Genomic DNA, 144,179 nt, shown 5'->3' on the forward strand with positions numbered 1-144,179 from the left:
AAGCGAAATGCATGTGTATCAGATACATGCTCAAATAGCAGAAATTCTTCAATACAGCATTTAGAAATAAATAGAGCCATGTTGTGCTCTATTCCTTACAAAAGCAACATGGATTTGTGTAACTGGTGAAGACAAGACAAGAATGTTCAAGGTTCCCCCCCCCAAAAAAAAAAATAAGGAGGCTTGTAATTTTTTCTTTCTTTCATTCTTTTATGAAAACATGAAACAGCAGATTTTCAGTATCAAATATATTGCAGAGTGGTATCATTTGGCCTTTGTGTCATTTAAGCTGAAGACTAATTTTCTGCCTGCTGGAAAGAGGCATATTCTTGGCAACTTTGTCATGTTTTCCCCTCCTGAAAACAGTTCAACCCATACAAATGTAGTCAGCTTAAAGTGGGTCACATCCTAAATGCCCAACTAAAATAAGCCTGTAGTTGTTACCATTGTACCTGCATCTGTCATGCCTTTCAGAATAAAGAGAGCATCACGAAATAATATATTTGCATGCCACAGCAATAGCAAAAAGGTGTAATTCCGAAAGGTTAAGAGAGAGGTCGTGGGATGTGTTTTAGTGCAAAATATCCATGTGTGCAGAAGGAAAGGAATAATCCACACTGCTAAATGTCTTGCCATTGGATGTTGAAGGAACATTGGATGTCGTTCCTAACCTGAAACAATTCTTAACCTGAGGTGCCACTTTAGCTTAATGCGGCCTCCCGCTGCCACCACGCAATTTCTGTTCTCATCCTGAAGCAAAGTTCTTAACCCGTGGTACTATTTCTGGGTTAGCAGAGTCTGTAACTTGAAGCGTCTGTAACCTGAAGCGTCTGTAACCCAAGGTACCACTGTAGTTTAACTTGGCAATCAAAATGCATGCGAATAATAATAATAATATTTAATAATATTTGCTTTTCTGCAAAAAAAGTTAGTTATTGTGAGCAGGGCCGTAGCTAGGGGGTGGTGAAATGGGCCCCCACCATGGGCGCAGGCGAAGGTGTGTGTGCAAAATCGACTAAAAATATGTCCATAAATATCTCTATAAATAAAAATATCAATTATTGCTTCATAAGAAAAGGTTTTCAATAGAGGGTGAATTAAATGGGTGGAGAGGGGGTTGGAGGAGAGGTGGGAAGAAGAGCTAATTTGTCTGTGGCTAGGGGACGCAATCTGGACAGTTCAGCCAGGGGTGCAAGATCACCTAGCTACTGCTCTGGTTGTGGGAAGGCAGTTACAAAGCTGGGGCACTGCCACTGAAAAGGTCTTCTCTTGTGTTCCTGTCCAAAAAGGCCCCAGATAATGGTGAGACTGAGATAAGGTCTTCTCTAGAAGATCTCAGTACTTGAGTAGGCCTGCACTGCAAAAGGTAGCCCTTCACATGAGAAATGAATGAAAATGTTGAAAAGAATGGGGGAAATCTTGGGGAAAGGTCACAGCTCAGTAGTATAGCATCTTCCATACATGTAGAATGTCCAGGTTCAATTTCTGGCATCTCAAGGTAATGCTGGCACTTAGAGAGACTCCTGCCTGGAATCTTGGAGAGCTGCTGTGGTTTAACTAATCCTCAGATAGATGAACCAATGGAATGACTCAATATAAAGCAGTTGTGTTTCTTTTATTTTCATAGAAGGTTTTCTTGAAACAGACAAAGAGGCACTGTGTTGCTCAACAAATTGCTACCTCCTAGAACATTCTGTAGAAAGGGGTGATCTTGATGACCCCTGAAAATTATAACATGAAAATGTCTAATCTGAAGCATCAGAACGTTAGCTCAATGTCTGCACACATACAAAAGGCACTGCATTGTATCTGATACATCCAGGGGAATTTCTCTGTGCGTGACCTTGGCATGCTCTGAAATTAACAAAATATATAACTAAGCGATATTTTTACTTACAAACTTAGAGGGTGGTGCTCCCTGTTTATTGCTTATAACCCCCACCCATTCTGTCCGTCAGTATGATGACTTCATCAAATAGTACAAAATGTGAAATTCCATGCTATTTGTATGGAAGACATTATAGCTATTGGATTATATCTAAGTAACAGACTCATTAAATAAATGGACATTATTTTAATCCTAGAACCAACTAAGAATACTGATTTCACCGAGTCTACTCTGAGTAGGCTTTAAGTTGGATAAAGGTAAAGGTAAAGGTACCCCTGCCCGTACGGGCCAGTCTTGACAGACTCTGGGGTTGTGCGCCCATCTCACTTAAGAGGCCGGGGGCCAGCGCTGTCCGGAGACACTTCCGGGTCACGTGGCCAGTGTGACAAAGCTGCATCTGGTGAGCCAGCGCAGCACACGGAAACGCCGTTTACCTTCCCGCCAGTAAGCGGTCCCTATTTATCTACTTGCACCTGGGGGTGCTTTCGAACTGCTAGGTTGGCAGGCGCTGGGACCGAGCAACGGGAGCGCACCCCGCTGCGGGGATTCGAACCACCAACCTTTCGATCGGCAAGCCCTAGGCGCTGAGGCTTTAGCCCACAGCGCCACCCGCGTCCCTTAAGTTGGATAGCCATGTAGAAATAAAAATTGAACGAGAGAAAAAACCCATAATAAAACTGTAATGAAAGAGAAATGAACAAATGAAACAGTAACGAATGGGAAATGAAATGGATGTGACTGCCAAAAATGAAACAAAAGGTAAAGCAAAATGAAGCATTTTAAAGTGCACACCTATAGTTCCTAGCATAAAAATGAACACGCTAACTCTCCTTAAGAAGCTTTAGGTGCTAATCTTTTCCTGACTGAAACTCTAAGCAGAGTTCCTTAGAAATAAATCCTGTTGAAATCAATGGGACTTCTCTGCAGAGTACCATTTAATCTTAATTTGTTTAGGAAACTTCTTATCCTGTATTCATCTTCTCAGCTGTTTTAATGCTCAGGAAAGTTAACCGTAAATTCCATTTCTTTTTTCCTACTCACATTTTATTTATTTGTTAAAAAATTGTACACACACAATTCCCAGGCACCCCCACCCCACCCCCGTACATAGACGTCCCCTTTATCCAGAAGCAAGTTGCCAGGCCTACCTGGCGAAGCTGCAGCATCAGCATCATGGCAGCTGTGTCTCTCACCTGGCAGGGAGGCTAGCGCAAGACATATGCACCAACAGGACTGACAAATTAGCTTTGCTAGGGTTCTTGTGCACCACTGACCTCTCCACTGCCTCATCTCTCCCCCTCTCCCTACCGGTAAGCAATAGAAACCCACCTGCCAGAAAGCTAGCAGATTGGTTTCACCTCATCTGGCAAGCGGACTCTGCATATATTTTTGGAACTTTCCAGAAATTCAGTAAATAGCCATATTACCAATGTTATCATGCCTCACCCATCATCCTCAAACCCACTGATTTCCCCCTTTGCCTGCTCTGTTCTGATGTATGTATGTAGCAGAAGTGGCTGTGCTGGCTTGCCGGCTGTTGAGTTGCTGCTGCTTACCAGGAGAAGGAGAGGTGAGGTGGTGGGGAGGTCAGCAGGGTGCCTGCCTGACGTCCCCACTGCCCTAATCTCCCCACTGCCCAGCCCCTCTTCAGTAAGCAACAATGATCTACCTGCTTCAAAGCTACTGTAGCAGCTTTACCTCCACCCAGTGTGCTGTTTCTGGTATGTAGGCTTCCACCCAAGTAGCTAACCTGGAAAAACGATGGGTTTACCAGGAGAGAACAAGAAGAAAAGGAGGGAACACAAAATTTCCACACAATAAATGTGATTGATTAGTGCATGGGTTCCTGTGATGTGTCTTTGTAAAAAAAAGAAGAAGAAAAAGCCCCACTCAGCACCTTCTGCCTTGGAAGTGCATGTAGGATTAGCCTTCCAGATATAGTCCATTGACTTTAATGGGGTGGGACTTGTCACAAACCGCAAGAACATAGGAGGTTGCAGAGCTGAGGCTTAAGGGTAGAACTTTAGTATGAGCCTTATGGATTTAATTATTTTTAATAAGCAAAATCTCATTGTAGCAAATGAAACCTTTGCTCAATTTCACCCAACGCAATTTTGTATTGTAAAACGAATTCCTCCGAGAATGCCTGGCGGAAAATAGAATTGCTTTCGACATTTGTGTGGTGCCAGGAGTAGGTGGGGGCCAGCAAGCCTCTCCCTTTCCCAGAGTCTTGAAAAACAAAATTGTTTGGAGAGTAAATTTGTATCTCGGAAAGATAGATCAGAAGTATTGTCCCCCTTCTGAAGATGCAAGGCTGGGAATAAGAGAACAGCAGCTTGCCTAAGGACAGTGGACATTGGAGTGGGCTCTCAGCTGCTAGGTAAAGATAAAGGTAAAGGTAAAGGTAAAGGGACCCCTGACCATTAGGTCCAGTCATGACCGACTCTGGGGTTGCAGTGCTCATCTCGCTTTATTGGCCGAGGGAGCCGGCGTCCAGCTTCCGGGTCATGTGGCCAGCACGACTAAGCCGCTTCTGGTGAACCAGAGCAGCGCACGGAAATGCCATTTACCTTCCCACCGGAGCGGTACCTATTTATCTACTTGCACTTTGACATGCTTTCAAACTGCTAGGTGGGCAGGAGCAGGGACCGAGCAGGGACGGGGAGCTCACCCCGTCGCAGGGATTCGAACCGCCAACCTTCTCGGCAAGTCCTAGGCTCTGTGGTTTAACCTGCGTCCCCTCTCAGCTGCTAGCCACAGTCTATTACCTTCTGCTTCACCCCAGCCTAGCAGACTGAGCTCTGTGCTTCAAAAATGCCATCTAAGCTGCAGTCCTGGCCCTGTCATATAGTACTTATGTCTGCTGAGCCTAAGAAGCAGACCACCAATTTTATTTTTATTTTTTTACTCTGAGCAACTTGACTTCACCAGAGAAGAGCTTGTATGGCCCCTAAGCCTCTTGCCCACTTGCCTGCCTGCCTGACCTTGCATTTAGACCTGCAGGTGCTACCTCTGGGACTTGGCCAGTCCTGCTACTAGGCAGATGAGGTAGCTACTTCAGATTGGGTTGGCTGCCCTCAGGCGTGGTGGAGAATGCTGCCTTGCTGCCTGTATTGAAGAAATGTTTTTGTGTGTGTGATGCTCTAGCCAAAAGTGGTTTCGTACCTGTGACAAAAGTGGTTCCCCACTGTGACATATAGTTTTATTGGGAAATATCGATGTATAAAATAGTGTGGAAACAAGCTAACATCTAGTCCTGGCAAGTGCTCACATGTCATATTGGATCATGGTCTATATACTAATCGGCATCATGATGCGGCTGCAAAAAGGTTAATGCTGTTTTTGGCTCTATTAACAGGGCCAGAGTATACAAGACACAGGGGGTGATAATACCAGCCTACTTGATGCTAATCAGGACTCTGCTGGAATTGTGTTTACGGTTTTAGTCACCATATTGTTAGAAGGAGATAAACAAGCTGAAGGAGACTCCAAAGAGAGCAAACAGAAGATCGAGAGTTTAGAATTCAAACAGTGGGTCACCAGTGAAATGAATATAAGAGGCCATCATTTACTGGTGGACCTTGAACGCTTGCCAAACTCCTGACTGAGGGATCTGCAAAAGGGGAAAAGAGGGCAGAGCAAACCTAAGTAGCAGGTTATTCCCCTTCCTCCAATTGGACACACAGTCCCACTAAAGGCCAGCTCCCAGATGAAGAGAGCACTTTGAGTCTCTTTCCTCAGTGGAGGAAGGGGAAAGTGAGGCAAATTCCCCTCCCGCCAAAGGGAGGAACAGGATTATTGTTTGATCAACCTGGTGCGGAAATGTGATAACTGTAGCATTTTGTTGAGATATCCTTTCCTTTCTCCATTTCTTGTCTTTGGGGACCAACGTGGCATCCATAGCCTGCTTGAATTAGTACTGTCATTTCTACTTTGCCAAATCAGCACCAAGCAGAGGGGTGGAAGGAAAAGGTAATCTGCTTATTAGATAGCAACAAGATGTTTATGATGATGGGGAAGGAAATAATTTCAAGCTTTCACATTGCACATCTCAAAACATATGTTGTGGTCTATTTCTTCTCTATGGGACGTTGTATGAAAGTGTCAGAAACGTGTATTGAGGCACTGAGATTTTCATTAAAAAGCTGTCAGTCCCATATGTGCTTAAAATTAGAACACAAAATAAAATCCTCACTCTTCAGCAGACCAGTAACACAATCTGATTGCTTTGGAGTTGGTCCCATTTCTTTTTCATGGGCTATAATAGACAGCTAGCTCAAGAACAGCACTTGAAGGCATGCCTGCCTTTCAGATACATGGAGGGCCCATTTGTGTATTAAAAAGGATATTTAGAAAGTGAATTTACAAGAAAGAAGCAAATATTTCTAGACACGACTCATCGGGGAGTTTTTCTGAAGTAAATTGTAAGAGCAATTCTTACAGACAGATTTTTTGAAAGAAAATATTTGCTCCATTTCATTCCCAATACAATCTTCTACACATTTACTTGGTTTTAAGTCACACTTGCTTTGATGGGACTTACTCCCAAGAAAGTATGCACAGAGTTACCACCTCATTCAATTAAAAGACAATCCTGGGGTGAAATGTTGACTAATCTACTTTCTGGTAACCTAGCAGTTGGGTCATGTGATGTCAGCCCCTACAAAGACCTTCATTGCTTCCTCAAAGGGAAATGACTAGGAGAAAAAGACCATTACAGTGGTACCTTGGTTCTTGAATGGCTTCACTCCCGAACAAATTGGCTCCCAAATGCAGCAAACCTGGAAGTGAGTGTTCCAGTTTGCAAACTCTTTTTTGGAAACCGACATCCAACATGGCTTCCAATTGAGTACAGGAAGCTTCTGCAGCTAATTGGAAGCTGTGTCTTGGTTTTTGAACAGTTCCAGGAGTCGAACAGACTCCCGGAATGGATTAAGTTCAACAACCAAGGTACCATTGTATGTGGTGTCTTCATCTAAAATAGTGTTGTTGAGTGGCAGGGACACAAAGGCTGGCAGGATGAGGATGACCTGGAGGAGGGCACCAGCAGGTCTGCGGGTTCCCAGGACTGTTGTTTTAGAAAGTGGTCTTGTTTACCACCCATTTTTATTTCTTCATTCTACTCAGGGTACAGCTTGATAAAGAACCACACATTTCTTGAATGTGACATAAGGAGAAAAGGCAGAGTGCTGCTAGGTACCTCAAAATATGGAAAATGAATTTCAGGCACAGAATAAAATCCCATTGGCCTGATCCAAGAAAAATAAATAAATGTTGGGGTAAATCTCCACCATTTCTTCCTAGAAAAGCAATCATAAACAGAACACAGAAAAGTACACAATCAAATTGAACAATTTCCACATAGATCATAATAAAGAAACAAAAGAGACACAAAAAATTAATATCAATAACAGGAACGACACCTGCCCCCAAGAAAACCCTCTAAGCCCAAGAGTACTCCCACTGAAGTCTCTCTTTGTACATAGTTGAGAGACTTAGAGCAGGGATGGGGAATCTATGGCCCTTCAGAAGTTGGTGGATTCTAATTGCCACCATTCCTGACAATTGACCATGCTGGCAGGGATTGATGGTAGCAGAGGTCTAGCAACATATGGAGTGCCACAGGTTCCCTAATACGACCTTAGAGAGGATGTCCTTCTCAGTTGGTTCTCATAATCTGGCAGAATCCAACTTTCTCTGAGTTATAATTCCTCAGAAGAGGATGGATTTCTTCTCTAGCCTTAAAAATGATGGTGAGGACCAGAATCATGGCTGTAGCTACTATGCAAGGCAGAGTGAAGTAGCTGGCTATCTCTTGGTAATGTTAGAACTTGTTTATTGTGCATTATTATATATGGCGCATGACTGACACTTGGGCTTGCCAGCCACACCAGTACGGTAGTTCTTAACTGTACTGTGTTCCTGATCAAAAACCAGGGTATGTTGCCACACACAAAAATTATTGTGACTAGTGGCACAATTTGTTAAGTACACCTCTAGACACAATAATTCAAATTGCCAAGCAAACTACTATATTTACTGTATTCTCACAATTTCCTCAGAAATGTATATATATTTCCACTTTACACAGTTTCCCACCCCTATGAAATCTCTGGTCTTTTCACTGACATTACTAGTATGTGTAGCTAAATTCTAATTGGATAATAAATGCAAATTAAAATCCCCCGGCAGTCTTTGCTGCTATTAACATATCTATGTTATTTTCATAATCTTTTTTCTTCAGCAGTATCTATTATCTTCTGTGCTTTGAAATCCAAGTGCACTAAAAATAATGTGATGCCTTTATGGTAATAGAGCAGCAGTACTCAATAGAGACATTTTGGGTCACACGCCCTGCAACTCCGATTTCCTAAGAGAGTGAAAAGAGAATACAAATATGAGCCCAGCATTCTGCATTGTGTTCTTGCTCACTGCAGCTTTCTTTTTTTAGACATCACTGCAGTTCCTGGAAGAAGCTGTGTGACTTTCCCACCTCACATCCATTTATACACATCGGAAAAGACAGAAAATGTACAGTAGTCAGCATCAGTTACTGTGGGTCTATCAGAAAGAGCATCATTATGTTGCACAATCACTAACCCATTAAACCAGGACTGGTGTGCAGGTGAAGAGAAAACTGGTGTGTGTGTGTGTGTGTGTGTGAAAGTGGGAAGAATATTGTTTTAGAATGTTCTGAACTCCTGTTAACATTTGGGAAATGGTGAAAATCTACGCTATGAAAGAAATGTGTCAGATGAGAAGAGTGAGCAGCTCAAGGTCAGACAAAGAGCTCCAAGCTCAGGAGATGTGTGCTAGGTTTGAGTGTTTTGTGGCCAACACACATTGCTCTCCAACCTGCAAGAGGACCAACTTTGTGCATAAGCTTGCATTATTGACCTCTCCATTGAACTGAATTGAGAATATTGTTCCAGCATTCATTTTGGAACAAGCACATAACTGTGAATTGGGAAGCAAGAACATATGAAGAGCTCTGCTGGATCACAGAATCATAGAATTGTACAGTTGGAAGGGACCATAAGGGTCTTCTAGTCCAACGCCCGGCAATGCAGGAATATTTTGCCCAACATGGGATTTGAACCCATAACCCTGAGATTAAGAGTCTCATGCTCTGTTGACTGAGTTGTCAAAGGATCTGTCAAAGGCAGCATTTGGATTCTAACTGTAGCCATCTAGGAAGTCCACAAGCAGGGCTTGAGAACAAACCAATTTTTGACCTCAGCACACAGATATAAAATCTATGTTACAGTGGGTCATAGTCCCTTAATCCAGGGATGGGGAGCCTGTGGCATTCCAGGGGTGTTGCACTACACTTCCCACCATCCTTGACCATTGGCCATGCTGACTGGAACTGATGGAAGTTGGAGTCCAGAAGAACCACAGGTTCCTCACTCTTGCCTCAACCAAGGCAGGTGTTATAATGGCCACTGCTGGCCGTCAAGCATTCAAGCTACAAACTTTTCCAGTCAGCTCATTTGCCTCTGTGAAATACATTGTGGAAGTTTCCTCCTTGTAAAATGTATCCCTGGCTATGTGTGTTCAAACTCATTCAGAATGACACAGAGTATTTCATTTTTAATGTCTGCCAAAGAGACTTCCTTGTTTCCAATCATGTAGTTTATATTGAAGTGCGTCCTGCAAACAGTGTCTGAAATTCAGTCTAATTTCTTTTAACCTTTTTTTTTTGTTTTGTTTTTAAGTTGAAGCTTAGGTCAAATGCAAATGTGGATATAGATTTATCCAGCATACGTAATTTGTAGTCTGTGTGGAACTGACTCATCTGTCTTCTGTATCTGTGCTCATGTGATGAGCTCTCCTGCTAAGAGTGACCTATTCATCCTTCAAATAAACAGCCCAAAGAGGAAGCAAAACAATATGTACCTTTACAAAGAAAGAACAACATATTGTTCCCAATGTGATACACTTGCCTCTTTTCTGTCAACAGTCTTAAGAGACTTCTATTGAAAAGGAAGCAAAAAAACTTTTTTTTAAAAAAACAGACACTATGGAATTTTGCCTGCACTTGATCCAAAATAACTCTAACTTCAGACAATATCTGAATGTAGATTTGTCTGTCTTATGCATAGATCAAGGGCTTTAACCAAAGACTATAATGCAAATTACATACAAAAAAAAAAAAAAAGAAGGCGTAAACTGAATCAGGTATCAGTTGAAGGCTACAAGATCCACAAGATAATACCTTTAATGATTATTTTTTAAAAAAGAAAACATAGCAACCATCAGGGAATAAAGGTTAACAACCCTCAAAATAACTGCACTTTTGCCTTAATGGACAACAATTGGTTGATCAACATAGCCCTGGATAATAGCAACCATTGTTTTATTCAGAGAAAAATAATGGTATATTCTAATAAGACAGTGAAATAATCACACCCAATATATATATGGCAGTTTGCTAAGTGGAGCTGCAGTGATAGCTTCTAAGCAGCAGGTGTCGCTGATGCTTACCAGAAGAGAGTGGGGCAAAGCAGTAGGTTGGTATGGCACAAGGGCAAATATGGAAGCTATATAAAATATTGAAAACACACACACACACTAAACAAAGAAAAGGAATTGAATATAATCTTTATCTGGGTCATAATTTTGTCCAGGGCCAGCTCTGATTTACAACATACTCTGCTGGTGCTCCATCCTGGGTTGTAACATTGTACTCCTTTAGTAGGTGTTATGCCTAATCCGATGCCCTAACTTGTTGCCAAGAGATCAGAACATGTGGCCACAAGGCCAAGTATAACAATTTGGAAGGTCCCTGAACTGGTCTCCATTCATCATGTCTACAAGGAAAATGCTGGAAGATGAGTATTATGACAAAGAGTTTGAGGAATAGGAGGTCCCTTCATAGGGTTCAGAATAGTACCAACAATTTCTACTGGTGCTCATGTGTGTGTGATGGCACTGAGGCCAAGGTGACTGAAAAATATTATAGCAAACCGCTATGTGGTCCTAAAGATTCGTGTCACAATAACTTTCCAACCCTCAATGCGACTTTTGTAAGTGAAAGATGTGGGCTTTTCAAACCATTTCCTTTGTGCTTTTAATCCAACCAGCCACTACTTCTTTTGTGAAGGTGACTTATATCTTTCTGTGATTTTTATCTGAAAGGGCACCCTGCTACTTAAGCATTAGAGTAGACTAACCTCATGAACCCTTCACTTGCCACCCTGGCTGCAAGCTTTTTCAGAGGGATTGTCACTTGCTCCACACTATTTCCCATAGACAGATACACTGCACACAGCAGAAGAAAAAGGAACTCCCACTGTGAAAATAGCTTTAATACTAAAGTCACTTGTCTGGGAGTAAGCCCCATTGAACTCAATGAAAATTGCATATATATAATTGCAGTACTATTATCCTTTTGATTCTAATTCATCAGTTAGTATGCAGGGCTGCCTTAGATTAACGTGAAGCATCCTGAGCTGGGTACACAGATGACAGAAAACTAAGAGACCGTAATAGTTTAGAGACGGATGTAGGCTGGATTCTTTCTTTACCATTCCTTACTATGTGGATCAGTTTTCTCATGTTACTCCACCAGCTCCCCACTCCTTTCATCAATAAAAATAAACTTATTTGGTCAAGAGTCTCACTTGACCAAAACAGAAGTCCTGGACATCCTAAGTTTAGGAGAAACGCTTGGCTATAAGTAAAAAGAAAAGAAAAGAAAAACAAAAAAGGGGGGGAAAGCTTGCTGAATAAGATTTCTGAAGTCCATAGGTGAAAAAATGAAGTGTTGTTTTGTGTGCTACAAAATTAGTGAAAGCTTTCTCGTGTGTTAAATAGAACTATGCAACCACACTATGATGGAAGTTCATTCACAGATTAGTTTAATGGCGACTGGATATTCTAGTTGTTAAGGGGAACCTCTCTGAAGGGAGTGCTCCACAAAGTGAAAAAGGAACACTGTTTGACTTGAAAGCTATTTCAATCCAGAGAGCAGTTTGTTGCTCAATTTGTAAATAAGACGTCAGGTTCAATAGCAGAGAGCTATTACCCCCTTCTATGGCTATGAGGCCAGATTATAGAGTAAATGACCTGTTTTGTATACATCTGCTAATTAGGACTTATTAAGCTATGTGAGCATTTCCCCATTTGTTTTGATTTTCACACAACAAACCCTTGCAAATAAATAAATAAATACCAAAATGTGTGCCTGACCTACATCAAGCTTTACTCTTCTAGTCAGTTTTGCCTCCCTTGTTCCCTGCTCCTCACCAATTAGAGAATGCTGAATGGTTTTGCATCTGAAGAAATCATAACAAAGTCCAAATTCCTGCGATGGATTATAGATATATGCATAAACAGGTTGTCTTGGGTAAGATGCTATGAATCAGAGGTGGGCAGTGTTAGAAACTGAGATATGAAAACTAGGAGCTAAATGGCACCTTAAACCTAGGTTATGGGCACAACAGCGGAATGTCCAGGCACGCTTTTTTATCACAATAATACAAAGCTGAAAATGAGTGAACTGCAGCTAAAATCTTATATTCATTTTTCACATGTTCTAGTCCTTCCCCTGTACACCCCCCTAACATTCTTAAGAGGGTTTCTTCTCCAGTCTTCAGAGAGTAGCTGGAAGTGGGGAGGCAGAAAAAGGTCCTCCTTTCCTTCCACAGTACAGTCTTAATCTGAAATCTTAGGCGCAATACTGCGCCCAGAGCTCAGAAACTGCTCACACTAATGAAATTCACTGTCACAAAATGCACCTAGAACAATGCAAGTTTCGAACACTGGGGGTGAGGAACCCTTTTTTAAGGTGAGGGCTTCATCCCTTTCTGGGTAACCTTCTAGGAGCCGCTGGAGAAGCAAATGCAGAGGTTAGCTAAGCACAGTAGGCCCATGCCTACACACATTCACACAGCCCTCTCTTTCCTTTATTCAGGCAAGCAAGAGGCATTATCAAAGTTCAAGGACACACCTCAACCAGACTAAAATACTCAAGGAAGATGCAAAGCAGGGCTGGTGATAGGCATGGCCTGGGGAGAGGGGTTGCGGCTGGGGAGTTGATGTGGTCCTGAGGGCTATGGATAGAGAACCGGGGAAGGGGGCACATTTAGCTCCCAAATCAGTGATTTCCTATCCTTGTTGTGTGTGTAAGCAGATGACAGAAACTAATTTGCTCACGAAAGGGTTGATACCCAATTCCTCCATGTGGAAAATATTTCTACCATTGCAAAGTTCTCTGGTGGAAAATTCCCATTTCCCCTTGGCAGGGATGCTTGGGGAAGTGAACTCTCATGGGCTCCACTCAGGTGTCCCTCAAAGTAAGAAATGAATCATCATTCATTTCTTCTGGGTAACCTTCAATTTTCCAGGAGCAGGGCCTCCATCTTATTCCAAGGAGTCCAAGGAGTGAAAGAGAAAAGGTTATTAATATTACTGCTTTGGATGCCTGCTAAAAACTTTTTTGTTTAAACAAGACTACTCAAACATGTAACTTTATTTGTTACAACATGCAAATTTGATGTTGCTATTTTTTTAAAAAAAAACTGTTAATTGTATCTATAGCTTGATAACTTTTTAATGTCTATTTGGTTTTAGTCTGTTGGTTTTATCAGTGTTTTCTCACAAATTGTGATATATTTTTATGAAAACTGCTTAAACATGTGTGCACATTTTTATTGAAGTGGCATACAAATCTTCAATAATAATAATAATAAAATCACACTCTCAGAGTTCCTCTCACCATGAAAGTGAGAGTGCTGATCTTTACAGCCCTCAACGACCTCAGCCCTGTATACCTGAAGGAACATCTCCACCCCCATCGTCCAGCCGGGACACTGAGATCCGGCTCCGAGGACCTTCTGGTTGTTCCCCCACTGTGAGAGGTTATAGGGAACCAGGCAGAGGACCTTCTCAGTAGTGGTGCCCTCCTCTCAGATGTCAAGGAGATAAACAACTCTCTGACTTTTATAAGACATATGAAGGCAGCCCTGTGTTGGGAAGGTTTTTATGCTTGGTGTTTAGTTGTGGTTTTCTATTATGTTGGAAGCCACCAGAGTGGTTGGGGCAACCCAGTCTAATGGGTGGGGTATAAATTATTATTATTATTATTATTATTATTATTATTATTATTAACAGACAGTCTTCCAAAGGCCCCTGCAATGGTAGCAGTGGCTTCTTCTAGGGTGGCCTCCCATTTCCCAATGGGAGCATGCTTGAAGGAGTGTGACTTCCCTTGTGATTTATTCATGTTGCTGCTGCTTCTGCCACTGGTCAATTCTACCACTGAGAAATGAGAAAGGGGCCCTGGTGTTCCCTCTGCCAGACTGAAAGCTGCCAGGAGGTGCCTTAGCTTGCCATGCTTTTCGGCAACAGCTTTTTCAAGAACCTTCTTGAAGCTGTACTGCTGCCTTATTTATCTCCTGTTTTATCTGTTGGCTTCTCACTCTTTCCTTGTGCAATCTGAAGCAACAGTTCATCGTTCTCTTCCTTCCCCCAGTGCCCTTTCTTCCATCATTTTAACGGCCTTTCTCTTCTCACAAGCCCTCACATAAAACCCTCATGCACAAGACTTTCTTATTTAATTTCCTCTCCAGACACAGAGGGGAATTATTTGAAAAATCCTGATTAGGCACGATTGGAATCAATTGAGGCAGCATAATGTACACATGACACTAATAGTGCTTAACATGCAGGCAGCACTTTCTGTCAGGAAAGCACTTTGCAAATATTAAGGTCTTGATTCCCAGAGATGCTGAACATTCATGGGTGCCTTTGCTTTTGATGGTACACATTAACACAGGCCCTAAATCTCTCTAATAATCATCATCAGAATGCTAAGCATTCATATATAGCATTTCAAGTGTTCACAGTGCTGCTCCTACATTATCTCAGTAATCAAATCCCCTAATGTTCCCTATCTAATTCAACTAATGTTAATAAAGATTCACTGGCTTTACCATAGAATTTAACATAGAAGCTCTGGAGAACAGAGAGTTCCAAAAGCTCTCAGTTCCTTTTCAACATTCAAGTCTCTACTGCCTTTAGAATGCAACCAAGAAATCAAGGGACACAATCAAGCGACAGGCAATGATATTCAGGAATAACGTCATTGTAGGTGGGTGCTTCCTCTCTCCTGTCTTTCAAAGTAGATCACTGTGTATTTCCCATAAACATGACCTTCTTCATCTTCTTAACAGTAGTAGTCTGAATTTTATTTTATTTTTTGGCCTATTTGTTTTTCTGCAATTATGTGTCTACTGGCAAAAAGCGAGCAGAAACTGTGAGACATCAGCAGAAGCGCAAAGTAGCTGCAGGTTGTACAAGGCTGGAGATAAACCATAATAAGGAAATCAAGTGCAGGCAAACCTTGGTTTCCAAACGCCTCCGTTTTGGAACGTTTCAGCTCCCAAACACCAAAAACCAGGAAGTAAGTGTTCCAGTTTTAATGTTTTTCAGAAGCCAAACGTCCGACATGACTTCCACTTGAGTGCAGGAAGCTCCTGCAGCCAATCAGAAGCTGCGCCTTGGTTGCCGAAACTTTTGGAAGCCGAACAGGCTTCCGGAACGGATTACGTTCGACAACTGAGGTTTTACTGTATCTCTTGAAGATGTACTTTTTTAAAAGAAGAAGGTTACATCTATATCCACAATAAGAGACTAGAAACATAATATTGGGTTAATACAGGGCCAAAACTATTATGAATGAGAATCTGGAACCAATAACCATTCTTTGTCGGGAACATGCTGGGCTGAGGCACCAGATAAAGAATGACTTATTGTATTAGAAACATAGGAAACTGTCTTATACCAAGTCAGATCATTATTCCATCTAGCTCAGTATTGTCTACACCAACTGGCCGTGTTACAGACAGGGATACAGACGGGGCTTGTAGTCTGTTCCACCTGGATATGCTAGGGCTTTCACCTGTGACCTGCTGTATGCAAGTCAGATGCTCTATGATTGAGCTACCACTGAGCTATAGACCTTTGCCTACCTCTGAGTGAACCTGTCCTTCTTCTGGAGCTCTTGGCGGCTCATGGCCTCACTTCCATCCAGTGCCACCTAGAGTACTTCTCTGAATTTTGTGATGTATATACATATATTATGTATATAATATATAATTTTGTGATGTATATACACATATATATACATATATTATGTGGAACTGTACCCCCAAAATGTGTGTGTTAATGAAAATAAACAAACTGTGGGAGGCCGTGGAAGACAGGAGTGCCTGGCGTGCTCTGGTTCATGGGGTCACAAAGAGTCGGACATGACTAAACCACTAAACAACAACAACAACAAATGAAAACAACAAGCAAAATTCATTGCATATGGGGAAACTGTTGGCATTTTTCGTATATTAGGCAATATTGCATATGTGAATGGAGGGGAAATGTGCACAAAAACAAACAAAATTACACAGACTTTTGAAATAAATAAACTGTTGTGGAATTGGGGTGTACCGAACTTAAGACTGATAGAATAAGAAACAGAGATAAAATAAATTGGCAGATTAGTCCAGTGGCAGATTTTAGGCTCCCAAGTTTCAGTGGTGCCCTTTGTAGCCCTAAATTTTGGCCCCTCTGCCTCTCAAGTTCCATTCTCTACAGCACTGTTGTGGCGTCCCCACAGTGTGGCTCCCAGTGTGATTGCATCGGTCACACTACCCTAAAACTGCCTCTGATTACTCCATTCCTCCGGGGTGAGCTGTAATGCAGATGGTGAAGCTGGATATGGTGGAAGCAAAAGTGGAAACAGGCCAACCCAAAAAAGCAGCAGATTCTGGAATAATGAAAGCAAGACAAGGAACAGTAGATATTACAAGCGGCTTGAGCAACCAGGGAGCACCAGACAGGAGCCTTTGACCAGCTTGCATGCAGCCTATAGAATTTATTTTCCACATCCAATTAATTTGCCTCAAGATACTATGGTACCAAATAGAACAGGTGGCTTTAAAAAAATGCCAAAGAATTTTTACTTAATTGATATGCATCTTCTGTGTTTCTTTTTGTCATGCCACAATCACAAGTGAGAAAGAGAGGGCTGTTGCACTCAGGCTTTGCTTGTAGGCTTCCAATGGGCATCTGGTCGGTGTCTCTGAGGACAAAATGCCTTTGGCCTAGTCTAGCAGACTGCTCATATGTTCTTATGATTATGCAGCACTTGGGTTTCATATCACTAGGAACAAAACATGGTCAAAGTTTACTGAACATCTGATTGCCCAGTACAGAGGGCAAATAACCACGATCCTCATGGAAACTTTTTAGTTAACAATGCCTACATTTTGCTAGATTGCAACCAAGGTGAGGAAATAAATAAAACTTGGTTCTGATCCACCAATACAACTTGCAACTTGTTTTAATGGTAACCTTGCAATGGATCCAGTTATCAAACCGATAGACCTGGCAATTATAAGGAAGAGCATGCAGTGAGTGGGAAATGGATGCTAAAATTTGCCAAACAAATACTGTGATAAAAATAAGAGAGGTGATATTGCCTCTCTGGGATAGAAGCAGAGACTTATATGCACATATCAAGCTTTGGACAAAACCATTTCCTGACAAAGATATATACGAGTGAAGCGCCTCAGACAGATTTACTATGGTTCATGCCATTTCTTGCCATAGTGTTGAAAGATGTATGAAAGTATACAAGAGGGGAATCAGCCTAGAGCTATTTATTTAACACAATATATTCTTTAGTGTTTCCAGCAGAACATCAATTGTCTCTTTCCTAAGAACAATTGATGTTTTCAGTAATGTTCTCTGATACAATCACTTGTTTAAAAAAGCAAATAAACCATTAGACATAGCACATAACAGACAACAAGCAAAAATCCCTCTAAATCCCTGACTGGCGCATTTCACAACCAGCTTGCTATAACTTTAACTGCCCCCAGCCTTGCCTTGGGCTATTAGGTAACAAACCAACCATTACTGCAGGTAATGACCATTTCTGCCAAATGATTATTACTTAATTGATGTGCATTTTCTGTGTTTCTTTATGCCGTGTCACAATCACAATACAATACTGGACTTCATCCACATATAAGTAACCTACTGAAACAAACATAACGTGTTGAGGGTTGAGACTATGCACACTACTTAAATGACAGTACTTTAATGAGCAGCGTTTTGATATATCCATTTCTCTCTTCTTCTGAGCAAATCCATCAAGTAATTTAGATGGGAAATTAATGGGAATGACTTTTCAGTAATGTATACAGTGAAGATACTGTATTAGCAAGCTGTGTTATAGATTCATTTGGGCAAGACACATTTGATTATTAGCATTCTGTTCTTCAGCAACAAGCCACATCTACTGTCTGTTGCCATGGCAATAAATTAGGAAGGATTACCTGCCTACTTATCAATTTTTATTAGAGCAATCATCCTACCTGCTTAACAGTAGCATGCTTAAATGGCATTGATAACAATATAGTGTGACATCAGGGATGCAAGTTAAGCCAATGGATGGGAGAAGGGAGCCATAAAAGAAGAAAACCAAGATCCAGACATTCAGATGGTGCTGATGTGGCTCATTAATGGCATGGGACCAAAATCCCAAAATTTCTCTAGACTGTAGCACAGACAAAAGAGATGAAAATAAATGTCAGCATTATAGGAAGAGCTCTGCTGGATCACAACACAGATTCATCTAGTTTGGAATCCTGTTTCCTACAGTGGTCAATCAAAGGCATTTGGGAAGCCCAACAAAACGTGAAGGTAGCAGCCTTTGCCGGTTGCTATGGCAATGGGGACTCAGAAGCTGCCCTATGTTGCGTGGGAAAGGTCTGTAGCCTGACCATGAGTGGAACCCTCAGGGCTTTATCAAGGCCCCTAATCACATGGAGGGTTCTACCGGTGTACAAATGAATATGAGTCAAAGCCTCTGCAGATGTCCTCACTCAACACAGGAAGGTGGCCAGGGCCAATGCACACTGAGTAGGTGAGACCAATGTATGCAAGGATGATGGAACTCGCTTCCGATGTTGTTCCTACTTCTATACTGCTTAGACCCTAAGAGGAGCCTGCTGGATCAGGCCAATGGTCCATCTAGTCCATCATCCTGTTCTCACAGTGGCCAACCAGATGCCTGTGGGAAGCCTGCAAGACGGACATGAGCAAAACACTCTGCCCACTGCCATTCCCAGCAACAGGCATGCAGAGAGAGGACACAGGCTCTGAAGGTTCCAGGTACCCATCATTACTAGTCATAACCGATAAACTTTTCTTCCATGAACTGGTTTGCTCTCCCTTTTAAAGTCTTCTAAATAGTGTCATCGTAAAACTTTGCGATAGTGAAATCTATAAATGCATTAGGTTACTGTGCGTAGAAATACTTTATTTCATACGTCCTGAATCTCCTGCCAATCAAATTCAACAGAGGACCCTAAATTCTAGTCTTTTAAGCGGGGGTGGGGTGGATTATCTCTATTCACTTTCTCCACACCATGCGCATAATTTTGTAAATCTCCAAGCAGTTTCTCTGAGTCTCAAAACTGAAAAGGTCAATCTGCAAAAAGACTTTGCTCATGCTGCGTTTAAGGCAGCTGCCCAGGCCAACAAGCCCATTTTCCTAGCCCAAACAGTGTTATCCCACCATTATATAGTGGTACCTCGGGTTACATACGCTTCAGGTTACAGACTCCGCTAACCCAGAAATAGTGCTTCAGGTTAAGAACTTTGCTTCAGGATGAGAACAGAAATCGTGCTCCGGTGGCACGGCGGCAGTGGGAGGCCCCGTTAGCTAAAGTGGTGCTTCAGGTTAAGAACAGTTTCAGGTTAAAAACGGACCTCCGGAACAAATTAAGTTCTTAACCCGAGGTACCACTGTATAGTGAATCAACTCATGGAACAGTAGCTGAGTGTAAAGTTCATGGTTTTGGGGGGGGGGGTCAGAAGTGTCCTCTGATGGAAGAGGTTTTCTCCTAGAATTCTCTCATGTTGTCTCTGACTTTCTGTACAAAGCTGAAGTTTGCACTTTGCAAAGTGGTGAGCCCTTTGCTGGTCTTTGGGCTCAGGCATATATACCCCTCTTGTCGCCCTCTAGTGTACAGAAAGTCAGAGACAGCATGAGAGAATTCTAGGAGAAAACCTCTTCCCTGATAGGACATGCCTAACTTGGATGAACAAAGCTCACAAAGCAAGGAAACAGTATTTGGGCAAAATGAATATTCAAGTCAGCATGGCTGTTGCTGTTCAGAACTCATACACATGTTACATTTGCCATGGGAATTGATGCTCTTTATGTGAATCAGAGCTATCATGGCATAACACTTCCCACCCACAATGTCCATCAGTGGCGTGGGCTAGGGTGGGCGAGGAAACACATGGTGTGATGACCCTGTCTCACACAGTAGTTTGCATTAAAGGATATAGCAGTGTTAGTAGATGAGTGGGGAGAAAACCTCACTGGGTGGGGAGCGCAATATCCACAGTAAATGCAACATCTAGACTGACTGTTACCAGAGAATCCTAATGGTGTAGAATCCTTGTTGCCACTGAAAAGCAGGATGTTTCTAAAATCCTGCAAAAGGCTAAATTCACAATGCATGTGAATTCTATACATGTCTATTCAGAAGTAAGGCCCATTCAGTTAGTGGGGCTGAGTTCCAGGTAAGTGAGCATAAGGTTGCATGCGGCCTTAGTGATTTTATTTGTATGGGTTGGGGAAAGAGTAAGGACAAGGGGACGATGGATAAATATACTTCTTTTCTATATCAAGGCCACATTTTGTAAGCACCTAAAAGAAAATGGAGTGATTAGATTGCTAGGAATCAATATGGTTTTGTTAAGAATAAATTGTGCCAGATTAGCCTTGTTTCCACCAAGCAAACCAGATGCACAGCACATGTACAGTCTGCTTCCAATTAAATTACTTTTGAACTGTCAACAACCTGTGGAATTAAAATATGATGTTGAAGGGCAGAAGTTGCAATTTGACATATAGCAGGGGGAAATGAAAGTCAACAAGGAAGCAATGTCAAATGCCATTGATCAGTCAGGTATTCTTCTTTTGTGCCTCATGGGACCAGCCCCATAGATATGCAAGGCTAGGGCCTGTTTCATATCACATACATAGGAATAAGTAAACTTCCTCAATTCCAGCCCAGAAATGTTTTGGACCCGCTAGATTATTTTGTCATCCATGTGGAAATAATCCAGGGAATTCAGATTATTTCTAGGCCTGACCAAAGGGGAACATATCATTGCAGAATTAAGAGTCTAAAACATTCCATATTCAGCGGTATACTTAGTAAAAATACAACTTCTAAAATTACTGTTCTATATGCAACAGCAGTAAATCAAGCCAACTCACTATCAAGCAAATCACTATTAAACCAATTCACCATATTAACCGCACATCTTAAAAACTTAGACTCAGGTGTATTTAATTGGATAAACTGGATTATTTTGGAATAAAATGCCAATAATATTCAACAAACCCTTACAAAATGCTGAGGGTACTTCCGTGTGACCTGTTTATTGAACAACCATCCCAATTTGTTTTGCAGGGAGATTAGTTGTCATTGGTAACTTAAGCAGCATCCACTCTGATTTGTTTGTGGAGTGGGTAGATGACATTATATAAAAGAAAATGTCACCCCACACTTTCCACTGCATATTCCCACCCCTCTATGGTGGTGGAACCTAGATTTGCTGGTATGTGGTTGAATCCCACCTGAAAATAGCTACAGTTTGGAAGTGAAATATTTTATCGTTCCCTATTAAGCCTTTTTCACTTTCCTTTGGCAACTTCAGATCTTCCCACAGATGTGGGAATCTCCAGTCAGGCTGTTTTTGGAACCTGCAACCAGTTCTTCCACAACATGGTGGAAGAAGCAGGAGAACATGGGCGTCTCATGTACCTTGTATATCCTCTGACAGTGCTGCTCGTGAGGGGCCAAGTGTCTTCCCTTTAAATGCTACCTCTCAGCAGCATTTTGCTACTTTTAAAAAGTATGTATTTGTTGAAAAATATTTCAAATGGCCTTTCATTCTTCATCCAGGATGGTATAGAAAGGGCATGAGCAACTAGGAATGGGGAGGGGGGGCTACCACAGTGGATCATCCTAATTCAGTAGTCTTGCAGATCACAATGCAGCTCCTAATTGAATTACACACCCCTCCGGATTTTGCATAGTAATGTGGACTGGTGAAGCATTTAGAGACAGGGTGGTGTTTCCCTATTTAAGGTAGAAAGCTGGCAGTCTTCAAGGTATTAAGAAGCTCACATGGTTACCTAGTGGAGAGACCATCATGCTTCTTTCATGTTCCTGAAAGTAAGTTGTGGTCTTTATTAAATCCATACCTTCTTGGGTCATCATTCTGGAGCATGGAGGCAATGAACTGTGTTTATTTAATATGTATAATATGGTAAAATTGATTTGATCCCTTGAGAGAGGCAGGAACAGGACCCTCAGGCACTCAGCAGGTGAGACCTCCTGGGCAGCAATGGCAGCAGTCCTTATGAGGCCTGTATTGGGCATCACTTATCTTTTTCAGGTATGACATCAGAAAATTCAGGGATCTGCTGTAGTAGATATAACATTTGGCCTTCCTCAGAGTACAACCTGGAAACCTCTCAGAAAAAGGTGTGAGATTAATATATCTTTTTTTCTGCTAGTGACTTTATATTTCTCTCTCACCCTTATTCTGGGAGGTTTCCAGATACAAATTCTGGGGAACCCTACTTTTCAGAGGTAGCTAGACAGGTTGAATAACGAGGCTGCGGCCTGCCTGTTAGGAGCACAGTCTTCGATAGAATAAATGTCGGCCTTGTCCTAGCGAGAGAACACAACCCACCAGTGAAGACTCAAGGAAGACATGCATGTGATGCATGCACAGTTTATGACTATGCAACATCTACCTCTCAGACTTGACTTGAAAAGAAAACTCTTTCAAGTTAGCCAGATTTAAAATAGAAATACGATCCTTTAAGAACAAAACAATAGGCTATTTTGGAATCTAACTCAAGGAGATGATTCATCAGCTGTACTCAGTTATTGTGGATTTATTTGTGAGGGTATTGAAAAGCCAGTCAGGCACTACTCAGCACAAGAACACTGATGTGCTGAGAGCTGATCACACGGGGATATTTTTGGAGGCACGCAGAATCCATCTATAATACTAAGAGTTCCCAGTATTGTCTGTGCAGCAAAATAACTAGATCTGTATGTTAACCTTAAAGGTGTCCTCTGAAAAGACTATATTTAAACTGCTGCTGACACACATCATTGTCTAATGCTGATGTGATCCAAATCTGGAAGATATTTTGACCCCTGAGCAGCTTAATTTAAGCTTCTTTATTGGCAGATATCTTGCCAAATAGGATATGCAACGTCCTGTTTGCATGCAATGATGTCTAAGACCCAAAATGCTGAAGGTAGCACCCATCTTTATTATCAATCAGGGTACAGACAGCACAGCTTACTATCCAAGCTGTTGACAAGGCTGGCCACTGGATTCTACAGACAATTGCAGGCCAAACCCAAGACTAGCTGCACCATGCTTATAACATGCACTCAATTTTTTTTCTATGCACATTCTATGCTGTCATATTTTTTTCTATGCACATTCTTCATAAAAATGGATAAAATCTATATTTTTAAAAAGTTGGGCATTTTGATAAAGAGTCCCTTTTTCCACTGATTAAAATTTGCAGTGGAGTTTGCTTTCACCCCTTACTTCTGTGTGGACATACGGTACACTTGCACTGTAAGTAAACTATGCAGTGAATCCTTAATGAGCACCCAAACTTTAACTCCTGTGCAGCAGGAGACACACCTCAGCCTGTTTACAAAGTTCTTGCATTTGCCTTTGGCAGTGGGGAGATAGATTCTTTAGCACCCACCCACACTTATTACCTAGTGACATTTGCAGAAAATAACTTCTAGGTACTTACTAATCTCAGAAGAACCTACTGATCTCAGAAGAACCCCTGTTTGGTAATTCAAATGACAGAGATTCCAAGAACTAGAATATAAAACAGAAGCATGAAAAGAGCACTAAAGGGGAGGAGCAGCTCATAGGACTCCAGGGATTCCTATTGCCAGACAACTGACTTTTCAATCACTGCTCTGACTTCACTCATTGGTTAAAACCACTGACAGGTGGGAGCAGCCAGTCTGGCTCATTTCACAGAAATTGACTGGAAGTGTACCTGCACAGTTTGCTTCATAACTTTCTTTCTCAGAGTGCTACAAACTTACTTAGAAAAAGAAAACTCAGAGTTGCAGAGGTGGTTCTGCATGGAGTCACCAATGAAGACCGTTATGGGCATCCAGGTTTGCAACATTCAGTTTAGTTTCACACTAGTTTCATACTAGTTGCAGGTCACCTCCCCGTTTCGTTTCACTTTCATTTCCATTTAAAAAAGCATGTGTCTCACTGCTTACAACTCGGGTGCTTCCCATCCTCATAAAGCAACATACTACCTGTAAGGCACCTAAGGGCTCTAGATATGCAATTACAGGAGAATTGGGAAAATATATCCAATTTATATGCAGTTAAAGACAGGGTGACATCCTCTATAAGCAGTGCGTTCAATGGTGATCCATCCTTCTGTATTCTTCAGCTTGTAACTCTTGACATTTTATATTTAAGTGACATGATTTTTTTTCACACTTTATACTATCCCTCAAAGGGATCAGACTTGCCAAGTATAAGACAGATTGGACAAGTGATCTCCATTTTATAGGCAATTAAGAAAGGGCACACAAACACAGCAGCATAACTGCTACTGCTACAGAAATATGCAAAAGTGGGATTGGAGAGGAAAGGCTGACTGACAATTTCAGAAAGAAGCCTTCCCCTTAGCCTCTGTGACCAAGGGATGGTGTGATGGTGAAAGTAAGTAGACTGGGATACCCTCTCAGATTGTTACAGAAGTTTTAAAGGTCTTGGACTAATATTTCTTTGTGTCAAATGTTGGTACATCTTGTCAGTTTCACAACTCTCTTGGTCCCTCTCTCCATTTGAGATTTGAACAGAGCATCAGGAATATATCCATTTGCAACGGAATGCCTCCTATCAGAAACAAATATGAGAGAATAAAACAAATGTGACCACATTAGTTTTTCATGTTTGTTTCACAGATTTGCTTTTCAAACTGCTCCATTGCCTGCCGATAAGCTAAGGTCAGTATGAAAATATCTATAAGCTTTATATGTGTATATACATTCACCAATGTGAAAAATAATGTGCCTCCTTTTTAAGCCCCAGAAAGGCTATTATGGTATCTTTACATCTCTGCCCCAATTTTGAAGAGCAGACGCTGCAATAAGGAGGGCACAAATGATTTATCCACATCATTTTGATGGAGCCTATTTAAAATCTCATCCCATTAACATCCACTGCCCAGCTAATTAGTATAAATAATTGTCGGCTTTCATTAGAAACAGCCAAAAGCTAAAACAAGGGAAAAGAGAGTATAGAGAGGTGACCTGTTAAAAGTGGGTTCTCGGCTGGGACACAGAAACAAATTCATGAGCAAGTTCCTCACAATTTAGGACCACTTTTTACACATGCATTTGTGGGTGTTTGGCACAACAGAGCTCCAATCACCTATTGTTGATTCAGGGTAACTGTGTGTCCTACTTTACAGGGGCAATCATCTATTTGAACAGCTGCCAGGAACAATCCTCTATTTGAAGAGCTGTGGGATCCAAGTCTCGGTTCAAGATAAAGAACCATAAGGAGAGAGAACAGGGGCCTTGAAATTGCCCACCAGCAGTTAGCACCTGGGCAGCAGATTGAGCAGGCACACAAGTTGCCTGGTCAGTCTTCCTCTCTAGAGTGAGATGTAATGTATATTTAAGTTGTAGTAATTTCTAAAATAGCATCTGTACATATAAATTGTGCTGTTGTTGTCGTTTAGTCGTGTCCGACTCTTCGTGACCCCATGGACCAAAGCACGCCAGGCACTCCTGTCTTCCACTGACATAAATTAGCACGTGTAAATTTCAGCAATTTTTGGCCCTCTTTTTTGGTTGATGCTTTTCCTCTTTTGTAAGCAATATACTTGGTCTACCCTAGATTCATTCCAGTTATTGATAATCAGAGTCTGGACTTCACAGAGAGTCTGGACTTCATAGACCTATTCAGGCACTGATGCTCCCATGTTTGTAGGCAGGGAGTGGATGAATGCCAATAAATTCCACCCCTAGCGGGATGCAAAATTAGTGCCTGAAAAGGGCTCATAAGGAGATGACACAACTCAGATCTGTTCCCTACTCCCCACATAGTGATACTTGTGCCTTTGGGCTCATACAGCTAATAACACAGATGACTGATCAGAATCAGAATCAAAGCATTTGCCCCCAACCCATAATGGTATCTCTAAAGCCTCACAACAGGAAGCACATCATTAATGAAGCACTTCCTGTTTCACCTCTAAAAATAAAATTGCCAATCAAAGGTGTGTTCCCATATTTCCAGAGGGAAAAAAAAACAAACACAAAGATGTTGAGCTTTCTTTGGGTGAACACCCACTTGCCCCGCCCCCCCGCCAGCCACGACTTCTGAGCCCGAAACAGAGCTTGAGCCTGAATCTGAGCCGCCCACGCACATAAACACTTTGCTTCAAACCTGCCCCCCCCAAACCCAGACATTTGCTTACAATTGTCAAAATCCCCCTGGATGGGCAAGAGGACATGCCTGGGATTTTCCAGACCTATGGCAACCCTAAATCAAGGCAACTCCCATGGGCACCTTCACTCCATTTCACTAAATCTCTGCTGAAGTGTGGAAGAGCACTCCTTCTGTTGTTTCGTTTGTCTGGTGGTTTCCTGACATTTCTGTCAAGTTATTTACCCCAAACCACATAAATTACAGTGCACTGAAGTAAATAAGCTCGCTTGCACCTGTGTTTGGAAGATTTTGTCTGTAACTTGACTTCCTAGACAAGTCCAATGAAAAAAGATCAATGGAAAGATAATATTCTGAGCTCGTTCTGTACATATTTTTTTGTACTTTCCTGCCCTTTTATATTTTATTTCTGTGAGGGGTTTTTTTAATTTAAAAAAAACACTGTATAAAAAGATTAATACATAAAACCTGTTAACAATAATGAGATTTACTCATACAACTCCCTACACAACTCTTTAGAAATTTAGCCCTTAAGCTTTAAAAGCATTTGGGGAATAATTATATATATTTTTTCTATTCATTGCCTGTTTATGGATTAAACACACTGGGCTGTAACCATACAAGGGAGTTTCTCCTGGTAATGCTCCTCTGCACCCCTAGAACAGAATTATACATCTAGGACCACCTATGATACATCAGGATATCTACTGTTTGTTTTGCAGTCTCAGGATAAGTCATAAGTGAGGATGTGTTACTGCTAAAATAATTCCATTGCCTGCCAATTAGGTACCAGGTTAATCATTTTAATCTGCTCCTGGACCTTGGGGTGAAGGGCATGTAACAAATTAAAATATAATTGTTGGCATCTGTCTGTCTTAAGAGACAATGGAGTGTGCCTCCAGGGATGAAGTCAACCTGCTGGTCTGCCCAGACGACAAGACCCCCACCCCCGGCTTCACTGATGTGGTCCAAAGTAAAGTAGAGCATTATGTTTGGCACCAGCTTGGCTGCAGGAGTTGCCAGAAGGGGGCATACAAAGTGCCATCCAACTGTCTTAGGGACTCCACTCCTGATTTGTGTAGGGTTTACTCCTTAGCCTTTTCTTCTCCAGAAGATGCCCCACAAAGAAGCATAGGTTTGGGCTCAGACTTTTCCTTCTACTAGGTGGGCTACCTTCCCAGGTTGGTGAGCCCTGTCTGCCCCTTACTTCCCTCTACAGCATGTGCAGAAACCTCCTTCTTGACCATTGGACCCACTGTTGGTCTCATCTGCTCAATATGCCAGAGCCTGTCTTTGCATGCAGGGGAAGTTCCAAGCCATCATTAACATTATTAAACAATACTAATATTAGACAGGCATGTTCATTATACCGTATTCAGCATCTGATAAAAACTTTTCTGTTTAGACATGCAGGGCAAGTCCTTTTACCAACTGGTGCTGAACGGTACCTATCATACACCAGCCTATTTAACTGCCTCCATGCCACCAACTATGACCTGCCAAATACAAATTAATACAAATAAATTAAAATTTTAGTTTGTGTTTCTGAATGTGATTTGGAGCTCACTCTGCCAACATCACCAGCATTGTGTGGTAACACTTTACCACATCTTTCCCCTCTCTAAGTTCTTTCCGTCGATGCTGTTGTAGGCTCCACTCTGGATTGGTTGTTGTTGTTTTTTAATCAAAATTGAAAGCTATTCATTGGCATACTCACATTTCTTGAATTAAAAATGCTAGAATTTTTACATTTCCCTGCACACAATCCAAATTTAAAATTCCTGTGTTTACATTTTGCATCTGTTTTGGCAGATTCACAGCCAAATAGGAAACAACACTGATGTTAAACAGCATTTCATGGTTCACTTCCCTCCCAAAGTCATTGTTCAACAGTGATACACTGGCTTGATTTCTCAGAGATCTTCTGACTCTTAAGAGGACAATGCCCCAAGGCATACTCATTTAGGCACATCCTGGTGGAAGGCAACAACAACAAAAAAAATCCCCATGAGCCTGAGTAAGATGAATAAGAAGAATGACTGTGGGAACTAACTCCTTTGTGTACAGTATATACAGTGTTACGCAGTGTAATACATCACAGAAGTTCGCCAATGTCACTCTAGGTTGGAGTTCTTATGTGAACTCTGTTAGACAGCAAGGCAGAATTGTTTTCAATGTAGTCCTTGGGGAGTCCTCCAGGAAAGGAAAAACAATGATTTTGATGGTTCATTTCAACGCTTTGTAACAGAGCTCTTAAGGGTTATTCTACCAGTGTTGTGCCTCACAGCTGTTTTTTGATGCCAGGACAGGTTGGGCGCATGTAAAAAAAAGTCTTTGGCAAATGTGATGTGATGCGTTTGGGGTGAGATGGTTGCATCTTCCACATGGGAAAGTAGGATCATAACCCAGCCTAGTCAGTCACCAAGGATTCATGAAATGTGCTCTAACAACCCTCCTTTATTTCTAAAAAAAGAAGAAAGTGAGGATTAAGGACCGACTATATCTTAAGGATGATCCATAGGCAGAATCTTGCCCCCTGGCAATAATGCTCTGTCCCTTGCAATCCTACCAAATTATAGTTAAAGTGTGGTGAAATCTTGGTCCATCATTTCACATTTAGAGAAAGGAAAAAGTCATTTTCAAGTTGTAAGAAATTCAGTTTTTTAATGGTATCTTTTATTTTGTATGTAACAGTTATGTAATGTATCAGTGGGTATGCAACCAAGCTTTACTCAGAGTAGACCCACTGAAATTAGTGGGCGTGGCTACGTTAGATCTATCAATGTTAAGAGCTCTACTCTGAGTTTAATTTAGTTGTATACCACCCACTGTACTATTATGTACAAGACCATATCAAGAAGTCATTATTGCTGTAATATAGGTAGCTTGTATTATGGAGTTTCACCACAAGTGAGGCCCTTTGTTTCAGTAATGGTCCATTTTAAAGACCAAGTAGATCAATCCCAAGAAAATGGTCTTACACATAACAAAAGAGAATCTTCTTCTTTGGCGATCACTCGTAGCCGAGTAAGATTGTCTTCCATATACACAGTTTTAACAGTGAGTCTGTACATGACTGTGGAGGCCAATTCTGAATCCACACATCCTTCCACAGTGGGGACACAGGTTTCCAGACAGGAGTTGATCATGGTGAGCGTTTGCCAAGCGTGCCTTCTTCTTAGTGCATTTCTCCCTTTTATCCTGAGTTCAAGCATCTTCAAAGCCCATGACACCTTTGGTAGAGGCTGTTCTCCGATTAGAGCGCTCACAGGCCAGTGTTTCCCGTTTGTCAGTGTTTATACCGGGTGGTATTCAACTAAGTTTTACTCTACCTGTTGAAATTAATGGACTAACTTAGTCATGTCCGTTTCATTCAGTTGTGTTTACTCTGAGTTAAACTTCACTGAATAGCTATAATGACTCAATAAACTAAGCGACAGCAATACTAGATGATAAATTTAAAATGCCATTCAAAAAGAGAATCAAAGAAATGAACCTGTGCAGACATGCATCATTAGAAAGATAAAATTCAAGAAATACAACTTTCACTCACTCATCCCCTACAGCAGATGGTGTCTTGATGTAAGATGCCAAGCCTAGTTCTATGCAGATGACACCATCTGAGATGGTTTAAATCCAGTGACCCACAGAATGTTGGTTATCATGACCTCTTGCGTCCATATGGGGTTTATGATAATTAATTAGAAATGTGTACAATTTTAAAATCTCTCAATTCTACATTTCCCTTGACATGCCACTGTTCGAATGATATGTCCAAAATCCCTATTTCCCAGGGGCGAACCATTTACATTCAGCATTTTGTTTTGTTTTTTCAAAATGTTATTTCAGACTAGTTCATTGGACCATGTTGAGGTTAAGTAGATTGGGGAAGCTCTGATTGATACGAGATTTGGAAAACTCACATTTTAAACTTGAAATCAATGATTTCATTCCTGAACAAAAACAAGAGTCTTTTGTTTTCACCTTTGAAATTCCCAATTTGCTTGTGTTCGGCATGTTTGTGACTGCTGACATGCATGACATTTTCGACATCGGAAGGGAGTGGGGGCGAGATGGGTTGGAAAAGGGCAGGGGTAGAATGGGGTGAGGTGAGCTTACAGCATGGTAGCTCGGAACACAATGCCCACGTAAATGGGGAGTTGCCTGGACACATAGTGAGTGTGTATATGATATATATGCACACCTGTATACCTGTAACTCAGGATAATACTCTGTGCATCTTAGATTTGCTCACTTGCTGCAACCACTTCCCTCTAGCCCAGAGACCAGAACAATCAAGTGTCTTCATGGATGCTTAGGCTACATAATTAGTATTACCGCAAAGAAGAGGGTTTTCAGATATCTAAGCACATATTTTCAAATATTGCATCACCAATTATTTTTCTTTTCTTTTCTGTGGGGTGGCATAACAAAAGAATCAATGTGCTTTATGAAAAATTAGAGGTGATCTTTAACCTTTTCAGAGTGTTAGTTAGAAAAGAAGAAGAAAAGCAGCATTGTACAAAATACGTGAAAAGACTCATTATGAGTATTTCTCCTCCTGCAGAACTGTGAGCAAACATCTTTACTACACCTTCCTTAAAATTGGACAGGGACCTTGGAAAGAGGTCAGATGTTATTTTGAGAGCTGGAGTCAGCCCATGAGATTACTTACCCATTTCCACTATGTGCAGGACCAAGAACGGCTAGGGCTGCCATATGTCGAGATTTTCCTGAATATTAACGGAATTTCAAAGGTGAAATTGCCATCCAAGGGAAGTCAATTGAAAAATTGCAAGCTTTTTGGCCTTTTTGTAAAATAAAGCTGAACAACTTTGGGGTTTGTCTAAATAAAGATAAAAAAAGCTCCTCAACATTCAGGGTGTCCTGGTTTTTACTTTTTGAAATATGGCCCTATGTGTAGACCCTTATCAAACAAGAGTGAAATTTGTGATTTGGTCACTTGTGTTTATTAGTCATTTGGTCTAGCTCATATTCCCCCCCCCTCATTTTTGGGAGTTTCCTTGCTAATAGTATTAGTAATAAAATAAATATATAGAACCAGAAAGGTTTTTAGAGCTAGGTATCAGGAAACTCAAAATAGTTCACCTGGGTTTATGATGTTTAATGTGAGTACTAGAATAGAATAGAATAGAATATAGAATATCACCGATCACCATGCTAGATTCCAACTCCTACTCCACACATTAAATGCTCAGTTCCATCTGAGACTCATGAAACATTGTGACAGGAAATGAGGCTGCTATTGGGGGTAGCAATGGAACTGATGATTCACCATGCTAGAGAAGAAACTAAAATTTGTAAAAAAAAGAGAAAAGTTTATTCTCACGTTAGATTCACAAAATGCTTAGGGGTATGCATACCCCTGTGCCGCCCCCCCCCCCGGAAAAAGCACTGTGTACATTTATTAAAATGAAGTTTATAGAATCATAGAACCACAGAGTTGGAAGGGACCCCAAGGATAATCTCGTTCAACATCTGCACTGCAAGAATCTTGCCCACAGCCATCCCTGGGTGGGGCTCAAACCACCAACCTTCTGGTTAACACCCAGGCATACTGATCCATTGTGCCACAGGATGGCTATAAAGAGTTCAGCATATGAAGGGAGACCAACAGAGGCAGGATTGCAACAGCTTTCTTTTGTCTTTTTTTCTTGCCTCAGAAAGCTGCACAGCATTTGTTATTCCATTATACCTTTTGACAAAGTTGAACAGGGAAGACATACGGATGTGTCATGAATCTATATTTGAAAGACTGTTATGAGAAGAGGTGGAGGAATGGTTCTCTTTGTGTGGATCCCTCACTGCATTTCTCCTGACAGCAATTTAACTGTTCTCAGGAGTCGAATAAGCCTTATGAATCCTATAAATAGAAAGCTTGCAAAAACTTGGCTTCTATTATTAATGTCAAATATATGACAACTGATTAGAGCTGAAGTGAAACTGAGAGTGAATTTCATGAAACATTTAGCACCTTGAAACACACCTCCCAATTTTGCCACTTATGTGACCATTCAAACTGTGGACTGGTAGCACTGACCTCCCTCTACTTTCGCTTCATAATGTCACCATGTATCCAAATCAGACTGGTTGCCTGGTGATGTGACATCAGCATCTCCCTTCCACATGAACCCTGATTGGCTGGATTTATAAAATACTCTTGCTTTTTCTATTTTAATGGCACAAAAATACAGGTCGGGGAAAGGAGCAAGTATGACCAAATGACAATCAGTACGTAAAAAAGCTTAGCAAGGTGTTGTTGTTTTAAAGAATGCAAAAAATAATAATTGCCCCCCCCCCCAAAAAATTCCCATCACTTTCATATGAAAAAAAATGGCATCAGCTTACAACTAGTCATCATTGCTTTTCTAACTATTCTGTATTTGGGTCCTTCAGAGTCAGCTGTAATTCTGTCATTGAACATTGGGGGAGAAAGGGGACCAGAAAACACTGGCACTCTTTTATTTCCATTTTTTAAGTATGCAAATGATCATTAAAGGCATAAAAAAATTAACAGCTAGGCAGTTTCCCCCTGATTTTATCCCAAAGTCATATCAAACAAACTCGTATAATGATAAATGTCTACATTAAAACCATCATTGCTAATAGTATTCCATATCATTTATCTTTTGTACAGCATGACCAAATTACAATGACCACATGACTGTAGCCACTTATGATTAATGGTGGCTTAACATAGTGTCTGACAGTAAAGCTTTGAGGATGGAAATTATCGTATATTTTAAGCATTTCCAGCTATACATTAATTAAAAATGTATTTGTTTTTTTTTAAAAAAATGCAAAGAAATTTCAAATGCTTTTTAAACTATTTCCCTGAAAGCACAATCCTATACAGGCCTACTCAAAAGTACGTTTGATTTAGTTCAATGGGGCTTAATCTCAGATAAGTGGGTATAGACTGTGATACTAAATTCACTTCCCTAGGAGTAGGTTCCATGGAACCAAAATGGCACTTTCTTCTGTGTTGATATGTACTATTAAAATATGAATTGCACAGTATAAGTTTTGCATAAAAGTATCTGACTTGATGGAAGTGTCAAATGAAATCATTACAGGAAAAAAGAAGAGGGTTGGGTGTTTTTTTTAAAAAGCGCTATCTAAAGATTTCTGGAACTCTCTCACTAATGGGAAGAATGAAACAGATTATTTCACAATGTGGTCTAGATTTCCACACAAGAACAAGTGTGGTATAGTGGTTAGAATGTTGGACTAGGACCTGAGAAACCAGGGGAAAATCCCTGCTCTGCCACGAAGTTCACTGGGTGGCTTTGTCACTGTCCTTCATCCCAATCTACCTCACAGGGTTGCAATGAGGATAAAATGGGGAAGAAGGGAACTACCAATGTGACATTGAACTCTTGGAGGAAAGATGGGATATAAATGTAATAATATAATACAATAAACAGAATCCTGTCATTTGTTGCAAGGCATGGTATAAGGCACCCCATTGTGTCTGAAAACTGAGGGGATTTCACCTCAGTGGTTAAGATACTTCCAGCCCATTTTGAAAGAGAGAGATGGGCACTCTGAAACTTTCCAAGCAAAAGGATCTTAACAATAATAAAAAGAAAGCATGATCCTATCCAGTGCTATTTTTATAGAAAAAGAGGTGCCAGAATTCACCATGAACACCTCCCTTGTTCTCTTTTAATGGCAATGGTGCCTACCAGAGAGGTGCCAGAACTGAGTTCGGGTGAGTTCTGGCTGAAAAAAGCCCTGATCGTATTATGTGTCACACTGAGGGCCAAACTACACATGGCATTAAAGGTATAGTTTGACATTGTGTGTATCTTTTTAAAAATTGTAAATAGCAGCCACGATTTGGAGTGGCATTCATGATCAGAACCAAAGTACAGTGGCTATAATATTACATTGTCTAAAGGCTATAGCCCCACCAATTTTGCCTGTCTTTTTGACACTACTAAATTCAGTGTCCGGCAGCTTTCTTCAATACTCCAAGCATTGATTTAATCCTAACATTTACTAAATCTAAGAATTTTGGGGGATCTGCCTTCTCCCAAACTCATAACAATACTTTTCCTAGTGAGCCACCGGCTAGGCAAAATCGTCTTTGTAACAAACTAAACCTGCAACAATAGTTGATTTGGAATTCATCTCTATTCCTCTTTCTTCTATGATCCTATAGGAGGAGAGTGGGTGGCGCTGTGGTCTAAACCAATGAGCCTCTTGGGCTTGCTGATTGGAAGGTTGGCGGTTCAAATCCATGTGACAGAGTGATCTCCCATTGCTCTGTCCCAGCTCCTGCCAGCCTAGCAGTTCAAAAGCACACCAGTGCAAGTAGATAAATAGGTACCGCTACGATGGAAGGTAAATAGTGTTTCCATGCGCTCTGGCATCCCATTCTCATGTCCCATTGCACCAAAAGCAGTTTAGTCATGCTGGCCACATGACCCGGAAAGCTGTCTGTGGACAAACGCCGGCTCCCCGGTCTGAAGCAAGATGAGCACCACAGCCCATAGTTGCCTTTGACTGGACTTAACCCTTCAAGGGTCCTTTACCTTTTACCTTTATAGGAGGAGAAGTACATTATTTCCCCTCCAGTCCAGAAGAGACTATTCCACTTTCCTTTTCCTAAATTGGGATGAGCCGGCCTTCTAGTATGAATGATAATAATTTAAAGCCAACTCAATTCTCAGATGACTCTATAGCAGCTTCCAGCTTAATGGGCCAAGCAAAAGTGCTTTGGGTTAAATCTCTGTGGATCAATTGTCTACACCATGACGGACACGCTAGTTGACATACTGAAGTTCAAACACTGTTAATAACATAATTCTCTCTACATGCTCTCTCTCTCTCTCCCTTTCCTGGTTACTCCAGAAAAGCTATAAATCCTATAAGGCTAAGACGATAGAAGCTGCATCTCAAATCTCAAATTCATAGCTCTTATAGCATGAAATTAATATGGATTTTGGAAATTAAGACAAACTAATGTAGAGCCCACTTTTGAAAGCCCTATGTCAACAAATATAAACAAGTACATTGGTTCCGTTGGTAATAAGGATTTTAAAAAATGATTTGTCTGAGAAATGTCCAGCATTAAGTCATTGTGTTAACTCTAAAACATGTGTTAAAATAGCCACCTAATAAAGTGATCAAATGCAAAGGAGAGCCAGGTGTTTTGTATTAAAAGTTTCTAAAGATAATTTCAGGAAGCACAGCATGCATAGCAAATACCTGATGAAAAGCCTCTTTTTTCATAGTTATTAAAGGTTCAGGACTCTGTCCTCTTTTATCACTGGTCCCTGTTGGAAGAAACAGAAAGGCATACAAATAAATGATCAACCCTCAGATTACAAAGCTATTTCCAGATAGCACAATTATATCCCCATATTATCATATTGGCTCAGAATATCCTTAATATGTGCAACATTAGCTAGCAAGGCTTGGCAATCGAGGACTGGCCATGTTTTCAAGACTAGTCACCACCCTCTATTGAGATAGACAAGGCCTGAACCTCTTTGTCTCATTTTATATTGCTCTTGGAAGTGCATAAACCCCAAATTCCCCATATGCAATCCAGACAGCACCTTAAGACTTATCCGTTGGTTACTGAGAGCCCTAGAATCACAGAATCATAGCACTGTAGAGCTGGAAGAGACCCCAAGGGTTACCTACCCCAACTCTCTGCAGAGCCCTGAGATCTTGTGTGACCTGCCAGCTAGCAGTGAAAAACACCTACCTGCAGCCAAGCACTCTTATTTAGAAAAGTAGAGACAGCCACTTCACCCTTTATTCACTTTTACACTAAGCTGATGTTTTGGGACCTCTAAGTTCTTCATTCTTCTTTGTCTAAAAGTATCTCTGCTTGCCTTTGAATTGATAAAAATAGGGATGTCCCATTCCATAACGATAATTTTACTATTTATACCCCACACATCTTATTGGGTTGTCCCAGCACTCTGGGCAGCTTCCAACATATATAAAAACATAATAAAACATCAAACGTTTTTAAAAACCTTCCCTATTCAGGATTGCCTTCAAACTGGGGATTGGATAACTCCATACCTTCTGGCATTTCTCCAATGAAAATAGGGACATCCTAAGGAAAAGAGGGACATTACGGGATCAAATCAGAAACCGGGATGACTTCTCTAAATCAGGGATGTCCCTGGAAAATAGGGACACTTGGAGGGTCTGCAATGGACCAATTTCTCTTGATGCAAAGCACCTTCCTGTCTGCTAGTGTCATGGGAGCGACAGCAGCACCATTTCTTTCCATGTCACTGGAGTTGTCTGGGCCATGGGGGAGGAACCCTGACCCCTCTCTGCTTCTCCAGCATCAACTCTCAAAAAACTGGATCAATGCAGGCACGGACAGAAGCCCAAGAAGGCCAGGAAGAAATGGATAGAGAGAGATGAGGTGATACATAGCCAAATATGGCTGCACAGGGGTTCTTTAGGCAAGAGCGGAGATATGAAATTCAGTGGACTGAATGTGATACTTCAATTTGATACCTATAGTTCCTTATATAGTCTGTCCAAAAAGGGTCAGAGAAGGGGCTTCAGCATCAGAGTGAACCCAAACGAAACAGAAGCAGTCATTCTAAGGGCCACTGTGGAGCTTTCCTGGGCCAGGTAGCAGGTTGCAAGGGCAGGTACTCAAATGAGGTCTTCCAACCGTAGGTTGTATAGATTACCTGCCTGCCAGAAAATGCTAGCCAGACTTTGGAAATGGGAGAGCTTTTAGCAGGTAGCTTGGCTGGAATCTTCAGGACAGAAAGCGAGAAATGTTGGATGGTATGATCCAGCTATATCACTATTGCTTCCTTAGACTGCAAGAGGCTCTCCAAGGTCTCAAGCACAAAGTGATCTTTTCCATCACCCACGAATTTGTGTTTTTAAACTTGGGATGCCAAGCCTGTACTCTGCCATTGAACTGTGATTCCTTCCCATAGGTAATGTAATAAAAAGCTAATAAGTCTTAGCAGCGTAAACCTCTGTCATACAATGTATTGTCTACAAACTACAAGTTATGTTGATATTCTAAAGAGGAAAGGAAGCCAAACTCCTCATTTATTTATTTATCTTTGCCCAAAGAATTAAAGAAAATCTTTCCCAGGGCTGATTTTTCAAAATGTAGTTATTTCTCTTTGGGAAAAGGTTGTGCTGGCTAGCCAATGGGAAAATCAATGAAAGTTGCAGTAATGATCAAATGCAGCTTGTGACACTTCAGTTATCATTGAATTTTACCCAGAAGACAATCAATACTTGGTTATACAATGAAGCACACCTGGTAGGTGGTAGAAGTTACCGCACTGCATAGTATACAAACACAAAGGCAGGCTATTTGCTCTTTTCAGACACCATTCTATTACTCTTAAACCATAAAAATGTCCTCTGGGGGCTCCAAGCCATTTATTGCCCCTCAGTGACTCTGGGTCATCTCAGATCATCCTCCATGTTGTAAGACGATGCTTTTATTTTGCTTCTCTCACATTCAAAGGATATTCTGACAGGCATATAGACTTCTTTTGTCTTCAGCAAACTCTGGCTCAGGTGAGAATGCTTTTATACCACAAGATAATCAGCCTATTAAAAATTCTGAATCACTCCAAATATCCAGCTTTCTGCAGATTTATTGTGTTCCTGCACCACCAAACAGCTCCCTAGGAATGCTCGTGCTGACATGAATTGTAGCCAGTTTTGCAAAGCAGAAAGGCCAATTAATTGAGAGCCCAACTCAAAGATAAAACATGTGTTAGCAAAGATGTGCTGTATCAACACATGCATGGCACTCACGGATACATGTAAGAATCGTGCAGTGACTCCTGGGCAGGTTTGCTAGTCCTTTCTTTACCTGTTCTGATGGCGATAGGAAAGAGTAAAAGAGAAGCAGGTGCAGAAAGGGAGAAAATGTTATATCTTGGGATAGGTTTTTTTAAAAAAAGTACAACAGTAGAAACAAGTTCAAGCACAACAGTAGAAACAAGTTCATGGATAACTGGTATTTTATGTTGACCTCTCAATGACAAATGATGATGTACTAGTTTTGGTAAGAATTCTGATAAATACTAGTCCTTATTCACAAGGAAGGTCCTCACATTGTGCCTTGCTGATCTTCAAAATATCTGGACTTTAAATGCAGGTGGACATATAGTGCAAGAACAGCACTATCCAAGTAAGATGGAGCTCCTATAAGTTTAATAGCTGTGAGGAAGAGGGGATTTCATTTCTATCACTCTGACATAAACTGCTTCATTTAAACAATGATTAAAGATGAAGCCTCCTACATTTAATGATACCCTACTTTACTTTTCCATGGAAAACCCAAAGCAACACATTTGCATCTCATAGGACAGCTATATTAATGTTAACATTTAAGCCCACATGGAACACAGCTGACTTCCAGGTCCTTCGCCAGACACTTTGATGCTTTGTGTCACTTGGTATGGTTTCAGAAATGTCAGGAAGTGGCCTGTAAATGCATGTTGATAGAGATGCTCAATGCCTGAAACCTTTTTGGACACTGATGCAGTAGACACATGTCAGGATTAAATTCAATACATTCATCACATTTGTATCCCACGCTTTGTCCAAGGTCCACAGGGCAGCTCACATGAGGTGGGGACCAGCATTCCATAAGTAGAAATCTACTCATGGAGCAGAATGCCATTGAGTCTCCGCTTCCCCTTCACAGCCTCAGACCACAACATACCCCCAAAGCCCTTTTTTCTGGAAATTTGGCATATTCTCCATAACAGCTTGGGAGATGTCACAGGGAGCTGCAGGGGAAAGAGGAAACTCACCCAGTCTAAGTTCATGGAAAGTCTCTACTGAATCCAAGTCACAAATGGAAGGCTCCCACCTGTAAATGGAGTGATTGCTTCCATTCAAGGAAGGGCACCTTTGTATGCATCCCACATAATTATCCTGCTTTATTCTCACAGCTACTACACTATGAAGAAGAATAGACTAAGAATGGTGATTTTCCCAAGGCCACACAGTGAGTTTCATGGATGAATGGACAAGGCTCCTGAGCCCAAGGCAAGCCTTCTCCACTACGCCATACCACCTCTATGCTAAGCAGAAGCACTGCATGCATTAAACTCATGCATTGAGCGTTTTACGTTTCATGGCTTCCAAATACCATAAATGGAAGGGTCTTTTCAAGAGGAGAAGAAAAGGCTTTTCAGCTGCTATTAATCAAGGAACATTAACTTCAATGGCAGCTAGATCACGTCACATTCAAATTAGATAGCAAATGAATTCATTGACCTTGAATGGAGTGACACCTAATAACTCAGTGTTATAAAGAAGTTACCAAGTTTAATATTGCCATCTGTGAAGTGTCGAGCAAGATATTTAGGCATTTCTGCTAATTTTAGGAGGGTAAAAATATTCCCGTTCATCCAATGGCTCTAAGTGCTGTTAGTCCCACAATTTGAAGTCTTGTCCTCTTGAAAAGTTATTTACTTATCTAAAAGCTAAAACTTGCTCATCACCTGCAGTAAGAGGAGGAAAAGGTGGGGACGGTTGGTGATGCCCTACTGAGAGGCATGGAGGCCAAGCAGAACTGCTAGCTGGTAAGGTGTGCTCTGGTTGTGATGGACAGATTATTTCAATAGTTCCTTTATTCAAAATATCTTATTTTATAACGAGGATCACATCTCTTTATTAGTTTCCTCTGCAGAAAGATTGTTAACTGAGAATTCATATGCATGTCTACTTAGAAGTTAATCCCACTGGGTTCAATATAGCTTAGTCCCAGGTAACTGGGTATATTGAAGCCTTTAAAATGACTAAATTTACTAACATAATTACAATATCAAATGCAAAAAAAAAATGAAGAAAAAAATCTGCACAAAATATCCGTTATCAAGTGTTAGTTGATCCAGATTCCATGTTGATGAAAGAAAGAAAGAAAGAAAGAAAGAAAGAAAGAAAGAAAGAAAGAAAGAAAGAAAATTAAACTCTTCATTTCAACAAAATTATTTTGTGTTTAGGCTTTTAAAATCTGGAACATAGATCAGAGAACATTTAGTCCATATTAAAAGGAAAGAGAATGGAACTAGTTTAAAGTGAAAGCAACTTCAAAGTCTTTCATTAAAGGATATTTTGTACTGAGAGATCTGGCCACCATTACCAGTTTTACCTTCTTATAAATCCAAACCGCATGCTTCAGATTTCTAGTCATAAATACCCCCACTTGATAGAATTTGACAGATTAGGCTATTATCTGCTTCCGATTTATCTCATTTTCTCCCTTATTTTCCTTAGCCAATTGAATTTTATTGCTTCTTTTTTCATATGATTGTTCCACAGAAAGAAGTTCCAGATGCAGTCAGAAACCTACAATTTACACAGATACTGAAAGCCTTGCCTCACAATAAATATATCTTCAGTAGAGATTATTACAAACACCTTGGTGATACTGCTTTAAACAACTGGCAATCTTCCAGCATGAAGGCTAATTCCCAAATATTTGGCTGACCTTGTCTGGTTGATAGGGCAAGAAAACATGACTTCTCCATCAGCTGATAATACGCCTTCTATACATGTTAATTCCTAATCAATCTTAGTAACATAATGAAGAGATAATTCCAAGACAACCCTGTCAGGGAATGACCTGTTTTGTTAGCTTGGCTTGTTCATTAGTGTGGCCCTGCCAAATCTTCAGTTTCTCTGGCCCACCGAAGCATCTACACACATGATGCACCAATAAATGCTTTGGAATGCTCAGATTTGTATGAGCATTGCAGATCTCAGACCTCTCTGCTCCCTTTTTAGCTACAGTGGTAGCTCGGGTTAAGTACTTAATTCGTTCCAGAGGTCCGTTCTTAACCTGAAACTGTTCTTAACCTGAAGCACCACTTTAGCTAATGGGGCCTCCTGCTGCTGCTGCTGCGCCGCCAGAGCACGATTTCTGTTCTCATCCTGAAGCAAAGTTCTTAACCTGAAGCACTATTTCTGGGCTAGCGAAGTCTGTAACCTGAAGCGTATGTAACCTGAAGTGTATGTAACCCGAGGTACCACTGTATTGTTGCAGGGCAGGGGTGAAAAGAGCAGTTCTGATGAAAGCATGGTGCTGGGCCCTCCAGTAGATTTTTCTTCAAAGAGCTTGTTAGGGGTGAGCATTATGTTGCTTCCTGTGAAAGCCCCTTTCTCGCTCATGAGACCCATAATACGTTCCCCATGAAAAGTAACAAAACTTTGCACCAACCCTAGACACAAGCAGTCTCACTCCCAGACTGTGTGCGTAAGTACAATATGTGCAACTATACTTTTCTCCTGTGACATTCAAGTTCCATCCGCAACTCCAACGCATTTTGGCCATTCTGCTGGTGCATCTTTGGGAGCAAAACACAACACCCATTGGCTGAACATTATGCCAGAATATTGGGCAACTCCATTGGTGCATCTTTGTCAGTAGAACACAACTCCCATTGGCTGAACATTCTGCCAGAATATTGGGCAACTCCATTGGTGCATCTTTGTCAGTAGAACACAACTCCCATTGGCTGAACATTCTGCCAGCATATTTGGGCAGCTCCATTGGTGCATCTTTCATGCTGGCACCATATCTCAAGTTCCAGTGTCATTTCTGCCATTTCTCAGCTGGTGGAATCTAAGAATAAAGATTGTGTTTTTCATCTATTATTTCTTGTATTCCATTCTCCTTTAGTGCACCACACCAATTTTCTCCTTCCAACCCATATTTTCCTTCTCACTTAATAGCATAAGCAGAGCCTGCTGGATCAGGCCAGTGGCCCATCTAGTTCAGCATCCTGTTCTCACAATGGCCAACCAGATTCATATACCTGAAGGAGCATCTCCACCCCCATCATTCAGCCTGGACACTGAGGTCCAGCACTAATGGCCTTCTGGCGGTTTCTTCCCTGCAAGAAGTGAGGTTACAAGGAACTGGGCAGAGGGCCTTTTCAGTAGTGGCACCCGCCCTGTGGAACACCATCCCATCCGATGTCAAGGAAATAAACAACTATCTGACTTTTAGAAGACATCTGAAGGCAGCCCTGTTTAGGGACGCTTTTAATGTTTGATGTTTTATTGTGTTTTTAATATTCTGTTGGGAGTTGCCCAGAGTGGCTGGGGAAACCCAGCCAGATGGGCAGTTATAAATAATAAGTTGTTGTTGTTGTTGTTGTTTGGGAATCCGACAAGCAGAACCTGAGCACAAGAGCACTCTTCCCTCCTATGGTTTCCAGCAAGTGGTATTCAGAAACATTGCTGCCTCCAACTATGAAGGCAGAGCAGAGCCATCATGGCTAGTAGCTACTGATAGCCTTATTCTCCATGAATTTGTGCAAAGCCATCCAAGTTGGTAGCCGTCTCTTCTTCCTGAGGCAGGGAGTTCCATAGTTTAATCATGTGCTGCATGCAGAACTTCTTTCTTTTATCTGCCCTGAATCTTTCAACATTCAGCTTCACTGGTTGTGCATGAGCTATAGTGTTATGAGAGAGGGAGCATAACTTCTCTTGAGACACTGTCTCCATGCCATGCATAGTTTTATAAACTTCTGTCATGTTGCCTCTTACCCAACATTTCTCCAAACTAAATCTTCTAAATGCTGCATGATCATACTTGTCTCATACTTTATTGTCTTATGCCTCTTTCGATTTCCTTTCTGTGTTGTGGAAGCGCTGATATTTTGCAGCACTTATCACTCATCCTTATCAGCTAAACACCACAGAAATAAGAGACGATGATACCAAGGGATATAAAATATACCCCTAGTTTGTTATCTTTTGTTGGGTCAGTCTGTATGTAGATTCCCCCCCCCCCACTGCAGTCAGGCAGAATGGAATTTTGGATATGCCTCAGCTACAAAAAGAGCAAGACTACTGTTTAATACAAAGACACCACAGAGAAAATACTTAGTGTATGACTTCAGATCCACTTTCATCCATGTTTATCCAGGACATTCCATCAATCCCAGCTTTAATTTAGAAATAGAGTCAATTTCTAGCTCCCATAGCTATCTCATTGCTATGTTTTCCAAATTGACAGCTTTATTTTATTATAGATGACAGCTGTGAATCACATATACACACATGCTTATCACTAATTAAACTGCTTTGGTAGAATGGAATATTCACAAATGCTACAAATGTTGAGAGGAAAAGTTCAGGGCCTCCCCCAGATGATGACCATCAAAAACTGCTTCCATGGGGATGGCACTAACAGGGCCATCACAGCTATAAACTTAGGCCATGCACAATGGTGTGGAACATCTCCCTACAAATACTACACATTCCTTTTAGTCACCAACACCAACACCAGACACTCACTATACCAGCAAAGGAGGACATACAATAAGAGCTGAAGAAGTGGTCTTCAGTGGTGTCTGTATAGGTTTTGAAAGGAGATAGGAGAAAAGTCTTAAATCAAATTCTAAGGAGGCAGAAAAAGACAAAGCTTCTCAAGCCACTAGTACTCTACCATGCACAGCTGGTATGCTGACTGGGGATGGAGGTTGCACATTGAATTAGAATAACTAGGAGATATTGCTAATGTAGGTTGGGATAAAAGGAGCTCTATATTGGGTGGGCTCCGCTCCCCCCCAGCCTTTTCCATTCTCATTTACACAGGGAACATTTTTCAGTTTTCTGTCTGTTTATATGTGTGCATCTGTTCCCTTTTTTATTATTTTCAGCTACCACTTATCAATGTTTTCAGGAGAAAGCATTCAATCTTCTATTCAGTTATTATTCCCCTTTCTCCAAGCTGACACTTCTCTCATGCTTATTACAAATACCCTCTTGATAAATAACCTCCCACCTGAGCTCCAGCCTTTTTTGTTTGTTCTCTGCCATGAAATGTTAAAAGAAAGGAATGGGGGTGGGGAATACCTTTTTTATTATTATTATTCTTTCAGTCCCTGGGTAGAACTCCCACACCATCTTTTCTTGCAATAGGGCTTTGGTAAATGCATGTCAATGGAACGAAATAATATGGAAATGCATTTGTGAACAAACAGCAGAGACATTCAAAGCAGAACTGTTGTTGCATTCATTTATGTTGCTGCTTTATTATTACCATTTTTAAAAAATGCCCTCTTTTGCCTTACAGCTTGATTTGGTTTAACCGACAGTTTGATCATAAACATTTGTGCTGGGATATTTCTTGCAGCCTTGGGGAAATGTGATGGGTTTGCCTGACTGTGCCAGCAGCCAGGCTGTGGTCACTGAGGGCTGCTCCACTAGAGTATAGGGGGCACTGCCCCACCAGTCTCAGTCTGCCTTAAGCCAATCCCAACCTTTCTATTTACAACCAATCTAAGGGGTAGCACTGCTACTCAGCTTTCTTCTCCTTAGTTTCTGGGTATAGTCAGATGTGGGGAATGTTGCATTAGTTTTCCTGATTATAATGCTAGTCCCATTTTCTAATGTGTTTTTCACACCACAGTACCTGCTGTGTTGTAGGAAGATGGGGTTTTGATAGTGGCACGCTGTAGTAAATTTTGTTCACATCAGTGGGCATAAACGTAAAGGTAAAGGGACCCCTGACCATTAGGTCCATTCGTGACCGACTCTGGGGTTGCGGCGCTCATCTCGCTTTATTGGCTGAGGGAGCCAGTGTACAGCTTCCGGGTCATGTGGCCAGCATGACTAAGCGGCTTCTGGCGAACCAGAGCAGTGCATGGAAATGCCGTTTACCTTCCCGCCAGAGCGGTACCTATTTATCTACTTGCACTTTTGACATGCTTTTGAACTGCTAGGTTGGCAGGAGCAGGGACCGAGCAACAGGCGCTCACCCCATTGCAGGGATTCAAACTGCCAACCTTCTGATTGGCAAGTCCCACAGTGCCACCCACGTCCCTTCAGTGGGCATGGTGTAACACAATAACAAACACCACTGGAAAATGTCAGCCCTCCAACACTGCAACGGCAAATTCTGAGATGCCATCTTCCACTCGATATGCCAGCAAATTTGGAAAACTCAGCAGTGGCCAGAGGATTGGAGAAGATCAGTCTACACCCCAATCCCAAAGAAGGGCAGTGCCAAAGAATGCTCCAACTACCGCACAATTGCACTCATTTCACACACTAGCAAGGTTATGCTTAAAATTCTACAAGGCAGGCTCAAGCAGTATATGGACCGAGAACTCCCAGAAGTGCAAGCTGGATTTCGAAAGGGCAGAGGAACGGGAGACCAAATTGCAAACATGTGCTGGATTATGGAGAAAGCTAGAGAGTTCCAGAAAGACATCTACTTCTGCTTCATTGACTATGCAAAAGCCTTTGACTGTGTCGACCACAGCAAACTATGGCAAGTTCTTAAAGAAATGGGAGTGCCTGATCACTTCATCTGTCTCCTGAGAAATCTCTATGTGGGACAAGAAGCTACAGTTAGAACTGGATATGGAACAACTGATTGGTTCAAAATTGGGAAAGGAGTATGGCAAGGCTGTATATTGTCTCCCTGGTTATTTAACTTATATGCAGAATTCATCATGCGAAAGGCTGGACTGGATGAATCCCAAGTCGGAATTAAGATCGCCGGAAGAAATATCAACAACCTCAGATATGCAGATGACACAACCTTGATGGCAGAAAGAGAGGAGGAATTAAAGAACCTTTTAATGAGGGTGAAAGAGGAGAGCACAAAATATGGTCTGAAGCTCAATATAAAAAAAAACGAAGATCATGGCCACTGGTCCCATCACCTCCTGGCAAATAGAAGGGGAAGAAATGGAGGCAGTGAGAGATTTTACTTTCTTGGGCTCCATGATCACTGCAGATGGTGACAGCAGTCAGGAAATTAAAAGATGCCTGCTCCTTGGGAGAAAGGCAATGGCAAACCTAGACAGCATCTTAAAAAGCAGAGACATCACCTTGCCAACAAAGGTCCATATAGTTAAAGCCATGGTTTTCCCAGTAGTGATGTATGGAAGTGAGAGCTGGACCATAAAGAAGGCTGATCGCCGAAGAATTGATGCTTTTGAATTATGGTGCTGGAGGAGACTCTTGAGAGTCCCATGGACTGCAAAAAGATCAAACCTATCCATTCTTAAGGAAATCAGCCCTGAGTGCTCACTGGAAGGACAGATCGTGAAGCTGAGGCTCCAGTACTTTGGCCACCTCATGAGAAGAGAAGACTCCCTGGAAAAGACCCTGATGTTCGGAAAGATGGAGGGCACAAGGAGAAGGGGACGACAGAGGACGAGATGGTTGGACAGTGTTCTCAAAGCTACCAGCATGAGTCTGACCAAACTGCGGGAGGCAGTGGAAGACAGGAGTGCCTGGCGTGCTCTGCTCCATGGGGTCACGAAGAGTCGGACACGACTAAACAACTAAACAACAACAACATTGGAGAATATCTGTATTGACAAAAACGTGTGCATTCCTTTTTAATGAAGTGTACACAAGGCCTGGGGAATGTGCATAATGACAAGTTGTTATGCACATTAACTGCTCAACTTACATTACCCCTAGTGTGTGTGTATAAGCACTGTAGGTTTCATACACAACACACATGCCATTGAATTTGACCTAATTTTTCTACTTTGAGCAACATGCAGAAACTTCTTTAGTGCATGGCTAAGGAAACACACCTGGGTTTTGAGAGCAATTTAGGCATGTCAAGCTGCATTGTATTGTGCTCTTGCCTTAAATTTATCAAGGGACAACTTCTTTCAAAGAATTGGCTTAGGTATGCTCTGTATAACTCCAATTTAGGACAAAGTCATACACTCAAAAACTGGCACACTGTGAATCCAGGATGCACTGCAGCCAGCTACAAAGTCAATTGATCAAATGGGTGTCCCAGATTTAAATGCCCCCCTGCCACCCAATCTGCCTCATTGTGTGCTCATGGTCAGAAGTAACATAGGTTAGATTTATGTACAGTGGGTTGCTTTTGAGTTGTCTAAAGCAGTCATTTGCACATGTGGCAAAACACTGCAGCAAACCAGCTCAGAATCCAGTGTGGTCCAAGAACTTGCACCTGAGCCACATTTTGACGAACTGAAGTAAATAAATGACACTAAAGAAGCTTAATTCTATAAGCTTCTGGGGTGGCAGGGGTTTCTATGGTGACTCATAAGTACACTAAATACTCATTAATATTCTAGATCAAACTGGGCTGTTGATCAGATTTGAGGTTCTGGTAATAGACTGGCCAAGTGTCTTCAAATGCTTCATTCTAAGGAAATGTCATCAGGTTCATTGTGACCAGAGTTTTCATTACCTCCTGAACTTTGTCTGGAGGTCACGCATGCAGAGAAGCTTCCATATTGCTCAGCAGCAGCAGCAGCAGCAAAAGTCATGGGATTCACAGTGTGCCACAACAAGGCAGCAGTCAGAAGCTTGCAGGGCATTTGGATTGGTCTAGCGGGGGAAAATGCCTTTTTGTAGCAAATGTGAGAAGGCCTTACAATAAGGGAGTGAATAGATTGCATAGCTCATTGACAATAGATCCCTTTTCATGTCAAAGCATGACTGTATTCTTCTCAGAAGAGCACACAAGGAACATTTTGTTGAAAGAAAGCAAAGACATACAATGCCAACTCATCATTGTCTTCTTCAGTTCCAATCATTCCCATTAAATAATAATAATAATAGACCCTACTGATTAACAAAATGTAATTGCAATTTGTGTGCCTATTAAGTTTGCTTGAATTTGATTGATCGGGCCATTGTTCCTGAAATTGTGTGATAAACACAGTTTACCTGATTCTCTTGAGTTAGGCCCAAATACCTTGCCTGAAATAGGACACTCGTGTTTGTAAATTACTTGACTATGACAGGTATATATATATATTTTAATTAAAAAAACATACTGGCATGCACTTTTCTCTTGTAGAGTTCTTTTTTGCTTTTGACAGCTGAATGGCAAGGAGATGTTTGGCCTGGTGGTGCCTTCTTTTACTGCAGTACATGTGCCAGAAAAAGTCATCCTTTTTGTGTGTCATCCTTGCGCAGGGGCCATGCTAATCTGTGCTCGCTTCGGCAGCACATATACTAAAATTGGAACGATACAGAAAAAGTCACACCTCTCAAAGTTCTTTCATCTGATGAGGTTGGCCTTAGTCTGTGAATGCCTGTACCATAATAGCAATTGTTAGGATGCAATCCAAACCTGGTGTGCAGTAAGTTCACTGTGCCAGATTGGGCCTGGCAAAGTGATTGGGCTTGAGCTGTCACATGACAGCAGTGAGTCCAGCTCAGGAGCCAATGGATCCTGGTCTGGCTCAGATATGACCTTGTTCTAGACTCTGGAACACCCTGTTTCAAGGTCTTCTCCTGGCTATCAGTGGTGAGCATCCTGACAACATCACTACATGTCCTACGTGTTCAGGGGGTGGAAGGGGGAGTGCTGCACCAGTGGAGTGATACTTGTGTCACCCCGCTGTCACAGATGCAGGGACAACTCTGCCAAATGCACCCCCTTCCCAGCCTTGTCCGCGGGTGGGGTGGGCTCTTGCTGTATTCTCTAAGCTGCCACTTGCAATGCTGGGTCCTCTTTCTCATAGATTACTCAGTGGCAATGTGGCTCCTTTTTAGGGTCACCATATTACAAAGAACAAAAACCCGGACATAGGGTAACCCTACCAAACGAGAGTGTTTAGTCTGTATGTATGCTGCATTAAAAAGAGAGTGTTTTATACGGTATGTATGTGTGGTGAGCATAGATGTTGGGGGTCTATATGAGGGAGGGGAGTGTGGGCACACACAAAAATGCACGTGTGTTGTCCACTTTGGCCCTGCCCACCACTGGCATGCAGATCTCGGATGGCTGGCCAACTCCCAATGTAGCATTTGGGCCAAACAGGTCTATACTCCTCATGTAAAGGAACATTTTCAAAGTTATACATTTGGGAATTTTTGGGAAACTGAGAAGAAGGAAGTTTTAAAAGTGCCTATGAGACTCTCAGGATGCATTAAGAGGATCCTACAGGGATCACCAGATTTCACCTGAAGTGAAATTTGCAGCATGTTCATGCACAGATAATCATCATTATCCTAATCTGAATAATTCTGAGGAAAGTTAAAAGAGTTCTGATAAGAAGGCCAATGCAACATCCCAGGAGGATTTGATATGTCCTGAGTTTAGTACACAAATCTCATAAATTAAATTATCAAACAGATAATAACAGAGGCACATTGAACAGTAGCACACCATATATAATCTATTATCAGTCAGTGAAAGTGGCATGCAATCCCTGCCTTATTTGAATGAAATCTCTGCTCTGCTAACTTTTAAAAACAATCTTAATCTATTATGGGTTCAAAACTAGGCTCAGACTAGCGGCATGGACATGAACATGAAAAGTACTGAAGTACTAGTATGCTTACTTTTCAGCCAAGCCATGGTGACTTCCTGCAAGAAATCAATATACGATTTACAGCATTTTAATAAATAACAGGTATAAATGGTTACTATAAATAATAACTCTGATTATCGTGTGCAATCAAACCCCTCACCTGCTGAGAGGCACGCCACATTTATGCAGATCAGCTTTAGGCCTTTCATCCATGAAATTATAGAATGTATAATGTGATGGGCCATGATATTTTTAGTGTACTGTAATTGCTTATTTATAAAAGAGCTATCAACAGCCCACTTTAAATAAATTCCAAAATCACCGTAGGGCATTTGGAAATGAATATTTTATATGACATTTTTAAAAGATTATGAGCGTCTCTTTGAACAGTAAAATTAATGGCTGTTTGGCTGTTTAAAGTCATTCTGTGCAGACTCAGGATAATCACATATAAACTGTAATTACAGTATTTGTGTTTTAATAAGGAATATCACCACCACCTATCTGGCGATACAGTACTGTGATTTTAATGTATGTGTGTGAGAGAGAAAGAGAAAGGGATTGAAATGCATCAACTTTTCATTCTATTTCCTAGCAGAGGGTAGGAAAATTAAAACAATGAAATCACCAGTGAGTGTGGCTGGGATGAGCTAGCTTGGATCATCTCTCATTTTTCAATTTATTTATTTCAGCCAAGACTCAAGAAAGCCAGGAAACCAGCTCTCCACGTGGCCCTGGCATTCCTATATATTTCACAGCAGGTAGGTTCTGAGATTTTCAGGAGGAACAGAATTTTGGAGGCCCTCCTGATGTTACTTTTAGTTGCAGGGATGCGGAACCTCAGGCCTGGGGTCCCTATGTGGCCCCCCAAAGCCTATCTGCCTGGCCACTGGGACTCCCCAGCCTTAATCCCTCTCCAGCTGCATTTCCTCCTGCCCCTGTGTCATACCCTCTCTGAGTGGTTTTGCTTGGCTGGGATGTGTCTTTCAACTCTGACAATAGCTCTTGCTTCCCTGGACAGAGGCTAGAGATGGGTGTGTGAGTGTGTGTAGGAACTGACCAACTATATACAAAAGTATGATTGCTCGTCTTCTTCTGCCTCTGGCTCCAGCCAGCACTAGCATGTGGTTCCTGGAAGGTGTCTCAGAGGGAACACAACCCTTGTGCTGAGTGGTTGTCAGCCTTGTTTTTGTGCTACCAGAGCTTCTTCACTGCCTTCCCCTCCTGCGCTGCTTCAGTCATGCCCTACAATCTAGGTCAAATGGAAAGAGGCCATGCTGTGTCTACTTTTTTCCATCCCAGCGATGCTTCTCCTGGCAACCAGAGCAATGTTGTTATAAGAAGAAGGCACTTTATGGGTTTCTCCCACATGGCCTAGATTACATTACCAGCTTACTCTAGGCAGCGCCTGCTGTTGCAAGAAATAGGTTTTTTTAAAAAACAACAACAGCAACAACCTAGTAGCAAAATTCCCTCACACTGTTGATTGCTGTCTTGAATTGCGAGAGGAATGTTCCACATCAGGATTCTCTGTTCATTCCTCAGACACAGACTATTTAAAACCATATTTTATTGATTTTTGGATAGAACAAGACTAAGGAAACAACCACAACATTATTACCAAACAACAGAGGCTTTTAAAAGAAGGGTGATAAAGTATTTTTGAAACAACAGGGTGAGAAGCCTACAGACAGCGGCCCAAGTACACAGGGTGAAATCCAACATACTGTTAGTGTAAGAAGTTTGAGAACAGTATTGTATAAACTTAAGTATGGACTATCAATTTACGGTATAATAATGTTTGACTATTGGCTCTTGCTGAGAAGATAACATGATATAAAAGTCTAAAAAAGAAGAGAAAAGCCATTTAGCAGCTATTTATTTTATATACCAATGGAACTGGACTTGATGACAAACAGCCAAAATCATATTTTCAGATTTGGATATCATAGGCTCATGATACTGTATAGGGGCTTCTTGTCATCTCACAAAGCAGGAACTTGTGCATGTGACCAGTTTCCATTTGGCCTCCGGGATGCTGAATGCTCTAAACATCTTTCTTGTATGGTTCAAAACTAATATGTGGACATACAACCTGATACCACAGGGATCATATGAGTACAGGATCTGGAGGCTGTTGTATTCTCTGTGTTTTTTTGTATGTTTTATAAATAAAATAGAATTATTAGAATTTTTTAAAAATTAAAAAACTGTCACTGAGTATGTAATTGAAAATAATAATAGTTATTATATTAGAGGTCGGCAGCATATTTTGCAATTCTGAGAAGATGATCATTGGATTTAGCTATGCTAAGAACAAGGATCCTGCTGGCAAACTGGCTGTTGCCTGAGTGGACTGCCACAACTGGATATCGCCCATAATGTCACAGCACTCCTATCTACTTATAGGTATTTTGAAGGAAAATTGCTGAAGTATGAATTGTTCCTATGTACAAAAGCAGTTCAGCACTGAGCATCTATTCAACATTTACTCTAGCAAAGGCTATAGAATTACTTTTCTGCAATCTACCCTTTAACAACTATTTAATTTCTTTGTCATCTAACCGCTTCCCTGACTGATCTTTTAAAAAAGGTTTTTAAATAAATTAAATAAATATTTTTATCAATATGATTCTCAAATTCTCCCCTCCCTCCCTTTTTGACTTGACTTATCACCAGCTTATACTTATTTTGTCAGGGTTTGCTCCTGTCCGTCCTCTTCCATTTCATTAATGGAGTCTTTCTTACCTATCATTGTTTTTTTGACTATGTTCATGCTGGCAGGCTTTTTAGCTTGTTCATACCTTTCCTAATTTATGGTATAAGGCTTTTATTGCTGTATTTTTAAATGGCCTCCAAACATGCTGAAGTGTTTTCACTTTCTTGCTTTCCCCTTTCAACTTTAATTTTAAATAGCATTATTTTTTTACTTCCTTGATAACTTTCTACTTACACGCATGTTGAATTGTATAGGGCTGTAGTCACTATTCCAAATCAGCTTGACAACATTTACAGCTCGTACCAGTCTTGGGCATCAACATTAGTCACTGCAACCTAATCAGTTCCTAAACAAAGCTTGAAGCACAGCCATTCCTTGTATCTAGAAATGATTTCCCCTGAAGTCTGGCAAGGCCTGTATGGCTGTTGGCATCATGTCCTTGGAAGAGTGGTCTGTGTTTATTTTGAAGGACTGACGCCTGGTTCTGTAGCCACTGATTCTGATGATATAGAGGAGATGCTGATGTTACTTCCTAAGAGTCAGAAGAAGGTGGAAAAGCTCAGGCTGCTCAGGCTGGGAGGGTACTGAATGCATCAGCCTCTATCTTCTCCCCATCTGTGTCTGTCCTGGCAGCACATGGAGTCAGGTTAAATAGTCATGACACAAATATTTTGCCTAATGTTCAAACAGTTTGGAAGCAGAACAATTTCAATTTTGGCACAAATCAGCTCACTCACGTTTTATGAATCTCTCTCTGTGTGTGTTTCTGTGTGTGATAAGTCTTAAGCACATTTACGGAAGATATGCTTAAAATGTTACTGTTTGTGGACGCTTTCTCAAGGCACGAAACAATTCCTCGCATTTTGTTTTTAAAATATACATGTTTAGAGTCCCAGTAAAAGCAAACAGCTGTAATTTTATTGGCAACCAAAAATATCTCTCTTGACTGAGCTTGAGCCAGTTTTTCCTTTTCTGGCTTCATTGTACAATCCTTTGGCCATCTAGAAAAGGAGATATGTTCACCAAGGATCAACTCAAAGTCATTTCTCACATATGTTTCTGTAACTCTAATACAATGGGGAAATTTTTCATTTCGCAGAATCCCACATCTCCACTTGTCTTCCGACTGCAGCATTTGGCCTATACTATGAAACTGGTTAGGGATGTGGGTGGCGCAGTGGGTTAAACCACTGAGCCTTGGGCTTGCCGATTGGAAGGTTGGCACTTCGAATCCCCACAACGGGGCGAGCTCCAGTTGTTCGGTCGAGCTCCTGCCAACCTAGCAGCTCAAAAGCACACAGTGCAAGTAGATAAATAGGCACCACTCCAGCAGGAAGGTAAACAGCGTGGTTTCGCTGGCCACATGACCCGGAAAAACTGTCGGCTCCCTTGGCCTTTAAAGCGTGATGAGAGCCACAACCCCAGAGTCATTTTCAACTGGACTTAATTGTCAGGGTTCCCTTTACCTTTACCTTTACGAAACTGGTTAAAAACACTGGCTGCCTCAAAAAGTAAGGAATGGATATGTTTTATTTCAGTTTCAGTTTCCCATTCCTCTAGTTGCTTTTATTTGATTTTCTGTCAGGATTTTCATGTTCCTTAGGAAAAGGGCAAACTATTGACCAACTAAGGAAACTATGACTTAGGCACGTCACCAGGAACTCCATCCAAGTTAAAATTTCACCACAATGACTGAGGAAACTTGGAGAGGCTGTGCCACCTCTAACTGCAGTCTCAACACTGCGTATTAATAACCATGGCCTGCTTTTTTATCCCTTGCTTTTGTAATGTTAGATGTCATCATATATGGTGCTACAGAGGATCAAGAGGACTAGTCCCACTCCACATGATGTTGGAGCCCTGGGGTAGTTTACATTGTAACTATTATTACTGTGGTTACATGAAGGATCTATTGTATTCTGTTGTATTCAACTTTTAAATCAGGAATTTTTGTTGGGTGTCTTGAACAATTCTGAAGTATATATACTTAAATTAATAAATACTGGTATATGCCATGAAATGGCACCTTGTCATATCCCAATAATGCCAGCAGGACCGTGGAGAGTTTGAAACACACCCCCCCCCAAAAAAACCTATTGTGAGTTCCCTATTGTCATAGCAACTTAGGGGCCCAGGAAAGACATCATGATGTATAATTGTTCCAGTTGGGTCATCCTGAATCAAATTGGGACAACTGGACTACTATATCCATTGGGATAGGAAGCAATACTCCATCTTTCTAAATTGATGGAGGGTGTTAAGGAAGACAAAACTCTGCTGTTTGGTTTTTAATAAGAGTAAGCTTCCCCTGAAAATTAACAATTTTTTATGACCCCTCTTAAAGTTACCGGAAATGCCCTCATAGCTTTTGCAAGTGACCAGTGGCCTCTGAAAGTGTTAGGAGAGAAATAATATTCAGCTTTACTCTAATCTGAATATATTCACTAAATGTTACTGGATCACAGTAGCTAACAAGGTGCTTTCCAGATGTTGCTGGACCACAGCTCCCATCATCCCTGGCTGAGGTTAATGGAAGTTGGAATTCAACATCACCAGAAAGGCACAATATTGGCTATCACTGTACTAGAACCTGACAAAAATTTCAGTTTGCAATTCATTCATAGTCTCTCTCTCTCTCAGATGGTGTTCCAATAGGAAAGAAAATAGGAATAACTAAACTTTTGACCACTCGTTATGTAGAAAAGAGGATTTTAGCAAATGCAGCATTTCTAATAGCAGCAGATTGTGACTAGATAAGCTGCTCCTGCTGAAATTTCCCCCTGTACAACGGTTAAAAAATCAAAAGCCTAACATTGAAAGGTTGGTCATCTCTGAAATAAAGAATGTATCTCATTAAATCATTTTAAACTCCATTATAAAATAACAGTTTATAGACTAGTAATCAATGAGCCTCACAGAAAGTGCTCTCATTTTCAAATAATAAATTGATATATGACTTTACCCAGTGATAATATAAATCAATCAAAGAATGTGATCCTAAGGACATTAAATAATGAGAAGCAAGTTTTATGGAAATCAATAGTACTATACTATTCTTTCATTAAAAAATTTGCTTAGATTGATTTAGAAGTACAATATTGATCATGCAGCCCAAACTCTCTGCCCTGAAGGGTAGCATGTTCCCCACCTGAAAACAGAAACAACAACTTATTTCAAATGTTTCTTAAATGCCCACAAAGAAGATTCTGCAGCTGTCTTGACCATATAAGAAGTTCCTCCTTATGTTCACATTTTATTTCATTGCATTTTAGCATTTTTGCTATCCTCGGTTGAAGAGAAATTATTCCACCTTTTTTTTAAAAAAGAATGTGTTTTTCAAACCTACCTTTAGTCTTTTATTTTCTAAACTAAACTGAGTACCCTAAAACTCACATGGAGGTTTTGTGTCCTAGAACTCTATAATCTAGGTGAGAGACAGAATATGGCTACATTTAGACATCAAGCTAAAGTATGAGTAATGAGCCCTGGAGTCACAGTATGGCCACATGAAGGTTTTTGCTTCCGGTTTTGATTAACCACAGTTTAGCATGTTGTCCAAACCTTAAACTGTGGTTAATCTAAATGATGGCTTGTTTAAACCACCCAGCTTCATAATCCATTACTTGTTTGAATCAAGCTGAAGTCAAGCTTAACAGTTTCTCAAGCTCTGACAACACAACAAACTGAGGTTAATCTTCCCAATGCCTCCTCATGGTGATGCTGGAGGAGGAGGAGGGTGAAGGCAGGTGAGAAAGCAAGCCAGACTTGGGCTCACATTCTTGTCATGGTAAGCTATGCTTCAGCATCTGAACATCTAATATGCTAATGTTTGTCGTAGGGGTTTTGCGAAAAACTAAAATGGTAAACACATCCAAAATGCAGCTTTTGCAGCTCTCCAGCCTCAGTGCCCCACTTGTACTTCCCCTATTCCTTAGTGGAGGAAGATGCTGGAATTGTCTTTTGGCTGTGATGATACTGAGTGGAATAGGAAGCAATTTTCTGCAAGGGATAATACATAGCTGTTGCAGCCCAATCCTAATCAAGTTTTCTTGGAAATTCCACTGGATTCAATGGAATTGACTCCATAGTAAGTGTGGATAGGATTGCAGCTTTTGAGCTGGTTGACAGAGGCTGATTTTGACTTTCTGTATAGGACACAATTGGTTTTTGTTTTTTTAAAAAATGTTATAGTATTCAACCTAACTTACATCTAAGTAGACATGGTTAGGATTGCAGCCATCTTATGAGCATCACATTGCCATTTATTTTTGCCACAAAATTCAGGGAGGAATCACAGGTTTTTAGTTTGTTAGCTATTCTCAGTCTCTGCCTGTCCTGGTAATATTTCAATTACTCCAAAATGTAGCTATGAAAATGATAATCTGGTGCATGCAAAATCCCAGAAAGGGCAGCGTTTGCATTTGAGAAATGTAAGCAGTGTGACAAACCATTAATAAACTTCTGTCAGTGTCTTCTAAGTATTTAGAAAATGTACAAAGTGACAGCCAGGATTCTTATGGGATTAGTTTAATGATTTGTCACTGTGCATTTTCGCCATTCATTGTTACCATTCCATCTTTCATGCCTTACAGAATGCAGCGTTCAATTCCGAATATAGTTATAAGAACCTCTCTCAGCTTACTTACTGCAGGCTTAAATTCTTGGGAATAATTTTATTCTTGATATGCAATTTGGAAATCGATTAAATGATAATAACAATTGATTTTTCTGACATGGAAGATGCAAAACCATGTAGTTTGCTACTGGTGGATTATTAGAAACCCCAAGAATATACGGAGGGCAAAAAACCAATTGCCTAAACTAGAATCAAACTGAGTATGGGCAGGACTCTGGACTGCTTTTTTTATTTTGGAACAAACCTCCCCATTTTTCATCCATGTACACAATGCAGTTCTGCAAATTAATCAATGAACCAATTGGTGAATGAATCCATATTGTACTTATGCAGGGGTCTGAAGACTGTCTCTTTCTTTAACATTTTACATGTGCTTAAAAAGCAGCTAATGCCTTCTCTGTGGCTACGATATCAAAAAAATCATTTTTTGAAGTTCTCCCAGAATGTGACAGTATGTCCTACTGTCCAGTCCCTTCCTGGGGAATTATATGGAGAAAAGGATGATTGCCTTCCATGTACTTACTGGAGCAGTCATCTTTCACCAAAGCCTGTATGGTGCCTGCATTGAGAAAGGACAGGGAAGCTTGGATAGTCATTTGAAGAGCATCCTGTTTGATTTTATGTTTGATTTTGTTTTGAAGAATTTTGTTGTTGTGACCCTAGGGGGCACTAGGAATGAATTTATGGAACTAAAGTGGCAATGGCCCCATAAGAAGTTTGGGATCGACTGATTTACATGTATCTGATGGTTCTATAAAGTGTGCTCTCTCTCTCCTGCGTGCTCTCTCTCTCTCTCTCTCTCTCTCTCTCACACACACACACAGCAGTGGTAGAGTTTCAGAGAGCCATGGGACCACACTGGACAGAAGATCAAGGACAGGCAAATCGCTGCTGCATCTTGGAGCTGGTGTACCAACTGGACACAACCCCATCATGCGACAGCAATGAGGCCAACTCAGGATCCAGTAAATGCCTGACTGACTCAGCCTCTCCCCACACCAGAATGCCCCACTTTGCAGCTTTGAACAGGCTACTGCATCAGGGTTTCCTCAGCAAACCTTCATGTTCAGCAGGCAGAACAAGGAGATCCACGTAGGGAAGAGTGACCATGGCTGGGCGGAAAGACACCTTCATCCAATCCTGACCTAATCCCAGTGCAAATTGTAGTGTGGCAGATTAATGGACTACTGTAGAATGATCCTGTATGGAACTAATAACTTTTTAGCTGAAATAAGAATCAAAGTTCATTTTAAGCAGGAATGTTGTTGCAGCCAATATCATCACTGTGAGAACAGGGCATTAAACAAAGGTATCAACAAAAATCCATAGTTTTTTAAAGGGAGGACACAGAAATGTTATTGCATCCATTTCATAGCTGGAATATCCAAGTTGTTGTTTTTCACCCCCGTTCCTCCATCTTAGCTTGTCTGCAAAATTGAGGCTCTTGGGCATTAAATGCTCCATTTAGCAGAATGGAACTCCTCCAGTCCTTGATTGGTGCTACTGAACTCCAAATGGGACTTTATTATTGTTATTATTCCCTGCAGATGGGCTTCAGTGTTTGCAGGATGCTGCCCTTCTAAATGGAAAGTGCTGCCCTGCCTGGCAAGAGGTAAATATCCATGAATGGAGGCAGCTGATTAACACAGCTGGAGAGGGTGATTAAGTGATTGGCTCTGAGACCTTTGTAGCACCTGAATGTCTGGAAAAGTGAGGAGAAACTGACACACTCAGTTTGGAAGGTGGAGCCTTGGTGTTACTTGGAGAAATAGGCTGGGTGATTGTTGAATCTATGTAGAAGTCCTTGTGTTGTTGAATAGGCATCACATACTGATTTCTTTTTAAAAAAATAAATGTAAATAACTTTTATTCTTCAACATATTAATTTTATTTTATTTTACAGTAAGCCTTGGAACATATAAAGGGGATTGTAGATGAATGGATTATGATCACATCCATTTCTTTTATTGCATGTGATATAGTGCACTAACCAAACTGGATTTCCTGGGTGTTGCTGTTTCAGTGGTGTATGTTGCAAAATGCAAGCGACCTACATCACCTTTGTAACGTGAGAGAGCCAGTGTGTTGTAGCATTTAGAGTGTTGGACTAGGACCTGAGAGACCAGGGTTCAACTCACCACTGAGCAACCTTGGCAAGTTACTGCCTCTCAGCCTAACCTACCCCACAGGTTTCTTGTGGGCATGAAATGGGGAGGGGGAGAACCATGCATGCCACATTGAGCCCCTTGGATAAATAAGGGATATGAATGCAATAAAGAAATAAATAAGATGGCTCTCAAATCCCTAGTTTACAATGTTTGCAATGCAGCTAGAAAGCAAATCTCTTTATGTTCGCAGAATCCAGGGCTATGCTGCTGTCATAACACAGCCGGTTCATCTGCTTTGTTTGGTGTACCTGTTCCCAACCAGTCTTCCGCAGCTGTTCATGCTCTGGTGAGTTTTGCTTCCACTTGGAGTTGATTTCCTATTCGTTTAACTTTCACAGGGCTCACTGTAGCCTCTAATCATAGTACACCGTAAGTCCTGTGAAACAATCAGTTTTGCTATAATTGAGGCTGTATATTTTTGCACCCATTGTGATTTCATTGTACTACTGCAGAATATGTATCGCTGCCAGCTATGAATGTATGTGGGCACTGCCCAGTGAAACTTCTGCGGCCAAAGGGAGAGGTGAGGCTTCAGTTTGTTCTGCGCCATTCATTCTGACTTTATATTTATTTATTTAGTATACAGCCCTGCATCCGTAGATCTCAGAGTGGTTCACAACATAAAAATACAAGATAAAAAAAGACAAAATACATAATAAAAACAAGAACAAACCAATAACTCCCACCCACATGACGTGTTGCAGTAATCTAATCTGGAGTTTACCAGAGCATGGACAACAGTAGTTGGGAGTGGCGGCTGAGACCATATAACACCGGTCTTGAAAGACCTACATTGGCTCCTGGTATGTTTCCGAGCACAATTCAAAGTGTTGGTTTTAAAACTTTAAAGCCCTAAATGGCCTCAGCCCAGAAGGAGCGTCTCCATCCCCATTGTTCATGGGGTCCATCTCCAAGGGCCTTCTAGCAGTTCCCTCACTGCAAGAAGTGATGTTACAGGGAACCAGGCAGAGGGCCTTCTGGGTAGTGGCGCCAGTCCTGTGGAATGCCCTCCCATGAGATGTCAAGGAAATAATCAACTACCTGACTTTTAGAAGACATTTGAAGGCAGCCCTATTTAGGGAAGTTTTTAATGTTTTATTGCGTTTTTAATATCCTGTTGGAAGCCACCCAGAGTGGCTGGAGAAACCCAGACAGATGGGCGGGGTATAAATAAGAAATTGTTGTTGTTGTTGTTAAGCTATCCCTGTCCACATAAGGGCACAGCTGGGCACCAGCAAAAACTGATGGAAGGCACTCCACACCATGGAGGCCACTGGAGCCTCAACCAGCAGCAAAGGATCCAAAAGTGTCTCCAAGCTGCATACCCGCTCCTTCAGAGGGAGTGTAAGTCCATCAAGAGCAAGTTACCTCCCATATATCCAATCTAGGGACCTGCCCACTAACAGTGCCAGAGTCTTATCTGGATTGAGTTTCAGTTTGTTGGCTCTCATCCAGTCTATCACCAAGGTAAGGCAGTGGTCCAGCACTTCCACTGCCTCACCTGCAGATGTAGAGAAGTAGAGCTTTTTGTCATCAGCTCTATTATTTGGGTGTCCTGAGCTGTTTTCAATGACATGAATTTAATCGTGCAGAACCTTTTCTGCCCAAAGTGGAGTATACATAATTTGAGTTGCGGTCGAGAGTCTGGGCCTGTTCACAGAGTATACAATGCCCTAGTGAACATCATAATGCAAGTTTAATAATTCACAAAAGTTGGATACAAGAACATGTCCACTGCAAGATCATTGTGCAGCAGCTGCACAAATCCATTGTTGCAAGAAAAGAAAGAATAGTGTGCTGTGCTGCCATTTGAGTGATAGTGTGCCGTTTACCTTTAAACACCTCTCAGAACAGTCAAGATTCCATTAGGAAATTTCTTTTTTGTTTTGAGTGTGGGAGTAGCAGGGTTAGCATTTCTCTCCTCTGCAACTGTCAGGTCAGAAGGGGGAGGCGCTTTTTCAGTCCTTTCAAAGCTAATGACATAATTAGCAGAGAAACCAAAAATTTACAATTCTGTAATTCCTCCCAGATAGCACACGATAGAAGTGACATGTGGGGCCCTCACAAATGCAGTTGCATAGCCTTTCATTTTTCTCCCTTGGCTTTCTGTCTCCTTTTTCTTCCTCTTTCCTTTACTCTCCTTTGAATGTCCTTAACTGTGCATTTCCATTTATCCAAATCACTTTTGGAACTCATAAACTCATATTAGGCTTATTAAACACTCCATTGTATTTTTTAAACTTTCTTTTCCTTTTTTTCCTTACATACCTGTGTGCAAAATTCAAACTGGTCCTAGGGTTGTCATTTCTCGTGGGAATACCTACATGGAAGGCTGAACTTCAACAAGTGTAGTGTTTGTCAGCTCAAGATGCTTACCATACCTAGTATGGAAGCCATACTGGAAACAGAAGGGGTTGATTGCGACACAGTGATCGTTAGATTTTTTTTACTCCAATGAATTACAACAAAAGCTGCTAAAGACAGCTAAAGGATAAGTACACAGCAGGATTTGGGAGGCATGTTCCTAGAAGAAATAGGGAACAGCCATTGCTTCTTCATCCCAGAATCCTAGATGTATAACCTGACACCTGTAACCTGGGAGAAACTTATGCAGTTTGCAATCTCCACCTTGGAATGGAATCAACAAGCTGACCTCATGATGGCAACATCAGCCTCAATTTGTACTTTGAGATTCATATTTATTTCATTCCCCACAACCCCCAGCTTTGTGTAATTTGGCCCTGATGAAAAACTCTGGGCCACCTCCAGACAGTCACTATTTTGCAGGAGGAATTCAGCCACATACTAGAAATTTAGATTTCTGCAATTAAAGAGGATAAAGGTGCAACAAATCCTTAAAAAAAAAGACATTTTGGATACGCACTTAAAAGTGTGGGGTAAATGACTGATTAATGGGCGGATATATAACCCAGGTGAATGCTCAGGATGAATGTTCATTGTCATATAACCTTCCCGCAAATGAATTGGAACAAATGCTCAATAAAGACTGGCCATTGTGTAACTTCTGGGTTATGCATGCAAATCAGAAATGAATGTTCAGTAAACAGGTCATCTGGAGCTGCTGGAGAATTCAAAAGCTTGCCAGACTTTTGTGTTTTTTTTTAGTTGGTCCCAATAAAGATCCTGCTAAACTGTAGGCTTTGGGGTTTATACTAATTATACTAATCGGGCTAATTCAGGTCAACCCAGGATTTGGTTGGAGCAGGTTGAGGCAGCACTGGGTAAGGTCAAGACCTCCCAGAGCAGGCATAGGCAAACTCGGCCCTCCAGATGTTTTGGGAGTACAACTCCCATCATCCCTGACCACTGGTCCTGTTAGGTAGGGATGATGGGAGCTGTAGTCCCGAAACACTGGGAGGGCCGAGTTTGCCTATGCCTATCCCAGATCAACCCAAGGCTTTCACAAGGAGGGCAGTTGGGCGATGATGTGGGTGAGAAGGAGACACATGCCAGTAGCCTTGCTGACCATATATATTAATGAGGGTGTTAATCCCTCAGTAAAAACTGTGCAAAGCTCCTGATTCAGTTTGGGACCCTGATCTTGGTCAGGTCTGTCTCAGATCATCCCAAGTCAGATCAGGGCTGCTCCGAGGCACTGGGTTGGATCCCAGATTAGTCTGGAGGCAGGCATGCTCAGCCCTGGTTTTTACATATATCTTGTTGCTTATTCATCAGCAGTCAGTGTAGCAAATGCACATTCTGGCTTACTGTTCATTTTTCTTATCACTGACTCTCCAATTTCCATTTTACAATTAACTCAGCTGATTCTGTTGGTTGGCCAACAGGGCTTCCAAACTCCCAAAGCTGTAGAAATAATTTAGCTCTTAAATATGGTCAAATGATTGGGGAGTACAGAAGTGTTTATGGCTTTTCCTCCTGGCAATACACTTACTGTACACCAATAAAATGAGCACGGATAAGAAACCTGATGTATTGTGCATTTCTGTGGATTTATAATTGGGCCAGGAAGCGATGATGCCAATGAGCTGCTGCTTTGTTTGAAACGTAGATGGAGAAAAAACAGCACTAGTGCCTAAGTTAACTTTAGCCAAAGTTGCGCTGCATAAAAGAGATTTAAACAAAAGGTTTCATGGTTGTTGTCACTTAAGCATAACAAAATGGTGTAATGACTTGAAGTTCCAATGAATTTTTTGGGTTGTTAAATACAAGCTCCCCCTAGTGCTGAACACTATTATCCAATTTCTACAGTGTTCTTAACAGAGTTCAGTTAGAGCCTTGTCCCGACTAATTTTTCCCCACACTTTGCAAGGAGATGAGAAGTTCTTAATTGGAAATCATTGAATAACAATTTATAGCTGTATAGTTATTATTTAAGCACTTATTAAGTACTCTAAAACTCATTTCACTATTCAGTAGGCATGTACCATGGGTCCATAACCCTACAGTCTGAAACAGGGAGCCTTTTGTATCCATTGAAGCTTTGGCCACACCTGTACTGAACATTTAAAGCACTCTTAAACCACTCTGAGCAGTCATGTCTTCCCCCAAAGAATCCTGGGAACTGTAGTTTAAGAGTGCTATTCCCAGAGTGGTTTAACAATCCTCCCTCTCCACAGAATTCTGGGAATTTAGCTGTGTGAGGGGAAATAATGGCATGTACCGACTTAGCATTTTAGTGCTGCGGTTTAACTTTGGACAACCCACAAGAAAGACTTGACTGTATTAACATCTGTAATAAATTTATGGCTAATGTTTTGCATTGGTCACTTAGAAACAGTGAAGTGCTAATAAGAACAGGGCAGAAACATCTTGTACTGTACTATCCCATAACCTGCGCGTGCCATTGTGCATTAGAATAAAAGCCTTCAATCTGTTTCCTTGTCATTGTTCTTGTTGCTTTATAATTTATGGTCCAAATGAATATTTTAGTATCATCTTATGAAGAGGCCAAATGACTGAGTGTTTTTAGGGAATGACTCTGCCCATGAATGAGAACTTAAGAAGTCAGATTATGCAACTGATAGATGGGCTTGATTATAAATAATTTTCCTTCAGATCTCTCAGGTCTCCTTTTGATATATTTCTGGCTAGATGGAGCTGCTCTTCCATGAGTCAATGGCACATAGCAGAGTGATGCAACTATACAAGTGCGAATTGATTGTGTGGTTCTGTCCTATGGAATCAGCCCTTCTTTTGACAGAGCAATGCCAGTAGCACTTTGGAAAAGGACATTTCCCAAAGGCCCTCTCAGAGAACCAGGGATATATTGTATAAGTGGACAGAGAATTTGAGCAATATGACTGTCCAGTTAAAGATTAGGAGCTATGGAAGTGTTAGATAACCAGACCTTCCTTGAACTACAGCTAGTTTGGCCATGTGTCTGACTTCACAGTCCTCTGCTTGAAGGAGCCCTGCCTGCTCCAAGTCTGGTTTGAAGATAAAAGGGATGATTCAGCTAAGGTGTGTTAGCAGGAGCTTCTCATATAAAGCAACATAACTTCCCCCCTCTCATCTGCCTGTGCATGCCCTATGTACCCTGCAGAATTGGCTTGGGGTGTGTGTGTTCTGGAGAACCTGCACAGCAGTATGCAAGGGGAGCAGAGGGGAGATTGTTCCATCAGGCAAGCTAAACCCCAAGAAGGGAGAGCAGGGCCTTGAAGTTGCCTATCAGCAATTAGTAGTTGGACAGGAAACTTTGCAGAAACAAAGCTCACCTGGTCACATTCTTCCCCACTATGGTGAAATAAAAAATAGTCATTGTACATTTGCATACATTAGCATATGCAAATCCTGTTTTCTCCTCTCTCTCTTATGTGTGCTACTTTACTTCTTCTTCTTTGATGATGATTTATACCTCCACAAAACCACCTTAATAAGATTTGAAATAGTCATATTTCAGCATATCGTACATCCCCCCTAGGCATTCATGGATTCTTTGTCTCCTTAGAAACTACATTCTGTTCCATACAGCAGCACATTTTAAACATGTCTATACTTTTCTTAGGCTTCTTGCTAACAATACGAGATGTAATCTGTCACACCTACAAAGAATATCTTTGTAAGAGACACATAATGCTTTCAGGGCTTAACCTTAAGTAAGTGATCTTACCCACTGAGAGAGGATTGATTCTTCCGAGGTGCTTCATTCTGTATTTTACTGCTAAGTGATCAAAGTTTACCTAGAAAATGGAGGGAGGGACATCTGGAAGAAAACAAATATCCTTGGAAGCTGTCCTTGAAAATGATCTGAAAGATCAAAAATAAGAATTTTCTTGTGTACTTAGAATCATAGTATTGTAGAGTTGGAAGAGACCCTGAGGGTCATCTAGTGCAATCCTCTGCAATGCAGAAATCTCAGATGGTCTACTTTAAAACCTCCAACGAAGGAGAACCCACAGCCTCCTAGTGAGTCCATTCCACTGCTGAACAGCTCTTAACAGTCAGAAAGTTGTTCCTGATGTTTAGTAGGAATCTCTTTTCTTGTAACTTGAATCCATTGGTTCAAGGCCTACCCTCTGGAACAGGAGAAAAGAAGCTTGTTTCATCTTCCCTGTGGCAGCCCTTTAGACATTTGAAGATGGCTATCATATCTCTTCTCAGTCTCCTCTTTACCAAGCCAAACATAGGCATTTCCCTCAACCGTTCCTCATAAGGCTTGGTGGCTGGGGCAGCCCAGTCAGATGAGTGGGATACAAATAAATTATTATTATTATTAGTTCCCAGAACCTGAATCATCTTGCTTGCCCGCCTCTGCACACCTTCAAGCTTGTCAATATCCTTCTTAAATTGTAGTTCTCAGAACTGGACACAGTGCTCCAAGTGTGGTCTGACCAAGAAAGAATAGACTGGGACTATTACTTCCCTTGATATGGACACTATAGTTCTGTTGGTGCAGCCTAGAATAGCATTAGTTTTTTTTGTTTCTTGTTTGTTTGTTTTTGTTTTTGTTTGTTTTTTTGTTTTTTTGCTGCTGCTGCATTACACTGTTGACTCATGATAAGCTTCTGGTCTACTAAGACCATTAGATCCTTCTCACCTGTACTACTGGCAAACCAGGTGTCCTCCTCCTCATATTTGTGCATCTGGTTCTTCCTGCCTAAGTGCAGAACCTTAGATTTGTCCCTATTGAAATTCATTTTGCTAGTTTGGGCCCAGTTCTCCAATCTGTTAGTCATGTTGAATCCTGATACTGTCTTCTGTGGCATTGGCTATCCCTCCCAGGTTTGCATCATTTGCAAATTTGATGAGCATCCTGTCAGTTCCTTCATCCAAGTCATTTGGATGAACATGCCATGATGAAGCTGGATTTTATGCTGCTCTTTTGCTGGGTTAGGTTTAAAGTAAGTGTAGGGAACTTGTGGTCCTTCAATTGTTGTTGGACTCCAACTCCCATCAAGCCCGGCCAGCAAGGCCAATGGTTATGGATGATGGGAGTTTCCTAAGAATCTGTGATGTGTATTTCAAGCTCCTCCTGGATTCCAGAAAATCTCGGTATCTGGTTAGAATTGTTCAGCTTTCATAATCATAAGAAATATGAATATTTCATAGTCATAAGAAATATCATAAGAAAACCTCACAACTTTATTATATTTCCACTCTCCTATTTTCTTTTTTTTTTAATATTTTTTTATTCATTTTCACCAACATAGACAATAACAGAAACATACAAAACAAAAACAACAACAACAAAACAACACAGACTAACACTAATGTGACTTCCCCAAGCCTCCCCTTCGCTGCATCCTAATTTTAACATGTTAGTTCTTAGCAAATCTTTGATCAATTTCAAAACTCTTTTTCCTTAAATTTTTCTCATATTTCAAATTTAACCGCTATAATTCTATATCTCATACCTTTTAACATTTTAACATTCCAAAATTTTACAACAATTCTTAAGATAGATTTTAAACTTCCTCCAGTCCTCTTCCACCGTCTCTCTCCTCTGGTCACGGATCCTGCCGGTCATCTCAGCCAGTCCCATAAATTCTGTCACCTTGATTTGCCATTCTTCCAGAGTAGGTAGTTCTTGAGTCTTCCAATACTTTGCCAGTAGAATTCTTGCTGCCGTGGTTGCATACATGAAGAATGTTCTGTCTTCCCTTGGTACCGTTTGGCCGACCATGCCCAAGAGAAAAGCCTCTGGTTTCTTAACAAATGTCCACTTAAGGATTTTCTTAATTTCATTATAGACCATCTCCCAGTAGGCCTTAATCTTTGGGCAGGTCCACCAAAGGTGGTAAAAGGTTCCTTCACATTCATTACATTTCCAGCAATTATTATTGGGCAAATGATATATCTTTGCTAGCCTGGTTGGGGTCATGTACCACCTATAGATCATTTTCATTATGTTCTCTTTTAAGGCACTACATGCCGTAAACTTAATGTCTGTGTTCCATAACCTTTCCCAGTCTGCAAACATAATCTCATGACCAATGTCTTGTGCCCATTTAATCATCGCTGATTTTACTGTTTCATCCTGTGTGTTCCATTTCAGCAACAAATTATACATTCTAGACAGAATCTTAGTATTGGGCTCCAGTAGTTCTGTTTCTAACTTTGACCTCTCCTTCTGAAATCCTACTTTCCTATCTTGCTTGAACATCTCATTAATCTGCTGGTAATGTAACCAGTCTCGGACTTTAGGTTTCAATTTTTCCATACTCTGTAATTTAATCTTTTCACCATCATATTCTATGATTTCACCATATTTTGGCCAGTCTGGGTCCATATTGAGCTTTTTTACCGCCTTGGCTTCCAGGGGTGACAACCACCTGGGGGTTTTATTCTCCAACAGATCTTTATATCGGTTCCATACATTAAACAATGCTTTTCTGACAATGTGGTTTTTGAAACCTCTATGCACCTTTACCTTGTCATACCATAAATATGCATGCCAGCCGAAATTGTTATCATATCCTTCTAAATCTAAGATGTCTGTATTCTCAAGAAGTAGCCATTGTTTCAGCCAGCAAAAAGCTGCTGCTTCATAATAGAGTCTTAAGTCCGGCAGAGCAAAGCCCCCTCTATCCTTTGCATCTGTTAAGATTTTGAATTTTATTCTGGGCTTTTTGCCCTGCCAGACAAAATTAGATACATCTTTCTGCCACCTCTTGAAACAGTCCATCTTGTCCAAAATTTGCAGTGTCTGGAACAAAAACAACAATCTCGGCAGTACGTTCATCTTAATAACAGCAATTCAGCCTAACAAGGAAAGTTTCAACCTAGACCATGTGTCAAAATCTTTCTTAACTTCCAACCAACATTTCTCGTAGTTATCTTTGAATAAATTCGCATTTTTACATGTTAAATTCACCCCCAGATATTTAACTTTTTTTGTTATTTCCAAACCAGTTTCCCTTTGAAAATTCTCTTTTTCCCCCAGCGTCAGATTTTTCCCCAACACCTTTGTCTTTTGCTTGTTTAATTTAAAACCTGCCACTTGACCAAATTCTTCAATAAGTTCTAGAATTCTTTTTGTACTGGCTTCGGGTTGTTGCAAAGTCAAAACTAGGTCATCTGCCCACTCTCCTATTTTCAATGACCATGTGTGAAGGACTGGTTTCACCTTTTTCACATTTGTCTTCCACATAGGGCCTTCTGGGGGAAGGCCCCAAATTTATTGATTGATTGATTGATTGATTGATTGATTGGATTTCTAATCCACATTTTCAGAAAAATATAGCAAGGCAGAGTACAAGATAGATGGATAAAATCAACAATATTATTGCAAACTTTTTACTGTATTTTCATATTGAATACCTTTTGGCAGTGGATTGTTTTGTTGTATAAATTACCTTGGGTATTTGTGGTGTGGCACTGTATAAATTAAGACAAATGCAACTAATTAAACCTGAGCCTCTTCAGCGGCAATAGATAGCTGGGAGATGTCACCACCGCAGATAACCTAAAGGTCCATCAGCCTTCACAGATCAGGCTTTATGTTGGAGAATAAATAATCATTGTGGGTAATGAGTAAATTAATATCACTCTTGTGTACCAGTGTCACTTTTGAATTAAATTCCATTAGTGGTGTGCTGTCTACTGTGAGATACAACCCCTCTTCTTGACAGCCTTTCCCCTTACTGAAGACCAATGATGTGATTGGTGAAGCCTCTAAAGCTGATTGGCTGAGCTGCTATGGGAGGCAGGTTTTTCCTAGGACTCAGGGCTTGGTGAATCAATGGAGCAACACTATCCAAAATGAAGAGGGCAGTGAAGGAATAGTTGCTGACTTCCACATATGCATTTGAAGTAACCAGGTAATGCTCTGGGATGCAAGCTTTTAGTCTGCCTGTAATAAAAGCATTTTTATTTTATTTTTTACTGCACGGCTTGAAATTTCAAAAGTCTCTAAGCGTGCACAGTCTAAACAAACACACATATTCTATATCACTTATTTTTTAAAAAACAGCAGTATAAAAGCTAACAAAACAGAAATTCAGAGGATATGAATTTGTTGAAATTTCATGAAAAGTTATGTGCATTTGCTGGCTGCTGTATATATGATTAACCTTTCAGGTGTGCCTCCTTCATTCCACAATGTCCATGTTTAGATGGGGAGGGGAGGACCAGTTTAAGCTTAAATAAAGCATCGGTCTTTATTGACAAAGTAGCAGCAAGCTGAAATATCAGGGAATGATGTCTTCCATACAATTAGCTTCAACCTCCTAAGGGGAGATAAACTATAGGAAAAGAGAATCTGACAGTGATGATCGTATGTTTGAAATGGGTAGTTCAACAAAATGATGAGGCTTGTCAGAAAGGCCCTACAGTCATACATAAAAGAAGAATCATTTAGATGTGGCATTATGGTAGTTAAGAAAACAATAAAAGCATCTTGGAAAGCATTCAGTCATGCAAAGCAGGAGTGCAAGAGATACATTTATTTGGTTAAATGTCAAGGTATGAGCGTGTATTTAGTCTTAACAATTATCCTTCTGTGCTAGGGAATCTAATTATGCTGGAGTCATTTAATATGAGCATAATGTTCATTAGACATGTAAATAAGAGCAATAAAGCTAAAAGTATAAAGAAAGAATTTTTCGGGTATGCCATAATCTTGAGCCTGGAAGGAACTTGTGAGTATACAGGATACTCAGGGTTTCTTGAACTGGAGCCAATCTAGACATGCAGAGAAAACAAAATGCATCGGTGTTTCTGGACTGCACTACATCATGGAACACCATTAACACAAAATGCTAAGTCATTTTTTTCTGTTTGTCAACTGAATATAAAGTCCCATGTGTTATGCATTAATGTGTTGGGTCAGACTTCTTCAAATCCCAAACTGAAGTGGGATTCGAAGCTGTGCTGGTAGGGGAATACCATGCACAAAGGGGTCTGGTGCATAGGTTTTAATGTCCTTTACATAATTGTGCAGAATTTGTGACACTACACTTGTAAGTGCATTTTCATGACCCAGAATCTTGTACTAAATGACCATATCAGTGGTGGACCTTCGGGTCTCAAATTTCAGTGGTGCCCTGTGTGGTGTCAAAATTTGGGAGACTCATCTTTCTCTTTCCATTCTAAATAACAGTTATGGCATCCCCAGTGGCACCCCTGAGGCTCTGCGCCCTGTGTGACCAAACCAGTCATGTTCCCCTAAATCTTCCTCTGACCTTATGACTAGATCACAAGATTAAACATCAAGAAGATCAGACCTTATAATACTTTCCCCCAATTTTGCACTCAGAGCTCTAAGGCTTGTAGAGGCATATAGAAACACCTCCTCACTCATGCCGTTTCCATTTGATAAAACTTTTCATCGCAGACAGCAGCGTGAGCCTGAACTCTCAATACTGGTTGAAAACTAAATTTTGCCTCTTTGTTTCATTTGGTATTTTAGGCACAGCTATATTTCCATCCTGGCCTTGAAAAAAAAAATCTGCTTGGAATGCACCTTCAGTACAAATGGAAGCCTTGTCACAAGCAAGTCTGAAATGCTAAGACTGGTGAATAGCTGCCATTCTTAAAGGTGAGTATGAAGACATTTCATTCAGATTCCACTGTGTCCGCTCCTCTTGCTGCCTAAGGCGATGTCAGTTTTGACAGGCTCCGTGATGAATAGGGTGGGTGTTGATGGGCAAAGACAAGGGGCTGTAGCAAAAACACAGGGAATCTTCCAGATCTTAAGCTTCTGATATTACATTTTGCCTCCACAAAGTCAAGTGATTAGAATGGATGAATACATGTCAATGAGCCATCAGAGCAGCTACTGTTTATTGCATCCTTTTCCTACATACTAAAAAAATGCAAAGTCCCCCCCCCCCCCCGTGTGTCAACACATGCTTAAGCTCCAAACAAATAGAGGCACAAGCAATTTTGTACAAAGATTAAAAACTACAGTGAAACTTTCATATTCAAGTTCTGGTGCAGAGAATAGTTCTCTTTCTCTCTCTGAATCAGGGCGCTTTCACAATTTACAGACAACAACAACCCCGTAGTGAACACTCAACATGCAGCTGCAGCCAATCGTCACTCTCCCATAGAGTCTACCTCTATGGCATGCATCTTTTTGTTGTATTCATACCACATTCAATGAATCCTTTACAACCTCTTCAAACCTTACAATCTGTTCCAAAATGAAACATTGCAAGGGGCCCCAAGTTTCATCTGTTGTGTATGGGAATGTGTGATAGCTTGCAGGTATGTAATAGTTAATTAGAAAATTGTAACATGACTTTATGTTATGTGGCACAGGAGCACCGGTAAGACCTGTGTATCCATTCTTTCCACTTGCTAGGACAGAACCCAGCAGTCAGTAAAAGGTAGCTGTTTAGCATCATAGGAAAAAACTCTAAGGGGCCCAGGTCCCTTTGGCTCCCCAATAAAATACTGAGGGGGGCAATGTTGAGGGCAATTAGGGACTGATTTAGGGTTGTGTGGGTGGAGTGCAGGCACTGGATGCTGAGCCAAGGGGAAAGCTAGCTCAGGGTTTCGGGAAGGAGGCATGAGGGCTGTGACAGGGTCCTAGAGTCCTCACATCTCCTTCCCAAAGGATGCATGTTAGAACAACAATGCATGCCTCCAATTACTAGAGGGCAGGATTGAGATGAACAAATAAGTTTCCCACTAAATAATTTCAGCAAGTTTCACGCCTTTCTCCTGCTCTCCATCCAGTGCCAGATTTACATATAAGCTAAACAAGCTATAGCTTAGGGCCCCACTCTCTTGCCCCCTCATACTTCTTCTTAATTGTATTTCAATTCAACAGTTACTTTGATAAAATACATATATTGTTATGTGCAAATGGCTTTAGATACCTATTAGGTCCATAAATTACCATATAGCATATATTCAACACAAAAAACAGCAACAATTTGTTGTTGACAAAGGACAGCTGGACATATAAAGGGCCCCTTTACCTTCAGTATCTTAGGGCCTCATCAAATCTAAATCCGGCCCTGTCCCCACCCTCTCTTTGCACAAGGCAACCATGAAACATTTTCTCACGAGGTAGACTTATAATCCGTAGCCATTCTCTTGCATATGAAATAGCGAACCTTTTCTTCCCCTTTACCAATAGGACACCTGCGTGTTTTATTTTACCCCCCTTTAGCAATGCTAATTATATGTGAATGTGATAGACAATGGGTGGTGGGGCAGCTCCAGCTTCCAAGCTTCCCCCTCCTCTTTACTTGGCTATAGATATAGATATATAAACTAGAAGCCAACCAATTTTATTGTTGAAACTTATAAATTATTTGGCCCACACAGAGAGCTGATGCAAACTCCAACGTATACAGTGGTACCTTGGGTTAAGAACTTAATTTATTCTGGAGGTCCATTCTTAACCTGAAACTGTTCTTAACCTGAGGTACCACTTTAGCCACATGATTTCTGTTCTCATCCTGAAGCAAAGTTCTTAACCTGAAGTACCATTTCTGGGTTAGCGGAGTCTATAACCTGAAGTGTCTGTAACCCGAGATACCACTGTATAATTCTTCTAAAACGAAAGGAAAACCCAGCACTTTCCGCATGCAATGTTTATCACTAAAGCAGAAAAAAGATGTACTCAAAACAACCAGTCAGTAAACACATAACACTGGTTGCTAGAACTGTGATCCAGAAAAGAAAAGAAAAATAATAATCTACCAGTCTTTTCGTTGCATAAAAGAGCATCCCTCTATCCTTTTTATAGCAGAGGCTGTGTGTATAGACACACACATCAATGAAAACACACTGACCATTTTGTACCAGTGTAGCCCCATACACTGTGGTGTACTTTTCTCTGCATCTGTTGGGAAAGAGCTGTGAGTCTCTTTAACCACAGCCACTTGCACACAGCTTCTGTCTAGCTGCTAAACAAGATTAATAATATATAGTCCACACATGAATTATTAATATTTGTAATATTTAACCAGAAAATAAAGCTGCAGTTCTTTTGCCATTGCACACTCAAAGGTTTCCAGGAACAAGTGGAAATTAAAGAGATGAAAATGCCATGCTTAACGCATTCAGAAATCAGTCTACTGTTGTTTACTATTTTAAGCTTTGCATTGCCGGAAGGATGAGGATTCTCTCGCTTCCTGTTGAGCTACAGAAAGGATTGTAATTATATTTTTCAATGGTATTTATTTATTTATTTGGGAGATCTCAGGCCCACAAATATATGGCTGTTGCAAGCCCTGAAACTGATCACATTTTATGGAATCTGCTATTCATGTATGATTTACCACCATCATCTGCTCATTCAAGTTTTCTGTGAAGTTTGTTTATTAGATGTTCCTGTAATAATAGCTGAGAACTATACATCTAATTCCAATTAGCCTATGGCAAATACTTCAATGGCCCGATGGGAGGGGGGTTAATAAAGAAAACCAGAGAATAAATATTTTACAATTAAAATCTGCTTGACAACACAGGATCCAAGAGCTGACATTAAACAGCTTGACACAAGTTCAAGTAGTGGTCTAGAACAGCTCAGTTTTATGTAAACAGTTTTCAAGTGGGGTTTTTTGAGGGGCAGGGGAATTCAGTTAGTGGTATATAGATCTTGCTGGATTAATAAATAAAATGTACCTCGAGATGGATGAGGGGACATGGGTGGTGCTGTGGTCTAAACCACTGAGCCTCTTGGGCTTGCTGATCATAAGGTTGGCGGTTCGAATCCTGTTGCTCGGTCCCTGCTCCTGCCAATCTAGCAGTTCAAAAGCACATCAAAATGCAAGTAGATAAATAGGTACCACTCCGGCAGGAAGGTAAACAGTGTTTCCGTGCGCTGCTCTGGTTCGCCAGAAGCGGCTTAGTCATGCTGGCCACATGACCCGGAAGCTGTCTGCAGACAAACGTCGGTTCCCTCGGCCTATATAGCGAGATGAACGTGCAACCCCAGAGTCGTCCGCAACTGGACTTAATGGTCAGAGGTCCCTTTACCTTTAGAGATAGATGAAGATGACTTTCTGGTTTGTGTTATCTGAAGTTCTGTTCCTCATTGATCTGTAATTTAACATGCATTAAAACTGATATTTTGTATCAAACTATACATTTAAAATCATATTTTCTTTTCCCATGCATATTCAGGCATGTATTTAAATGCAAATTTGGATATATTTAAAAACTGCTGAGAGCACCATTAAAACAATTATGATGTTTGAAGTTCATTGGATAGCTAGGATGAGATCCACCCTGTAGTTCTGAAGGTACAGGTGAGGACATTCAGAAACACTGAGTTCTTTTAGCATTCCTAGCCCACCTATGACGAAACTGGTGACAAGCAGCAGAACAGGCACTAGACAACAGCTTACTTGTCCATTGCATGTGGGCTAGATTGGTAATGATTTCACTCAACAACAATTGAGAGACAGCAGTGGATCCATGAGTTTTGTTGCAGGCATTGGAGTGATACAACAGTCTTGAGTGGACAAAGGAACATGCCTCTTCTTTTCCTTTCACTGACTAACCTCAATTCTGGCATCTGTGCTCCTCTGGGTTGATTGGAAGAGCAGAAAACCTATGCTCCCTGCTCTCTGTCCTAGCCTATGCAAAACATCTTGGCTCAGCACAGAAACCAGCGGATCCTCTCCTCTGATCTGAACAATTGCCCAGAGAAGGTCTACATGCTCCTTTGTGTTAGCTAACAACAGATGCTTTGCCCTGGTAGGCATGGCTTGGGTCCACACTACACACAGTTAATCACACTTTAAAAATATAATAATGTTTGATGATACCACTTTTGGTAGGCAGCCATGAGGTCCCAGTCAACTCTGCACTCTCCATCTTGTTCTCATGATGATTTCTAACTGAAAATCCTCCCATCCCCCAAAACAACCTTTCTCTACCTGCAAGGGTGGTCTTTGCTGTAAATAGCAGCCAAGGGTGGGAGGCAATTTTCCGCCAAAAACCAGATCTCTGGATCAGAACATGGTTCAGAATTGGGAGCGTGGTGCAAGATTGAGGGCCCTCTGGCTGCTTTTCCTTCAACAACAAAGGAAGAATGTGTGTCTGCTGCTGGAGATATTCCTTGGTGGCTTGAAGAAGCACACAAGCATGACCCTCTTCACCTAGGGCCAAGTTCTGCTGTTCTGACCTCCTTAAATTTTGCAACTAAGTAGCAGGTCAACATCTCACTTGGAGAGTAATACATGTAGTGCCTGCAATCTAACAGCCACAGGAGCATGGCTGATCTCTCCGAGGCTTCTTGTTTGGAAAACACTGTAGCTCTTTCCCAGCTCATGTAATTATACTGCCCTATAAATAGTTTTCAACAGCCACAGGAAAAAAATAAAAAAAAATCTTGTTGGGTATCTGTTGTTCAGAATTAAGACTGAGTGCACTAATGCTTCCCCTCTCAATAATATAATGTTATTTTAATGGCTGCTTCCTTCTGCAGTCTATTTATGGAAGGGATATTTAATTATATGCCTGCTTTATCATTACTTATATTAATCACATCTAGGGGGTCATGTGGTACCATATTTAATATTTAATGTTTTGAAAATAAATTAAAATACAATGATTTAAGGCTAACAAATTATCCAACATTAAAAAAGGGAATTGCAAAGCTAATTATGCACCCTGTTGCTCAAAGGACTGCTAAATGGAGCCAGAGACTTTTACCTCTCTGTTTAATAGATGAAATCAAGTACAGTTTTCTAGGGGAGCAATTATGGAATATATAGCTGCCTGTATAATTGGTTGTGTTACAGAGCATTTCCTATTGATGTCTACTCATAAATAAGTCCCACTCCAGTTCACTGGAGCATATCGCCAGGTATGTAGGTATAGGATTCCACCTAGGATTATATGGCTAGGAATAATGCAGGGGCCCTCAAGCTGTTGCTGTACTACAACTCCCATTATGCCTAGGCATGAGGCATGCTGTCTGAGACTAATGGAATCCAAGAACTTTGGGAAGACTACAGGTTCTTTAGCCATGGTGCAATGACTTGAGCTCATGCTACACTAGCATCCTATGAATAGCAAGTCAGGCCAGCAAAATCATGTTCTGCAGCAGCACTGGGGTCTCTGGGATACATAGAACCATACAACTGGTTCCATGCACCCAAAGCTGGCTTTCAGTGTGCGTTTCCAGAATAGTTTCCCATGCAAGCTTAAACAATAGTTTGTGATAGGGGATAGGGTGTGGCCCTCCTATTCTTTTTAGAACAATGTCACAATGAGCATACCCAAGCTCTCAAGCAAGCCTAACTTAAGATCCTAACCACTATAAAGGTTTCCATTCTAGCAACTCTACCTTAATAATTGGATTAGAATCATAGAATCATCGAGTTGGAAGAGACCACAAGGATCGTCTCGTTCAGCCCCCTGCAATGCAGGAATCTTTTGTCCAACATTGGGCTTGAACCCATGACCATGTGGTTAAGAATCTTATGCTCTACTGGCTGAGCTATCATATGGGTCCAACCCATCAATGCGCTGTCCCATACGTATGCTTTCAGCAGCAGCTCGGGATGAATAACTTAAGCAAGTTACATTTTTCTCAAGCTTCACACAGTGAATTTGCTTTGGGTTCAGGCACATCACAGAGCATGAAAAAGCTGGCAATCCTAGAAGGATATGCCTTTTTTTTACATTTTACATTAGATGAAGAAAATAAGCCAGGCTTCCTCAACCTCGGCCCTCCAGATGTTTTTGGCCTACAACTCCCTAGCTAGCAGGACGAGTGGTCAGGGATGGTGGGAATTGTAGTCTCAAAACATCTGGAGGGCCGAGGTTGAGGAAGCCTGAAATAAGCTTTGGGAATCTGTAGTAATAGGATCACTTCTCTGCTAGTCACAGTGGCTAAGTCCTGCCTGCACTGTTTGGGGCAATAAGTCTCTGAAGGTCGCTTGCGGAGAGTCACAAATGGGAAGAGTGCTGCTGTGCTCAGGCCCTGCGTGTGGGCTTCTCATAAGCACCTGGTTGGCCACTGTGAGAACAGACTAGATGGGTCATTGGCCTGATGAAAATGGCACTGAAATGTGGTTGCAATGAATTGAGTATTTCATATCTTGGCTACCAATTGGTTTCTGGGCCCAATTCAAAGTGCTGGTTTTGACCTATAAAGCCTTAAACGGCTCAGGACCACAATACCTCAAGGATGACCCCTTTCCATATGAACCTACCCGGACCCTGAGATCATTTTCTGAGGCTTTTTCGTGTAGCTACTCCTCGAGAGGTCCAGAAGGTGGCAACATGAGAACGGGCCTTCTCTGCAGTGGCTCCCCGTCTGTGGAATGCTCTCCCCAGGGAAGTGCACCTGATACCTTCATTATACACCTTTAAGCACCGGGCAAAAACACCCCTTTTTAACCAGGCCTTTGGTTGACCTGATTGACACCCTATAGCCTTTTAAAATGTGACTCTTTTTGGGGGGATGGGGTGTTATTGGGTTATTGTTTTGGGCACTTATTTTTATTTTATACATTGTGATCTTTTCTGTGAACTGCCCTGAGGCCTCTGGGTACAGGGCAGTATATAAATCCAATAAATAAATAATAAACAAACAACATTGTGAAGATGGTCTACTGAGTCCAGCCACTGGTTGCCCCAGGTGAAATTCCACCTTGAAAGCCTTGCTCTTCTTTCTTGCCCCAGACCCCTTTTGCTTGCTCACGATGCAACGGCTGCCGCTCCAGTGGTGCAGCAACCAACCAATAGCTTTAAAGCTCTCAGAGACATTTACTGCATGGACAGCAGAGAAACTGGTGCAATCATATGCTGGGAAACTGCTTATATTGGATAGCAGGAAATGTTTTAGGAAATAATACCACTTTATTTCTACCGAGATTTTGCTATCCATTTGCAATTGCTTCGTAGCATTTATTTTATTTTATTTTTTTATCACTTAATGTTTTCAGGAGATTATTTACAGCATGCATTTATGGATGTGAAGATAATTTCTCTAAGTATGCCATAAAAAGGAGGGAAAGTCGATGAATCTGAGAATGTATAATTTGCAACCATAATGTAATTGACATTTGGGTTAAGATAATATGGAAAGTTGTTTTGCTTGTGGATATACAGCCAGAGGGAAATACTGCTGACAACTGGCCTTTGGTGCCTGAATTCTTTGAATACAGCATTGTGCTAAATTCCTACCTCATTAAATCAGCTGTTTAGCTGCACTCATAGTTACTACAGCAGCGCAGGACAACATCCCCGATGTTGCCTGTAAAACCTTGTAAGGCAAACAAGATGCCTAAACCATGATGTGTAACATAATACAAAAGTCAAGCCAGTCACATTCTTGACTATGTAAGTAAATTTCTGGATTCCTTTATAGATCAAAGTGTTCCAAAGCTGGATTTTTGTTCCCCCTCTCTCTTTCTCTCTCCACTTGTTTTAAGCCCAGTGTTGGCGTTGTAGGATGCAAGCAGCTTTCCCCAAAAGTCCAAATAGCATTTAAAAATAGTTTGGAGGAGTTCCTTATGTAAGAGGAGTTCACATTCCACCACCACTGCACTACAGACGTAGAAAACAGGATTTAAGTGTTCTCTTCAAAAGAACGAGGCCGGCCAATGTTATTAAACTGCTGTTCCTGGAATCTTCCATTCACGTACAGGTTAAATATCACCAGCCTAGAGAAAGTATGAGAAAAGGTCATGCTGTGTTCCCATCTGTGCATCAGATTTGGCCAGAGCAAAGGCAAAGAAGAAGAAGAAGAAGAAGAAGAAGAAGAAGAAGAAGAAGAAGAAGAAGAAGAAGAAAGAGCTATGGCAGGCTAAACATAAATAGGTACACTGTGTGTGTGTGTGTGTGTGTGTGTGTGTGTGTGTTGCTGGCTTTGATGGTTCAATAGGTAAAAAAAAGGTAAAGGACCCCGGACAGTGAAGTGCAGTCAAAGGTGATTATGGGCTTGTGGTGCTCATCTCGCTTTCAGGCCGAGGGAGCTGGTGTTTGTCCACTTGCACTTTGACGTGCTTTCAAACTGCTAGGTTGGCAGGAGCTGGGATAGAGCAACGGGAGCTCACCCCATCGCAGGGATTCCGATTAGCAAGCCCAAGAGGCTCAGTGGTTTAGACCACAGCGCCACCCTTGTCCCACTTGATTGTTCAATAAAGCCCTCCTGGCAGTGCTGAATTTCGGGGAGATGCATTTAGTAGCAACCAAGAAAAAATGGTCTTTTATGGTGGCACCCTCATTGTGGAATCACCTCCCTCTTGATCTCAGACAGGTACTCATTGTCGGAACTGCGGGTGGAAACCAGCTGGCTTGATCCCAGCCAGAGCATCTCCCTTCTCAGCCTTGCCGCTGCAAAGAGCCATCAGTTATCCTCCTCCGACTTGTATCTGTGACTCCAGCTATTTAGCAGGAGCACACATTTCCTCAGCAGTGTAAACTGCACAACAGATCAGGCTCAAGGCATAGATATTATACTAAACTATGCATTTATTATACATAAATCAGGACAAAGAAAAACATGGCCTCTCTCCTTGACATTCTTCTCAGAGAGAGAGAAAACAAAAGCAATACAGAGCGGATGTTCCGCTCACGGGACTCCAGCAATCTGTGCTGGAATGTAAACAGACATTTGACATGCAATAATCCCACACATCTGCAGTGTGGGAGGAGTGTAATCCCAACACTCATATTATTGCTGTTCTAGTGTTTTTATTTTTGTACCTAGGCTTTTTCTGGTACTCAAAGGGAGCCCACAGCATTTCACTACCTGAGGCAAAATGGGAAGGTGCCATTTCCCGCCCGCCCCATCCCCCCGCCACAAAGCCTTCCAGTGAGATTTCGTGACCATTCCATAAGATCTTGCTGAAGCCAATGCTGCCATTTTTCACTTCTGGTGTGTCAGCCAGGGCAGGAGGAGTGCCCCCTGCCCATGTTGGCTGCCTCAGTCTGCCTCATGAGTGATAGATCGTACCATGCTGGTACTGCCTTGTGATATCATATGAGAGGTAGTATAAAAATGGTGTGGTAAATAAATAATAGGAAGTAAGTGTGAATATTGAAATAGCTCATGAGCATCTGAACAGGATTGAATTACATTTTACTCCCTCCATCTGAAATGCCTGGTCTTGCATTGAATGTAGTATTGGCAATGTAAGACCAGCAGATGAAAGAGCTGTGGTATCATAACTGATTTACAGCTCGTGAAACTTGGGTTCTGTGCATGGTTGAGGGTTGGCATTGCAGGAGACCAAGACTTGCATGCCTTTAGCAGTGATGTGGTAGGCATTGCTAGTATGCAATTATGGGGAAAGCTTCAACTCTTGATATTCTGCCTGTTGGGCATCTTATTACTTGTGTGTGAGCCCTGATTTATTTTTGGATAAATCCCATCTGCAAAAGAAGGCACACATTTGCATATGATGTAAAGTGTATGCAGATGTTATGTAAATGTGTGTCTTCTTTTGCAAGTGCAGCAGAGTGCAGCAATCCACACACAACATACTGGGCCCAAAAAATCCTGTTTGGCACCCCTGAACACAAAAGAACGCACCATATTGTGTTCACAAATTATATGTAATCAACAGTGAAATAAAATTGTCATCAACGGTTGACGACACATCATGCTTCCTGTAAGTATTTTCAGCAAGAATCACACGGAAGTCAGTGCAGCAATAAATATCCAGCAGGCTTTCATTTCAGCCTGAGACTTCTCAGCCATTTATAGGTATTGCAAAGTTCATCTCCTGTTTGGTGGTATTATGCACAGGGTGCAAATATTTCAATCATTCGACAAGTGCTTTCTGTGGCCACTTGAAATCATTTGCCATTCATGGGAACAGAGAGGAGATGACCTCCACAAAAGTGATGCAAGCAGAACCATCAGTGGGAAATCATTTTGTAATACTTGAGCTTCTTCCCAAATTGAATGAAGATCAATCAAGGCAATAATGCATCGCTGGTGGTATCAATTTCAAATATATTCAGAAGGAAAGCAGATATATGAACTTGTAGGCATGGTGCCCAGAAATGACAAAGTCCGCTACGATAAAGAAAATATTGTCAGGAAGACATTTTCCTTCTGTCTCCACCATTCAACTTTTATCAAATATTTTTCTTCCTTCTTAATTACATAGTCACAGCTGAAAATGTGACTATGGATTTTCCAGGGTGGGCTAATCACTTTGGCCATGGGATAAGCATCATTAGCAGGCCCTGAAACATCAGCTTAAAACATCCGTACTTGGTGCCCCAGAGAGAGTTCTAGTTCTAGAGGCAGCACAGCATGTCCAGGATTCCAGTGTCTTCTCTTCTTATGTAGTCTGCACTCTGCGGGTTCTTGTTAAAAAAAATAATAATACAACCCTGTATCTGACAGCAGACATGAAGGAACAATCTGTATGTGGCAACTGCAATATAGTTTAGCAATGGTTTTAACAGTTATTATTACATTTTTATTCTCTCTTCTAAGAATCTCATTGTTGTGTGCCTTTCCACAATAACCCTGTGAGGTAGGTTAGGCTGTGAGACAGTGGATGCTCAAGATCACCCAGTGAGCTTCATGGCTGAGTGGGGATTTGAACCCTGACCTACCAGGTTCTACTCCAACACATCACAATCACATTTTAATGGCAAATTCCTTTCTAAACTAGAATCAAGTTTCAGTCTCAAAATCTTTTGCTGAATATTTTGTGAACTACCCTCTCAATGAAATTATTTGATATTGGGATGCTGGAGTCACTAGCACTGTGAAGAAGCAAGATGCTGCTTGAGGCTTTCAGACATCTTTCATAACACTGCAGATGGATTCAGAATGGATCCAAACTGGGCATCACTGCTGAATTTAATGTGCACTTAGTTCCAATAAATGATGGGTTTAAGAGAAGAGTAGAGTAGTTGTGACTGAAGATAGTTCCAAGTATGGATAGATGCGTATTTCCATTTTACTTTTTATCATTTCATTATTCCCCATTTCCACATCAGATGATGATGATTTACAAAATCATTTTCATATATATAAATTTTTATTAAGTTTTTCTTTAACAAATAATTTTGACAACCATGTTTACCAATTTACAGTTTTTGAACTTCCACCAGTACCTCCTTCAATCATCCATTTTTCATATCTTTACACATTTTCTATGTAGTATTGCCGATTTGATAATAACCTTCCATCTCAGTTTCTTTCTTACAATATACCTTGGTTTATCACAAAGCCTCTTTAAAACCCACTAGCGTTGTCTGTTCATCACATACAGTTTTCAGATATTCCGTAAACTTTCCCCAGTCCTCAATGAATTTGTGATCTTTCTGATATCTAATTTTTCCAGTCATTTTATCCAATTCTGCATAATCCATAAGTTTCATTCTCCACTCAGTCAAGGTCGATAGTTCCTCTTGTTTCCATTTTTGGGCCATTAGTATTCTTGCCGCTGTAACTGCATATTGAAACAGTTTATAATCACATCTTTTTATCTCTCTTCCTGTTATTCCTAACAAAAAGGCTTCTGGTTTTTTAACAAACATATATTTAAACATCTTTTTCAATTCATTGTATATCATTTCCCAGAAACCCTTTATCTTCTTACATTCCCACCACATATGAAAAAATGAACCTTCTTTTTCTTTACATTTCCAACATTTATTACATGTTTTATACATTTTTGCTAACTTTACGGGTGTAATATACCATCTGTAAACCATTTTCATAATATTTTCCTTTAACGCCGTACATGCAGTGAATTTCATATTATCATTCCATACCTTTTCCCAATCATCCAATTGTATATTATAACCAAAATCTCTGGCCCATTGAATCATGACTGACTTTATCTCCTCATCTTTTGTTTGCCATTCCAAAAGTATTTTGTACATTTTTGACAATATCTTAACATCATTATCAATTATCTCCATTTGAAATTTCGATTCTTTCTCTGTAAATCTCTGTAAAATTCACGTGCATTTCATGAAATGCAATTTTACCTTAAATACACATTTTTACAAGATATTTCCTGTAATATAATGTATTCATGGTCATTATTTTTATTCTTTTGTGCATACTTTCCCCGAATATGTAATGCCTTTTTTGGTTGTGAACTGACTTCCAAAATTCGGAAAACTGCAAATTTCAAAGGACAGCAGCATCTTAGTTTACATATTGATAGATTGATTGAAAGATTTGTGGAAAACACAAAAAGCAGAAATGGAAGAAAATTAAGAAGATCTGTATTATCCATAAACTTTACCTCTTCTGGCTAATTTAGACTTTTTCTTAGGTCAGCCAGAAACAACAGGTTTTTCCTCTGGTGAGAGGTTATTGAATGAAAATAATAAACAGAAGTGCATAAATAGCTCTTGGTAGTTTGTAATATCAGATGGCAAGCTCAGTTATGTAGATAAACAGTGCTACTATTTTATAAAGGACACGATGAGCTAACAGTATTCCTACAGTTTTAGCTTTCATGTTAAATCTCGAAAGTAGCTGCTATTCATTTGAATTCATTAGCAACTGATTTTTTTTTTACTGAAAATAGAAATTAACAAAATGATTTTAATCACAGGCAAGCCCGGAAAGATAGTTAAATTTAAGCAAGTCAATTATTAACCTACAAGTAATTAGCTTTCTCAATTTTAGAACATCTTCCTATTAAATATGATCTATGAAATCTATATAGCTATTAAAAATTATGTAAAATAATGTGGGTGTAGTACAAAGGAAATAGTAACTAATTGCATAAGACTCTTTTCCGAAGAAATGTAAGTCATTAAAGTGTGTTGAACTCTTTATATAGAATAATGCTTCCTAATTAAAATGTAACTCATGGAAAGTATGAAAGGATTTACAAACAATCTCAAACAATTGATTCAGTACACTTATTTAGTCTTCAAATATTATATATTTCCCAGTGTAGTAGTCCACATACCATAGGGTTGCCATTAACAAAACCACCCAAATTGTTGAGGTGATTTTAAGCTTTTGGAACTGTTTCCACCAAGGGCATATGAACCCTTGAGGCTATACTCCCATTTACTAGGTCCTTTTCATTCTCTCTTCACACATATTCCTACACTGAAAGAGCAGCCAGAGAAACACAACCTTTCTAACCTAGTTTTGAACTGCCCTATATGTGACTTGAGAAAACTTCAGAGCTGGACTAAGACATCTTGCTGCAGCACATGATATAAGAGTATGCATTAAGATCCCTGGCAAGGTCATGGAACAAATGAGCACAGCTCTTGGACTGCATCTTCGTACTGCTGCACTGACCCCTCTAGAAACAGTGCTGCTGCGAAGAGACTGCATAGAAGACCTAAGTTTTATACGTTTGCATGCTGCCATGCAGTTGTTCCACATATGGTTATGTGCCCGGTATCTCCAGATACACTGTTAACAAGGTCCACATCTCCCCATAGGAACCAACCTGGATCTGTCAATCATCCTATGAGGCCTTTCTCCATCTGGAGAGTGTCAACACAAGAACAGGCCTTTTCCCCACTTGTGGAATACTCTCCTCAGAGAGGCTCACCTGGTGCCTTCACTACATATCTTTGGTGCCAAGCAAAAACATTCCTCTTCTACTAGGCCCAGTGCTTTTTTTTTCTTCCTAAAAAAATATTTAGGGGTACTATCATTTTGACTCAAGAAAGCCACCATTTTATAGTTCAAATCGGGGAAAATAAATAAAGTAAATGGACAAAAGTACAAAGATTCACAAAATGTTTAGGGGTATGCGTACCTCTGCATCCTTTCAGAAAAAAACACTGCCTAGGCCTCTGGCCACCTAAACAAGCAGTGGGTTTTTAAAATGGGGGGGGGGAGGAAAGGAGAGGGAGATGGTTTTGTTTCTTATTGTGGTAGCTATTTTGTGCTTTTATACTGTAAAGCACCCTGTGAGGTTCAGATGAAGGGCGGTATAGAAACTTCTTCTTCATTTCATTATATCTAGATCAGCCTTCCCTAAGATGCTAGACTCCCAACTCCCATCAGCCTCAGCCAACATAGCCAAAAGGTCAAGGATGATGGGAGTTGTAGTCCAGCACCATCTGGCCAGGATGGGAGAGGCTGCTCTGGATTGGCCTGCCATTTACTCTCTGATGTTACTACAGAATTCCTCTCTGATGAGGAGAATTCTGTACTAACTACGGTTTCTAGATCAATCAAAAAGGAAGCCTCACATAGACTGCGTTGTAGCAATCCAACCTTGAGGCCACAAATGCCTGAACTACTGTGGTCAAGCTCTCCTGGTCAACAGTACCGGGTGCTGCAGATAAAAGGAGCTTCTTTGAGAGCCAGTGTGGTGTAGTGGTTAAGAGCGGTAGTCTCGTAATCTGGGGAACTGGGTTTGCGTCTCCACTCCTCCACATGCAGCTGCTGGGTGACCTTGGGCCAGTCACACTTCTTTGAAGTCTCTCAGCCCCACTCACCTCACAGAGTGTTTGTTGTGGGGAAGGAAGGGAAAGAAGAATGTTAGCTGCTTTGAGACTCCTGAAGGGGAGTGAAAGGCGGGATATCAAATCCAAACTACTACTCTTCTTCTTCTTCTTCTTCTTCTTCTTCTTCTTCTTCTTCTTCTTCTTCTTCTAGCTACCAGTGGCAAAGCTGAACCCAGAAGCACTCTCAGACTGTGTGCCTGCTCCTTCAGAGGGAGTGCAACCTCATCCAGAGCAGGCAACTGACCAATTTTTCAGACGCAGAAACAACTCACCCATGATGCCCCTATCTTGCCAGAATTGGAGTTTAGGTTATTTTCTCTCATCCATCTCAGCACTGCATCCAGGTAATGTTACGGGGCATTACACACGGGTTCCTGCCTTCAAAGGTTCTTGAGAGATAATGAAGAACCTTCATTTGATGTTTGGGTCTCAACTAACAGATGAGGGCAAAGCATCCAATGAGATAGGCTGGCCAGATCCAGGACAGTGTGTGCAGATCCCACCACTTAACACCTTGCTAAGTAGCGTAGAAGCTGTAAAGCTGAGGAGAGCTTCACCTTTCTTGCCTGCAAGGAACTCTTTGTGTCTTTAGCACAAAGTCTATATGTTTTGCTTGCTTTGATGAAATGGGAGAAAGATTCTCTGGAGTTCTTAAAGAGACATGGAGGGATTTCCTTAGCTCAGAATGACATTGGAATCTTTGACTGCAAAAGATTCTACCTCACTTCCACAATGAGGAACTTTCAAACCCCTTCAGACTATGAAACCATGATTTTTCTTAAATTATAGTATAAACAATTATCATTACTATAGCATGTAATCATTCACTTTATTATTATAATGCTCTTTAACATGACAGCATAGGAAGAGACCTTCTTCCAAGGCTCCCCAATATCTTTGTCAGAGGTCCTTCCCATCACCACCTACCACAGCATATGCCAACCTGGTGCCCTCCAGATGTTTTGAACTACAACTCCCATCAGCCTCAGCCAGCTCACATAACAGGTCAGCATAGGTTGACTACCAGATCCCTTTGTCTAATAAACTAAGTTCCTTAGTTCTGAGATCCAGAAGTGGTTTTAGGACACTGGTGGAGATTGTTGCCCTATTCATAAGCCAAGTATGATCACAATAGAATCGAAATTAGTACTGTAACTTGTAGTTTTGAAGACTGAATGAATCACATTTTATCTCAAGAATCAGCTCTGCTAAGCTATGCTTCATCTAGTTGGTGAGGATAGTTCATCACATTTCTGTTGTCCATTCTGATCACTCATTGCTGTTAAAGAGATCTCTGTTCTCAGGCTGCTGGCCTTTAAATCTCACCAATGATAAAAGAGACATCATCTATCTTTAACTCTCCCATCCCATGTTTGCTCATTGCGGCACTATCTTATCCCATTGAAGCCCAAGCAAAGTTCTCACTGACTATAATGGAGTGGATTACACCCTACTGTGCTCATTTCTCCAGATACAAACCAGGTGAGCACAAGTAGCAGGAAAGTCTTGACCCCCTTTGCTTCTTTTTTATACATATTTTCTTTAGTAAATTGATGATGGAGGGAAGGTTGTATAACTGCTTTTTACTAGCCACCAAATTCAATTAAAAGCCTCTCGTCTCAGATATTTGTATCATGTGTGAACCTTTTCCCAGAGTACTGCAAGCTGCAAATGAAATTGGATAATGAATTTGTCTTCAGATGTAGCTGACTGAACCTTTTTTTAAAAAAAAAAAACCTTTAAAAATAAAGCGAGTGAAGGGGGGAGAGGGAGAGATTGATGAATCTAACTGGCTACTCTAGGGAGCAGAATGACTGCTGTGTAGTGTCACACAGCTACTAATCCTTCAGAATCAAGTGGAACAGCATTGGAGAGAAAAAGAGACTGAAACAGAAGCCTTTCATGTCTGACTTCATAGGTCATCCACCCCATGCTATGTGCTTTTTTCCTGTGAATCTCTCAGCTAAGTACTTCCAGCAACAGCAGTTCAAGAACACTGAACAAGAAAAATCAACAAAGTACAAGACACAATGAACCATCTAGAAATACCACTTAGCTGGCACACTGCAAAACCCAGCACTGGGTAGCAGCTCTCTTTGCTGTAAACAACTCATTACAGCATCCATTTTGAACAAAACGGGGAGAGTTCAAGATTCACCATCCTTGAGAATCATACATAATAAGACTAGAGTTAAATTTCGCAGGAGAAAATTAGGTCTACGTAAAATATAGATTGTCAGATTATGAGACAGGAAATGTTCCCTGCTGGAAACCCTGCAGTGCCACTACTAGTCAGCTGTAGACAATACTAAGCTAAATGGACCAATTGTTTGACTCTGTTTGAAGTAGCTTCCTTATTGTAGCATTGCTTTGTTCCCATGTTGTATGCATGTTCAGTTTATTTTAGCCTCCTTTTCTCTGTTGCTACAGGCTTGCAGGTTTCTGGGTCATAGTTAATCATGCAACTTTTTTGAATAATGATCATCATTAGATGAGACTGGACACCAGGTGTGGTATCCACTTGGGCCGTGTAACCCTTGTGTGGCAAAGTAATACAAGCACAGTACCATTTGTGTGATCAGATTTGTAATCCATTTTGCTCTGCTCCTCCTTGCTGGAGTAGAGCAAATGGCAAAAAATAAGAACTTGTGCTATCTTAGACATGTAGCCCGAAATGGAAAGCGTTTGCTTGCCATCTACCCTCAAATGGTATAAGGCAGCTTCCTATTTTCATGTCTAAAAGGACCAATATGAAATTACTTGGGTGCTTCGACAGTGAGATAAAGCCCTCTTCCATGGACCTCCACTATCTTAGATGTGGTAGTTGGGTACATATAATAAATCTGCTCCCTGGCCCCCACCATCTGACTTTGCTTGCACACCTTCAGACCTTGATTCATTAAAAAGTCTGCATTTTCAAATGTTCAATTGTGTGCCCAACTTCTGCACTTAGCTAGTTCTGTTCCTTGGAGAAGACGACACCAAGCCCCACTGGATCCTTGGGGTGGAGAACCTGTGGCCCTTCTGATGTTGCTAGACTACCAATACCATGAACCATGCTGACTGGGGCTGGTGGGAGTTGGAGTCTAGCAATATCTGGACAGGCTCAAGTTCCCCATCTGCGGGAAACTGAGGCAGAACCAAATTCTCACTCAGTTAAAGACTCAAGATGTGGAAGACTTTTATTACCCATATAGGAATGAGCTAACAAAAATAATTTTTGCATTGTTTAAATTGCTTTGTTTAAATAAACTGCATTGTTTAAATTGCTGTTGTAAATTATATCAAATTATTTGCAAAAACTTCAAACAGCTTTACAAAGGATTTTATCTTAGTCCTATCAAATGTTCTCACTTTCAGGAGTATAGATTGTTATCACCTTTTTTCACTTTTTTGTTCTAGCAAATAATTCCTTCTGTCTTCGGCTCTCGATTTTGTCCTTATCATCACCCTCACTAACACATTAATGAAAGTCATATTAACTCTTTTTTCTTTTATTTGTATTCACTTTACTGAAAAACTTGCCTTTGATCTGCATCGAGTTGCACTAATGATTTTGCCACAAACAAAATCACATTATGCTGTTAGCAGATTTAAATGTTAATAACTTATGGCTGATCAAACCACACTGACAAAAAAGCCCAGCCAGTGGAATTTTCAGCCACGGAATACTTGTAATAAATTTATTAAACGTTAAGGGAGCTAATTAATGAATACTGTATCAGAATTATAGATGAATAATGGCTTGACTATCTTGAAGAAACAGGTCATTAATAAAGTTTGCATGCGGTTTCTGATGAACATGAGGAAATTTTAAACAGAAAAAGTTAAGGTTACTGTTTAGGGGTTAAGATAAGGTATCCAATTGTCTATGTTGTTGTTGTTGTTTTACTTTTATGTTGTTACTTTTGTTGTTGTTGTTACTTTTGTTATTTAACAATGAATTGATTTACTTTCCTATCTCCTACATATAAACCAGACATATCTAATTTCACATGAGTAAAAAATATATATAGCAATATCAAACATCAACTTCTATTTTGAAATGTCTCTATTTTGTTTTGGTGCCCCTACTTTGCAGGTGTCCTAAACACATGTTTAATTTCCCTATAGGGTAATCCAAGGCATCACCATTCACTTTTGGCTTCTTCTGAATGAAAACAACAAAGAGAAAAAATAAAATAAACACCACACAAACAGTATCCCTCCATAATCTCAGGGTTTAAAAGGACAATTTGGGTTGACCAGGGGAAAGAGACAGTGGAAGAAGATTGGAAGAAATTTAATATATACCTTAAAAATTGTTGTAAAATTGAGGAGTGTTAAGATGTCAAGGAATAAGAAATAGAGAATTGCAGCTGTAATTAATAAGTTAAAGAAAAAAGAATCTAATGAAAGTGAATTAAATAATTAGCTAACTGGAGGAGTTGCTAAAGAAATGTAAAACAAGGATGCAGCAAAAGGGAGGTATGGGGAAGTCGAGGAAGTAAGGTGTATGGAAATAAGATTATGAAATTATACATGTTTATATGTTTGTATGTCTTTGTTTTGTTTATTGTTTGTTTTAATTATGTGTTTGGAAAACAAATAAAAATTTATTTATTTTTTTTAAAAAAGGACAATTTGGGAACTGAGGCAGAACCTAAAAACACTGAATTCTCCACGATGACAAAGAACACAAGGCCAGCATACAGCAGCCAACTGACCCTGTCTCACTTTTGTGGGATATTTAAAACACAGTCAAACCAACAGTTCATGTTTTGCTAGAAAAGCACCTGATAGGAGCTGAAGCTCAGAGTTTTCCTGTAAGCTTGCTAGACAGAACTCTGTGAGAGACACTTCCACTGTGAATTGACAGGGGTAGGGCGTAGCTATATATTCTCCTACCTGCCTGGGCACACCCCTTTCCTCTTTCCATCTCTTTCTGTTCTGCCAACAATGTGAGAACATCTGCCATGTCTGAGCTCCACATTTTAAGCTAGAATCAAGTATGTCTTTGTAACGGAATTAACATGTTAAGCCTGCTTGAACAAAACTGCTGTATCTGTTACTCTTCAACAGGTATTCCGAATGAGTAAATGGTATTTTTACATTTTACTGTTGTTGTTTTAATGAGGAGATAAGGGGCAAATATCAGGAAAATCCAGTCTGCCTTAAAGCATCCTGGATTACTTAAACTAAAAAGCTAAAACTAGCCTATATAAGCTTCCTTTTAAGTTGTAGAGAGATGGCACTCTGCTGAACTCACAAACATAAGGAAAGAAGGCTAATATCTAATAAATATATCCTCTACTAGCCTTTATTCACATCCCAACATTTTTCATATACTCTCAGTCCTAGTCCATGTCTTTTTGTGATTGTGACAGTTTTAAGGGGGTATCAGACATACTTTCTCTCTCTCTCTCTCTCTCTCCCACACACACACCCAGATGCCTGGGAATCACAAGATGGGAGAATAATGTTGCACTCAGGTCCTGCTTGCTTGCAGGCTTCCTATAGGCATTTGGTTTGGTGCCGCAAAAACAGAATGCTCAGCTAGATCCAGGAGGGCTCTTTTAATAGGAGCCTCTTCTTAAGGAGCAATAGCAGCAAGGAAAAAGCTGGCACTGGAAAAGGAAAGTCTCTTGTTCCCCATTTGCTGCATTGAAAGTGCTGCTCTCATGTTGCCTACAGTAGCCCGGAGGTAAGGCCAGCTCCATTAGCATCTTCTAGAATTACTGCAGAACACAATTAAGAAAAATTGTAATAACAAGGAGTAAACATAAATGAAAATGAAGCACAATGCACATCTCTAATTATGCTGATTTGTCCTGGTTCCTTCCCACTGGCTTTGGGAACCAGACTCAACTTCCTAGCAGGAGAAGCAGCAGTAATAGGAAATAACAGCTCACTCATTAAACTAAATATTTGAAGATGATCTGCGGGCTGCTACATTAGCGTATCTTACTATAGAATTTATTATCATTTTAGGATTTTTTATCAGGGCTCGTGGTCCATTTGTTGAAGAATGCATAAGCAAGCAAGAAAATGAAACTAAGCATCCATTTTTAAAATTGTTGTTTTCACTAAACCATTCCTGGGCATATTTTGTTGGGTTTTTTTACTTTGATGGTTAACTTTTCATGCTGCCCCTCATCCCACTTCTGGTGGTTTTCATCTGAATTTGACCTTGCTTAAAAAAACAGTACCTGTTTCATATTCCTTTTTTTATCCCACAGCTTTAATATATAGCTTCATAGCTATTTGCCATATACATCATGCAATCAATGATAAATCTCTTCCGGAAAGATCAAGGCTGGCTAATTTCTTTAGTGTTTGGTTTGGTCTTTTTCTTGCATTAACAGCGGCCATTGTCCTACCCTACTGGTAGAGCTGTCAGAGGACAATCCTGTTGGAAGGAGTCTTCTGTTTGAAATGCTATCCACTGAAAGCCTGTTTTCAAGACAATGAGCCACAATAAGGTGGATCAAGGCCCTTGAAGTTTCCTATCTTTTCCAAGTACTGAGTGGGCACATATAGCACCTGGTCACAGACATACTTAAAATGGTGAAATGTATTTCTGTTGAAATTACAGGCATTACATTACTTCTTAATTCTCATATCTACATATAAATTAGCATATGCAAATGGCTCCCCAACTGGAAGAGCATTCTAGTACAGGATATGAGGAATATGAGTTTGGATTTGATATCCCGCCTTTCACTCCCCTTCAGGAGTCTCAAAGCGGCTAACATTCTCCTTTCCCTTCCTCCCCCACAACAAACACTCTGTGAGGTGAGTGGGGCTGAGAGACTTCAGAGAAGTGTGACTGGCCCAAGGTCACCCAACAGCTGCATGTGGAGGAGCGGAGACGCGAACCTGGTTCCCCAGATTACGAGACTACCGCTCTTAACCACTACACCACACTGGCTCTCTCATACTGGGGACAGGGGCATGGCATTCACTTTGGGTTCAACTATTTGTAATGAGTGCAAAGTGAGCTATCTTATCATCCATGTGGGGGGAGTTATGTAAGGGGGTATCCACAACAACATCAGTCTCTGGGAAGTGCAACTCATGCATACCTCCCTTCCTTTTTTAAAAAAAGATATTATGCAATTTAGACTTCTAAAAGATTGGATGCTCCAGTTCATATTTTGTTTTTCATCCCTCTTCTGCAAGGCTGATAAGCACAGAAGATTTTAAGGTATACAAGCTGGGGTCCTTCTCAGCTTGTATACCTTAAAAGGTATTTCTGTTGCATGTTTGAACAGCACCAATTGCCCAAACACCATCATGTTCTACTTCAAGCAGCATTCACAGCCCTCATTTGTGCATACAGAGTAAAAAGATGAGGTGGCAAGTTAGTTTGGTTATTTTGAAGCCAACAGAGATTATTTTTACATTCGTGTCATTTAGTGAGCACTTGGGCCCTTATCCCAGTACCCTGGAAGTAATTTCCATTACAATCAATGGGCTTTATTTCCAATGAATGTGTTGAAGCCTGGGATGTTAAATGTTAAGGATCTCCACCTTACTTGTTACTATTATTAATTATAATGCTTTTCAAAATTCTATACACTGAGTCCGCTTTTGTGCCTGAATTCTTTTCCTTTTTCTTTTAAACCACACTGACACACAGAAACAGGCTCATGCAACTTGACTGATATTGCATATTTGTGCAGTCTATTGTGCTGGGCAATCTATTTATGGCATAATGGAAAAGGAGAACTAGACTGATGGGAGGTGAGTGCTTGGCAGTTGCAGATGCAATCTCACAATCAATATTCCAGTCATGAACAATCTGACAAAATGCAGTAAAAACAAGGATGTACAGGCTTGTGTTATTTTGTTATGAACTAGGACATTCAAAAGCAGCCTAAGGAAGGAGAAAACCCAACTCCCAATGAATTCTAAAGAAATCAGGCTGCTTAATCCACTCCCCAACCCAGAAAGCAAAATCTCAATGCATTCTTTTTGAATTCCAGTCGAGGTATATTCCTCTGTGATTATCTTTTGCACAATTCAGGGAGAACAGGATACTGAGCATGGACCTGTGAAATCTGGGTTCAATCCAACCATTTTAAAAATTGACTTTGTAGTTGAGATAGCTCCTTCCTCTCCTGTGCTGCTATGGGAGCCTTAGTAAGTTTATTTACAAGTATGTCCTAATGATTCAAAGGTTTGGCCACATATGTAGCTCATTGCTGTACATATTTACACAGATATAAGAAATTGTGCAAAAGATTGCAGCCTTAAATACAACTCTTTTTTCCATAAAATGAGAACACTGGCCTACTTTGCAAGTTTATTGTTTGGAAGAATAAAAATAGAAAAAAGAAATTTAAATCTTTTGCAAGCTGAACAGCAATAAAGATATGCCATTATCCAACATGTTCCTCAGAAGAGGAAAAGCATTTCAATTCTACCTTTCAGTTGACTTTAAACTTGTCAAGATCTGTCAATACTGCTGTCAATGTCATGATGACCTTGTTTTTCGGCATCCAAATAATACAGTTAACACACACTTTTACATTGCTCTGACCATATGAACAGTTAGATGGGAAAATATAATTTAGAGCTCTGGAATAACAGCTTTACGGTAACTGGTTTAAAACTCCTTCTGATCTATCAGTGTGGGAGTCTGATCTTAGGTAATGCAAAGCTGAGATATTTCAAATGCAAATGAGTATTCTCAGCAAAGTAAGTTTTACAGTAATACTACAAAGCAATGCAATCAGACCGATGAGATGGAAGTCATCGGAGGTCATCTGCTGGAAGAAAGCAGGCCTGTAAATGCAGGCAGCAGATCTCCAGAGAGCAACTTGAACAGTCTCCCACAAGGTGGTTCCCCCTAGTTTCATCTTTCACTTCCATTTCATATATAGAGCACCCTGCAGAACATTCATCTCAGACACTATGCATGCAAGTGAATTGCCCATTCAGGAAAATATCCATAGATATAAGGACCTCCCCCCCAGTTCCCTTACCATTCATTTATTCACAGTAGTCAAGGTGGACAACCCAGAAGGATATATTTGTCTTTGATGGATGGAGCTAGTGATAAGTGTAGTCCAAAGCATATGAAGCCAACCAGGATGGAGAAGGAAGGACTTAGGGTATCTTGCCCATTGTGGGAATGTTTAGGAAATGACCCTGATGACTTCTTCCTCTATAGTTGGTTTTAAGATGGAGTAGGAAGATCTTTTTTCTAACTTCTTTTAGTCATTAATAGCTGTACTAAATCAACAACTCAGCAGGGATAAGGCAATTTTCTTTCTTGACGAAACCTTTGCTTTCATTGCTCTCTGAAAGCAAGACAAGGTCTATTAAAATAACATTAAGGGAAGAGCTGCCAGCTCAAATTAGGAAAGTTTCAAACATCTTGAAACAGAGGGGGGGATATGATTAACAGGCTGATCGGATAAGTAAGGAGGAGGAACAACTAGCATGAACAACCTTCGTGCTTAATTATATCTTCCTTCCTCTCTTTCAGATTAGCCGCTTTAATTACATGTGTTTCGGAATATAAACATATGTTCATTGTGCACACACATTCACACTCTTTATTATAATGGGCATTGCCTCAATTTTGTTTTGTTTTTAACCCAACAACTCTAAAGCTTTATTCTATTGCCTTCCCACCCACCCGAGAAAATGCATGTGCCAGAAAAATAAGCATTTTCAAAGACAGTTACAACCTAACCCTGAACACCCACACTTAAATTGAATACACACAAGGCTAAAAGTGTGCAAGACAGAGTCCCTGATGATTTTGCTTCCTTCTCCACCATGAGAAAAGGCAGAGATCGGCTATCCTAGAAGGGGGCAGCATTCAAGGGGTCAGTGGATGCAGTGGCGGAGAGCAGGTGGGGGCATGTCTAGTGTGCATCCCGGGGGCTTGGTGCGCACCCTGGGGGCGTGGCACGCCACCCACAGGGGTGTGGTGCCCAGCAAGGGGGGGGCAGCCACGATGGCATCCCGCCGGGATTGTGGTGCTGGGGGCAGTGCGCTCCCCCTGCCCCCTTCTTCCTCCACCAGTGAGTGGATGGACAGGGCCCACCAACCTGAAATTATGAACAGAGGTCTGACATTGGTGAAACAGATCCAGTGCTGGATCCCACCACTCTGATGGTGACAGCTCCTCCAATGCTGTGGTCCAACTGATGGGGCTGTCGTGTCAAAAAGGCTAAGAAGGAAACTGCTGGCATCCAAATGACCCCAAGCCCTTCCAATACCTTGCCATGCCTCCACCAATCAGAGAAAAATTTGGAAATGCTTCTGAGCATGTCTAAACCTCTGTCCCCCACTAAAAGAAATTGTTTTTGTATAATTGGAGACACTCCAATTTGAGTGTTCCTCTGCCCACCCCCTTCTGTTCTGCTGCACACACACACACAACCATCCTTAGGATTTCCTAAAACTAAGGCTGCAAAAATAAGTGTCTATGTTATGTTGCAGTGCTAAGCACAAAGCACATTCCACTGAAATCAACTGAATCCACTTCAACCAAAAAGAAATTGAATCTATTTCCAGCTAAATTATCAGACCACAGCCAAAGGTCATCTAGCCCAACCTCCTGCCAAACAATATTTTCCTGTAGTCAATTGAGTGAGAGAATGGACAGGCTGGAGAATAATGCTGTGCTCACAGTTGGAGGTACTGTCTTCAGATTCAGAGCAGCATTGTGGCAACCATTTTCAGTGCCAGGACTCAGCTCTGTAGTATACAGACCTGAAACAAAGATTTTTTTAATATATATATTTATTAAGTTTTACATAACAAATTTAAATTCAATCAAATCATCCACATCATCATTTAGGATTCCATTGACTTCCCTCCACCCTTCATATGTGGTGGATGTGCAAGATAACAAAAGCATTCTGGGAAATCATTTACCATAAACAAAGATTTCCTTTGAAAATGTGCAGAGTGCAGTTTCCTCCTAAATGAGGCACTATTGTAGGGCAGGTTTTCAGATTAGAGATTGCACCTTTCTTACAAGGTTCAAAGCTTCAAAACAACTGTCTTTTGTTTAACAAAGTGCAGACACACCATTTAAGAATATGAAACCAATTCTGGTACACTGCTGGTTTTTGTGCCTTGTCATGGAATTTGTTCCTCGCCAGGCTCTATGCCCCTGCCATCCACTTTTCTTTTCAATGTGGGCTTGAGCCCAACTTTGAGCAATAGATTCCTGCATTGCAGGGGGTTGGTCTAAATGACCCTTGTGGTCCCTTCCAGCTCTAAAGTTCCGTGATTTTATGATTCTGCCTTAAACCAAAAGGTGGTGGTAGTTGTTGTTGAAAATTCCTGAGGCCACAGTATTTGATTCAGAACTACAGGCTTCCTAGAATACTATGTTAACTAATTTAATAAAACACTGCCAGTCATCCAAAGAGCTCATATCAGCAATCTCCTCTTCCTCATAACCACTGAAACAGTCACTGCCCCAGTAGCTTCATGTCCAAGTAAGATCTGAGCTTACATTTCCCAGTGCAAGTCCCACACCCCATCCACTAAATTTTCCTGCCTCTTGAGGCTCCTGTGTTGCTGGTATATATGTTAATGTAACATAGTTTTGGCCCCTTGATCTTTTCCTTATGAATGAATGTCTTCAACACATGTGTGTTTATGTTGAAATCAATTCCAGTCATCGAACACAATAAACCCAGTAAGTGTTCCAGAAAAACATATTCTGGCAAAAGAAAAAGAAAGGAATTTGTTAGATTGTTGATTTTCTTCCCCATCTCCTGCAGGCTGAAGACTTCAAAAAAAGAAAAGAAAAAAGGTTACAAAACATTGCTATTTTTTAAGATCCTTAAAACTCAAGAGCGGCTTCCGTCACCACCTGACAGAAGAGAGGCACACATTTTCAATCTGTTGAAAATAATTGTGTGGAAAAACTCATTCGGTGGCTTCCAGACAAAATCCAATCAGTGTAATGGTTTTTGAGAACGAGGAACTGTATTCACATTTCATTCATGTAAAGAATGAGATAATAGAGGACTTTCATGGTGGATGAGCACCCTGCAGGTAGTGCAGTTTGCTATACTGTATGCAGGGCCTTGCTGGGTCCATCGCATAAAGAAAAATCTCTCTTAATTTGTCCCCATCCCTCAGGCATCAAATACATTTTCTTCCAAAATGAATGGACTGAAGCAAGGATTGACAGCATTTGCACTTCAATGAGATTCCCTGTGAATGACAGCTCTGTTGCTTTGGGAAAACCAGCTGTGATTCTAGCATTCCTTTAATGCGATAAAATTGATGTAACCTGCCGATACCTGGGTCCTTGTCATGAAACCTGGGTAATTATTTCCTAAATCAAAAAAGAGGGAGAGAAAAGGGCTTTTCACATTCACCGTGCTCACTGTCTTCAGCTAATAAAAGGTTTAATTGAAAGCTAATAATTTCAAATCCAGCACAGCAGAATTAAGGCCTCTAAAAGTAGCATCACGTTCACTCCAAGTACTGCTACTCTAGCTCAAGTTGCCTGAGATTTTCATTTTGAACAGTGTTCCTTTGCCCCTTGTAGCAATTTATTCTTTTCAGACACAATAAGCCTGCAACTTATATGGGGGTTACCATAACCTCCAACATTTCTCCAATGAAAATAGGGACTTCCTAAGGAAAAGTGGGACATTCTGGCATCAAATCATAAACCAGAACAGCTTATCTAAATCAGGGACATCCCTGGAAAAATAGGGACACTTGGAAGGTCTGAGTTACATTCTGGGATCACACCTAAAGCCAAAATCACATATAGTCAGAACACATTGGGTCCAATGGCAGGTGGTATTACCAAAGTCTTTCTTCTCCGGATATCTACTTCCTTTCCACCCCCTTTTCATTTTTTTTTAAAAAAATCTTTTGCCAAGCATGTAAAGCTGAATGCACACAAGTTAAATGTGTGTAAGTTGTGGGCTTACTGTACTCCAGGCAGGCCTGTGAAGGGGGGTGGGGCAGCCAAGTACACTTGCCCCAGGCCTTGGAGAGCTACGCCAGCTTGGGAGTCCTGCCAGGGACTGGCTTCTTCTCCTTTTCCTTCTTCTTTTTAATTTATAATTTTATTCTAGCAAGACTCCTACCATGCTTCAGAGAATCAAGAAGAAAATATCACATGTAGCAGCAGCCTATCAGAAGATGCTATTGTTGCCCAAGCAGTACTGAAAAATGGAGAGGAGAGGTGTAATGCAATTGGCAAATCCCAGTGTATGGTTGCTGAGCTGTGTTCAGGTTGGCCGAGTAGAGCAGTCTTAAGGGGGGATTGTGGATTTGTTGTTTTTCTTATTTTTACTATGTAGTTTGTGGTTTTTAAATTACAATGTACCACCCTGAGATCTGCGGATAAAGGGTGCTATACAAATTTAGTAAATAATAATTGCGTGTGAAGACCCCCGGAAACCACCCCCAAATGAAGACACAAAAGACACAGATTTAGTTTAACGTTTTTGGCATTAAATGTTGTCTACAACTTTATTGATTACAGCATGTGAGTGGTTGCTTAGGCATTTGGTTCCAGACTACCTGAACCTGCACGGTGGCAGGAACAGGACTGACAATGGGCACCACCATATGTCAGTAAGGGAAAGTGACCTGGGGGAGCAAGAAATGGCTCACCCCAGATGCTCCCAGGGGCTCTGGCATGGCCCTAGCCCCTTGACAGGATTCGGGCAAAAGCAAGGTGAGCCCCTGGATTCCTTTAATGGAATTCCCTAGCAGCAGCAATGGAGGGGCAGACACAGCCAACCACGTCCCCTCCCCAAAACATTGAACCAAATGCCTAACCGCCAACCTTACAAAGTTGTGACGATTTGCTACATGGTGGGCAAAAACCAAGTGGCACCAGCCAATCAGCCAAATGGCAAAATTCCTACTGGGCCCCTGCTCCAAAACAGACGACTCCCAGACAAGCATAGCAAGGCCATAAGAACAACCCTAAGAGAGAGGAGGGCGAGTGATCCGCTGCACGTTGCAAGAAAGTGAAACTCTCCATCAACATGCAGCAGCTTAAGTAGCCCCTCAGCAGCCAATAGCCAACCCAACTGACCTAATTTCTGCCTCAGCAACAGAGGGGCAACCAATAGGGTGTTGTGGCCATCCAAACGGTTCCGCCCCACAACAGGGAGGCAGTTTCTGGTGATCTCACCACAACACGTGCCCTCCATGATGGAGGATCTGACTAATAAAGTTGTGGAGGTCCCAGTTATAAAGAGAATGACTTGAATTCATTGAACACATTTTATGAATGTGCTTTATACTTAATGACAAAAGGATACCCAAATATATTTCTTCCAGTTTCCACAACTCACCCATACTTGCAAGCTACAGTGGTACCTTGTTTTCAGAACAGCTTAGTTTATGAACAACTTGGATTAAGAATGCTACAAACCCAGAAGTAGGTGTTTTGGTTTGTGAACTTTGCCTTGGAAGCAGAACATGTTCTGCTTCCTGTCTAGTGTGTTCAATTTGTAAATTGAGTCCCCCACTGCTATGGGAAAGCATGCCTTGGTTTAAGAATGCTTTGGTTTAAGAACGGACCTCCGGAACAGATTAAGTTTGTAAACCAAGGTACCACTGCATTGGTAATAATATTACAGTTGGATTTGCTTTATTTACTTGGCTTACCATTTCTACATGAATAGCACAGTTTATGTAAAAAATACCAGGCTCCAGCATGCCTTTTTCCACAGTGCTTCCTGTTACTCCTCAAGGTCTAGATGTGTAGGTAGAGAGTAACCTTCCTGCCCATTGTTCAGCACAAAGATGATAGTCAATGACTAGGCACAGTCCATGGCCTAATACTTGGTTGTAATTGGTCTTATCTAGAAGAGGATTCCAGCAGATGGGCGACAAAGGACAACAAGGGAAACAAAAATAAATGTAGTTTAGAAAAAGAACATCCAGTGGTTTGGCAACCCATCAACTCCATTTTAATCCCTTTAGCTTTGTGTTCATCACAGAGGCTGTAAAAGGTAGCATACAGTGAATAAAAAGAATTGCAGAAGAGTCAGCAAGAACGTTTTCAGATGGGACTTTTAAAGGTCACTAAAACATAAGGGTTTTAAAAGTCTTCTAGCAAGTCATGGAAACTAGAGCTTCAGTTTCCTGTGAACAGTTTTGGCAGTCCTGAAAAATGCCTCCCTTCTAAAATGCTCTTAAAAAATAAATAAATCCCCTCATTTTTAAAACTAAAAATAAATGGCAGTAAATTGTAATACAAGCTTATAATTGTTTGTGTTAATCCATAACATAAGTGAGATACAGAGGTTAAAAAACATACTGTACAGAGTAAATGCCATATGCTTTATACAAGGGAGGAGGGAAACTGAAGAGAAGTAGTGAACATTTGCCGTCATCTATTACCCATCTCCCAGCGAGTTATATGGTTGCACTTTGTTATTCCAATCCATAATAAACAATGACAATCTATCAATAAAGCTCTTACTCCCTTGCCAACCTTCTCTGTTTTTGATCCTGTCCGTCAGCTTCAGCATGTATCCCATATCCCATTCAACCATCTTCTTGTGTCAGAGATTCTTTCTGTTCCCACTTTTGGCAGACTGCCATCCTGACAGCCGTAAATACATAAGTAAGCATTTCTCTATTCACCCTGTTTACTTCCTTTTCTGTGTTACCAAACAAAATGATTAATGGGGCCTGCTTTGTTACAACCTGTCGTTTCCTTGGTGTTCACCAACACTTAACTCCCAGAACAACTTAGTAAGCATACACCAAACGTGATATTTCCACTCCTGTTGTCCCACATCTCCAAGATTTGTCATCTGCTCTGGGATATATGTGAATCAATCCTTTGATATGTTTCTGTACACCTTTTCCTTGCCCTGACTTCCTCTCACTCTCACTTGTCTAACACTTCCAAATACGAATGCATCTGCATCAGTGTAGCCTAGGACTTGCCGATCAGAAGATTGGCGGTTCGAATCCCCGTGATGGGGTGAGCTCCCATTGCTTGGTCCCTGCTCCTGCCAACCTAGCAGTTCAAAAGCACATCAAAGTGCAAGTAGATAAATAGGTACCACTCCAGCGGGAAGGTAAACGGCATTTCTGTGTGCTGCTCTGGTTTGCCAGAAGCGGCTTAGTCATGCTGGCCACATGACCCGGAAACTGTATGCTGGCTCCCTCGGCCAATAAAGTGGGGATGAGCGCCGCAACCCCAGAGTTGGTCACGATTGGACCTAATCATCAGGGGTCCCTTTACCTTTACCTTGTTGAGCTCTTTGCCACTTTTGAGCTACTTTTATGGAAAAACTGCAAAAAAAGGCACTGCTGACATGTCCGGATTTTCCCAGACATTTTCCTGATTTCTGCCCAGACACTGCTCCCGACTGATGTATTCCAAATATGCCCTGGAAAATCCGGATGTATGGCAACCCTATGTACAGGACTCTACAGCCACAGCAGGCACCGTAACTCTCCACTGCCCAAAGATGCACGAAACATTGTTTCATGAAACAGACAGATGCCAACCACTCAGAAGTAAGTCTCATTGAATTCAGTTGGGTTTACTCCCAAGTAAGTATGATTAGGATTGCAGCCTTGTTATCCTGGTTTCACAGTTAACTATAAACTTAATCCTGTCTTGGTTTCCTAACTCAGGTATCTGAGAAGGACAATTTAGCATCCTGTTGATGTTTTGCTCTTTGTTTTCTTGGATTGCATACATTCCTGCGGGCATATTAAACATTTACAGGCACTCTCCTTCAATTAGTGTAACACAGTTAAGTCCTTTCTGCAGTGCAACATTTTATTCCATAAATATTTATTTATTTTTTTAAAAAAGAAAATGGTGGTGTTTGCATCTGCTGAAACATAACGCTCAAGTTAATTTATGCTTAGTTTGATCACACAGGGTTCCATATTGTTCATTGCTCTCTGAACTTCCCCATTTGAGCCACCCACCTTGAATGCGCAAGCCAGCACAAAGGCAACACCCAGGGAAAACAATTAAAAGGTGATTATTTGCACAATGTGTGGGTGTTTTTTTTGAGGGGAGGAGAATCTACTCTTTTCTTATTGGTTATTTCTACCTACAAATTTAAACTAGAGATCACTACATGGACAGCTAATATTTCTTTTCCTGTTTTCATATTTGCCTTCTTCCCTCACTCTACATAAGTGGAGATATTTAGAAAAGGAAAGCCCTTTCATCCATGTTTCCACCTCACAAACAGACATTTGGAAGCCTGCAAGGAGGAGGAGGGAAGTTTGAGGCAGTTTCTGCCTACTTCAAAGTTAACTGAGTTATTGAATTCTTGGCCTGGGGCCACCTTTGCAAAGCTGAGAAATGGTTGTGGGCACCATGCACAACACACACCACAATCTATTTTATTGGCTGCAATATAATGTTTCTTGAAAGTTTAATGTCAGTGGTGAATGGTGAGGATAGGAGCCCTGTGGAAAACAGGGCAGCTCTCTGTGAGTGCATTTGTGCCCACAGATCCCAGGTTGGTGCTCCCTGCATTAACCATTAGGTTGCTATCATGGCACAACTATGGCAAAAGAAGCTTGACTGATGGGTCCCCCCCCCAACCAAAACAATCAAAATCTTGAACTACACGTTTCAGGCATTTTCATAAATTTGGATGGGTGGGTGTATTTTCTCTAAGAGTCAAAATGGAATTTTTAAATGCACAAATAAGGCTGCACTGTATTAATAAGATAAACACTCCTCTGACTTAAGGATAGCTTTAAGGATAGTGTGTGTACAGGTTGTTGTATTTTTGAGGTAGTGCACAGCACTTGCCCAGCTATCCTGCTATCTGTTCTCCTTTGCCTCATTATGCGTTTCCTCATTAGTTCATTCCTTGCCATTGTTGCTCAGCAATTCTTTACAGTAGGTGGTCATTGCTTTTATTTTATTTGTCCTTCTGCTTTGTTTCTCTTGGGAAAGGCTCCAGGTGTTCTGTCTATCATGTTCATCCTTGCTCTGTCTGGAACACCACATCCAGGACTGACAGCCTGGTTAAAGAGGAGCTCAAAATGAGGAGAATCTCCTTAATTGCCTGTATTTTGGCTTTCAAAAACAGCTTTCACACCTAAAGCTGGACTGGCTCACATCTGGGGCTGTCAGGTTTTTGGCTTGCAAATGAAGAAATCAGCTGCACCCGCTTCCCTCAGGGTTATCTGGGGGAAAGCTAAATTTGATGCATAAAGTGAAAACACACAGCCTAATTTCCATAGAGAATACAAACAACATATTTCCTTAATATGAACTCATATGAATTATTTTGAGTTATTGGTGCCCTCCCCCACCCTCCACTTTTAAGAACAAATAAACAAAAAAATCTGGAGGTGTGCCTAAGTGGAGGCCATTTTGATCTGAGAATAATGTTGCAATCTCAGTTATTCTGTCCCTCAGTGAGTGTTTACTGAACATTATTCATTTATTTAAGTGTGCAAGTCTATGGTCCTTGGAAAGTTACCAGGATACAGGTCTATTACTATTACGATAATCAACATCACCATCCTCATAATAACCATAATACCAGCAACGTAGATCTACTAGAGCACAGCTGTGCAACAGAATCTCCTTTCCCTCTGCTCTCATGCCCCCTGCACCCTACTATGGGTTCCTCGACCCCCTGGAGCAGATTTGGGGAGGGTGCCTGGGTAAAGAAGAGGGAGGGAAAATTCAATGATGCAAGCAGGCATTCTTGCACTAGTGGATCTACTTTGTGGGGTCCCACCTATTGTTGTTGTTATTTGTTATTACAGTGGTACCTCGGGTTACATACGCTTCAGGTTACATATGCTTCAGGTTACAGACTCCGCTAACCCAGAAATAATACCTCGGGTTAAGAACTTTGCTTCAGGATGAGAACAGAAATCGTGCTCCGACGGTGTGGCGGAAGCGGGAGGCCCCATTTGCTAAAGTGGTTCTTCAGGTTAAGAACAGTTTCAGGTTAAGAACGGATCTCTGGAATGAATTAAGTATTTAACCCAAGGTACCACTGTGCTATAAGGGACGCAGGTGGCGCTGTGGGTTAAAGCCTCAGTGCCTAGGACTTGCCGATCGAAAGGTCGGCGGTTCAAATCCCCGCGGCGGGATGCGCTCCCGCTGCTCGGTCCCAGCGCCTGCCAACCTAGCAGTTCGAAAGCACCTCCGGGTGCAAGTAGATAAATAGGGGCCGCTTACCAGTGGGAAGGTAAACGGCGTTTCCGTGTGCGGCTCTGGCTTGCCAGATGCAGCTTTGTCACGCTGGCCACGTGACCCGGAAGTGTCTCCGGACAGCGCTGGCCCCTGGCCTCTTAAGTGAGGTGGGCGCACAACCCCAGAGTCTGTCAAGACTGGCCCTTACGGGCAGGGGTACCTTTACCTTTACCTTTACCACTGTGCTATAATAGGCTTCTAAGCTAAATGTTGGAAATGTAAAGAAAATGAAGGTACATTCTTTCACCTTTGGTGGACGTGCCCAAAGATTAAGGCTTTCTGGGAGATGATCTATAATGAAATGAAAAAGGTTTTTAAATATACCTTCCTGAAGAAACCAGAGGCCTTTCTCCAGGGCATAGTCGGCCAATTGGTGCCAAAGAAGGATAGAGCTTTTTTCATGTATGCAACAACAGCAGCAAGAATACTTATTGCAAAGTATTGGAAGACACAAGATCTACCCACCCTGGAAGAGTGGCATATGAAGGTGATGGACTATATGGAATTGGCGGAAATGACTGGCAGAATCCGAGACCTGGGAGAAGAGATGGTGGAAGAAGACTGGAAGAAATTTAAAGACTATTTGCAGAAACACTGTAAAATTAATGAATGTTAAAATGATGTTGGATTGAAAATAAGTGGCATTAGCAACAAAGTCATTAAGAATATGCAAAAATGAATTGATAATGGATGGAAATATAGTTATAATATGTTAAGATATAGAGTTAAGATAAATGAATGAGGGCAAGGATTTGCTGATTTGATTATGTAAATGGGATACAAAAAGGGGAGGTGAGAGGAGGTCAAGGAAACAAGCAAATGAGTTTAAAGTTATAAAAAACGGATTTGTTTTTAATTTTTTCTTATTTTCTTTTTGTCTTTTGTCTTTTGTATGTTGTCTTTTTATTTTTTATTTTTTCATGTATTTTTGTACTTATGTCTTTGTAAAACTTTAATAAATATTTCTTAAAAAAAAAAGAACAGTTTCAGGTTAAGAACGGACCTCTGGAACAAATTAAGTATTCAACCCAAGGTACCACTGTGCTATAATAGGTTTCTAAGCTACTGCAGCGGTCTTCCCTTGACTGGCAGGGGAAACCTCTGCCACTATAGGTGCTTCACCAACAGTGCCCCATGGGTGGTAAGGGCAAAAGTGTAAGGGTATTCTGGGGGCATGTCAGAGATGGACTGAGAGGGACCTTTCGATCCACCCATTCCAAAGCTCCCTAATTTCCCAGAAATGCACATCCAGTGCAATGGAGAAAACTCTGCCGGATTTTAAGGGAGCAAAGTCTGGCTATCATATATTGTAAGTTTTCACAATTTATAAGGAAGTCATGGAAAGATTTGTTAGAAGTTCTGCTTTGAGGCATGATTTCCCTCTCCCATATATGACTATCTCCAAGTTCACTGCTAATGCCTTCCAGTGCAATCCTAGCCATGCCCATTCAGAAGTCAGTCTTATTGAATTGAATTCAATTCTCCAGGTAAATAGGGTTACTAGCCACAATGGCCATGCTCTGCGTCCAATATCAAAGACACCATGCCTCTGAATACATGTTGTGGGGAATTTTGGTTGGGCAGAGTGCTGTTGTCCAACCTGCAAGCTTCCCACAGGCATCTGGTTGGCCAGTGTGACAAGATGATGCTGGACTAGATGGCCTGTCAGTTTGATCCAGCAGGCTTATCTTATGCTATTAGACATGGGTAGCAAACTAAGGCCTGGGGGCCGGATCTGGCCCAATCGCCTTCTAAATCCAGCCCGCAGGTGGTCCGGGAATCAGTGTGTTTTTACATGAGTAGAATGTGTCCTTTTATTTAAAATGCATCTCTGGGTTATTTGTGGGGCATAGGAATTTGTTCATATTTTTCCCCAAAAAATATACTCCAGCCCCCCACAAGATCTGAGGGACAGTGGACCAGCCCCCTGCTGAAAAAGTTTGCTGACCCCTGCTATTAGAGTTAAGATTGCTACCTTAAGCAATTCCACACCTGTAGCAAAGAATGAGAGTCTTCCTCTTTTCTTTAATTACACATGAAGAGTCAGGTTGGAGCTAAGAAAATTTCAACCCCCATGGCATTGGTTGCCTGAAGCACTGCTTCACCTAGCTTCATAGCTAACAGGCATAGCCAAACTTTGCCCTCCAGATGTTTTGGGACTATAATTTCCATCATCCCTGACCACTGGTCCTGTTAGCTAGCGATGATGGGAGTTGTAGTCCCAAAACAGCTGGAGGGCCAAGTTTGGCCATGCCTGTGTTAGACCATTGCATGTTATATCTGCTTTCTACTTAACAAACGACTGCAGCACGTGGAATATCTTCCCTGCAGCTTAATAAACATCCAGCTAGTTTTTGAGTAGCAGATGTCAAACTACATCTCACACACATGCTTCTTGGGCTATCTTTAGCTGTCACTGGTGAAGCCAATAAGCTATATATTTGGATTCCACTTTCACCTGAAAAACAGACTATTCAAAAGTGGCTTATCCGTATCTTTATTCTTATAACTTGCCAGATGGAACAAAAAATGAAAGACTGAAATAGTACCTGTCTCTCTCTTCAATCCTGTTCACTTTCTCTCCCCCCCCCCCAATTTGTTTTATAACGGGAAGCCTTGCAGAGAGGAAGCCTGATAAATAGAGCCAAGGGAATGATGGCTGTTTTGCTACTATGCTGCAGTTATAGTCTTCTAAATCATAGAATGTTAACAGCAAAACTAAATTTAGACATGTTGATAGCTGAAACCATACAGCAATATGGCACATCCATTGCCTGCTATGCTTTGAGGACCCCCCAAAAACTCCCTCCTATACCATTAATATAAACTGGTTAAATCACTTTAATACTCCAGGAGTCTCGCCCACCCCAACTCTTTGCCCACTGACCTCCTTTTTCTATTCTCTGCCCTCCGCCTTCAATTGTCACAATGGTAAAACTAGGAGGATGAAAAACAAATCAGACCGACTGTCAATTTCCAGGGATGTTCTATACATAAATCAAGTTCAATGATCTTCTCACCTGAATATTTCAGCTTTAGTAAAACAACAACAACAACAACAACAATAACAACAACCTGTCTTGTGATGTTAAACAGGGCTGGTCTGGAGCAATTTGGGTTTTTGTCCAAAGGTTTCAGAAGAGCAGTAAGAGCCTGTAAGCACTACAGTACAGCTGCATTTTTTTAAGCACCTTAAGACAAACAGCTTTAAAAGATTCCCTCCTCAGTACCTTGCCAGATGTGAAATTGTAACAGTGTTGTACACAAGGGAAAATACAAGGTCTTGTATGAACCTTCAGGATTAGGAAATTATAATGTGGGAGAAGAAGAAAAGATAAATAAAGGCAGCAACCATGCACTTAGTAATATCAACATAAAAAAATATGCAGGACAATCCTATGCATGTGTCTTTGGATGCAAGACTAAGAGTTTGATAGGGATTACTCTCAGGTAATCTCAAACAGCTGGAATACTGGAAAAATACAGATTCCTTCTCAATAGTCTGAGAACATATAAAGCAATTTATTTTAAAAAATTAAAAAATAAAATACCAACAACATGCAAAGTTTACATTTGACTACCTTGGATTTCTGACAGCATATATTTCATGCCCAAAGTAACCAAGGCCAATACCTCAGTATCCTCTCCACTAACCACTAAGAGCCTGTTTTACTTGACTATCTAAGGATGGCCTAGACTGATGTTAAGAATGTCTCAATCTGAAGCTCATAAAAGCTCATAAGAGTTCAGCCAGGGTAATCACATCCTGAATTTTCCAGTCTCCCTCAGTTTAAGAATGCTATGCTTGTAAGCAATGGCAAATCATTAAGTGAAGATCCCTCATTTATTTGATGATGGTACAGTCCCCATCTGGTGGTTTTTCTTATGCTGGGAAAAGCTATTAGATTTAGTAAATTGCAGAGTGAGCCAGGACATCTAGGTTCATTCCTGTCCCTATGTTTATAAGGACAGCCTTAATTGCTTCCTGCTTTAAAATGCTGAGAATAATACCCACTTTCTCTTGGAAAGTTCACAGAGGTATGCTATGTCCGCATAAGCTCATTCATTCTTGGGTACAGACCGTGGATGCGAAGGTGGAAAGAAGCCCTGAGTTCAAAGTAAAGATGCAGGAGAAATTCAGTTTGGTTTGCATTTTAATGAGAACCTATCTAATTCACACTTCCTGAAACAATTTGCTAAGGGAAATGCAACTGTCCTTTGAAATGCACCCTTCTCTGAATTTTGCCATGCAGTTTTCTATCCATAAACTGTATTAAAACATGTGCATTGGGGGAAAGTGTGCATAAAGATGCATATTTTAGTGAAAATGTATTAAATGTATTAAGGAAACTGGTAAAAGAAACATATTGTGAGAAATAAGCACTAAAATGCTGACAAATTTTCATAAGGAGTTTTTTTAAAATGCAACTTAATGTGGAGAACCTAATTGTCTCATTCAAAGGCCAGCCTGCTAGGGTAACTTAACTGTCCTTGAACTCCAGTTTCTTTTCTGTGAAGTGGGACTGCCAACTTCTAGTTTGGCCATCTAACTCAGAATCCTGAAGAACACAAATGTTTTTGAGACTTATAGGCCACAATTTTGTACTCCAATATCAAAACAACATGATCAATGGTCCCAACAGCACAGCATTCTTCTAGAATGTTACATCAGTCTATGGCAGAAGAGCTCCCATCCTAGGATTTGTGTTTCCCAGCCAAATGGCCTTGTACTAATACTTGTTCAAGTACTAATATCACATCATTTAAGATTTGTAAAGCGCTGTCAAGTGGTCAAAGCACTGTTCATACTCATTATCTTGCAACTCTTGCGTCAATCATAGAATTGTAGAATTGGAAGGGACCACGAGGGTCATCTAAGTCCAACCCCCTTCAATACAGGAATCTTTTGCCCAACGTGGGACTTGAATCCACAACCTCATTTGGTGATTACTAGGGGTGCCCATTGGCTTTGTGTGTACCCCAAACAACAAGAAAAATGGGAGTGATTAAGGTCATGTCCTCGCAAGACACATTAACAAGGTGTCTTGAGGCAGATCAGCCCCCACTCTAAATTTCTGAGTTGTTTTTTCCCAAAAAAAGTTAAATGCACATTTTTAAAAAAAAATTATGAGAAAAGAAACCATGCTGACTTTAAAAAATCCCCAAAACTCAAGAAGTGTGTGTGGGGGGGGTTTTTCATTTTGATGAACATGTCTGCTTTTAACCACAACAAAATATTTTATGAGGCCACTCCAATCCCAATGATTTGCAGGAGGAATCTTGAAGTAAATAAGCAGGGTTGTTCCTCATCATTCTTTCCAGAGTTTTGGCTGTGACAGCAAGGCATAAGCAGTGGTGTTAGGCTATTGGGATAACCTGCTTCTTCTCTAGGTGTTTTTTGTCCCAAGCAACAATTAAAAATCCTAGATCTCTCTTTTTTTTTTTGTTCCTAGAACAAAATGTTGCCTGTTACATTAACACACACATAGACTATCAAGCTGAAATAATAATAATAATAATAATAATAATAATAATAATAATAATAATAATAATTAATTAATTACTACTACTATTACTACTATTATTATTCTTTCAAGGAGGGAAAGAGCACACAAAAGTTTAGGGCAAAAAATGACAACAGCAAAGAAAAAAATAGTTTACTGTTGTCCCTGGAGACAGTCAATTACAGTTTATAAGCCACAAAACTGAGATAAGGAACTGAAAGTCACTGATGTATCAGAACCAGTAAGAAAATATGACACCATGCATCAAAATAATGCAATCCATATGAAGCCTTGATTACTCTCTGCAGCCATCCTGTTTGATAAAGCGGTGGGTAAACAGTGCACTGCCAGCTATTAAAATGCCTTCCCATGTTTACTTGCTGAGCTGCGTGGATGGAGCTGAGAAAAAGAGAAAGAAGAAGGCTCTTTGTGCTCTGCTTTTGATGTAAATTTGAAAGCACTTTCTGTAGAAATAATGCCTTCAGAATTCACTCAAAGTTCACTTTTCCCAGAGAAGCCAGATTTACAATCTTTTCTCCTTTGCATCATTACAGAAGTGATGTGTTCATTCATCTGAGCTTAAACCACAAGCTCTGTACTCTGACAATATTTGTCTTCACTGATACATTTTCCATGCTCTGAACAAGCAGCCACTTTGAAGTCCACCTCTTCCCACAAGCCCCTGTCAGCAAACATATCTTTCACCAGCCTGCAGTAAGGCATATTTTTTTAATTATCCACCCTGAAACCACCAGCAAAGCGTATAACCTTCAAGGAATTGATTGATCCAGTGGATCACTGTTTCCCCACTGTGCATATCACATGTAGACAAAACAGCAAAATCCCCACAGATATCAAGTTTTAAAATGCAATCGAAACAGACAGAAACACAGAAATGTCAACATTCACTCTTCCTGACTTTATCAGTTATGCAGCTCTGTATATGTATGTTCATCATTCTCCTTTAATGGCTTTGACTGGCCCGACATCCTTTGCCCTCTTAGACTGACTGACTTCAGGAATGCCAAACTCGGTATCTTTTAGAGTATCTATTAAGTAATGTGGATGTTGTGTAAATCATACTTAATACAGGATTTTAGAGGGAGTGGAACGGGCAATACTAAAGAGCCGTAGTAATGAAGAATTATCTTTTTTGGAAAAGACACAATCCAGTCCTTCATATGCATGCACATAACACCTTTAAAGAATAGGTTATGTCACATTTGAGAAGCCTGGGGGCCATATGAAGCTCTCAACTTCATTTTATGCATCTCCAACAGCTCCTAACATGACCCGGAAGCTGTACGCCGGCTCCCTCGGCCAATAAAACGAGAGTCGGCCCCAGAGTCGGCCACGACTGGACCTAATGGTCAGGGGTCCCTTTACCTTTAGCCGCTCCTAAAGCTGCTTCATTCTGCCATACCATCAAAATTCATAAAATCATAGAATTATATGGCCAAGGGCCATCTAGTACAATGGCCTGTAATTCAGGGATCTTGTACCCAATGTAGGGCTCTAACCCTGAGATTAAGACCCTCATGCTCTACTGCCTGAGCTACCCCTTCTTTCCCATTAGTTTTCTCTTTATTTTTCCATTGCTTTTCAAAGTGCTCCCCTCTTCATGTAGTTTCAGAAAAATTGGAAGATAAATAAATTTGAGATAAATAAATTGATGGTGTGTTTTAATAACTTTCTCCTGGTTGTGTGGCAAGGCTAGGGGAGTGTTTGCTGCAGTTGTTTAAGAACAAGCTGGTAGCACAGTAAAGTCTGAAAGGAATTGCTTAAACTTGCTTTCCAGAACAGTATTGGTGTGTTATACTATTTTTTATTTTTAAATCTCTCTATGGTTTTCTGAGAGTAAACAAATCAAACTCAGTGGGCCTTACTTTTGAGTAGACCAGTATAGTATTGGGAATCCTCATCTGAGGAGCCATGGTAAGAACTGAAGCAGAGCAGTATTTTTTCCCGATTGGTTAATACAGAACACTTGACAATGTGGGAGGGGAAAATTAGAATGCTTAGTAGACTGGGTGCATAGCCTTTACCCTCTCAAGGGATAAATAGAATGGAATGGCTGGAAAAGGAGAACAACGAAACAAACTACATTTCCTTGTCTCTGTACATCACTTCCTAGTTTGCGCTGAGAAACTATTTTAAAATGTTCCCAGGGCAGAAGAGAGAGCTGTTTCAAAGGTGAAATTAAATAATTTCATGTTCCTGAGACACCTTCCCTCTACCCTCCAAAAAGGTAGACACCACCATGCCACCCTCCCAAATAGAGGAAACTTCCTAAAAGACACACACACACACACACACACACACCATGCCTAATGAGGACTGAGCATGCTCAGTGTCACTGGCTACTAAATGTTGGATGAGTGGGCTAAGGAAAACCAGATTAGGTGGATGGTAAAGAGTGGCTTGAACACTGCAGAAGCACCCCACGTTGCAACATCTTGTTGCAGGGATTTAATATTTTCTCAAAATCCTCGAAGTTAGAATTCTGCACCTCTCACAAAGTCCCATTAGTGCTTAGTTCACTGGCTTTTGGCTTGTCAGGCCATCAGTGCCACCAGAGCAGTTACAAGGGCAGCTCGGAGCTTTCTATGATAAAAGAGAAAAACAACTAGGGAGAATTTGGGCTAATGTGGAGGAGGGAAGAGAGCTAGAATCTCAGGGGTGTTGGAAGACATTGACAACTTGTAACTATGAACATGCAACTGAACAAAAACCAACGAACCCAAAACAGATACTTCCTTCTTTGGAATAAGAAAAAAAACACACCCTGGAATTGACAGATTGTTAATTTATCAGATCCCAGAAGTGTTGTATCTTCAGCAAGTTACATTTGGGCCTTTTCACAAATGGGACCAGTATCACAAATAATCTATCATTATGGCCTCCAAACTGTTCTAACAACGATGCTTATTACTGGTAGACTGACTGTGGGGGTGGGGAACCTTAATATGGACATTTTTCTGCCAATGCCAGAAGCCTAGATTAGCCTAGAAGTTTCATTAGTGAATAGTCAATAGAGTGTTGTGTTCATTATATGTTGAATATTGACATTTTTTTATATAAAAAAGTTTGTTTCCCCCTTGAGTCCAGCATTAATATTTATCTAGAGGGGAATATTTATTTATTTCACCCCCTCCCCACTCTTCCTCTTCTCTTTTAACACTCATGAGCAGAAGAAAAAGCACAACCCAACATATACCACACACATTCCTCAGCCTGAGTCATATTGTTAGTTCCACAACACTTCAGATGAATGGGCCCCCTCTTCAAATGGGTCAAAATGTTGACCAGTGTTACCTGCACCGAAAAGGCAAACAATTCACTTCCAAATGCAACAAAACAAGCTCAGGAACCCAGAGTGAATAAACAAGACAAGACAAATTTTTCCATCTGCAGGTAGTTTTGTAAAGGAGCTTCTTTGAGCGATGAATTATGCTAAGCCCATCTCACAACCATGAAAGTAAGTTTGAGGGAGGGAGGTGGTTTTCCGTTTCCTCTCCTGACCCACACGTATTTACCACTAATGAGAACCCAAACCAGTTTAACAAACTTGCTCTCTAACCTCAACATGGACTTCCATGCTATTTGAAATTATCTCTTCCTTCTTTCCCTCTTAAAAAAATGGTGTTCCTGTTTATTATGCATGCGGCTGTACCACAAATATTGTGCCAAGATCCTGGCTGATCTATTTTTGCTATGTGGGAAAGAGTATAGTGAATCTGTCAATGCTATGTACAGCTAGTAATAATTCCAATAATTATGGAAATAGTGGGGTGTAAACATGGCTGACACAGACTTCCAGCTCTCCCAATTTGACCAAGAATGAGTTATTCTTTCTCAACATTCTCTCTCAGTCCTCAGGGGGCTGATTTGGGTGTCCACCCACTTAAGGTTTTTTTCTAGACTTTTTTTCCCCTTGCAAACTTTCACACCTCCTTTCTCCTTTTTCTTTTTGCATGGATGCTGCCATTTTTGCTACACAAAGATCAGCATTCACCCTTGAATTTTGGGACTGAAAAGACTGATGTTTGTTTGTTTGTTAAAACATAGGATACAAGGCTGGAAGCACACAGACAACATTGAATTGGATCTCAAACAATCCAAACAGTCTCTCAGTTTTGACCATGCTTTGACAAGGTTTGATTTTTCTTCACTTGAACCCCACTTATACTCAGTTTTGGTTTCTCTCCATTTCTCTTATTTCTAATTTTAAATTCAATGCTCCACACTCCCACTTCAGTTTGTGGGTTGCAGCTTTTAAGCCCTCATGAAAATTAATCAGCACTTTAGTGCAAATTTATTCTAAGATACACATTAGGGAAAACTGCTTTGCAAAAATATGTGTTTTATGTTATTTTAACTAATATATGCATTTCTATGTACACTTTACATTCATATATGCATTTTTGTGTGCTGGAGAAATGCACTGCAAAATTCAGAGAAATGTGAATTTCTGAAGAATGACTGTGATTGGTTCATAGGAGCCAATTCCTAGGGGCTGAGGGGCCTTTGGCCCCCAGTAAAATATTTGAGTGGGGTTGGAGCTCCCGAAGTTAATGGGCATTGCCATTCAATTGGGGCCATGCACCGTGTCATGTGATTATGTGGCATAGAGCTTACTTGCTTCTCACCGTGGTTTGCTTCTCACCGTTGGAGTGATTTGCATCTTGTTTCGGAATCTGCAATGCATGAAAGTTTGCATTTGAATGCAAACTGAATTGAATTCCATTCCTAGGCTCTACTGTAACCAGTAGCATTCGACTGAAGGTTGAAAAAGAACCAGCATGCACATGTCATGGATTGGCTGAGTTGTATTTTGTTTCCTTGAATGAAGAGTTTACTTCACTGACATCAGAGCTTTGCTTCCTTTCTTGGTGACCTGCATCTGACTCCAGCCCTGACAGCAGATAACTATATATGTGTAGCAAAATGTCCAGCACACCCAGCTGTATGTTTGCAGCTTTTAATCTACAATTTCAACTACCTGTACACATGCACAGGAGTAGGAGACATTAGATGTAGTATCACTCTCTGCTCTACATGTGGTGAAAGGTTGTGTGAAATTGTTCCTATGAACAGACAACTGACTTCACTGAAAAGCATTGCATCTGAAATTATTTGAGGAGCCCCTGATATCCCATAGCCAGACTGCTTACGTTTGATGAAACCAGCCACCAAATTCTACATCCCCAAATTTTCCACGGCTGAGTTTAGAGACAGGGAAGTAAACTGGCCACATTTCTTATCAAATTTTGCCAACAATTAACATAACCAAGCTGGTGACTGGAAATGGTTTTGACAGGGGCCTCTTTGCCACACCAGGCAGGCAAAGTTCCCCTGGTTATCTTTAAAGGTTTCCACTACTATATGAAAATCTCATTATAAACTGTTAGAAATTGTGGAACAGACCTCCCTCAGGTGACTGAAAATGTCTTTCGCTATGGCAGCTGAATAGAACATTAGAACCAGAACTTTTAAAACCCCAAAACTGAAGAGCTGGCTATCACTTTAGCATGCTGATATTGGTATGTCTTTACATTCTGGGTTGCTATTGTTTTCTAATTTGAATTTTTATCCCAGTTTTCCCCTGAAAGCTTGGGTTAACATTTAGAAAAACGTTAAGGGGGAGAATCAGACACTTATAGGCACACTAGATAAGCTTAAAATGCATGAAACCATTTGCTTACAACTGTTCACTCTCATTTCCAATAGTTGTGGGTCAGTTTCCAATAGTTGTGGATCAGGCCTGCTGCACAGAGAAAATTGGCTTACCATGCCAACCACTGTCAATTGACCTACACCTACTCACTTTTGACTGACAAGACTAGTCTTCAGACCACAGTAAAAGATTCCACTGAATATTTCAGCTTCTGATGATACAGAAACCTTAAACATCTTGCAAGATGCTACATGACACTGTATATATAATATCACTTGCCCAGATAATATGCAACATCTTAAATTTAACGTGGCCCACATATGGCTCATTAATTTGCACATAAAGCAAATCAGCAATGGTTGCTCCTAATTATTTGCCAAATGAATTGTGCAGGAAGGATTTCAGTGTTGTCAGCAGTTTTGAATGCTCAGGACTAAAAATAGGAAGTTTCCAAAGATACAGGATGTGTGGCAAGCTAAGGTGAGCTGACATCTGAATAATCACTTGAGATAACTTTTTTTCTCATGACTGAGCTAAACATGATACTTTTCAAAGATGCAGGAAAATTCTGTCCGTTTCATTAATAATTGCTCTCATGTAGGTATGAGGGAGGAATTTGATTCAATTCCTATTTGAAGGCAAATCTATCAAATTAGTACTTTCTGAAACAATATGACCGGAAACACAGGCATCCTTTGAAATTAGCACCTGAAATTTGTGGTGTGGTTCTCCAACCAAACATTTATTTATTTTTACAAAAAAATACCTGTATCGGGGATCCACAATTAATGGTCAGCTCTCCCCTCAGCAGTCCCTTCCCAAAAGAAAAATTGGTGACAATGATCCAGGTTACTGGTTGTACCCTTATTGAGCAGCCAAAGTGGGAGAAGACAGATTCAGTGGGAAGGTTGGCTTTGGAGAAGATCACAAACCTGCCCTGCATGGGCTTAGAGCCAATAGTTTATCAAGTATGATGCCTTGATCCAACTTGCCTTATACAGTATGCTTTTAAATATGCCCATCCCTGTTAGGTAGAGAACAAAAGATGTGACCTCCTTAACCATGATTGAGCATGCAGCTCACATATAAATCATGGGTGAGGAGGCTGACCTGGTATGTTTTACTGGCATCTAGGTGGAATGAATGAATGAATGAATGAATGAATGAATGAATTAGACACAGCTCTTGTCGTGGCGAAGGGGCTTGAAGAACTCAGAGAAGCTATGAACTATGCCGAGCAGGGCACCCAAGATGAACAGGTCATAGTGGAGAGTTTTGACCAAACGTGATCCACCTGGAGGAGGAACCGGCAAGCCACTCCAGTATCCCTGCCAAGAAAACTCCATGGACAAAGACAACAGGCATATAAAAGATATGACGCTGGAAGATGAGCCCCTCAGGTCGGAAGGCGTCCAACATGCTACTGGGGAAGAGCGGAGGGCAAGTACAAGTAGATCCAGAGCTGATGAAGCGGCTGGGCCAAAGCCGAAAGGACGCTCAGTTGCGGATATGCCTGGAAGTGAAAGGAAAGTCCAATGCTGTAAAGAAAAATATTGCATAGGAACCTGGAATGTAAGAACCATGAACCTGGGTAAGTTGGAGGTGGTCAAAAATGAGATGGCAAGAATAAATATTGACATCCTGGGCATCAGTGAACTAAAATGGACGGGAATGGGTGAATTCAGTTCGGATGACCATCATATCTACTACTGTGGGCAAGAAACCCGTAAAAGAAATGGAGTGGCCCTCATAGTCAACAAAAGAGTGGCGAAAGCTGTACTGGGATGCAATCTCAAAAATGATAGAATGATCTCAATACGAATCCAAGGCAGACCTTTTAACATCACAGTAATCCAAGTTTATGCACCAACTACTTGTGCTGAAGAAACTGAAATTGACCAATTCTATGAAGACTTACAAGACCTTATAGAAGTGACACCAAAGAAGGATGTTCTTCTCATTATAGGGGATTGGAATGCTAAAGTAGGGAGTCAAGAGATAAAAGGAACAACTGGCAAGTTTGGCCTTGGAGATCAAAACGAAGCAGGGCAAAGGCTAATAGAGTTCTGTCAAGAGAACAAGCTGGTCATCACAAACACGCTTTTCCAACAACACAAGAGACGACTCTACACATGGACATCACCAGATGGGCAGCATCGAAATCAGATTGATTATATTCTCTGCAGCCAAAGATGGAGAAGCTCTATACAGTCAGCAAAAACAAGACCTAGAGCTGACTGTGGCTCAGATCATCAGCTTCTTATAGCAAAATTCAAGCTTAAACTGAAGAAAGTAGGAAAAACAACTAGGCCAGTAAGATACAATCTAAGTCAAATCCCTTATGAATACACAGTGGAAGTGAGGAACAGGTTTAAGGATTTAGATTTGGTGGACAGAATGCCTGAAGAACTATGGATGGAGGCTCGTAACATTATACAGGAGGCAGCAACGAAAACCATCCCAATGAAAAGGAAATGCAAGAAAGCAAAGTGGCTGTCCAATGAGGCCTTACAAATAGCGGGGGAGAGAAGGCAAGCAAAATGCGAGGGAGATGGTGAAAGATACAGGAAATTGAATGCAGATTTCCAAAGAATAGCAAGGAGAGACAAGAAGACCTTCTTAAACGAGCAATGCAAAGAAATAGAGGAAAGCAATAGAATGGGAAGAACCAGAGATCTGTTCAAGAAAATTGGAGATATGAAAGGAACATTTCGTACAAAGATTTCCATAATAAAGGACAAAAGTGGAAAGGACCTAACAGAAGCAGAAGACATCAAGAAGAGGTGGCAAGAATACACAGAGGAATTATACCAGAAAGAAATGGATGTCTCGTATACCCCAGGTAGTGTGGTTGCTGACCTTGGGCCAGACATCCTGGAAAGTGAAGTCAAATGGGCCTTAGAAAGCACTGCAAATAACAAGGCCAGTGGAAGTGATGGTATTCCAGCTGAACTATTTAAAATTTTAAAAGATGATGCTGTTAAGGTGCTACACTCAATATGCCAGCAAGTTTGGAAAACTCAGCAGTGGCCAGAAGATTGGAGAAGATCAGTCTACATCCCAATCCCAAAGAAGGGCAGTGCCAAAGAATGCTCCAACTACCGCACAATTGCACTCATTTCACACGCTAGCAAGGTTATGCTTAAAATTCTACAAGGAAGGCTCAAGCAGTATGTGGACCAAGAACTCCCAGAAGTGCAAGCTGGATTTAGAAGAGGCAGAGGAACCAGAGACCAAATTGCAAACATGCGCTGGATTATGGAGAAAGCTAGAGAGTTCCAGAAAGACATCTACTTCTGCTTCATTGACTATGCAAAAGCAATTGACTGTATCAACCACGGCAAACTATGGCAAGTTCTTAAAGAAATGAGAGTGCCAGATCACCTCATCTGTCTCCTGAGAAATCTCTATGTGGGACAAGAAGCTACAGTTAGAACTGGATATGGAACAACTGATTGGTTCAAAATTGGGAAAGGAGTACGACAAGGCTGTATTTTGTCTCCCTGCTTATTTAACTTATATGCAGAATTCATCATGCGAAAGGCTGGGCTGGATGAATCCCTAGCTGGAATTAAGATTGCCGGAAGAAATATCAACAACCTCAGATATGCAGATGACACAACCTTGATGGCAGAAAGTGAGGAGGAATTAAAGAACCTTTTAATGAGGGTGAAAGAGGAGAGCGCAAAATATGGTCCGAAGCTCAACATCAAAAAAACGAAGATCATGGCCACTGGTCCCATCACCTCCTGGCAAATAGAAGGGGAAGAAATGGAGGTAGTGAGAGATTTTACTTTCTTGGGCTCAATGATCACTGCAGATGGTGACAGCAGCCACGAAATTAAAAGACGCCTGCTTCTTGGGAGAAGGGCAATGACAGGCCTAGACAGCATCTTGAGAAGTAGAGACATCACCTTGCCAACAAAGGTTTGTATAGTTAAAGCTATGGTTTTCCCAGTAGCGATGTATGGAAGTGAGAGCTGGACCATAAAGAAGGCTGATCGCCGAAGAATTGATGCTTTTGAATTATGGTGCTGGAGGAGATTCTTGAGAGTCCCATGGACTGCAAGAAGAACAAACCTATCCATACTGAAGGAAATCAACCCTGAGTGCTCACTGGAAGGACAGATTGTGAAGCTGAGGCTCCAGTACTTTGGCCACCTCATGAGAAGAGAAGACTCCCTGGAAAAGACCCTGATGTTGGGAAAGATGGAGGGCACAAGGAGAAGGGGACGGCAGAGGACGAGATGGTTGGATAGTGTTTTCGAGGTTACCAGCATGAGTTTGACCAAACTGCGGGAGGCAGTGGAGGACAGAGGTGCCTGGCGTTCTCTGGTCCATGGGGTCACGAAGAGTCGGACACGACTAAACGACTAAACAACAACAACTGGTTCAGCACCAGCATAGGCTGGCAGGTAGGGAGCAGGGTTGTTGTCACCCACAGAGATTCCATCTCTAGCCCCATGAGACACATGCATTCAGGAACCAAGTTTGAAGGACTAAACCTGGTGATGGATCAAAGAGATAAGACAGAAATGATGCAGGTGTTCTACCCAGCAAGATGGCATGGAAGTTACTGGAGTAGTGTTGGAGAACTGTAATTTTAGTTTACTGAGGAGCGTTCACACAGGGTTTATCTCATGTATTTCCATTTCCTGTGCAGTCAGACCTATGCTAGGTGACGCATCATCCATATGATCATCTCTCCCAGGCTTGTTCTGGTTTCCCCCCCCAGAAATAGCTACATTGGAGTTGGAGAAGAGAGACCATGATGTACAAAGTGGGAAGGTGAGCCCTTTCCTACCTCACACCATTCTTCCACAAAAAAATCACCTCCTCCAATGCTGAGGTTAGCCCCTGATCGTGATAATGTGGCAAAGTACACTTTGGGGAGAAATAGCAATGAGAGGAATATTTCAGTCACTTTTGTCTCATTTCTCTCCCACTCAATATGGGGCAGGATGTGCATAGTAGGATCTAGATACTTTGTGCATGATCTCAACCTAAGGCAGCATAATATTGAAACCCTTTCTTAAGAGCTAACATTCCACACTATCAGCCATTCCCTATAACTCTTTTCAGGCTGAGGGTCAAATTCCCTTCTGAACTACCTTCTGGAGCCCACATGCCTCCATGGTGGGCAGGGGAAGAAGGAAAAACATACTGATTTCTACACACACACACACACACACACACCTCTGTATACTTCAACCAGGCAAGTCAGAATCATTATCAGTGGCCAACGGCACAGTCATGCAAAAACTATCAAGAATGGTGCAAAGGAAGGAGATGAGGTATACTGGGTGTAACATCACCCCTTGCTTCTCCTTTCTGAGAATCAACCAAAAGGCATGATTCTAGCTTATTTTTCTATTTTTACAGGGCCCATACACACTGGGAGAAAAACAATGGCTGTCATTTTCTCAGTCTTGCCAAAAACTGTAAAAGGAGTATAATTATAAGAATGGAGCTGAAAGTAAATTTTGTGCAAAATCCTGTCCAACAGAACCTGCAGCATGTGTTTGAGGGCCCCTCTTATCTACTCAAGGAATAGGCCATTGCTATTAGCACAAAAGGGAGTCTAAAACTTTAACTTATTACAGCTTACAAGGTGTTTATTATAGCAGCACCTGTGTAGCTACACAAGACCAATGGGTCTGTCAACCTTTCCAAAAGGACCCCCTATTTACAAGTGTGCTACAATTAAGCTGTAAAAATGGCTTTAGGCTGAAATTTGGCAAGCAGGGATCACAGCTGGGAAACTGTGCTACTAAAGTCATTTATTGGCTTCATTTAGGGCAGTGGCTTGCAAAGTGGAATAAAACAAAGACTTATAATTTTTCCCAAGGGTTTGTTTGTTTTTGTTTGTTTTTACTCTCTGAGGGTGTGTGTGTGAGAGAGAGAGACAGAGAGAGAGCGCACTTTATAGAAGTACTAAGGCCAGCATTTTTATCTTCCCATCTTTCTACATTGTCATTTTGGGAGCAAAACTGCAGGGAAAAAGTGAGCAGCCTTGAACACAATGGTGCCTCTGCCCTGGAAAGATGCAGCACATTTCAAAAAAGTCATAACAGTTCTCCCACACTTTGCAAACCATCAGATTCATGGAGATCAGTGGTTCCCAGACTTTTATGGGGCCACTGCCACTTTAGTTCCATAAATTCATTCCTAGTGCCCCCTAGGGTCACAACAACAAAATTCTTCAAAACAAAATCAAACATAAAATCAAACAGGATGCTAAAACAGCTATGCTCGTCAGATAACTACCCAAGCTTCCCTGTCCTTTCTCAATACAGGCACCATTCCTCTAAATAACCACACCAAAAAGACCAGGAGAGAAAGGAGTTGTTTTTTAACTGGATGAGTCTGAACTTGCTCCAAAGTTCAGACTGCACGCTTGAAACTGTAATCTGTATTTTTGCACCCAAGAGTATTCTACTTGTGTTCTCCTTGCTGCTGCATGGAATAATACATGAACCAGACCTTTAGCTTTAGTAAGTACAGCTTTTAAACTTACTTAATAATGTGTGGTCTGTTCATTGCTAGAGGGGGGGGGGCAAGAGCTTTAAAGCAGACTAAACAGGATATTTTAAAAGCCTTAACAACAAAGCCCTGTGTTTTGAAACTAGATGCCTAGCTGCTTCTTTTAATGACCGCTCCCCGCTTAAAACGGGGGGCGCCCTTTGCGTGGACGCGTGCAGCCCCTAGATCTGGAGCGGCTCCATCAGCATAGGCTTGGCTTTGCCTTCCCTCAGGGGGGATACCTGGAGGTCTCTGCCTACCTCAGTCAGTTGTCCAATCCCACCTGGGGAAGCATTGCCAAGGAGACCAGGCCAGGTAGGGGAGGGATTACCTGCCCACACAATAGAGGGAGGATCTTACCTGGGAATCCTCACTTGGCTCCAGAGCTTCTCCCACCCTACCCACCCTCAGTTAATGTCTTATTTTGCAGGTTAACTTTTCTTCACAGGTTTTGCAGGTTAACTTTTCTTCACAGGTATGTGCGCGCTGCTACGTTAAGGTCGCTGTTAAAGGGCTGGAAAGGAATTTCCCTGCGTTGGCAGGTTTTGCCTTTCCCGTAGCAAAACATCACAACTTTGGCGGTATCAGGCCTTGGGCGGAATCCTTTAGTCCATCTTCCTCTTTGTGGCGGCGACACCAGGGTTCCCTGTTAAAGGGGTTTCTGAAGGGAGGCTTTGACCGTACGACGAAAGGTCGTCATTGCTCTCCACTGTGGCGGCAGCGTAACGGGGGCGGCTATCTCTGCTTGAACATATGTTCTCCAGAGCCGGCCCATCCCCTCCCCCCACACACACACTGGATAACCCTGATGCTCCCTAGGTCCCTGGCTGGGGACTGGGGAGGGAGAACGCCCAATGCCTGAGCCAAGGTCTACCCACATTTGAAATTTAATAAAGTTGTGGCCAATTTAATCCCATAGCACGTTGTCTTGAGTCGTTATTCCACATGACGGGGGGGGGGCCGCTCGGGATCTGGGGGCTCCGCCTGTCCACGCAATAGACCCACACGTGGGTCAGATCTATTTTCCACCTCCACATGTCTTCTGTAGGTTTATCATCCAAAACACAGGAATTCATTGATATATTATGTGGTTGTCATGCATGACCTCTTTTTAAAAAAATAATTTATTTATTTTTAAAGGCATGGCATTTCATTGCAAATAAGAAAGCCCAAATTTTCACAGAATCTGACAAATTTTCTCAGAATCTGGAAGAGTGGATATTAAAGTTTGGGATACCATACCTACAGTCAAAACAAATACAGACAGTGTTCATCCACTTTCAGAGAGGAAAGCACGAATTGCCATTTGCTGCAACTGAGTGCTAAATATCAGTTTTCCCCAGGAGAAAGCAGTGGAACAAGAGGAATTATGGATGATCCCCAAGTCAGAGAGGGGAGGCAGCTGGATAACCTTATGTGAAAAAATGGAGCATTTTTATAATTTGTAGGTGCAATAAGGCACACGTTAATGTCCATCAACATTCATTGTTGGGAACCTCATGAAATGTATACGCTTCATTTGAGTATTTAATAGATGTTTAATGATATTTGCATACCTGTATATCTGCCTGTCAGTTTTATGTATATTGGATCAACTATAAACAACTTACCTGTGTAAACAAATCAATTAATTTAAAAAGGGGTAAGGGGGAAAAGAGGGACACAGGTGGCGCTGTGGGTTAAAGCCTCAGCGCCTAGGACTTGCTGATCGAAAGGTCGGCGGTTCGAATCCCTGCGGCGGGGTGCGCTCCCGCTGCTCGGTCCCAGCGCCTGCCAACCTAGCAGTTCGAAAGCACCTCCGGGTGCAAGTAGATAAATAGGGACCGCTTACCAGCGGGAAGGTAAATGGCGTTTCCGTGTGCAGCTCTGGCTCGCCAGAGCAGCGATGTCACGCTGGCCACGTGACCTGGAAGTGTCTCCGGACAGCGCTGGCCCCTGGCCTCTTAAGTGAGATGGGCGCACAACCCCAGAGTCTGTCAAGACTGGCCCGTACGGGCAGGGGTACCTTTACCTTTACCTTTAAGGGGGAAAAGGAATCTAACTAGGGTTGAACTGAACAGAAGGTGTATTCAGTACCACACAAAGGCTAGTCCAAAATAAAAATCAACTTGAGAGAGAATAAAGTTATCGTATCCTTTCTTAGTGTCGGCGAAGTTGGCGATTTAACTCCCAGAGCAACTCAAAAGCGGAGCAGAAAAGCATTTCGAGATAAGAGGACAGAACCTAATGGATATTTTCAGTAAGCCTAAAAGCTATGTTACCACTACAGTACAAAGATAATGGCTTCTACCTCTACAATTCCTTGCAATGATTGTTTTGCCAATATACAGTATAAAAGAAACAAAGGCTAATAATTGCTTGTCAGCATTGACGAAGCATGACAGGCATCAGAAACGGGAAGGGGAAATGCCATTTCACAGCTCTTTTCTATAGTAACAGGCTGAAAATACAGTGCATATTGTATACCAATGAAATCAGCTCAGGATTGAGCAGGAAAGGGCATCTGAAGGTCAAGTTAAACAAGCTGTTTACATCTCTCTACTTAAAATACATTCAAGGATTTGAATTGTTGAGATAATATACAGTTGCATAGAAAAAGACGTTATAAATCACACAATAGATAGAGCTATTTGCTATGTGACAGGTTAGGTCTAATTAGGTATAAAAATACACCAAAGCTGGATATCTAATTCAGGGAGAGAATGTGTACCACAGAAGCTTCCACTGCATAAAGGAAGAGCAGGTTAATTATTGTAAATGGAATGTAGCTCATACCCAGAGCCACAATGTGCAAGGCAGGCTTGCATATAAGCACCAGACAAGATCTCTCTGTGCAAAAGGAGCGCCATTTGAATAATGAAGCATAATTTAGTTGAGAGATTTTTTCAGCTTCAAAATGCTGTGAGCATCCTCCCTCCACCCGCCTTGCTCCATTTGCCTCTATCCTTTCCTTTCCCTCTCATGACTGGATTAGACATGATGTCAGGAGCAGAGGAATCTCTCTGCTCCCCTGGACTCTCCCTAGGCCCAACCCTCTTACCAGCTTTGCTTTGCATCGTCCTCATGTGCTTTTGCCTGGCTGGAATCAGTGCTTGGCTGCCTTTCATTTTTCTGGCTGGTGGGTGGAGAATGGATGGTGGGTGGAGGGGGTGTCAAAATAGCTGGCTGGAACCCAGCCAACTGTGCAGAGGGAAGCATTTACATCCATTGCTCCAACCACTTTGCTCCTGGCCCTACCTACCATTGGCATGCGGCCTCCAGAAGGGCTGTCCATGAGGGAAAGTGGCCCCTGAGCTGAAAAGGGTTCTCTGTCCCTGCATTAAACTAAGTACTCTACACAATAAGACCTAAGCTGTGTCAGAGCCCTTGCCATGACCTAATTAACTGGAATTTCTGTGTGAATAATATTTGCACATGCCTTGCTCCCTGGGGAGGATTTCTTTAGCATCCATGTGGCTTATAAGATGATGACTGTTCACATATCAGAAAACAGGAAAGCAAAGGTATGGGTGTTTTCAGAATACTGATCATCAGATGAAGAGAAGGAACAGAATACTCTCTGACCACCTTAAGAACACAATAAGGTTGGATGTGGTAGGTGTGTAGGGAAGCTAGTAATGGAGATAGTTTAAGCGGCAATCCTATAGTCCCCTGCCTGGAAATAAGGACAATGGAATTTAATTCTGAACAGACAAGAGCTTCAGATGTCTGCTGTATAACAGAAGGAAGGGCACTCTGCAGGACAGAGACAAGAGCAGAAAATGCAGTCACTGGCAGTCACTGCCCTATGATATTCTACAGGGTGAAATGCCATAAGTAGAATTTCTCCAGATGATCTCACTGATCTTATGGGTCTACAGAGGGACAGCCAGTCTTTCAGGTAACCTTGTCCCAAGTTATGAGCTTTAGGAACATGACAAACAGATGAATGTCTGAGGGATCAGTTTCTCGTCATTTTTTTGGTAGCAGTGTTGAATAACAAGTTACCCAAAAGCAACTCATGAACTTTGATATGGAAGATAAACATCAAAAATCTGTACTTTAAAAAACCAAACCTGTATCTCACCCAGAAACTATCTTCACTTTTCTAGTTGTTCATTGCCTTCATGTAGTAAAGCCTTCTGAGTTACTACCCGTTTCAAAAAGAAAAAAGAAAACATTGCAGAAGTATAATATACCAGAGGCTCAAATTCAATGTTCTACTTTCTCATCTATTTGTAGTAAGTTCAGGGCATGACCAGCCTTCCCCAGTCTGGTGCCCTTCATATGTTTTGGGCTACAACTCATCCTCAGCCAGAATGGCCAAGGATTGGGGATGGTGCGAGTTTTAGGCCCCAAACCATCTGGTGGGCACCTAGTTGGCAAAGGGTAGTCTTTATAGTAAGCCAGGCACATCCAACTTTGGACCTCCTTCTTTGGAGGTCTTTAAGCAGAGGCTTGACAACCATATGTCAGGAGTGCTCTGATGGTGTTTCCTGCTTGGCAGGGGGTTGGACTTGATGGCCCTTGTGGTCTCTTCCAGCTCTATGATTCTATGATTCTATTCTATGATTCTATAACTCCCAAGAAAATGTGATCTACTCACAGTATAAAAAGACCGGCTGTGATCTATCCATTGTCATTGCCAGTACAGTGGTACCTCGCAAGACGAATGCCTCCTAAGACGAAAAACTCGCAAGACGAAAGATTTTTTCGTTTTTTTTAGTTGCTTCGCAAGACGAATTTCCCTATGGGCTTGCTTCGCAAGACGAAAACGTCTTGCAAGTTTGATTTTCAATGCATTCCTATGGGAATCCGTGCTTTGCAAGACGAAAAAATCGCAAGATGAAAAATTCGCAAGACGAAAAAATTGCAAGACGAAAAAACTCGCAGAACGAATTAATTTCGTCTTGTGAGGTACCACTGTAGTTGCTGAGCTTTTTTTAGGGAAGACTTGACCAAAGTTGTTGAGCTTACTTTCTTTTTTTTACTACAAAAATGAAACACAAAGGCGACCACTATCTTGATACCACAATCGATCCAATACACCCCCGCGATCGATGAGTCAAGCGAGATCGACCTGTTGGACATGCCTGTAGTAAGCCATGTCTGAAATGTTGAAAATAATTATATACTTTAAAAAACAGCACTAAAGCTTTCAAAGTTGTGTGTCTGTAAAAACAACAACAATAACCTGGTATTACAATGAAGGTGTGGGATAGAATGCAAGGCAATTTCAATATAACGAAATGAGATGGGGTGAGGAAAGATTCTCATTGCTTTAATTAGCTGGAGCTAAATTCAGGCACCTTTGCTGCAGAAAACTATTTCAATGGCGAGAAGGAAGATGGTAAAATATCTCCCTGGTAAGAGTAAGCTTGCTGGAGGGATGGTTTTGCTTAGTAATAAATCCAGGAATGCAAAGCAAAACAGGGCCTCTTCAAGCTCACAAGAAGCTTGGTATCTAAATTCCAGTGCAAAGCAGGCTGCAGCTAATCAGCTTTCCTGCCCTGATAGGTGTGCTGCTGCAGACCATGGAATTGCTCCGGAGAGGTTCACAAATTCATGCATGGCTCATGGGAATGGTAATAAGACACCAAGGCTTCCACCTCTAGGTCACCAGCTTGAATGCATCTCAGGGAAACATGAAGCAATTTTTATAATCATCATCATAAAGAAACAGTGCAGAGTTTCTTGCACTTTCTTAACTCATCATTGCATTAAAGCATTGCAAACGTAATCTTTTAACCAGGTGACTGTTCAGGGAGCCATTAAAATGAGCTGCGAGGTTGTCAGTTTTGTTTGCTTTATTCCCTTGAGCGTGTCTTGCCTGTTGCAGAATCAACCACAGTATATTATTTCTAATAGACTCGGCGCAGATGCAGAAACACCGCGTCTCAAAATGTGTGTATGGGCAATTGCACCTGCACACTGGATTGATTTCTGATATTACACTTGTGTAGCAATCAATGTGTCTCATTGTACCCAAGGATTCAACGGTGCAGTACAGCACATGCAGTTCATACGGCAATACATTGCCAGTCCCCAGTGTTCTGTCCTCTTGTTACACTTTATAACTGTTGTTGGTAGAAAATAAGAAATTGGGAACTTTGGCTTCAGAAAAAGGCGACATGAAGGGACTTGCCAGGCAAGAAGCTACTATGTTAGGCTCTAACTCCCCTCCAAGCCTGGCCTGGGATACTTGAGAATGGCAAAAATGAGGAGGATTCAACCCTAGACCTGGGGCAAGTGGGAAAGGGGATGGAGTGGCCATTCATGTACAGTGGTATCTTGGGTTACAGACGCTTCAGGTTACAGACTCCGCTAACTCAGAAATAGTACCTCAGGTTAAGAACTTTGCTTCAGGGTAAGAACAGAACAGGAATCGCGTGGTGCTGTGGCAGTGGAAGGCCCCATTAGCTAAAGTGGTGCTTCAGGTTAAGAATAGTTTCAGGTGAAGAACGGACCTCCGGAACGAATTAAGTTCTTAACCCGAGGTACCACCATACATACATATATAAATTAGTATCTGCAAATGCTAGGCAAATTGTGTCTTCTTTTGTCTGCCTATCCTTTTTCAGTTTTGTGTGTGTGTGTGATGCATAAGTCACCATACTAAATACAGATGGTGGAGGCAAAGGATGCAACATAGCGTAAAAGGATGGGTCCATTTCTCCACTCCCAGCTCCCTAGAGGACCTATGGAATGTCATGAACAATGACAAATTTCCAACTATGAAGAAATACTAAAAGGTTAGAAAATGTGGCAATGCTCTTATAATTGTATACCCACATGAACATGGTGAACTATACTACAACCACACACTTAAGCCACTAGAATAGGAGATACATTAATGGAGCACCATGCATTATGACACATGGACAAATTTAATTTTGCCCTATCTATAACTTCCTCGCCTTCCCATCAATCATGGTCGTGTTTCCAGGTTTTAAAAAAATTATACCATGAACGTTAAGTGTTGAGTTAAGATTATTATATATTACTTTCCTTGCACATAAATACAGAGGCCATGATCTTGCCAGTGGCTATTGATTCTTTTCCCATTCCTTTCAACCTCTGACGCACCCCTGCAACCTGTAAACAAATCAGAGGCTGTGCAGGTTCTTATCCCAGAAGACCCACTGCAAACACAATTATGTTGGCTGTATTTTAGACCAATCTAACTTAAAAGAAGGAAGTTGTGAATAACTGTAAGTATAGGAAACACGGGGAGAAAAAAAGTGAGGCGGTAAGGCTTGAAAAGGAGAACAGTTTTGGAATAAGTGAAAATGAAGTATGGAGTAGCGCAGCTGGAGACTAATCTCTTCCTTCCAGTCCCTGGATTCTTAGATTGGTTTGGAACAAGCTAAACTACTTTCCACCCAAATTAGGAAATTTGGCTCAGAATAAACTGATCTGAGTTAAATCAGACCTGCATCTCAATTGCTTATTTAGCAGGGCAGCAACAGTCGCAGAGAAACAATTGTTTAGATTGTTGGGATACAATAACTGACCCATCCCCTCTTCTGCTTTGATCAAAACCTCTCTCTCTCTCTCTCTCACACACACACACACACACACACCCCACTGCTTTTAAGTAAGAATAGAAACATTGAGAGAACTGCAGTATAAACTAAAGGAGCCGTGATTACAGATTTTCCATGACTGTGGTTGTGGTAACTTCAGTATTAATGAACGCATCCCATATAGATGTGATATTTTGTATCTGGCAGTCCTGACATTGCTGTTTTCTAACTTTATCAAGGCTAAACACCATTTCGATTTTAAAATGAGAAACATTCTGGTTCAGTTCTTGTTTGACTGATTGTTATTAATTAGATTTCTTACCTTCCCTTTACCATAAGGTCCCAGGTCAAGTTACAACAACATATAAATATATTATTAAGACCAGTTAAAACAATGTATGTGCATATGATTCTTCTGTTGCACTTGAAAATAGAACTTCTCAAGTCCATCATTCCCAAGTAAAGTACTCATATAAAGGAGTTGCAACTTAAGGACAATTTAGGCTCTGCATAACTCGTTTTAAAACATTTAAAACCACAAGAGGAAAAGGAACTGAATCTAGTCAATGATTGATTTGAAGGGGGAGGGTCTCCACTGCAAAACTGACATTGATGTATCATTTAATCTAACAGCACAACAACAAATCTTAAGGCAATCAATTTAAATGGTATTAATAGCACTATACAAATTATTCAGCTTCTGCCTTAATTTAGGAGGTTGGCTTCATATTTCTCCTGCAAATTTATCAAATAATTACTACTGCCTCCAGTGAGGGGTTTAACGGTTTCTCCATTGTCCCTTTCATGCACCAACATGTACATGTTGAAGGAGGTGAATTATTATCTCCACAGTATTTATCTGCACTTGCCAACCTAAGATGCAACTCTGTGCCTTTCTTGTGTAAACTACTTCTGTTTTGGCATCTCTGAGCAACTGGCAACCAGCATCACTCAGATGCATTGCATCTTAATCCAACTGGAGCTCTGCTCTGTTTGTATCATCTCCTTTGATCTCCTAAGTCAAGAATGAACAAAGGTCAAAACCTCCCCATTCTAGGGCCAGCCTTTGTTCATCTGCAACATGCATTCTTATGCAAGTTGGACACATCTCAGCCTTTATGGAAATCATTCATATAAAGATGAGATATTTCCCCCCGCTTGACTTTACTGACAATTGGATCCAAGGCCTGATCACTTTCCAGTATATTCAATTGAGTGTGAAAGGGGGAAAGGAAATGGTGCTTCAATAAATTCCTCAGAAAGCAGTCACTTTGGGAGCAAGCTCAGAGAGGTTGAAGTGTCTCAAAATAGGAACATTTTCCAAACCATTGTAGTGCTGACGCCACTGGGGAAACCCAGCCAGATGGACAGGGTATAAATAATAACATCATCATCATCTCCCGTTACAGCTCTTAACATTTTTCTTAGTTCATTCCCCCCACTCTAGAGGAACTTGTTGGAAACAAGGTGAGCTAAAGGAAGTTCACCAGTCACTACTGATAACGGCATGTTACATGACCACAGCAAGCATGCGCACTAAAGCAAATGACACAGTAAGATTCAGGTACACCAAGTTTGTTCTTGGTATAAGCTTTCGTGTGCATGTTGCATTAGCCTGCTGCTTACACACCCTACATTTAAAACACATTTGAAGCACATTATTTCCCCCCAAAAAAACATTGGGAACTGTAGTTATGTTGGGGTTTCTGAAAATTGTAGCTCTTTGAAAGGTAAACTGCAATTCCCGGGATTATTTGGGGAATAATGCACTTTGAATGTGCTTTACCTGTGTGGTACATCCGCAGCATTGCAGACAATGCAAACCGTACCCCGACGGCTATTCTGCCTACTAGAGGTAGTGTTTAAAAATCTTTTCTTACCATTGTGCTAATGAGCTTACTATCCATTCACCATGAATTTTTAGTGAGGTTTCTTCATTAAAGAATCAGCAACATTACAAAACATCAGTGCAGAGCTATTTGTTTGCAGCGCCGCTGTCATCAGCCACCGAGAAGGCTTTTTGTTTGTTTGTTGCATTTTGTTTTCTTTTGCAGTATAGGGAGGAAATTAGCCACATCCCTGAACTGCGCTAAACCTTGTCAATAAACAACATTACAAGACACAAAATCATTACATCTGCTAGCCTCATTGCACATGCAATGAGAAAGGCCTGTGCTATAATCTAGCTTAGATACCGAGGAGTGGGGAGGGAGGCATACGTTTCTGAAGAGGGAAAGGAGGGAGACAAGACATTTGTGATGCTTATCAAGAAGCACAGCCTCACTCTTATATAAGAGAAATCTGATGCAATTTCCTAAAATCCTTATTATATATCAAGGACAAAGAGAAGTTAACTGGTGCCCAAGCTGGATCAAAATTGTGCTGGCGCCTTCTTGCCTGCTCAAGTGTCTTAAACCGACCATGCATCATAAGTAAATTGTCCACTTTAATCAAATTCCACCTGAATCTATGGTAGGGAGACTTGCAGGAGATGTGCAATATGTTGAAAAATGGAAATATCTGAAGTTCTAATCAGATCACTTTAAATGGAAAAGTAGTGATCACTAAAACCAAATGAAATTAGGCTGCAGTAAATAGGAGGTAGATTATTAGATAAAGTCAGGGTGATCACAGGGAAAAAATATATTAGTACACTGAAAATGCCATTTGTTCAGAAGAAAATTCCTTCCTTTATTTCTAACCTTGCTAGATTTGGAATTTTATCTTGAAAGACCTATTTATCCATTCAGTTTTTCTCTGAAATATAGATGGAGAATTAATATGGTATATAGGGTGTATTCTATGATTTCACTGATCTTATTAACCTTACATTTTTATACATCTGTAACAATGGGATCCAAGCTGTAGGGCCTTGGCATTTGTTCTTGCAATGAAAGGTGGTATCTAAATTATTTTTATAACCATTTTTGTTGTTTAGTCATTTAGTCCTGTCCGACTCTTTGTGACCCCATGGACCAGAGCACACCAGGCACTCCTGTCTTCCACTGCCTCCCGCAGCTTGGTCAAACTCATGCTGGTAGCATGCTGGTCATCTATCATCTATCTATGTATCTATCATCTATCTATATCTATCTATCATCTCTCTCTCTCTCTCTCTCTCTCTCTCTCTCTCTCTCTCTCTCTCTCTCTCTCTCTCTCTCTCTCTATCATCTATCTATATCTATCTATCTATCATCTATCTATCTATATCTATCTATCTATCTATCTATCTATCTATCATCTATCATCTATCTATCTATTGTCTATCATCTATCATCTATCTATCTCTATCTCTCTCTATCTCTCTATCTATCTATCTATCATCATCATCTATCATCTATCTATCATCATCATCTATCTATCTATCTATCTATCTATCTATCTATCATCTATCTATCTACCTACCTACCTTGTTGTTGTTGTTGCTTAGCTGTTTAGTTGTGTCCGACTCTTCGTGACCCCATGGACCAGAGCACGCCATGCACTCCTGTCTTCCACTGCTTCCCGCAGCTTGGTCAAACTCATGCTGGTAGCTTTGAGAACACTGCCCAACCATCTCATCCTCTGTCGTCCCCTTCTCCTTGTGCCCTCCATCTCTCCCAACATCAGGGTCTTTTCCAGGGAGTCTTCTCTTCTCATGAGGTGGCCAAAGTATTGGAGCCTCAGCTTCACGATCTGTCCTTCCAGTGAGCACTCAGGGCTGATTTCCTTCAGAATGGATAGGTTTTATCTTCTTGCAGTCCATGGGACTCTCAAGAGTCTCCTCCAGCACCATAATTCAAAAACACCATAGAAGCTAACAATAGTTGGTCTAAGGTTGGTGTGTTTTCTACATTTCAGCTTCTTACATTCTCATTGATAAAAATCTTCTCTTACAACAACTAAAGCACAATGTGAGCCTGGAAGATTCAAGGGTCAAAGCCTGAGGCAGAAGCAAAAATAAGTCAGAATATTCTACTAAATTCTATAGCAGACAAGATCTGGAACACAAATGGTACATCTATCACACATCCTATCCATATGGGCTCAATACCAATTCAATACCATTGCTGGTAGGCCAAATCAGTTGAAGATAGAGCCAAATTTTAACCCGAGGTACTTCATTATTAGAGTCTCAGCTATTGGCCATTGTGGTATTCAACATACATGGAGATCCAGAGATGTGACTAATGAGCCTCAAACAGTGTTGAAATTTTCACATGCATTTGATATCTTACAAAATTATGGTACTAATGTTCTCTTTTTAAAATTTAATTGTTAGCAAGTGTCTGATTGGCCTGGAATTAGCTGAACTGTAGAAGTTCACATTATCACATGAGGGCCAGGAGACATGACATGGCCTCTGCAACAGAACTAAATGCACATTCCTGCAACCCTAGTCGATCCATGTTCCCTCATAGCTTGACTGCACCTTAGGAGAGCTTAGGTGTTCCCAGTGAAGTCAGTTACTTCTTCCACAGGTATCTTGCTGCTTAAATCTAAGGCACAGATTTTCTGCAGAAATCAACTGTTTGGGGTGGGGAAACTGGAATTAAAAATTGAATTCCTCATCCAGGACAGCTGTTTACTGTCCTGTCGGACAGTATTAGTATTGTACAGGAAGGAACACTAGGTCCCTGTTGGCAGTTTATACCAGGAAAGATAAGTATACTACCAAAATTCAGAGATAGGATATGCTTAACTGGTACTTTTAACCCCCTACATTAGAATTAACTGGATAGGCCCTTTGGATTACAGTTGCCAAGTAACTTTTTAGAATGGCACCAAAAAGTTCTAAAATGTTTGAACACTTGGTGTTTTAAACCCCCTAAGGTTGAAACATTGATTTTTACCAGATGTTACTTAAAATATTGTTGAAAAGCATTTGCAGTGAGCCAAGCATGGATCAATTGAAGAGAACATCACCGACCTGTGAGTTTGCTAGCAGCTCAGATTTGATACGAAGGGGATCAATAGAACTGCTTAAATCAATATAGCCTTTCTGAATGGGGCTGTTGACTCAGCAAAATTTAAATAAAGTTTCTACTTTTTTGCTTAAAAAAAGCCCTAATTGATTAACACACTGCATAATTTTTTTCTAGATAAACACAGTCAATTCCCAACTAAAACACATGCTCAAAAAACCAAGTGATTAAATGCAGGCATAGGATATAAATGACATTTGTTGCAACAGGTGGAAATCAAGCTAAGATGTGCCATGTGGGGCAATCCTAATCTAAAAACAGATTATGAGTATTATGAATGTTTCCATGTCCTCTAATGAAACACTATATGAGTACCCAGAAAACAATACCTTTCTTAAAAGAAAAAGGGAAAGAAACCCTTTCTGGTAAAATGCACTACAGTTGCAACACCAAGAACTACCCTCCTGTAGTACGCTTGTCACTTGACCTAGGAAGAGCCTTCTGGATCAGACCAGTGACCAATCTAGCCCAGCATCCTGTTCTCATTGTGGCCAGTCATCTGGCTTATGGGAAGCCCACAAGCAGGACCCAAGTGCTCTCCCCCACCTCAGCTTCTGGTAACTGGTATTCAGAAGCATGCTTAGAAGGGTTGGTGGAAGGTATAGGGAGTTTTCCCAAACTGCAGTGACTCCCACTGTTGCTCCTACTTCCCAGTCAATGCACTAAGTAAGTGGAATAGGGGAGTGTTTGTGAGGCTGGTATGAATGACTTTGGTGGGGCATGGGAGGGTGGGTGAAGCTGAATTGCCTTACCCAATCTGATTGGCTTCAGATTCCCACTCGCCCACCCCAGTTTCAATGAGGGCAAGCAGGGGAAATGTCAATTTAATCCAAGGAAGACCTGGGCAGACTTACTCCTTCCATCAATGCGGTTTTTCATTTGCCCCACCGTTTCCCCCAGAGAAACCCGTTCTTTACCTCTGAACCAGAGCAAATGCCAGTCCACAGAAAACCTCGGTGACGTTTGCTCCGATTCAGTGGTAAAGAGCAAGGTGGCAGAACAAGTGGCAGCGTGGATGAGCTCTTAGTCAATGGAGCAGTGATGATCAATGAGATATCCCTGGTCCAGAAAAGAAACAGCCCATGAGCTCACAGGTTTCATTTCAGAATAGGAACTGGTGCTGAGGTTTGATCCAAGGAGAAAGAATCCCTAACTAAAGGTGAGATGTATCTTTATTCTAGTTATGTGCTTTAGTTACCTCACTGGACTTTTTAATGACATGGTACAAGCGGAATTGATGCTTTTGAATTATGGTGCTGGAGGAGACTCTTGAGAGTCCCGTGGACTGCAAGAAGATCAAACCTATCCATTCTGAAGGAAATCAGCCCTGAGTGCTCACTGGAAGGACAGATCGTGAAGTTGAGGCTCCAATACTTTGGCCACCTCATGAGAAGAGAAGACTCCCTGGAAAAGACCCTGATGCTGGGAAAGATGGAGGGCACAAGATGACAGAGGACGAGATGGTTGGATAGTGTTCTCAAAGCTACCAGCATGAGTTTGACCAAACTGCGGGAGGCAGTGGAAGACAGAAGTGCCTGGCATGCGCTGGTCCATGGGGTCACGAAGAGTCGGACACAACTAAATGACTAAACAACAACACAAGCGGAAGTGGGAGGGAAGACAGAGGAGTTTCAGCAAAATGTCTCAAGTTGGTTGTGCAATCCCTCATGGCTATTTGAAAAAGGATCTGCATTACTGAGAGGGGAGAGAAGAAGGGCCTATCGAGTTCTTCAACAGTGCTGGATACATTTCCCACCCACATTTACACCCACTATTTATTGTTTATTTAACCCCACAGGAGCAATACAGGGCAGATCTATATTACTGTACTCTGAAGTGCACTTGAAATTCTTGAAGTTTAAGAGCAAGGCAGGTTATTATTTTATTTTTCTGCAAGATTTTAGTTGCTGAACTGGGAAAAGGCAGCAGCAATGGTGTAAGTGTGTGTGTTTTAAAAGCAGGTTTTGGACATCTCTGTTGGATACTGATCAGAGCTCTTTGTGGGATTTTGGTCAGGCTGCTCTCCCTGCCACCCCCACCCCCCACTGGCCCACTCCTGAAATCTCTCAATAGATGTATGTATGCATGTCTCCTTATAAATAGTTTCCATTTAACTTTGTGTCAGTGAAGCTTTTAGTGGCTTACCAGTCTGTTCCTGAATTGACTTATGTAACATGAAGCAAAAGATGACATGGGGAAATGTGATTTGAAATGCTTATATAACAATTAGTGTGGGGGAAAGCCAATCATAAGGAAAATGCCTAGCCATTAAAAAGTTTGGCAAGGTTACTAAAGCCCATAACAAGGTCCAAAAATGTTTTGCATTGAGAATCAGGTGTTATATTGTTAAAGAAAATGCTTTTGCACTGACTTTGTGTTGCAACATGTTGCAACTTCCCCTAGCTGCTTCTCAACAAACCTCCTCTGAAGGGTAGAAGAGTCACTGCCTAATTAATCATTTCTGCCCCCTGCACTTCCTATAAAGATTTGCAGAAAGCAATGTCCAGAAATCCATGTGCCTGCATTCTCACATGTGAATTGTACTCCTCAGAGTGCCAAATATTTTATGCTTATCCTCTTCTGGAACAACTCCAGTGTTGTGTGACTTCCCCAACCAGTAATAGCTAACTAATTATTACACCCTGAACTTTTCAAATTCAAAACTTTTTTCTCTTCTTTTTTGCAATTAACCTTTAGTGGAAATAAATGGATGTGCACTCACATAACGGTTACATTTGATGGATCTGGCTCCTGTGGAATGTTTTGCAGAATAGCTGCTAATTCTCTGAAGCAGTCATTATTATTATTATTATTATTATTATTATTATTATTATTATTATTACTACTACTTTGCACTTTGTTCTCTAGGCAATGGAAATAGTCTTTGTGTGGCTTGGTTTTCTTCAGAAGTTGGGGGACTGGTGGAGAAACAGAAGAACATAAGAAGGGCCTGATCCAGCAGGCTCTCACAGCAGCCATGCGGGTGCGCTGGGGAAACTCATAAGCAGAACCTTAGTGTGACTACAGTCTCCTATGCATTGTTTGCCTAAGACAATTTGCCAGAACATGAAGAATGCCCCAGCAGCACTGGCTGTACAACATTCACCAGGATTTAGGGGTACACTAAATATCAACAGCTCTACTGACTCTCACAAACACTCTGCTGAAATAATAATTTAATTTAGTTTAATTTAATTTAATTTAATTTAATTTATTCATTCACTCCTACCCTGCCCATCTGGTAAAACACGATAAAACTTCAAACATTAAAAACTTCCCTACACAGAGCTGCCTTCAGATGTCTTCTAAAGTCAGATAGTTGTTTATTTCCTTGACATCTGATGGGAGGGCATTCCACAGGGTGGGCGCCACTACCAAGAAGGCCCTCTGCCTGGTTCCCTGTAACCTCACTTCTCACAGCGAGGGAACCGCCAGAAGGCCCTTGGCATTGGACCTCAGTGTCCGGGCTGAACGATGGGGGTGGAGATGCTCCTTCAGGTATACTGGGCTGAGGTCGTTTAGGGCTTTAAAGGTCAGCACCAACACTTTGAATCTGAAACACTTTGAAAGCTATCACTTGTGTCCCTGGTTAACTCAGGTTGATCCTGTGAAGGGGCAGAACAATTAAGATAGGGATAGGGTGAGAGTACTGAGGTAGTAGAAGAAGAGTGAGGAAAACATGACCCTCTAGATCAGGGTGGTCCACCTTGCAAGAATACTTCAACACAAAACCCGTGAGCCACACACTGAATTAACTTTCCATATCGTAAATTAAAGTGTTTGCAACATAGTTAATATTATTTAATATATACAATTAATATATGTAATTGAATATATATAATTAAATTTTCTCTCTCTCTCTATATATAATTTAATATAATTAATATAATTATATATATATATATATATATATATATATATATATATATATATATATATATATATATATAAAATTATAAATATATATACACTACACACACACAATTAATTTATTTAATATACTTATTACACAATACACAAACAGATTAGCAACGGAACATTGAGTTCCTGTCAGGATAAAAAGGTGGGGTATGAATAAATACAACAACAACAACAACAACATGATTGTAGAAGGCTTTCAGTCAAAAGGATGGAAGCCTCTTGTGCAGACAGCCCATGAGGGAGAAATGTCAGTCAAGGAACTTGGAGACAAGGAGTTCAATTCCTCTCTCAGCCATGAAGCTCACTGGGGGACTTTGTGCCAGTCACTCTCTCTCAGCCTAACCTACCTCACAGGCTTACTTACTTCTGAATAGACATGGTTAGAATTGTAGCCATTAGCCACTTTGTAAACTTTAGGCGCCACAACATTTTGTCGTTTTTGCTGTAAAAGACTACAAGGGCTACATCTCTGGAAATTACTTTGAAAGGGAACACACAGAGAAGGGAACTATCTGTAGATATCTGTTGATGGCTGATACATATGTGAGATTACAGGCTGTGATATATGTACCAGAACCTTATATTTCTGCATCAGTGGACAAAGAAATGGAAGACATAGTTCTGCAAAATACACCATTTGTAGTGGAATGGAAAATCCCAGATGAAAGTGTGAATGACTGGCAGAATAGATTGAAGCAGGTCCAAACCTCTCTAATTCCATGCACCACTATTTGGCTCACACCCACCATTTCCACAGTGACAAATGCACCCATTCCTGCCTGCCACCATACATAAAAGCTTGTTGCAATGTAACATGTCTGAACAATCCACACAAGTGGAAATTCCAGGTACTCAATCATGGCAAATACTAAATCCCCAGAGGGAATTTTCATTTTTTTTTTATTCCACTTTCCTAACCCCAAACAGTAGGTTTCTAAGGAAAATTCACCTCCCCTTTAGAATTTTAGCTGGTTCCATTTTGCTCTTCCATTCCTTCAGTAAACTCAGTGATTTGCATCAATCAAAGGCTCAGATGTTCTTGTGCACACACATTTCACTCAGAGTTACATTGCGTCTAAGCTTTGCAATCCTACAGCCACTTAAACAGATACTTTTGCACAGGTGTGTTTTCCTTCTAGGCCAAAACTGGATCAAATACCTATGTTTTTTAAGTAATTCACATTCAAAATTGAACATAGTTTTGTTTTTTAAAAACTTATTCAACTTACATCCTACCCTTTCCCCTGAAAGAGCCTAAAACAGTTAAAAATATTATCACAACCAGTGATTTCAAGGGTGTACATTTCAACCACCAAATGCTTAGCTAAACAAGTCAGTAATGAGGAAGAGAGACACATCTCACCAGGAAGGGCAATCCACAAGCAAGGGGCCACCAGTGGAAAGTTCCTGTTATGGGTCAACCAGGCCTCACCTGCCAATTATAGGGTGTGAGGTGGTTGATATTGGGGAAGAAGCTCTTTTAAGTAATTGCGTACCAAACCATTTAGAACTTTATAATATGGTATGAACACCTCGGGGACGCGGGTGGCACTGTAGGTTAAACCACAGAGCCTAGGACTTGCCAATCAGAAGGTCGGTGGTTCAAATCCCCATGACAGGTTGAGCTCCTGTTGTTCAGTCCCTGCTCCTGCCCACCTAACAGTTTGAAAGCACGTCAGAGTGCAAGTAGATAAATAGGTACCACTTTGGCGGGAAGGTAAACGGTGTTTCCGTGCACTGCTCTGGTTTGCCAGAAGTGGCTTAGTCATGCTGGCCACATGACCCGGAAGTTGTACACCGGCTCCCTTGGCCAATAAAACGAGATGAGCACCGCAACCCCAGAGTAGGCCACGACTGGACCTAATGGTCAGGGGTCCCTTTACCTTTATGAACACCTAGAATTGGGACTGATAATTCATTAACAGCTAGTGCAACATCAGACTGCCCTAGCCTAGGGCACTAGAAGTAAGCTTTGGACCACTAGAAGTAAGCTTTGGACCATCTTCATGGGAAGCCCCACATACAGCCATCCAAATGAAAGGATACCAGAGCATGAACAAATGAGGCCAGGCTATCCCAATCCAGGAATGACCATAAGTGGCAAATCAGCATGGGCACTCCTAACCACTAAGGACAAGTTGGAACAAAGGAGTACTTGCAGACTCCTAACCTATTCCTTTAGGCCAAAAGGCCTTAGTTATGGCTGTAAGTGCTGCTCTTGCAGAGAAGAGTTCTGCCATGAAGTAGGCATCTATATCCTGAGAGGAGTTCACATTATGCCCATATAAAAGCCACCCACACCTCCCATTCTGGCCACAATAAGCCAGCAGGGCATAGGAAGTGGCAATAGCTCCACCATGGATTCTGTTATCCATCACCATCATAGCTTGGACAAGCTATGTGTGGTTCACACCATTTTTTTAAGAGAGTCCATAATATCATATTTTAAATATAAAAATATTTGCCCAAATCCACAATCTATTTCTGAGCAAAGCATTCCAACAACTGGCTTAGTGAAAGTTGAACCAATTGTAGTTTGCATTTATGGTTTATTATAGTCTCATGAGGACTTAAATGTTATCACCCCTTCTTAGCTAGAGGCATTACATGCACATGCCCATGTGGCTTCTTTTTACAAACTCAAGCTGGGACTGTGTGCATGGCACTTTTCCAGAAAGGTTAACATCCTTTTGATCAGTCATTCAGCTGATGGGCTAGATAAGAAGAGTCAATGTAACTATCTTATAAAAGAAAATTAAATGAATTATTAGGGATCGTGCTTATGAAATACCTGGCACTGTACCAAAGATGGGTTAGTAATCTAAAAGGTGCCTGCCATTTGAAAAATTTAAAAAGCAAGAGTCCTGTATGCCCATAAACACTACTCCTTGCATTCAATTAAAACCTAGAATTTGTGGACAGGTTTCATACTTTATATAGTTCTTCCATAGAGATGTAAGTGGCCCTTGATTTTTTTGATCACACTACTTGATATTTCTGTGTTAATATTTTGCTTAACATTGCAATGGATATTTATTGCAATTTGCTATTACACATTTTTTTGTTGTTATTTTATTAGCGTAATGTTTGGTTGTTATTTTATTAGTGTAATGTTACCGCAAGCAGTATATAACTTATACAAACAAACCAACAAGCTAAAGTCTTGTTACTCACCTATCCTTTCCAAAGTTCTTGGCTTAGGAGGGACAGCAGCAAGACTAGCCTTCACAATGATGCAACACAGACACACACACACACACACACACACACACACACACTTTTAAGTCATGAGGGACTCTGAACCCTCAACCCTCTTCAGCTAGCTTGAATTGCTTCAGTGTATCAGTACATCCCACCTTAGGTAGAATTCCAAAGGAATCAATACTGTTCAAGTAGCCTAACAGTACAGTGGTGCCTCGCAAGACGAAATTAATTCGTTCCGCAAGTCTCTTCGTCTTGCGAGTTTTTCGTCTTGCGATGCACGGTTTTCCATAGGAATGCATTGAAAATCAATTAATGCGTTCCTATGGAAAACGCCTTCCCCCGACCTCTTCTGGCGGGCGGCATTTTAAAATCACCCGGGACAGCGGAGGACTTCTCCGCTGTCCGGGGCGATTTAAAAGCCCCTGGGAAGGCAGGCAGGGGGGACAAAGGCTTTCTCGCCCCGCCGCTCGGCTTCGGGACATCGTTCCGATGCCGGGCGGTGGGGGGAGGCGTTCCTGCCCCACCGCCCGGCATCGGAACGATGCCCCGAAGCCGGGCGGCTGGGGGAGGCGTTCCTGCCCCACCGCCCGGCATCGGGACGATGCCCCGAAGCCGGGCGGCTGGGGGAGGCGTTCCTGCCCCACCGCCCGGCATCGGGACGATGCCCCGAAGCCGGGCGGCTGGGGGAGGCGTTCCTGCCCCACCGCCCGGCATCGGGACGATGCCCCTAAGACGGGCGGCTGGGGGAGGCGTTCCTGCCCCACCGCCCGGCATCGGGACGATGCCCCGAAGCCAGGCGGCTGGGGGAGGCGTTCCTGCCCCACCGCCCGGCATCGGGACGATGCCCCGAAGCCGGGTGGCGGGGGGAGGCGTTCCTGCCCCACCGCCCGGCATCGGGACGATGCCCCGAAGCCGGGCGGCTGGGGGAGGCGTTCCGGCCCCACTTCCCGGCATCGGGACGATGCCCCGAAGCCGGGCGGCGGCGGGAGGCTTTCCCGCCCGGCCGCCCGGCTTCGGGACATCGTTCCGATGCCGGGCGGCGGGGGGAGGCTTTCCCGCCCCGTCGCCCGGCATCGGGACATGGTTCCGATGCCGGGCGGCGGGGGGAGGCTTTCTCGCCCCGTCGCCCGGCATCGGGACGATGCCCCGAAGCCGGGCGGCGAGGGGAGGCTTTCCCGCCCCGTCGCCCGGCATCGGGACATGGTTCCGATGCCGGGCGGCGGGGGAAGGCTTTCTCGCCCCGTCGCCCGGCATCGGGACGATGCCCCGAAGCCGGGCGGCGAGGGGAGGCTTTCCCGCCCCGTCGCCCGGCATCGGGACATGGTTCCGATGCCGGGCGGCGGGGGGAGGCTTTCTCGCCCCGTCGCCCGGCATCGGGACATGGTTCCGATGCCGGGCGGCGGGGGGAGGCTTTCTCGCCCCGTCGCCCGGCATCGGGACGATGCCCCGAAGCCGGGCGGCGGGGGGAGGCTTTCTCGCCCCGTCGCCCGGCATCGGGACGATGCCCCGAAGCCGGGCGGCGAGGGGAGGCTTTCCCGCCCCGTCGCCCGGCATCGGGACATGGTTCCGATGCCGGGCGGCGGGGGGAGGCGTTCCGGCCCCACTTCCCGGCATCGGGACGATGCCCCGAAGCCGGGCGGCGGCGGGAGGCTTTCCCGCCCGGCCGCCCGGCTTCGGGACATCGTTCCGAT

At 41.4% G+C, this 144,179-nt stretch overlaps 1 long non-coding RNA gene across 3 annotated transcripts; it reads right to left on the bottom strand.

Annotated features, from left to right (window-relative positions):
• Positions 1 to 28,085: 28,085 nt before the first annotated feature.
• LOC309366562 lies at positions 28,086 to 100,968 on the bottom strand. 3 transcript variants are annotated; one of them, XR_014166783.1, is made up of 4 exons: positions 100,684 to 100,968; positions 35,702 to 35,769; positions 31,140 to 31,197; positions 28,086 to 28,927 (listed from the first exon to the last, which is right to left on the bottom strand). It is a non-coding gene; the product is annotated as an uncharacterized lncRNA (long non-coding RNA). The 3 variants fall into 3 exon arrangements; XR_014166784.1 differs by lacking the exon at positions 100,684 to 100,968 and adding an exon at positions 96,666 to 96,724; XR_014166785.1 differs by lacking the exon at positions 100,684 to 100,968 and adding an exon at positions 36,207 to 37,361.
• Between the last annotated feature and the right edge of the window lie 43,211 nt (positions 100,969 to 144,179).

The sequence above is a fragment of the Podarcis melisellensis genome (assembly GCF_964234715.1).
Source record: "Podarcis melisellensis genome assembly, chromosome: 3".
NCBI classification, from domain to species: domain Eukaryota; kingdom Metazoa; phylum Chordata; class Lepidosauria; order Squamata; family Lacertidae; genus Podarcis; species Podarcis melisellensis.